This window comes from Ammospiza caudacuta, chromosome 6 (genome assembly GCF_027887145.1).
Source record: "Ammospiza caudacuta isolate bAmmCau1 chromosome 6, bAmmCau1.pri, whole genome shotgun sequence".
Taxonomy (NCBI): Eukaryota; Metazoa; Chordata; class Aves; order Passeriformes; family Passerellidae; genus Ammospiza; species Ammospiza caudacuta.
Genome location: NC_080598.1, coordinates 62,512,260 through 62,651,220, shown reverse-complemented (window position 1 = coordinate 62,651,220; position 138,961 = coordinate 62,512,260). Strand labels below are relative to the sequence as shown.

Sequence of the window (138,961 nt, the reverse complement as noted above, 5' to 3'; positions counted from 1 at the left end):
GAAAGCTGCTTTTCTGTCCAGCTTCCCTGTGATCCCTTTAGCTCTATCTGATACCAAAGGCTTGAGATCTCCAGATTAGAAATTAAATTCCACCTCTGTGGCCCAGACCTGATGACCTGCTGCAGTCACAGCAAATAGGTTTTCCATTACAGTGAGTGCTTCCAGTTAAAGCTGGTGCTTTTTGGTCAAAATCAAACTTTTTTTGGGGGGAAAATAAAGATAATTAAAGTCATGTGATGCAGGTGTAGGAATAATAATTGACTTGAAATGGAGTAGGGGTTATTCAGAGTGATGGCAAGCCCTGATCTTGCAGGGATTTGGGTGTTTGTTTTGTTCTGCTGGCGTGTGTGAGTGCACAGGATGGTTGGGAGGGCTCTGTCCTGGGGGATTTAGGGGAGGCTGTGGCACAGTCAGGATGGGTGGGATGCAGCCCTTAGAGCATCAGGCAGCAATTCCTGCTGCTGAGCTGGGTGTGAACCACAGCTGGGTGTAAAGCACAGCATTCCAGGGGGGGACAGGTCTGGTTTGGGTGTCTGCTGCAGGAACAGCAGCCTGGGGAGGGCAGGAGAGGGATTTTCCCATTGAGATTTCTGCTTTACTTTGCAAATGTAAAACCTGGGAGTGACTGGTGTCAGGCCTGAGGTGGGAACTGAAGAGCCTCAAAGGAGACTGGCAGAAATCATGATTTCAGTGGGAAATCATGACATGATTTCAGTGGGATCACTCTGAAGATGTCAGTCACTGAGATGGGCACTCAGCTGTCTGTGTCTCTCTAATTGTGCTGCTCATATTTTCAACGTGATAAAATTGAACAGTACAGTTTTAAACCAAATTTTGGGCTTTTCAGTGCTCTGTTACAGTGATGAAATCCAGAAATGGAAGGTGACTGTAGTTTATAAATAATTTTTTTTTCCAGTGAACTCTGAACAGTTTTGAACAATTAACTTAATTAACTGGATTTCCAGCAGTACAAAACGTGACCATGTCAATTTAATTAACAGCATATCTACATTGTGGTAGTGTGGGGATTATGTGGAGGCTGCTAGTAGCCTGATGGATTTTCATCCTGCTCACATACAATGTCATGGTTTAGATTGTTGTTTTTTCATTATGAGCTTTTACTCTTCTTGCAAGAATTTCCACTGTCATTTCTGCTGACAGCTGCTGCTTAGGACAGATTTATTTTTATTCCCTTACAGATGAATTGGATCAAATATCTTTTTCCATATAGCTCAAGTTTCCACAATGGAGTTACTCCTAGTTGACTACTCTGAGAAGAAAATTGTAGTAATTTTTGGGACCTTCTTTAGCAGCAATTCAAATGTTTTTTGGCACGTGTGCATATAATCTATTAATTTCCACTTCCTGTCAATTGCAGGGATTCATGCTTATAAATAGTATAAAAAATTTTAATGTAAATAGAGAGTGAGAGAAAATCCAGCATTTGGTCTTTTTTTTCCCTAGCTGGATTCAGTGAGGTGTTGAAACATGCAGGGCGTTTGTTTCAGGCTTTGGTAAGGATCTCTCACATTCTTATATAAAATGCTAAATTAACAATAATCAGCCCCCATGACTTACAGCCCTGCTCAGTGCATAGCTTGCCTTTCTCTTGGGCTTCCTCTGAACCCACAGATCTGAGGCCTTTTTCCCTGTGATCTGAGAAAGCAAAATTCCTGACAAAACTAATGACTTGGGGCTCCTGGGAATTTTAAAACCTTTTCTTTTTGTCCATGAGTGGCTGCCTAATGTGAGTGGGATTTCAGTGGCTTTTTTAAAATTTGCATTATTTCCTCCCTGCAGTCAGGACGTTCAGCACCATTTGCCTGCCTGGCTGCTTGGCTCTCTGGTGAAGTTTTCCACCAGGTTTCCCAATCCACACAACTGAGATAGTTTATGTTTTGGGTAATGGTACCTGACACGGGATTTTAAAGCATTTTCACGTCCTTTATGCTGTGCTGTTGTGGCAAATCTGTAAGATGTGAAGGACCAGAGGCTTCTGAGCTGGTAGGAAGTGGAATGTTCTCAGCTGAAATCCTTCAGAGCAAGCAGTGACCACCCAGCGAGGAAATCAACTCTGAATCCTGGAAGGAGGAAGAGGAAAAAGTTCTGAATTATAGAATCAGAGAATATCCTGGGTTGGAAGGGCCACACAAGGATCATGAGTGTGACTGCTGCGTGCTCAGACACCCCAACAATCCCACCCTGTGCCTGTTCCAAGCACTCCTGGAGCTCTGGCAGCCCTGCCCATTCCCTGGGCAGCCTGGGCAGTGCCAGCACCTTCTGGGGGAAGAACCTTTCCTGAAATCCAACCTAAACCTGCCCTGGCACAGCTCCAGCCATTCCCTCAGGTCCTGTCACTGTCACAGAGCGCAGAGATCGCTGCCTGTCCCTTGTGTAGCTGTAGCAGCTGGAATTGCACTCTCTGCTCTTCCATTCCAGCTCTCTCCCTCCAATGCCCTTCCCAGGCTCGTGACTCCAATCTTTATCTGTTGGCAGGACCCTCACCCACCATGAGGCAGCAAATCCCATTCCTGGGAGGCCGTGGTTTGCTTCTGATGCCAGCTGGAAAACTCTGCTGTGGACAAAAGCAATTAAACATCTGCAGAATCTGCTGCTGCCCAGCCCTGCCACCACTCCTGGAATGGTTAATATTAGGAAGATTTGGCCTTAAATTTTCACCTTGGAAGCTCAGGGTGGGGATGCTGCCTTTGGCTGGATCATGTGCTGCTCTCAGCAGCCCAGTGACCGGCTGGGATGTGCTGAGCCAGGGAAGCTCTGGGATGAAGCAGCAAAACGCAGCCTGGCCAGCTGATGGCCGGTCACACATTTCAAGTGTCCGGCCGCCTCCACACCCCCGTGGCCACCCCTCCGGGCCTGCTCCACCTCCCGGGCAAAGGCACGGCTTCCCCCTGTCAGCATCCACCTCCTGCCGCTGCCCGTGTGTGCTCCGGAGAGTTTGGCAATGCGGCGGGATTGCAGCTGAGTGCCACGCACGGCTGCCCGGGAGGGGAACGCTGAGCTCTCCCCGTGCCAATCCTGCTTTGGTAGCGGGTGATTTCTCAAAGGGGCTGTGGGACAAATAAACAAATGGCCTGGGAGTCAAAGCAGGCATTGCCAGAGGTCACAAGAAATGATGGGAGGGTGCAAATCCCTGGGGTGATGACAGCATCTCTTCTGCCAGCTGCACCCCGAGCCTGGGGATACCTGAGCAGCACCAGAACTTTCCCTTCAGCCACCGCTGGCTCAGCCGTGCTGCTGAGCCAAAAACTCTGCATTTTCTTGTGTTTTCCCCAGCGTGTTTGGGATTCCGGGAAGCTGAGGGTTAATGTTAGCCCCCAGCGATGGAGCTGGACGGGTGCCTTCGGTGGCTTCTTGGGCTGTTTCGCTGCAGTTTCCATCCCCGTGGGTACCCACAGAGCCGTGGTCAGCCGCTGGGCTCCGGCAGCAGAAAGCAATCTGCCCTGGGAGCACTTTGGGAAGGATCCACGTCAAAAAGAAGAAGAACTTGGGGCTCTAAGATGTCAGAGCTGAAAAAATCCAGTTAATCTCCCTCCCTGCAGACTCCACAGCTTGCTGGGATGTCACTGAATAAGCCCCTGGTATGTCTGCGCTGCAGGCAGGGCTGCCGGGCATTTTAAAGACATTTAAGGGAAATTGAAGGACAAGCCCTGTTCCTGGTCATGAGGAGGTGTCTGGTCTCTTTCATGTCCTCCAGGAGGAGGCTTTGGGGTGTGCTCTGTCTGCTTGCCTTGGGCCTCTGGGATCCCGCACCTGTGCCAACTCCCGGAAAGGGGTAGAGAGGGAATGGGGGGGGGAACTGGCTGGAACTGTGGGGCTGGACGGGCGATCCCTGTGCCCGGTGAGCCCGGGCAGTGGGGTCCCTGTGCCCGGTGAGCCCGGGCAGTGGGGTCCCTGCATCGGGCAGATCTGTGGAGAATGGCTCCACACGCGGGTGGGGAGATCCCTGGGGAGACCTGAGTGCGGGAGGTGATTCCCACCTCGGGTGGGGTTTGCGTGGATGTGTTCCCTGCGTGTGGGAAACCTGCATGGGAGGATCCCTACCTCCGGGAGGGATGTCCGTGGGTGGGGTATGGTGGGGAGATCCCTGGGCATCCCGGTCTGGGGGAACTCGGGGTGGGTGATCCCTGGGGATCCCTGCCTGGTGGCAGTTTGGGTAGGCGATCCTCAGGAACAGGTGAGGGATTGCAGCACGGGGGAGCTTGGGGGTTGTGGGATCCCCGCGTGGGTGGGGGATCCCTGGGGATCCCTGCATGGGGATAACGTGGGTGGGTGATCCCGGGGATCCCCGTGTGAAGGAGTCTGGGTGAGTGATCCCTGGGAATCCCCGCGTGGGGTGAGTCTCGGTGGGTGATCCCGGGGATCCCCGCCCGGAGCGAGGCTGAGTGGGCGAACCCCAGGCCGAGCTGAGGGATCCCCACGTGTGGAGCTCGGGGGCGATCCCCCAGCGCACGGCGGGCTGCGGGTGATGCACCCACACACGTGGCGGAGCCGGGCGGGCGCTCCCCGCTGCCGGGGCTCCCCCGCGGCCGGGCTGCGGCCGCGGTCGGTGCCGGGCAGGGCCGGGCGGTGCCGGGGGCTCCCGGCCGGGGCGGTGCCGGTGCCTTTAACGCGCGGGGGGGCGGCCGCAGGCGCGGCGGACGTGCGGGGCCGCCTCCTCCCCTTCCTGCCGCCCGCGCCGCGCAGCACCGGCCGCTCCCGCTCCGTCCCCGCAGCCCCGGCCCGGCACGGCCCTGCCCTGCCCGCCGCCGTCTCGGTGAGTGCCGCCCGGGGAGCGCCGCGGGCCGCAGCGGGGCCGGGCCCTCCCGGCGAGGGGCGGCGGGCCCAGGCCGCGGCGGGCCCGGGGCTGCGGCCCGGCCGGGGGGGGGGGGGGTGGTCCGGGCGCGGCCCCAGGGCGGGAGAGGCCGCTGCCGTGGGGCCGGCGGGGCTCGGGGGGCTCCGCTGGGGCTCCGGTGCTCCCCGAGCGCATCCCTTCGGAGCCGGGTGAAGCGGGGCGGGCGCGCCGTGCCCGCGGTGCTCCCGGAGCCCGCTGCGTTAAACCGCCCGCCGAGGGGCGGCCGGGCGGCAATTGCCGCCCCAGATGGGGATCGGAGCCTTCCCCGGGGCTGGCGGAGCCCCGGGTGAGGTTTGGCGAGAGGCGGCTGCTGCTGCAGCGCCCGGGTGGCCGTGGGGGCTTTAATGAGCATTGCGCTCCATTACCGCGATCCGGGCCGCCCCGGGTGCCGTGCGGGTGTCAGATGCTCGCAAACGCCGCTCCCCACCCTCGCAGGTGATGGTGTCGGTGGTGTTTCGTTCCTGAGGTTGCCTTTGCCCTTTGGTCTGGGTTGTGTGCAGCTCTGTTAACCCTGGAGGTGTTGGTGCCCCCGTCACCTCTCACTGCTCACGGCTGGCTCCCTTCTCCCAGCCTGCGAGTTGTGGAGAAGGAAAGAGGAGTTAAGGTGGCAAAGCTGCACCTTTTGTACCCGGCTGCCTTCAGCTGATGAAGTATTTTAATTGAGTAGGTGGTTATTAAGAATAACGTAGCTTACTGTCTTTTCTGCATTAGACAGTGACAAGTTCTGCTCTCCAGTGATGTGCATCCACCCGTGTGCTGTAGGTTTGTCATTTTTTGACCTTTTTTCCCCCACACCCCCGCTAAGGCATTGCTGTGTATTTTGAGGTCGCTGTTAGAAAACCTCAAAGATAATTTCTCACTTTGGGGAAGAGGAGCTGAGCTGATACCCCGCTGTAGCTCTTTCCTGTTTAAAATTCTCCCTTTTTTCTCCTGTGTTCCTTTAGTGTTTCCATTGCTGCCTCTGTCCACCAACACAAATGGCATTTAGTTGATATAACTATTCCATTTAGCATCTCTTTACCTATGACAAGGCAAAAATCTCTCGCTGGGCAGTCCGAACTGGTTGCTGCAAAAGTTGAGAAGGGATTCAGTTCCTGTATTCCACCTCCTTTTTGATGTTTTTCCTTGCCTTTTCTCTCTGTGGATCGCTATCATCCTCCTGTTTGGCTTGGGCTGTAAGCATTTCTCTGCCTCGTGGACCTCTTGCCTGTAACTGTGCTGTAATTTCTGCCCTCCAACAGGCCATGCAACTCGCTTTACCACATATTTTTTCTCTTGCCTCATATGCTGATGCTGCTTTCTGCATACTGTGATTAAAATAACTTTTGTGTGTAACTGCAGCAGTGAAAGGTTGGGGATTGGAAAGAAACACTAATTCTCTGGTAGAGTTATTACCAAATACCTTTTTTGGTAGTTTTTTTCCTACCACCTCCCTTTTCTAGCTGCTCTCAAGAAGATGCTTTCTGCTCTCAGAAATAGCAGCAGTAGGATCTGAAGGACACAGTGAGATTTTGATTTTATCCTTTATCCCCGTCACAGACCTGATGACTACTTTGTTTCTGAAACCCCTTGGAGGAAAGGGAAGGACTTACTCAAGCCTGTGTAAAGCTGTGGTGTTGCTTGGTTAGCTCTGGAACAGCTTTCATTTGCGTCATCTGCTCTTGCTCTTGGAGATTTGGTGGTTATGGCTTCAAAAATGTCTAATCATTCTTGACCCTGGGTGCTGGCTAAAGAAATCCCTTAGGAGCTGGAATTCCCTGTGAGTTTCAGAGGTGCTGTCCAGGTCTGTGTTTAAGCTACACACTCAAGACCCTGAAGTGTGAGGACACAGGGGACAGGAACATGTGTTTTATTTTAAGCATCAAACTTGGTTGCTCCTAATCCCTTCCCGTGCTGCTGCCAAGGCACCCACCTCTCACTATTGACTTTGTGAGGCTTCAGCTCCCAAGTTTAGCTCCCTGCTCATGGCCCAGGGATGTGCCTGAGGAAATAGTGTGAATGCCCCCTGTGCTGTCCCGCAGGGATGGGGAGGAAGCAGAAGGCAGAGTGGCAGGAGCAGGTAATTCTTCATCCCGCTCTTCACTCCAAAAGCTGTGGCAGCAGCCCAAATCGAGTTTAGTTTCCCTGTTTTTAGCACCCATCCGTGCTGTGGATGCCTTTCATAGCACAACTGCTTCCAAGGTGAAACTTGATCAGTTTATTCTTTCCCCATCTCTGCAGGAGAGCTGTTGGGGAACCTCCTTGCTGAATTTCCATCCTCACGGTGCTCGTGGCCTGTTTGTGTCATTTGTTTTTGGTTCTGATGTTTCCATTTGGTTTAAATGATTGTTTTCCCTCCCTGATGTAATTAGAGCAATTGGATCCCCTCCTGACCCCTTGTTTTCATGGGTTAAACAAGTCGAAGTCTTTAAGTCTCCTTGAGTTGTTGTCTTATCGATATTTTCAGGATTTCCTTGTCAGTGACAACCTTTTGCCTTTACCCTTCAGAACCTTTTTAATATAAAGGGAATTTTTTGCATCTCTGTTTAGCACTTCCTGCTCTGCATTGGCAAAGCAGCAGGATTGGGCTATTTTTAAAAGTAGGAATATTTTGGAGGGGGCTGATTGCTGCACTAAGCTCACAAACTTTTTGACATTCCTCGGGTGATTGTTTCAGGCTAATGAGACAGGGAGTTGCTGGGCTAAATCTGTCCCAGACAAATCACTTCTTGTTAATGACTGTGCGTAAACTATGGAGATGATAAATTGGAGAATTACCAGCCCATGGCTCCTAGGAATCTGCTTCTCCTCTCATGTTATACAAGATGTCCAAGCAAATAAAACACATGTAGACTTTTTTTTTTTTTTTAAGAAGTATTTATTTATGTTTTTAGAAATGTAAAAGCTTCTTCCTGTTCGCATGCCTGAACTACAGCTGGTGGCAGGAGAGAGGGTACTTGGGAGCTTTGAAAACTTCCTATTTCTTGCCAGAACGGAGCCTTTAAAGTATTTTCTTACAATGTGGGCTCTTTGGCATTTTTTCCAGGCTGATGCCTGTGGTCTGCAGTTTGGGAATGCATCTGTGCCTGCTGGCGTGGGCACTGCCTTAAAGGCTGATTCCTGCCTTTTTTTTGGCCCCCATTTCCAGTGATTTCAGAGCAGGAGCAGCACGGATAAGCACCGTGCATTGATCTGCACTCTGCTGCTTCCAGCTGAGGAATTGTTTTTTACCTGGTGGATGGAAGAAGCAGAGTGGATCCAGAGATAGTGCACAGCCATCTGTAATTCCTGCCATTCCTCTGCAAGAGGTTTTTTTCTCCTGTCTGTGAGAACTAAATAGCACCTAGGCTGGGTTCCCTGTGTTTGAACTCGTCCTCTCCTGGTCACTGCCATGCCTGTGCGAGGACTGCTGCATCTAATTAGATTATATTAGAATGAATAAGTGAATCTCAATAAATGAGCTTACAGGGGCACTGCTGGGTCAGCTCAGTCCCTAAATATAGGTCCTGGGCAGAGGGCAGGCTTGGTGCAGGATCTCTCCATAAAGCAAAATTAAACAGAGATCTCTTGGGAGTGCAGGAATTCTGCTGCCTTGGCCATCTTGTCAGCCTGGCTGCTCCAGTGTCTTGGTACAAGAAATACCAAAGTCCACCCAAATGTGAAGATTCTTTAATTGGAGCTTGGGTGTGGAGTTGGAAGGGGAAGTCATGGCAGTGGAAACTCCAATAATCTGAGGTGCTAAAGAATGCAAATCTCATGATCCTTTTTAATGCTTCCAATTTAACTAGAGGTGAGGAGTTTTTTTTTTTTTTTGTTTTTTTTTTTTTTTTTTTTTTTTTTTTGTTTTTTTTTTTTTTTTTTTTTTAGTCTCTTAGATACTGTAGAAAACAGGAAAAAAGAGGAATGGTATCCATTACATGAGAACTCTGGAAACAATCTCTAACTGCACTAACACAGATAAAGAACATTATCTGCTTGCCGCTATGTCGTGCAGAGAAGCTTTGTGGTTTCAAGTAGTTTCAAGCTTTTGGGTGCTTCAAGCCTTGAGTTTTGCTGTGGAATAAGTTTGGGGTGGGAGGAAGAGGAGAGGGGCAGGAGCTGTGAGGTTTGTGGGGTAATCAGAGTTATTTCTTTTCAGCTCTCCTCCTCCATTTCTGCAATGCTCTGTTTTTGTTTGTGCTTTGTGACCACCCTGCTTACCACAATCCACAGCTCCAAACTGCTGTTACTGAAGAGAAGTAAAAGTAGTTCCTTCCCCTTTTCTTCCCATGAAGATTTATTTAGAGGAATAGCATTTTTTCTGTTTCAGATGAAAGCTCATCTTTGCTTGTGCATCACTGCATTGTAACTCGGAGAAAGTGTCTGTGAATCAGTCATGTGGACAAGCTACTCCTTTTGTTGCACTGATAATCCCTATTATAAATAGTGTTGTCCTCTGCTTGCACTTACAGCTCTTTGCTCTCAGGTGTGCAGGGTTTTCAGTGGTAGTGAAACACAGGGAACTTGCAGGTTTTAAATGTTTTTTTTTTCTCTTTTTCCATTGGACACTCTTCCTTCTGGCTGATCCCTCTGTGTGCTTTCCTTGCCTGGATCTGCTCACAGCCAGGCAATCCTGCAAATCACTGCTCTGCTGGAGCTGCTGCATCCCAGCTCCCCTGTTGCAGAAAGCATCTTTCAGCCCTTTTATGCTGTGAAGTGAGGAAATAGAGCAAAACTCCTGTTTTCCTTCAAGTTGCAGTTGAATGACAAATGGAGAAGCATCAGGGAAGGCTCTTTTTCTCTCAGAAGAGGTGTGTTGATGTTATCCAGCAAAACCCAAGTTCTGATTTTGGGATTACACCTATTAATTGAGTAGGTGACTTTCTCAGCCTGCCTGTCTGGTGTCCAGCTCACTGAGCATGTGTTGAATGACCCAGGGAAAATCAAGCTGGAGTTCAGAATTATGTGGGTGTCAAAGGCTCTTAAAGCCTGGTATATTTATGCCCGTGATTCATGGTGCTTCCAAAAACAATCCAGCTCTCATCCTGCAGAGGGGAAGTACCTCAGTCCAGTGTTATCAACTTTTGCTTAGCTGCCAGAGCAATATAAACTCAACCAGAGTTATTTTGGGCTCCTTATTCTTTGCCTTCCAAATCCCACCCTGCAAGTTCCTTGTAGAAGAAATGCTGGCTTAGTTCTGTTTTACACTCTCCTGTATGGCCTGAAAACATTAAGCAGGGTATTTTATTTCAGAGTTGTGACAAATTTTTGTACATCTCATTCCTTTCTGTGGCGTGAAAAGGTGTCTTTTGTCTGCCTGCTACCACACAGGAAGGAAGTTGTTGAGTCTGGGAGATAAAAGCTTTATCTCCTCCCCTGCAAGGGACAGGCTGCCCACTCCTAGGCTGGCTCTGCTCTGCTCTGTCCTGCCTGCAGTAGGGCAGAGAGGAAAATTTTCATGGGAAAATGTGAGTGGACTCAAAATGGGATTTTAAGTGCGTGGCTGTCAAGGAAGATGATGACTAAGCTATTGCACAAGGTGCAGCCCTTCAGGGAGCTCACCAGGAGTGGACTGGATCATGATCAGTCTGCTCTTAATTTCATTATTACTGGTTTCATCTGACCACTGGCCATGACTACTTTTCTTTCCCAGCCAATTCGCTGTGGGGTTTTAAGTTGGAAAGTCTACACTTGATGATGATAAATTAAAAAATCCAATTTATTGGAGGAGGTGAATGGTTCCCAGGCCTTGGGTGGGAAGTGCTGTGTGGCAGGGGTATTTAAGCTGATGATTTTGCTCACATGGGTGTTTCTCCTTCACCTGCCCTGTGCTGCTGCCAGGCTCTGGCATGGCACTTACCTGCCCATTGTACAGAAGGAAAAGCACAGGTGAAGCACCTGCAGGTGAAGGTGCCAGGAGGTCATCAGCAGAGAGCTGGTGGTGCCTTTTTCTTGGTGCCATCTGTGACCTGAACCCCTGGCAGTCAGCTGGTGGGTGAGCTCATTGTCACATAGTGACAGGACAAGGGGGAATGGATTTAAACAAAGAGAGGAGAGATTTAGATTAGATATTAGGAATTGTTCCTTGTGAGGGTGGTGAGGCCCTGGCACAGGGTGCCCAGAGCAGCTGTGGCTGCCCCTGGATCCCTGGCAGTGCCCAAGGCCAGGCTGGACAGGACTTGGAGCAATCTGGGATAGTTGCTCCATGGCAGGGAGTTGGAATGGGATGATCTTTAAGGTCCCTTCCCACCCAAACCATTCTGTGATGGGACATGAAACTGCTTTCCTGCAGCAACCAGGGCTGTTCCTGTGTGCCCCTTCCTTTCAGGGTTAGGGTCACTGATGTTGCTTCTTGCCTCCCAAACAGGTTTGAAAGGCTGCCTTGGTGTTTATTGCTGCTTTGCCGTCTAAACCATCCCTTAATATTGCAAATGGACATCCCAGCTTGGCTTTCACCAGGCATTGCCTTTAATTCTGTGTGAGGACATGAAACCAGCTGCAGCATCTCTGCTTCAGCTCCAGGTGTACCTGAGAGCATCACCATGGCTACAGCAGCTCAGAGCCATGGGAGCTTTCACAGGGCATTTTCAGATCTGGGAAGAGATTGGGATTTAGGGTGCTGTGCCAGGAAGGGCCCTTTCCCCATCTTGCTGTTCTCCAGGGAAACTCTGTGTCCTGTCCTTGGAGCAGGCAGTGTCTGCACGTCTCAGGGGCTGGCAGAAAATGGAGTTTACAGGTCAGTGCTGTATCTCCTGTCACACCTGCTGACCTTTGCTTGCTTCAACACCTGTTGGCAGCACGTGTGGCTCCAGCTGTGCTGGAAGGACAAAGGACTGAGCTGCTTTTTCTCTTCATGCTGCCTGGTTTTGTGTTTGCAGCAGTGGTGGTGGAGCTCCAGCAAGCTTTACTTCTCCAGGCTCATGGAGAATTGTGCTGAGAAGGTCCTCAGTGTGGACAACGAGCAGCATTGTCCAAAAGAGAGGTGGAGGTGGCATCTCAAAGCCTTGGAAACCACCAGGCTGCCTCTGCCTGGAGGATTTATGGAGGTTTTGTTAGGATTTTATTGGGTTCTCTGGGCTTTCCCAGGCAGCTCAGTGGGAGTACTGACAGTTTTTCCTTGTTGCCTTCATCTAAGGTCACTTCCATATCTTCAGCCTGTGCTACACCACCACTAGGATTGGGTTGCATGCTAAATTTAGTGAACCTTTTTACAGCTTGGTTTGTGTGTGTGAAGCCAGAGGGGTTTTTAGCAGCTTTTAGGGAGTTTAGAGCCTGGTTCAAGATGCCCAGCAAGGCCAGGCTTCCTTTGCACAGGTGGCAGCACCCCAGGCCAGGTGTGGGAGGGCTCTTCTGTGCCTCAGTGTACTTCCACACAGGGATTGCTGGGGTGCAGAGCCCGTGGGAGGGAGGGAGGGAGGGCTGTGGAGGCACAATTAGAACTTGCATAACATGGGCTGCAGTCTGAGGCATGTGAGAAGTGCTGGCGAAGGGTTTCAGAAGTTTTAAAGGCTTGTGAAAATTCTTGATCAGATGCTTCCATTACAATCCTGCCTTTTTCAGCCCCCCACCCCCTCCCCCCCAAGTTTTTACCTCTCCTCCTATGCTGTTTGTGTGCCAAAAGAAGAATTTTTCAGCTTCAGGTCCGGTGTACTTATTTCTAAGTAGATTTTTTAATCCCTGCTTGGCATCACAGGCTACTGGAGTAATAGTTTGAGATGTAACTTAAGTTGGAGCACAATTGAACAAACACTTCATTGCAACCACAGCAGAGGTTTAGATCTGTGTGGTTGCAGTGAAATGTTTGTTCAATTCTTGCACACCAAAAGAGGAGCAGATTGTGGGACAGCAGAGCAAAGGGAGTGAGAACCCAGAGAAGCGTGAGAGAAATGACCTCAATTACTCTGCATTTCTGTTGCTGAGCATTTTTAGTCCTTTTTAACAGCATGGCATGTTCTTGGGTTCAGATGAGTGCTGAGCACGTTGGGGAGGGTGTGTGTGCTTGTGTTAGGAGGCTGTTTTGGGGGCAGAACTCTGGGCTGTTGGGTTCTTCACTTGAACTCAAAAACTCTTCAAATCTGCATTTCACTGTTTCCAGTTTCTTTAGGAGACTCCTGCAGTCTTGGGTCTTGTGGGGACAAGTGGAAAGCACCAGGAAAACTTTAGATATGTGCTTTGAACACACCTTTTGCAGGGTTTTCATGGTGTTGCACAGCTCTCAAAATTGCACTGTATGTGGGGGTTTGCAGCGAACTGGGACCAGTCGGGAGGGTTGCAGCATCCCCTGGGCTGCTGCTGCTCAAAGGAATATTAACAACCCTCAGCATCACTCACCTGGGGCATCAAAGCTGCATGGGGAAGGTGGTAAAGGAAAACTCCTCTGTGTGGCTCTGGTGTGATTCAAGCATTAAGCAAGTCTGTGGAGGAGCTGGAGCCTTTTCCCTGCTGCTGGGGGGGAGCGTGGTCCCCTCCTCTGGGTGTTTTAAAAGGCAAATATTGCCTCAGGGTCTGCTGAAACACTGCACTGATTGCTGAGCACATGTGACCTTCCTGAGCTGCTGCCAGAGCCTAAAGAGTGTGGGTGATGGCACCGGGAGGTGACACCAGCTGGGTCTCATTTCTTGCTCTGAGTGCCTGCAGCAGACTGGGCAGTGAAGCACAGGGAGGTTAACAAGGTGAGAAGCAGCTTTGTGTGAATGAAAAATTCAGAGCTTGAAATGCTGTTTTTTATGCTTCCCCCCCCAGTCTTGGGTTTGAGAGGATTGGTGTAAACGGAGCATGGAAATAGAGATATATAATGATATTCTTTAAAAAGAATATAAACATGTAGGTTAAGTTTTGCCCTGAGTAAGGTGGATGCCACAATATAAGAAGGTTAGGAAGGTATTGGAGAGTGCCCACGGGCCATGGAAGGGTCTGGAGGGGAAGGCATGAGAGGAGTGACCGAGGTCACCTGGAGGGGATGAACTGAGGACAGACTTCATCCTGGCTGCAGCTTCCTCACAGGGGGAAGTGGAGGGGCAGATGCTGAATTCTTCTTCCTGAGCATCAGCAGGACCTGAGGGAACAGCTGGAGCTGTGTCAGGGGAGGTTTGGGCTGGATTTCAGGAGAGGGTGTGGGTGATGACACTGACACCAGCTGTGTCTCATTTCTTGCAGTGAGTGCCTGCAGCAGACTGGGCAGTGAAGCACAGAGAAGTTAACAAGGTGAGAAGAAGCTTTGTGCTGTTCAGGAGCACATCTCTTGTTGTGCAAGCTGAAAGGATGGCATCTCAGTGGAGCTGTGTGAAATTCTTGTAGTGCAGGAGGTGTTTGGGATGGATGATGAGGTGAGCTCTTAGTGCTGCCCTTGATAAATGAGATATGTGCAGTGTCTCAAAGGAGAGCAGGGAAAGGCCTTAGCACTTCACCTGCTCAGCAGGGAAATGGCCACAGTTCAGCAGCAATTTCTAAAATTTCATGTTGTGCTTTCAAATAGAGTTAAAAGTTCCAGCTCATGATGCAATTTATACTTTGAAATGCACTGGTGTAACTTGTGTGGTGCCAGTGCTGCAGGGATTGCTTCTAAAGCCTCTTTTGTTCCTAAACCATTTTGAAATTTTGTTTCTAACAGTATTAACAGCACTATATTCTACAACATGAGGGATCTGGCTTGGATATAGAAGTGCTGTCTTTATGCCTGCATGATAATGTGCTTTAGGATAAATGTTGAAGGACAGCTTTGCTATGGAGCAGTCAAACTAATTCATATCTGCTGTGGAAGTTTGTTCAGCTTTCAGCTGGTGCAAATTTCTGCTGGAGCAGAAAGTCAAAATATCAGTGCTGTAGGAAGCCCCATCACCAGCAGGACCTTCTGAGGTCCAAGTTCAGTCCTGAGCATACCTCTAAACATTCCCTGTGTTCAGAGGGTTTGTGAGTAGAGTGTGAACAGTGCTTTAATCTGGCAAATGATTTTAAATTTAATGCACCGTTGAAATAGAATCCACCCCTCTTTAGAGATATCATTCCTAGTGTGACTATGGATTAAAACTCATTGATTGCTACCAGCAAAAGAATGAAATAATAAACCACAGTGCCCCTGCTCCATGCAGAGGCTGCAGATTGACCATTCCAGCTCTGAGCACCTTGTTGGGTTGAGGACCGAGAGTGTTTTCCCCAAATGCAGCCGTGCCCGTTGCTGCCCCTTTGTCCCCAGGCTGCGCTGCCGCCCCTCCCTGCAAGGTGGGAGCAGAGGAAGCTGGGCTGGCTCCTGTGCCTCGGGGGCACTCGGGGCAGCAGAGCTGTTCTGCACACAGGAGGGCAGGCTAGCCAGCAATGCCTGCTCAAGCCTGCCTGTTCTGATTTTCCCGTGTTTCTGTGTCTTTCTGACCCACCGCTGTGGCGTAGAGTATTAACAGTAAAAATAGAGCTGCTGATGCAGTGCTTGGCAGGCTGCGTGGGCTGCAGAGGAGGCAATTCCAGCCTTGTAGTACTCCCTGAATTCTGGTTGGGTAGTTGTGCATGGTGGTGATAATTTCCTTTATGATTCCTCTGTCAGTTTACAGGAACTTTGACTTCTCTGTGTTTAGTCTCTGTTCCTCCAGTCACCCAGCCTGAACTGAAGCTCTCTTTAGCAATGCACTCGTTTGAAGCCTGCAACCTCTTCAGTAAAGTGCAGCCTTCATATCACAAGTTTAAGGCTGTAGGCTGTAGAGATTATACTAGGCTCCTGAGGATTATTATTCAGTAATTCCCACAGTCCACTGTCACAAAGATCTGGAGAAAACACTGTTTTCTCTTGGGTTAGCCTTAAACATTTTTAAAGAAAGCTGAATATGTTTAAATAAGACACTTCATGCCCTTTTAAAATCTTGGTGTTGAGAAACTAACTGCATAGCCCTGACTTCTAAACTCTTGGCACATCTGAAAATTTATTATCACTCTGTGAACTTTGGTTGTTTAACTGGTGGATACTTTCCCCCCCATTCTTTTATTGTACTGTGTGTGGTGACAAAGAAGAAAGAACTTCCCTGTTGATTCCTCTCGATTTGCAGTTGAAGAATTATCAAGACTCAGTCTGATGGTGGGTACAGCAATCTTGTTTCACTTGCTGCCTTCTGATGCTCTCATTTAGCTACATCTGTGCCACATTGACAGTAGTTTTCTCTTTCGAGACAACTGAAATCACTCAGCTGCTTAGACATAATGTGTGCAATAAATAATGTCTTGAGACTCCAGGTAGTTAGAAGAAACCACATGAAAGCATCTAGATCTGATATAATTCACAATCACTGAAGTTTTGATTTCCCTCTGAGCTAACAACTCTCCTCTGCCTTGCAGCCTGTTCCCAGCACAGCTCAATTTAATTTTCCTCTAGGAATTTGGATAGATGAGAGCATCTGTCTGCTGCTGGCTTCTCTTTTGTCCATTTCTGTTCAACAATAGGATTGTCGAGTCACTGAGAGGTTAACGAAGCCTTTTTTTTTTTTGTTGTCAGTGGTCCAACCTCTTTGTAAAGCTGTGTGGAACAGCACACTGCACAGAAATAATGGGAAAATCTTGTTGCTGGAATGACTGGGGCTGTCATTTTGTGATACCAGGGTAAAGACCTGCTTAAGCTTCAGGCTTGTGGCTGAGCACAAATCTCTCTGCAAGAACATTAAATATTAGTTTCTCTGTGTCTCCTTCCATCCAGCAGTGTTGGAGCAAGGGGAGGGAATCTGAACAATTACAGTCTCTTCCCATTTAGTATTTAGAGTGGTTTTGTTAGGAGCCTTTTGGGGGTTTGGCATTGGAAAAAGGGTGAATTGTAGCCCTTAATTATGAAGTGTGGGAACAATTGGAGCTGGACAGACAGGCAGCAGTCCAGCTCCTCTTCCTGAGTGAGCAGAGCCTTTGTGCTGTGCCATCCCACTGCACAAATGGCCGTGCTGGACTGCTGCTGGATTGATTGGGTTTGATCCCTTTTAGGAAGGAGTTTGGAAGCTCTAATTTTGGGTTTATCACAGTGGTCAGGCTCCTGCCCTGTTGGTCTGAGCAAGCCTGCTACTGTGGCTGCCCCAAAGAATTTCCCATTTTTTGGGAAGGAGGGAATGTGGGATTAAAACCCAGCTGTTAAATCCAGTTGAACAGGGACATCAGTGGGTTCAGTGACAAAGCGAGTGCAAGGAAAGATGTGAAGGTGCTGTGCTCTGCTCCTGCAGGGGATGGAGAGCTCTGAGGGGGAATTGAGCATGGGATGGGTGGCACGTGGGTGAGCTGTGGCTTGCTGGGTGCCACCTGGGACACTTGTCTTGCCCTATCTCTTATCAGCTTGTGGATGAGGGCAGCCAGCAGAGCAGGGTGGCAGTGGGATTTACAGGAGTGTTTGCTGGTGGCAGTGCTCCAGGAAACTCTCACCTTTTCCCTCAGAGCACCTCTCCAGGCTGGGCTTTCCCTGCAGCTCAGGCAAAGTGCACCTGTTATCACTCAGGCCTTGCTGCTGACCCCAGCTGTGCCTCCTTTCCAGGCTCTCAGTCCAGCAGAGCTCATGCTGGAAAATGGAAAATACAGAACTCCTCTTTGGGACACAACTTCACCTTTTTTCTCTTTTTTTTAAATTAATTTCCCCTCCTGGGAGCTGCTGAGCCTCCGTGCCTGGTGTATGCATGGCCCTGCATTCTCCTGTTGGGAATGTTAAAAATACCAGCTACAATCTTCCCTTTCCACATACCAAAATATATTAATGTGCTGCTGCTTTGATTAGTCATTTCCTCTTCTTTTGTTCCTTTCGCAACAGGGTAAAGGACAGCATGTGCACACTTGAGTAAAATCTTGTCTGCTTAAGAAGTCTGAAGCTAAATAGATTCTCTTAGGTTAATACCTGTCTTTGTTGGCAGAAGAATTCTGTTCTTATCCCTTTAATATACATTCAAAAATAAGTCTGGATCAAGTCACTTTTATGGTGTTCAGACTAAGAATATCTTTGTGTGATTTATTTTTGTAGTGGAAAGAAACTCTTAATATGAACAAGATTAATATTCTTAGATGAATTTAATATATTCTTGCAGGAAGACCTTTGGTGATACGTTGCTATAGGAAATGTTCCAAATTCATTTATTTTGAGGTCTCTTCAAGAGTCCTGTGCCATCACCTCGGTGCACACATTCCTCCTTCCCTGAGCTCCTGTGAGACCTCACTCATTCAGTGTGGGTGGAAACGTGGTGAAAGCAGCGGTGACACTGTTGGGCTGTGCATGGCTCAGTTTCTGTAGTTCTGGCAGCCTCTGCACCCTCGGGGTGTGGGGGTACAAAGGTTAATAAATCCATCTTACAGGGACCTGCTAAAGCTGCTCTGAGTGACCTGCTTGCCCTTGAAGGCTTAGATTGAGGATATTTTTTGCTTCTCTGTCGCTGTGGCTGCCCTGGTGAGAAAGTGGGGAGAAAAGCTTTAGCACCAGGTGGTCTGGAGAGCTGCAGAACAAGTGGTAGGTCGAAAACTTTCTTATACGTGTGGAGGAATTCCAGTGAATAAGCTAAAAAGTTGCCTGGCGAGTACAGTTAGGGGCAAAGTTGAGTAGAAATCCAGAGAATCGAGCAATAAATTAAGGCTGATCTCTTCTCAGTTATGGCCAAACTTTAGAAGCACAGCCCATAAACAAGATGCCATCCTCTTTAGCAATCTGTCGTGGTTTTCCTGTGGCTGTGGCGCCGAGGGCGGCTGCTCTGCCCTGAATTCAGATGGAAAACAGCTTGTGCCTGCCCAGGGAGGGACAACTCTGCTGCTGGGGATGTGCAGAAAAGGGATTTTACCTCTCCTGGGATGCACAGGCAGGTAATGCACCTGAGTTTTCTCCTTGACTCTTTGCAGCTCTTGTGGAGAAAAAGTTGGGTTGTTTTTTTGAATGAGCATTAGCTCCCAGTGCTCGGATGCCATTCATACTTTCACAGAATCTGCTAAGGGGAAAAAAAAAAAATAAAAAAAGCTGAACCAAAGACCTTTGCTTCTTTTGTTTCTGTCTCCTCTTATTTTACATTTATTTTTTAAAATATTAACAAAAATTCATAATAGAGGAATGTATATTTATATAGTTATATTTGCTGTATACACTGGGAAGGGGAAAATGTTTCATTCCCACTGTTTTTTCTTTGCAGATTGCTGTGAAGGTATGAGAGGAATTTGAGTACTGAGAAGCTACTGCTCATACCTGCTTTCCTCTGTTACAGAATCATGGAATGATTTGGGTTTGGAAGGGACCTTATAAACCATCTGATTTCCCCCCATGATGTGGGCAGGGACACCTAGCACTAAACCAGGTTGCTCTAAGCCCCATCCAAGCTATGTTTGGACACTTCAGGGATGGGGCAGCCACAGCTTCTCTGGGCAAACCTGTGCCAGGGCCTCACAACCAAAAATTTCCTTCCACACTTGGATGTAAGGATATGAAAGGGATGCAGCAGCCCTGAATGTCTCAGGAGAGGACCTAATTTTTTTTGTTTGTTTTACTTGGAATTTGGGGCTTTGCCTCATTTATGACCAGAGGGTGGTCAAGTGCATCATTCCTATGGGTGCTTCAGACTTAATTGAGTTAAAGTAATAGAGCATGCCAGGGGTAGGTGCAGAATGAACATACAGTAATGCAACTTCTTCCTGCGTCAGAAGGGGATTAAGCTGTGTCAGAGTGAGCAAACCCAGCTGGGCTCAGACCTGTATTGTACCTGCCCTGGCTTTTTAGGGGCTGGTAGCTGCTCCCCGAGGCTTTCTGTGGGTCCAAGGTGAAGATTATCTTGTGAATGTCTATTTATACCCTAGACCACAGCAGCTGTCTTAAGGCCTTTGTTGGGGTGTGCAGCACTTTAAAGCTGTGTAAATGGCTTTTGTGTGTGGTAAAGCTGAGCTGCTGTGGAGTGTGGATTTTACAAACCCCTGTGAATTTCCCAGACAGCTAATTAGAATAAAACCAGGTGTGGCCTGGTCCCTCCCTCCTGTCCAGGTGCTGGGCAGAAGCAGATTTCAGGGTGTGGTTGTGTGTGTTTAATGCCTGTCTGACCCATGAGTCCTGGCTCGAATCTGTGCCAGGTTTGTCCTTTTTTTTGGGCTCATGTTGCAGGAGATCCCTTGATGCTCAAAAACTACACGACAGATGGAACTGCTGCTCAGACAGGGAACCTCAGCTCAGCTTTGGCCATAAGTCTGCTAGATTTGGCTCTTATTTGTAGTATTATTTTGAGAAAATTCTGTAATCTTTTTTATGCCTTCCTATTTTGAGAAGTATCACTTCCCAGTTCCCTGTGCACGAAGCTGGCGGTGATTGAAGAGCAAATGTCTGATCTGGTCCCTGCCTGCGTGGAGAGCAGGGAAAGGGGAAATGCTTACCCAAAAGCCTGAGCTGGCTGCTTGGGTGTTTAAATGCCTCTCAAATAGTTCACGGTGGTGTGGGCAGAGCATGTCTGTACATGAGTGTGTGAAGGAAGGAGCTGGGGGAGCTTCAGGGACTCCTTGGAAGCAGGGATGGGAAGATGCAGACTTGCTGAGTAATTCCTGCTGGAAGAAAGAAACCTTTGATTCTTTACAGGCACTTTGAAGAAAGGTAAAGATAATTTGTTATCTTCTAACTCTGGGAATAATAGGGGGGTGTGTGTGTTAGCTGCTGGTGATTTAAAGGGGAAACTTGCAGTTTCTGGAGTCTGGTGCAGCCAAGGACATTTTTTGCTGGTTCTAACGCACACTGGTTTTTGTCCCAAGTAACATCCTCTCACAAATACTGCAAGAAATGTTTTAATTTCCTAAACTTTGTTGTGCTGAGTAGTACAGACTCTTCCAATTTAGGTTGGAAGAGCCCTGTAAAATCAAGTCCAACCATTCCCTCAGCACTGCCAAGGCCACCACTGTCCCATGTCCCCAAGTGCCACATCCACACAGTTTTTAAATTCCTCCAGGGATGGGCACTCCACCCTTGCTCGTGGCAGCTGTGCCAGTGCCTGACCACCCTTTCAATGAAGAAATTTTCCCTAATATCCAATCTAAACCTCCTCTGGTGCAACTTGAGGCTGTTTCCTCTTGTCCTGTCCCCTGTTCTGTGGCAGCAGAACCTGAACCCCCTGGCTGTCGCCTCCTGTCAGGCAGTTGTGGAGAGTGAGAAGGTGTCCCCTGAACCTCCTTTTTTCCTGGCTGAACCCCCTCAGCTGTCCCTGGTGCTCCAAACCCTTCCCCAGCTCTGTTCCCTTTTCCAAGCTCCAGCTCCTCAACATCTTTATTTTCACGAGGAGCCCAAACCCACCCCTGTGGCTGGAGGTGCTGCAGCGGTGCCCATGACAGGGAACAAACCTGATATCAGTGTATTTGTGCCCATGCTTTGGTGGGGTTCTGCTGTGCCAGGCTCTGTGCAGTTTGGGATATCAGAATGCAGAGGCTGCTTTTCCCTGCTCTGTGCCAGCAGCAGGTGTGTGTGCATTTATCCCCTGCTAAAGCCAGGTTGCTCGCTGCACTTTCACTGATGCTAATTCCAGTTCTGGGCTCTTTATCCTCCAGCCCAGGTGGTGTCAGGGCGTCAGCTGCCTCCTGGTGAATCCCTGCCCTGCCTTATCTTGCAGGAACTTGCCCAAACAGCCAGGCTGTGGTGGAAACCTCTTGTGGGAGGTACCTGGGTGCTCCCTGCTGCCGGCACTGGGACAGGATCAAGGACATCTGTTGGTGCTGGTGGCGAGGTGGTGCAGCCTTATTGTGCTCCCAGCTCCCTCTCAGCACTGCTGCTGCATTTTGTCAGGTGTTGGCTCTGAAGTTGTATCAAAAAAAACCCCTCTGAAAGTAAAGGCTTTTGTTGAAGCAAAGCTACTCTTTCTGGAATTTAATAAAGAGCTTGTCTGTGTTAACTAACATCAAGCGACTGAGAGCAGACAGAGCCCAACAGATGGTACAAACAGCGGCATGTTTGGAATGGAAAATATTTACCTAGAGGGTATTTGAAGCACTGAGCTTGTGCTCTGCAAATGGCTTCATTGTATCAGTGAAATAAAGTGGAGAGCAAGATTTATTGACAAGTTTTGCTCTGCTCTTGCTGTCAGCACCTTGGAGGGGGTGTCAAGCACTGTTGAGCTTCCCTTGAACAGGTCTCCTTCCTGCGAAGAGTAGTTTTAACACCTGAATGGCTCAGTTGGTGTTTTTGAGTGTCTGCAGCTTTCTTCCGGGGCTGCACAAATCATGCTGTCAGGGCAAGAATTGAAATGAAAAATTCAGAGCTTTAAATGCTGTTTATTATGTTTCCCCCCCCCCCCCCCCAGTTTGGGGGGATTGGTGTAAACAGAGGAAATAGAGATATAAAACTATATTTTTAAAAAAGAGTATAAATATAGGTTAAATTTTACCCTGAGGTGGATGCCACAACATAAGAAGGTTAGGAAGGTATTGGAGAGTGCCCACGGGCCATGGAAGGGTCTGGAGGGGAAGGCATGAGAGGAGTGACCGAGGTCACCTGGAGGGGATGAACTGAGGACAGACTTCATCCTGGCTGCAGCTTCCTCACAGGGGGAAGTGGAGGGGCAGATGCTGAATTCTTCTTCCTGAGCATCAGCAGGACCTGAGGGAACAGCTGGAGCTGTGTCAGGGGAGGTTTGGGCTGGATTTCAAGAAAGGTTCTTTGCCCAGAGGGTGCTGGCACTGTCCAGGCTCCCCAGGGAATGGGCTCAGCCCCAGGGCTGCCAGAGCTCCAGGAGTGCTTGGAACACACTCTCAGGCACAGGGTGGGATTGTTGGGGTGTCTGTGCAGGGCCAGGAGTTGAACCCAAAGATCCTTGTGGGTCCCTTTCAACTCAGGATATTCTGAGTCTCTTCTGTAATTTTCTGATTTGCCACTGGGATCAAAACTCAAAGGTCCATTTGGACCTTCAGCTTTTCTGGCTGCTGAGTGCCTCATGCATGACTTCAAACTGTGCAATTTAAAAGTGACCTGTGAGAAGATTGTGTGTGATCTTACTGGAAGCTGTGCCTTTTCTTTATGTAGGTGTCAGCTGAGGTCTATGTGCAATACCTTAATTCTCCTGTGAAAAAACTGCTTGGGTGCAGTCAGCTCCTTGCTGCTGTTCTCTGCACTGGCTGTTTTTGGGGAATGCTGAGCTCAGTGTGGCTCACCTGCTGAAGTTAGCCAGCTGTTAATGAACTCAAGCAAATTTGATGGGCTAAAATCCCTGCTTGCTCCAACAGCTCTTTGTGTCACATCCCAGCAGCTCTGCTGTGCTTTGTGTCTTACCTTGGGACACGAAAAACCCATCTTGTTTTTTCAGTAACACACAACACTGCTTAAAAACCCCCAAACTAAACCAACTAAGCTGTAATTCTGCAGTTTTCCCATATGCAGTGCCAACACTGATGTTAAATGAACTACCCTGAAGTTTTCCTGGCAGCCCCCCTCCCTAGAGCTTGAGCAGTGCTTTAGTCAGGTAACACAAACGAGTCACAGAGAGCTGGTTGCTCTTGTGTATGAATGTGGAATAGGCATGGAGAGGCTGAACTTCTTGTTTAATTTCATACCTTGCCTGTGGCAGATTGGGTTTAGTTGCCCAAGTTGCTGGGCATCATCTCTGGGGGAGGAAGAGCTTGGGAGTGAAGCTGTTTTCAAGAGGATCCTGTTTGCAGCTGGCTGATAGGGAGCGTGTTCCAAGCTGTGTGCAGAATAGGGAGAACAAAAATAATGTTATCTGTTTGAGGAATTTATTGAATCCAGATACAGCTCTGAGACTTCTTGCTGTGTTCCTAGTGGCTGTTGGATGTGAGTCTGCTTGCCAGCTTGAGAAAATCCCAGGGAAATATCCCAATTAAAGGAGCTGTTGCCTTGGCTAAATAATACATGATATCTCTTAAACTGCTTAGTATTTAAAAAAAGGCACCTTGGTACCTGCATTTTCCCCCTTTAATGTTAGTTTTTCAAAGAGGCACAAATCCCTGAAGATTATGTGCATTTTGGGACCCCAGCTTTTATAGCAGCCGTGCTTCTCATGTGCTGGGGCTAAGCTATGAGTGACTCATTAGCCAGATGGAGCTGTAATTTATTTCTATCTTCTCAAGTAAGTTAATCCCCTGGACCTAAACTGAATGAATATCCTGTGAAATGTGGTATCTGCGCAGGGTGAAACTTGAGATTTAAATTCAGAAAGGCAGAGGGTGGGTCAGAAAATCCAGGGCAGCATGAACTGGCAGGAGAAGTCAGGTGCAGGCAGGCATAGCACAGTGGAGTTCAGAAATAGTTATTTTTCTGTGGCACGGGCTCTGTTTAGGGAACAAAAGTGCAATTCTTTTGTTAAAGGCAGGATGGGAACAGTAACTGGGTCTGTGCACGGCCTGGGACAGATGCAGCTTGTTCCCCTTTTCCAGAATGACTGAGGGGATGTTGTGAGGTCTGGAATTCACGGGTCTGCCGGGGGGGAGCCTGGCATGGGGCTGGGCTCTGAGAAACGTGAGCAAGAGCAGGTTGAGTATCAAATACAGAGGAAAGGTGAGTATTTAACCAAATACCTTGAAATTTAGGTGTAGCTGAAGTCGCTGTGCCTCTGTAGGCAGTAAGGAGGGGGAGTGCAGTGGGATTGCACTGGGAGTGCCTTGCCTGGGACTGTGGGTTTGGGTGGGTGGGGAGCTGCTGCAGCCACCCTGGAGACTTCAGAGCTGCAAATTATAAAAGTCCCATTGCAGCACTTGTGGGGAAAAAATGCTTTTTTTTCCTGAGAGTGTCTCCTAACCAGGATAGTAAAACTAAATGGAGCAGTTAAGCTGGTAGGTGAAGGTGTGTCAATGCAGCATTTGCTTTTTTCTGCTTTAACAGAATGAGTTTCTTCATCCTGTTTCTTTCTGCATGGCATAGGAATTTTTTCCCCCCTATAGATTGGTTCTGTTTTTTCCTAGATGGCTTCTCAGTGTAATACAGAAATACAAATGGAAATGATGGAACTGTTAGTAATTGTAGATTGTCAGAGGACAACTGGAAACTGTGTGTGAGCCAAAACACTGCCAATTTACCCCATGGCAAGGATGCCACTTTATAAAGGCATTTTGGCAGGGGGTGGTGTGATGGATGTTGTTTTGTCATTCTGCACAGAGCCAGCAGCAGTGGGATCCTCCTGGAGTGAGTTTTAAATACCCTTGCTGGGCTGAGATGAGAAATTAGTGTATGGCCATCAGAGCACAGCTTTTGCTTGCTGTTCCTGTGTGCTTAATCAATTCTAGTTACACCCTGAGAGTTTTATTTAGATTTAGGGTTTTTTTTTTTTTTAACTGTGCTTCTATGGGAAAAGCTGGATTTGTGTATGGAATTCAGAGATCAGATCTGATCATAAATTCAGACGTCTTCTTCTGATCAGTGTTTGGGGTGGAAAGGTTTGTGTGGCTTATGTTTGGCTTTGCCCTGATGAGCAGGAGGGGGACAGGAGCAGGAATGGAGCTCTGGAGCTCATCACTGCAGGACTGGGCTCCAGATCTGGGAGATGATCCCATTCTTGGGGAAGTGCAGAGAACAGGACCAGGAATGGAGCCTGGGGATGCTCTGGAGCTCATCACTGCAGTGTCAGGCTCCAGATGTGGGAGATGATCCCATTTTTGGGGAATTGCAGGGAGCAGGAGGGGGGACAGGAGCAGGAATAGAGCTCTGGAGCTCATCACTGCAGTGTCATGCTCCAGGTCTGGGAGATGATCCCATTCTTGGGGAATTGTAGGAAGCAGGAGGGGGACAGGAGCAGGAATGGAGTTCTGGATCTCATCACTTCAGTGTCATGCTCCAGATCTGGGAGATGATCCCGTTTTTGGGGAATTTCAGGGAGCAATAGGGGGACAGGAGCAGGAATGGAGCTCTGGAACTCATCACTGCAGGGTTGGGCTCCAGATCTGAGGGATGATCCCATTCTTGGGGAAGTGCAGAGAGAAGGAGAGAACAGGGGCAGGAATAGAGCCTGGAGAGGCTCTGGAGCTCATCACTGCAGGGTTGGACTCCAGATCTGGGAGATGATCCCATTTTTGGGGAATTTCGGGGAGCAGGAGGGGGACAGGAGCAGGAATGGAGCCTGGGGATGCGCTGGAGCTCATCACTGCGGTGTCATGCTCCAGATGTGGGAGATGGTCCTGTTTTTTGGACAAGTGCAGGGAGCAGGAATGGAGCTCATCACTGCAGTGTCATGCTGCAGATGTGGGAGATGATCCTGATTTTGGGGAATTTCAGGGAGCAATAGGGGGACAGGAGCAGGAATGGAGCTCTGGAGCTCATCACTGCAGTGTCATGCTCCGGATGTGGGAGATGATCCCGTTTTTGGGGCAGTGCAGGGAGCAGGAGGGAGACAGGAGCAGGAATGGAGCTCATCACTGCAGTGTCATGCTCCAGATGTGGGAGATGATCCCGTTTTTGGGGAAATGCAGGGAGCAGGAAGGGGACAGGAGCAGGAATGGAGCTCATCACTGCAGTGTCATGCTCCAGATCTCGGAGGTGATCCCGTTTTTGGGGCAGTGCAGGGAGGGAGAGCAGGGTGGGGGACAGAGGCTCAGCAGAGCCTGTCCAGCCCTGAGATCAGAGCCCAGCCAGTCCAGCACACGTTCCCCACCCAGACCAGCTGCTGTCATCATGGATTTATGGCTCCTCTGGAAGCAGCCACAGCTTTTCAGCGTGTCTCTCTCTGCGGAGCATGTCCTGCCTGGATGGCCATGGTGGCCTCCTGACCCTCTTGAAGAGCCTTGAAGCTCTTTAGCAGTGTTACCCCGAGCCTGTGCTTTGCCCTGAGCATCTGTGTGAGAGGCTGGCGGCTGTGCAGGGTGTGCCTGTCCATGCCATGAGCTCATGGCTGGCTGGGTGCTGCTGTCATGAGCTGGGCCCTGCTGGGCTCCCCGTGCTTGGCTATTGTAGCTGCTGCAGCAGTGTATTGTAATGATCAACTTAATTACCCTTGTGCAAAATCTGCTTAATTACATATTTACTTTGGGGATTAGCTTTTCCCCGTAAGCATTCAATATTGACTTTGGCTGAGACAAATTTTCAAGATCTGCTTCCTTCAAGAGATGACTAATATTAGATCACTTGGTGCAGGGAGCTGGGTTTATCAAGTAGCTGTAATTAATCATTTTGAAAGCTCCAGCTTAGTTTTGAGCATCTGTGCTCTTTTTTTCCCCCCAAAAGACAAGCTTTTCTTCCCATCCCTCTCAGCCCTTCCAAAACTTTCTGTGCTGGATGTAATTTTAGAGCCTGTAATTTTCAGTGAGCTGTGTACACGCAGAAAATAAATACAAACTGGGAGGAGACTTAATGTTAAGACAACTGATGAATAATTAGTGTATTGAAGTGTTAGTCTTTTATTTGGATAACTTAATAGCCAAATTAGAGTTCCCAAGCCCTGCTTTCTGTGCTGCTCAATGCACTGTACAAATATATTATCACAGGAACTCCTCTCTGTCCAGAAATTATTCTATATAACAACTCTTGAGCCAGAGCCAGACTGCACACCAAGCTCTCTGCACTGTGGCAGGATGGCACAAGCCACCTTGTGCTAGCAGCTTCCAAACCAGCCAGGAATTGAGGTAAAACAACTTGAAATGAGTGAATCTCCTGCCCAGAGGCAAGGAGAGCCTGCCCTCTCCCTGCACCACTTGCATTTTGTTCCCTGTGCCCTGGGTAGACACATCTGTTTTCATTTTTCAAGCAGCAGTGGAAATATTCTGAACAACCTGGGTTAAATCCCTTGCCTTTCATTCCCCAAGAGGATGGGTGTCCCAGGGGACTCTGGAGTTGAAAAGTCAATTTTCTTGTGTAGAGGAAAATGGAGCTGTGGCATGTGCTTCCCATAGTGGGTTTAAAACTTGAGTTGGTAGATTGGGAATTGCACTTGCCTAATTAGTTTGGATTAAGTGTGGAATTTTTTTACAATATTAGGTGTTTGTTTTTTTTTTTTTTTTTTTTTTTTTGAGTTTATTTTCTATCTTGGAGCAAGCAGTCTGGAGAAAATTTGGATTCTTCCTGCAAAAATCCAGGTCTGTTTATACCAATCAGTTGTGAAATGGGGAAATCTGGCTTGTTTTGACCCCAAAGTTAGGTTTTTTAACCTTGTTCTGACTTTTTTTTTTAACTCTGTGGTTCCTGCTTTTTTAGAAAGAAAATACATGTAATGTTTGGGACAAAAATATTGTTTTCAGCAAATTATCCTGGAATCATCTGTTCTGTATAAGTGCCCTGGAAGTTTTATACCATCACATGTTCAAAATAAGTAACAGATCTGCCTGTTTCCCCATAAATGTATGGAATTTTCATGAGTGTAAAGCTGGGTTTTAGACTTCAAAAAGGAGTTTTGAAAATACCTGATTCTTTATGGCTGACTAAAATTCAGGGCTCTCTCCTGTCCTCTCCTCATTCCACTTCTGAAGCTGTCATAAATCTGGGAACAAAAGGAAGGTGAAATTTAACTCCTGCTTCCCAGGATAAGAATCTTAATGAATTATATTTGATTTATGAAAGAAAAAAAAAAGAAAAAAAGTGGAGTTCTGTACATACTTAGTGGTCTCTTTTTCACAGCCTCTGGAAGTGCTGTCTCATGTATTTCTGAAATCAAAAGCTTTAACTTTATGTAAGTGGGAAGGAAGAGTGAGGAGGATGAGCAAGGGAAGGGAATTATTCTCTCCCCACATCAGCAGACTGGCAAACTGCACTTTTCCTACCCAGGCCAACAACTTTGAAGCAAGTGGTAAATGATTCCAGAAGCTGTTCCATGCCTGATGTAGTTTGGTAATTTTATTAAAGCTACTTTGAGGCTGCTCTGTAACAAGGAGAAATCTTCTTTTATTATTATAATTGGTGGAGGAAATAACACTGAGGGAAAAAGTGTTCAAAACCTAATTTTTCTTTCTTTTTTTTTTTTTTTTTCCTTTCTCCTGTAGGTTTTTTTAAGAAATCATAGCTAAGGAAAAGCACAATGGAGTTTTACGAGTCTACCTACTTCATCATCCTCATCCCTTCTGTGGTCATTACAGTCATCTTCCTCTTTTTCTGGCTTTTCATGAAAGAGACTTTGTACGACGAGGTCCTCGCCAAGCAGAAACGCGACCTGAAGTTCCCGCCCAGCAAGGCCGACAAGAAGAAAACGGAGAAGAAGAAGAACAAGAAGAAAGAGGCTCAGAACGGGAACATCCACGAGTCGGACTCAGAGAGTGCCCCTCGGGACTTTAAGCTGTCTGATGCCCTGGGCACGGATGAGGAGCCTGTCCCCGCTGTCCCCGCTGTCCCCTCGGGGGGCACCGAGGCCCCCGCCGGCCTCAGGGAGAGGAAGAAGAAGGAGAAGAAGCACAAGGCCAACCAAGATGATCACGTAACTAAGGACTCGGAAGGATCCAAGTCTTCAGGCAAGAAAGTAGATCCAGTCCCTGTTACAAAACAGCCCACTCCACCATCTGAACCAACAGCAGCTAAGAAGAAGCCTGGGCAGAGGAAGCAGAAAAATGGAATGGGTATCTGATGTTGCATATGCTTCTTGCACAGAACGCCAAAACCGTGTTCTGCTTTTTTGCAAGGCCACAGAGTGTCTCTCACAACTGTTCTGCCTGATCTCTATGGGGCAAAGCTCCTTTCTAACCTTCTCCTTTTTTATGAGCTATTGCTTTTTTCCCCCCTGTTTTTCATCTGGCAGCAGTGCTCTGGTTTTCCTCCTCCCGGCCTTGCTTTCTTCTAGTAAAGATGAAGTGAAACAGAGTAGCTCATTCCTTTGCCTTGCTCTGTGGTTTGGCTGCTTTGCTCTCAATCAAAATTCTGATTACCCGAGAGAAGTCAGGAGATATTTTTGCTGTGTGCATTCTGAGCCAGGCAGTGAAAAAGCAGAGTCCTAAGAGTGGTTGCTCTGATAAGGGAGGGCATCTCAAGAAACCTAATAGCAGTCTGCAAAATAAATCACTCTAAGTGCAGGCATAATGCACAGAGAGGTGTTTGGTGGCTGATTCATGGATTGGTGCTTGATTCATTGCTGCCCACCTGCTACACCTCTTTAACTGAATGGAACTGATGCTAAAACTGGTCTGGCTGTTGTGACTGAAATATCCAACCCGGAACAGACCAAAAACTCTTCAGAATCCCTTCTGACTGTCTTGACCATATCCTCATCAGGATATGTCTCCATGTGGTTGTCTTGACTAGGAATAGAAGTGAAAAAAGAATAAAAATACCCAGTTCTAGAAATAAATGAAGCCCAAGATATTTGCAGTTTCCCTTGTGAGATGCAGGCACAGCAGGTCTGCACAGGGAGTGAGGAAAAAGAATGACATTGCTGCTTGATGTGGTAGATTTTTTCTTTTTCTGAAAAAAACCCCCAAAAAAAACTGGAGAAAAAAAGACCCACCCAGTACCAACAGAGAAAGTATCCAGTCTTGCTTGTGGGTGTTCTCTGCAAATCTCTGTGGCACAGTTAAAATGTGGTCTGCAAGCACAGTTCTGAGGGCAGCCACAACGAGCTCTTCTCCTTGATTACAGGAGCTGACACCAGAGCCCGGTGCTGTGTGTGTGTCAGCTCTGACAAGAATCTTAATATAGCACAGGCTGTCCAAAATGATAAAAAAAATCCTCACTAGAAACTGCTTTTAAAAAGAACAGCTCCCTAATGGGAAACACTTATTTTCTGCTTCTCACAGTCCCAGTAGCTATTGGGGGTGTGTGTGTTTAAAGTGCCCAAGTGGGTTCATGGAGGGGAAAAGTACACTTCTAAATAAGAAAATAATATGGGTAATATGTGCTGTCTGCTCTGTCACAGTGAAATCTGGATTGGAGTTGTTAAACTGTTCCTTGCATTGCTGTGTGTTCTGCTTGCACATGAGATTCCTGTCTTAAAAAATCACTGGGTGCTGTGGCTCTTGACTCTGCTAAACCTTCCTGTTGCTTTGGGGTCTCACCTGATCTGGGAATTGTGTGTTTGTGTGTGAGTCTATGTGTGTATGTATATGGGGATAAATTTGTGTTATGTTTACAAGATGTGAGTTTGTTTTCCTGGGATTGGAGAATTTGGTGATTCCAGATCTGCTGATTAAAAGGTAATGCTGAGAATATACAGAAGAGCATGTATTGTCTCAATTGTCTGTTGCAGATGATCAAGATAGTAAGACTGATTCTGTTGTATCTCCTGCCAAAAAGCAAGAGCCAGTGCTGCTCCACCAGGAGATAAAGCAAGAAAATGTGTCAGGGAAGAAGAAGGTCTCTGCAAAGAAGCAGAAAGTTGATAATGGTAAGAATCCAGTCTGTGACATTGCTCAGATAAACCTGACTGTTAAACCTTTTTGCCATCCATGCTTTAGTTCCTCTTCCTTTGGAAAAGGAACTCAGAGAATAGTAACTCTTGATTTGAAAAAGCAGGAATTTCAGGTAGGAAAGATTGCTGAGCTTGAGATCCTGGTAAATTTTATGAACATCTGGTACCACTGAGCATGGGATAATGAATGTTGTGAACCTTTCTGAGCTCTCTTGGATCCAAATATCCACCCTTGAGCGAGGAGTAATGAGCAGACTTGAAGTTGCTCTGAGCAAGGCATGTCTGGAGCTGCTGCAGTCATTGCCCCAAACAAGATTGCAGTTTTTTCAGCCAGTTGCTTTGACCACATTCCTCTCTTATTGTCCTTTTGTTGGCTGCCTCTTGCTCCAACAGAAACTGTTCATCTTTGCTCTCAAGGCCGTCACTGTTGTCATCCCCTGTTCTCTGCCAAGATGCTGCTTCTTGTGTCCTCTTGGCTCACTGTGCCTCTGTGTCTGTGTGTTTTTTTTTTTTTTTTTTTTTTAATTTTTTACAATGGCTGCTGTTGTGTCTGGCTTTTGGGCACAGGGTGACTATGAAGTTCTGTGGGGCCACCTTGTTAGCTCCTCAAGACTCTTCTCTGCTGGGGCAGCTGTGAAGTTGGAGCTGATGGGCTGCTCCTGGAGCACTGTTACCCACTGTTCTCTTTATATTTTGGTCAGGTTATCAGGGTGCAGATCTGTTGTGGACCTTGTTCAGTCCAGGATGGAGTTCCAAGCTCTATAGGGTTCCTGTATAGCTGAAAAACTCCTAAATGATTGCTGGAAAAAACCTACTGATGTGATCACCTTTTATGTGATCATTTTTTATTCTTGTGCTTTTCCTGATGGAAATATGTGCATTGCACTTTTTTAGGGGCCACAAACTTGTCTGTACAGGGCAGGGAATGTCAGTACCAGCTCAGCAGCAGCAAAGCTGAGCTGTCAGTGTTACAGGGCAATAGCTCATGCATTATTTGAATGCAAACTGTTTTCTTTTCAACGACTGAGTAAAAATGAGCTCTCGTGGACACCAGGATTAGCCAGGACATGACTGTGGGGATTTCATACTGCAGAATGTCTCACTGATATTAAATAGGTGTTGGAAGGGAGGGAAGCTCATAAGGAGAGGAAGGGAAAATATAAGAAGAGCAGCTGGTGGTTGTTTCTGCTGGAGGAGAGTTCTCACCTCTGAGCTTGCAGTGTACCTGCAGGTGTTTGCTGGCTGCTGAAGTGGAGAGGCACCAGGTGACACAAAAAGGTCCATCTGGCCCATTGCACTCCTTTTACAGAGCCAGAATTTAGGAGTGTTTCATAACTGCTCTCTGGCAGCCAGGAGTGCATCCTTGTTCTGCACTGATGCCCAAACCCTGCATCCCACCCAGTTCTCCTCTCTCTGTGCTGCTGCCTGGCATCTGCTGTCCCTCAGCCCTGCACTGTGGGCTGACTGGGGCAGGGATTTGCCTGCTGGCCCATGCACAGCCTCTGGCATCCTGCAGGCAGTGTGCAACAGGAGCTGGGCAAGCAGCAGCTGCAGCTCTGTCACTCCTGCTCTCCCCTCTCCTGCTTCTGTCTCTGCTGAGGAGCTCTTTGGGCAGAGGCTGCTCCTCACCACGGTGATCCAAGGGTGTGGGAGTGGAGGGCTGGGGTCAGGCAGTGCCTCTGAGCACCTCTCTGCATGTTAATGATGCCCAAACCTGCTCTGACAGATGAGAGATCTTCATTAAGGGCAGTGGAGTCTGCATGCAAAATGAGCTCGAGTGCTGCCCCTGCTGCATGCTCTGCCCAAGTGGCTGAGTTCACAGGTGATGTAATCCATGAAAATGCTGCCAGTGAAGTACCAGCTTTTAGCAGAATAGGGACAAAAGGCTTTATTCATGTTTTAGGGATGCTGAATGATTTTCTCCACAGCCACAAGTAAAATCGTTGATGCCACGTGCGATTTTCTTACTAAAGTGAAATGAAAGTCAAATGTAAAGGTTCTTCTCTTCTTGTTAAAATGCTAAAAGACAGCTTTGGAAGTAGAAATTTAATTGAAGCTATTAAATTACTATGCATTAGAGACCTTTATTTAATGGACTTACCTGAAGAGCTTTAATGAGTTAAACTGTGAAGGATAATAGAAATGGAGAGTATAATTAACTATTGAGGTTGGAGATTCTTTACTTCAACTCTTAATGTTGTGGCACCTTTTCTAAAAGTGTTGGTGTCAATTATTACAAAGCTTTAACCCATCCTGTGGACTTATGATTACAGTTTTGGTGGATGAACCTCTTATTCAAGCAACTACTTATATTCCTTTGATGGATAATTCTGACTCAGGCACTTTGGAAAAGCGTGAGCCGGTTGAAGTTGTAAAACACAATGTGAATGAGGGCATCCAGAAGGGCAGTGGCAAGAAACTGAAGAATGAAACGGATAAAGGTAAGAAACTGATATTTTAGTGTGTTTCTGGCATAGCCTGCTTGCAAAATTCAGCAGGGAAGAAGTGGGGGGAGGGGGATTCTCTCTGATGTAATGTGAAGAAGGGATTTGAGGAAAATGTTTTTGCAGGATGCTCTTCTTGTGTGTGCTCATTTCTGCCTTGTCTTTGGCACTGTGCAAAGGGCTCTGTGCCATCTGAATCCTTTCAGCTCTGACTGGGCTTTTGTGTCCCCAGTGAGCAAAGGGGTGATCACAGACCACACAGATGCAGTGAAGGGAGTTCACAGAGGAGAGTTCAGACATTGCTCACAGGGATGGGCTCCAAACCCAGGGCATTCAGCACAAGCTCTTGGGGTCTGCTGGAGGCTGGAAGGGCAGCCTGCATGCTCTAGGGCTGTTCATGGAGCTATCTGAGGCTGACCCAGTGCAATGCAGAGTGACCTGAAGCAGATTGTCAGCGGAGAGAGTCTGGCACTTTCCAGGGAGACTCAAATTTTTCCTTCAGTGCAGATAGAATTGCTTGGGACAGGAGGACTTCCTTCATACTCTCCCACAAATGCCTGGAGTGATTAATGAGCCTTGTGTTCCACTCTGAAGCTTTAAATAGGCCTCTGACCATCTCAAAGCCTGATGAGTTGAGACCTCAAGTTTGTGAGCAGCCAGAGAAAAGCCTGGCAGCTGAGCAGTGACACCCAGCTCAGGTTTGGGCAGAAGGCTGATTCTTCAGCACTGTCTGGTCACTCATTTTGCTCTTTGGAACTTCTCTGTTTAGTTTTGTCTTCTAAAATACCCCCTCCAAAGCTTTCTGGCAGCTCTTTAATTGGATTCCCACATTCCTGAGGCTCCTGTTGTGCTGCTGGCTCAGTGGCTGCACGTTTCTGTCCTGCAGCATCAGAGCCCCTCACGTGCTCCTGTCCCTTCTCATTTCCTCGGCACGCTGTGACCTTCTCCATGAACTCCTAATTCTCCTGTGTCAGCTGGGATTTGCCCTCCCAATATAGAAATCTTGCCCTGCTCTAACTGTAAGCTCCTTGGGTGCCAGGGCAAGGTCTCTGTGCCTTCAGGGAGCACAGGGCTGGGGCTGCTCCTGCTCCTGGCCCAGCTGGGATCAGTTCCTGGGCTGTGGTCTCAGCATCTTGGCATATTCCTGGTAGCAGCATCACTGGTGGTGTCAGTGCAGCACTGGTGTGAGCTGAAGTGAAGGCTTAGTTGGGTTTAGGACTAGGACAGAGTGTGCTAGAATTCCTCAGCACTCCCTCCCCATGCTCTGTCATTCAGTGATTTTATGCTTGGTAATTTCTTTCAGGGCATAGAGTCACTGCTGCTTTTTTGTTCTTCATTTATTTCTCAGACACATCTTTGGGTTTGATGTGTTAACTTGATTTCAGGGGCATGGTTGACCAGACCTGTCTCCATGATCTATGGGACAATTTCTGACCAAGCATCACTTTTGAGCTTCTGCTTTTGTTAATTCTTCCCATTCCTTCACACACTTTTGGCCACTGGTGAATATTTGACCGTGATATGGGGTGCCTTGGTCTTGTGCTCCCATTTCCTGGAGTCAGAGGGCCACCTAATGACCTGTTTATGAGCAGCCTGTTTGTGAGCAGTGGTTTTTGTTAGAGAAAACAGTTTTGTTTCAGTTGAATTGTCTTTCCTTGTGTGTGTCTCTTTAAACACTTGGTCAGCCATTAACAGGGATCTTACTGATTTATCTTCCTATTGCTGAACTCTTCTTGCAGCAGTTCCCTCAATCTAAATTTGGAAGTTAATATTTTTGTCTTCCATATATTGTAATCAAAAATGTGCCAGTTTTTAAATTAATTAATTTTCATGTGCATATTGCTTGTGCAGCCAGGCTGTCCTCCAAATTGAGAGCTCAGTTTAAATTACTGTCATGATACACTGGACAGGACTCTTAAATTTTTCACATTTATGCTATTTTTCTCCTCCAAAATCTGTGTCACGCTTTGTCTTCTTGCTAGCAGCACTATAAACGTTACCAACTGTGCAAACAGAGTGCTGGGATTTTCTCTTTTCCCAAAACTATCAGCTGGCAGATTGTTATCGGGTTTAAATTGGAGAGATGTTGTTTTTGCTGAATGTTCATGACCTCTTGCTTCTTGGCATTTCAGACTGGAATTAAATATAATGCATAATGATACCCCATCACATGCTGTTTCAAGGCAAAATAAATAATTCTGTATGGAGTCCAAAGTAAATAAACCCTCCCTTCTGTGTTGCAGAGAATGCTGAAGTAAAATTCAAGGATTTTGTAACATCCATGAAGAACATGATCTTCTCTGAAGACGAGGCCCGCTGTGTCGTGGAGGTGTTAAAGGAAAAATCTGGTGCAATTCATGATTTCTTGCAAAAGGTGAATGGCTGTGGAGTGTGTGGGGAGGGAAGACAAAACTGATTGAACAACCAGAAATTGGAAGGGGTGCTGTCAGATGAGCTCTGTCAGTGTGATCTGGGCAGAGTCTGCCTTTGGGACGCTCTCTGCAGCTGCTCTGGGCTTGCCTGGCATGCAGCCCTGAGCTGTCAGATGCCTTTGTGCTGCCATCTGCCATGCCAGGGCTGGCTCTGGCCACTTGGGAACAGCAGGAATGGCCGTGGAGGGCAAGAATCAAGCAGGAATGCTGCTGCTGACACATGTGTGTGTTGGCACAGGGAGGGATGGCTGGTGACTTTTGGGAGTGATCCTGCTCAAATGTGTGAATAGGATAAGCTGTGGGAGGAATTCAGAACTAATTCTGTGCTTTGCAAGTCTATACAATGTAGTTTGACTCCTTTGGAGATTTTTCATAGGATTGTAGGGCAGTTCAGGTTTGGAAGGGATCTCAAGGGGTTTGGAGTGCTCCAGCCTCCTACCTGAAGCAGGACCAGCTCTGAGGTCAGCCCATGCTTTATCCAGGCTGGATATCTTGAAGCCTTTAGGGAATGGCTGCAAAACCCCTCTGGGCAACCTGTGCCGGTGCTTGGCAGTTCTTTTGAATTCTTGTAGTCAAGACAGAAGAGAATGGTGTCCACCAGTTCCTTATCAATGCAGAATCTCACAATCCTTGGGGTGGAAGGGAGCTCTGGAGGCCATCCAGCCCAATCCCCTGGCCAAGGCAGGGTCACCTGGAGCAGGTGACACAGGAATGTGTCCATGTGGATTTGGAATGTCTCCACAGAGGGAAACTCCACCCCTTCCCTGGGCAGCTGTTCCAGGTCTGTGCCATCCTCCAGGGAAAGCAGCTTTTATTCACAATGAGGTGCAACTTGTGTTTCAGGTTGTGGCCATTGCTCCTGGTCCTGTTGCTGGGCACACAGCTACTCCTCCCTGCCATGACTCACTGTGGGTGTCACTTTGTGCTTGTCACATCCTGTGTGTCACACTTGAGCTCTTGCAATCCTGTATTCCTCTGCAGACACGGTACCAGAAATGCAGAACTGGCTCCGTGTCAGTCCAGTTAATGCAATATATCACAATAACAGCACACTTTGGGCTGGTGGGGGCTTCAAGGGGCTCTGCACTCCAGCTGCCTGCTCAGAACAGCTCCAACACTGAATTCTGAGCAGTTTCCTCAGGGATTTGTCCACTTGCATCTTGAAAACCTCCAAAGACAAAACCCAGTAGTGCTGCCCTTGGAATGGTGTTGCCTGTTTGAGCAGCCACCCTGCTTGCTCTGGTTTTTTCTTGTTTTAATGGAAGGTTTGGTGTTAAAGCTGAACGTTTAGGATGGAAACTGGGTTTGTAGACAACAAAAAAAAGTGGGTTTCTGTAGGTGGAAGTGTGAATTGTGTTCTCTCTGTAGCTCCTGCAAGTCCCTGACAGTGTGTTCGTACTGCAGGCATGCACATTACCTCTAAAGGAGAATTTCCAGACAAATTCAGGGTCCATTTATGGGACTGAGACTTCTTTCCTTCTTCAGTTATCAGACTTGAATGAGTGATGTCCGAGTGATCCATCGTCCTCCTCAAAGCAGCACCAGGTCTGAGATCAGCACAGGCTGCTCAGGGCTTTATCCAGTCTGGGCTTGGAACCTGCTAGGGCTGAGACTGAACAACCATCACACTTCCCTGAGTCAAATCTGAGCACAAACTCAGAGCATTTGTGCTCTTTATGACATTTATTTCATTTATAGGGCCAGTATGCTAGGGGATTGTTCCTTTAGGTCTATTCCCTGGAGTATCTCTGAAACTTTTTGTGTCAGTGTGCCAGCAGAAATGTAGCTACATGAGCTGGAGGCTCTAGTGGGAAGTGGAAGGAGACACCAGATCTTTTTCCCTTTGTGGTGAGATATTCCAAGCAATTACATTTGTTGGATTGTATCTGCCCTGAGTGTGGGCTGGACCAGCTGATCTTGGAAGTCCTTCCAACCACAGTTATTGACTGATTCAGCATCTCTGCATCTTTTCCCATTATTTCTCTTAATGGCTGTTCTTTTCCAATGGGAAGCACCTTAAGAGCCCATTTACCCTCTTAATTGCTTTCCATGCTTTCTAAATGCATTTCTTTGCCTGGTGAATCCATTAGTGGCAGAACTGGGTACTGGTGGTGCCACGTGCATCGTGCAGATGGAAAAATTGGGAGCAGGAGGGAGTGTTTCCTCCTCTCAGGTTTGCTCTGCTGCCTTTTAGTGTGCTGTGCCACTACTTGTGGTTATTTTTATGTCATCCTGCTGCAGGCCAGCAAGGCTGAGACAGCTGCAGCTCTGCACCAGCTCCAGGACAAGGAGAAGATGCTCACAGCAGTGAAGGAGGAGGCAGCTGTGGCAAAGGAACAGTGCAAGCAGCTCTCCCAGGTAAATACTGAGGTGTTCATGGGTGAAGAGAGGAGCAGGGGTGTGGAGGACTAGCAGCCAGCAAATGCTGGCTCACTCAGCTAAACCAAAAGATAGGATATTTATTTTTACTGAAAAAGCTTTACCAGACACTATATTTGATTTTACAATGTATTTATGCAGTTACTTTCCAGTAGTTTTTCCAGAGAATTCAATTTACTGAGACTTGTAAGCTGAGCTTGTTTTTCTTTTCAAATGATTACTTTAAAAGCACTTCCTTCACCACTATGAGACTTTCTGTGGATGCAAATATGAAATGTCTTTCCTGCATCACAGTTTTAATTTGGTCCATAGTGTGGCATTCACGTGCCTGTGTGTTTCTAGGCACAACAATCATTGGTTTTCTTCAAGAAGGAAGATACAGAAAGTGCAGAAGATACAGAATATTGCCTGCTTAGCCCCTGGAGGTGCAGCTCTGATTGCTTTGGACTTAGAGGGATGCTGATGCATCACTGTCAAAACTGCTTTATGAAAATGTTTCAGAGGAAAACAGTTACAGTAGACCAAATAGTGAGGCAGATATGAGAATTTTGGAGTCCTGGGAGAAAGATTTGTATGTTTTGGCTGGTCTGGAAGCACATGAGCATTAGTCTCAGGAAAGCCACGTCGTGGGACATAATTTGGGCACAGAAAGCTGGGTTGGCCAAAGGTGGGAGTAGAGTGGCCAGAGAATGCAGGAGTTAGGAGATGAGAGGGGGGTGTTGTGTGAGCTCTTGGCAGGGCACAGCTGTTTACAAGTGGGATTAAGAGGTTTGGGATCAAGAAGTTTGGGATAGTCAATGTCTAACTAGAGAGAGAAGGGGCTTGTGGTGTGTTTGAGGGGAAAAAAGAAACTGGCTCAGGACTGCAGAATAAAATTGAAGAGAGGGATCTGCTGGCTGAAGGAGCAGAAGGAATGGATGAAGGAATCTGAGTGTGGGAAATGCAGATGTGGTTGGGGAAAAAACACCTGCAAAGTGGTGCTTGTGGAGGAGAGGCAGGAGCTGTAGGGAGGTGGGAGTCATTGTGGGGGTTTTCCCATCTGAATTGGGGAAGGGAAAAGCTGGGAGAAAATGGGTAAAAGCAAAGTTGCTGCAATGTTGAAGTATCAGGACAAACAAGGGATAAAGCTCAGCTTGACTGATAAAAGCTCTTATCTATCTCCCAGTTAATGTGTTTCTCTGAAAACACTGTCAAAAGCTAAAGGTGCTTCAAGGTGCAGAGTGATTCCTGCAGGGATCTTGATGAAGATAATACATGGAGAGGGTAAATGAGAGCAAGAGCTGAGTACCTCAGAACTCAGAGGTGTTTGGCAAAACACAAACCAGGGAAAAGTTAATCTTCCCAGGATCTCTGGTTCTGCCCTGGCAGGGTAGCTGGGTTATTGAGAGCTACAAGTGAATGGTGGGTGAATGATGTAGGGGTACAGGAGGCTGCAATGTCCTGGTGCCCTTCTTTTAATTGCATCTTAGTTTAAAAAAGCATGGAGAAAGATTTGTTTCAAGCTCTCTATATTGTATTTGCAAAAGTGCCCTAAAACTTGGAGTTTGATCTACAAGACAGAATAGCTTTTATTTAAACTAAAAGGTGAAAAAGACTGTAATTACTCCTAAGAGATAGAGGGTATTCAGGCTAATAATTTAGAGCATTTAAATTGTGTCAGGACTCCCTGGCAGTGTTAAGAGTTGTGTGGCTGAAAACACCTGAAGCTGGGGTGGTACAAATTCCTATTTGTGTGATGACAGCTGCTGAAAGCTGCACTTAATGGTTTTGCTTACTACAGCAAGTGCGTTTATATTGCAGAGGAGCAGCTCTGTGGATTTCTCAGGTGTCTGGGTTGAATTACTGGCTAATAAAAGATTAAAAAGCAATGTGTATTTTCATCTGAAAGCTGTAATGTGGCATCATGCTGGTGGGATTCAGGGCTTCTCTGGCCTTTGTAGTGCACTAATACCCCATCTCCTGTGGCAAAGCTGTTGGCTTTGCAACCTGCTGCAAAGCAATTACTTTGCTCTAAAGTGCTCTATTTTGCCACGGTGCTTTACCTGTTCTTCATTTTGCTAAACTTGGGATGAAAGTCTAAGTTTTGTCCTCTGTGATGTCTGTGGTTTTAGTTGTTAGGACTCTGATTTGGCCAGACTTGATAGAAATAAGGCTCCCATCTCTTCTGAGACAACACAAGATCAGTGTTTAAATTGGCAAACTTTTTAATAAATGTGAGATTTATGATGATACAGGATCAGTGTAAGGTTTTGGAAGTTTGGTTTGATTCTGTAAATTTGCTGAATGAAGATTGGATGCTGACTTCAGGAAGGTTGTGAGTTCAATCGTCACACCATTAAATGTTGGTTTTTGAATTCTTTTTTCCCTTGTTGAGGTTGGGATTCAAGGTACTCCAGATGATAGTTTGCATTCAGATTAGGTGTTTATTAATTCTTATTTATGTTACAGTTTCACAGGTAGTGAATTGTACAGTTCTTCACTAACTAGGTATAAAATGGTTAACAATCTTTTGCTAAAGGTTTTTTAAGGCTAAACTATCCAATTAAGGAATTACACCTAAATTATTTTCACTTTTAATGCAATAACTAATCACTCCAAATCCGCAATGCAGACTTTTCTGTCCAATTGCAAAATACCACCCAAACCCAAGAAGAAGGAGTAAGAAGGTGGTAAATAAGAAGGTAAAGAAGGAAGGAAAAAGAAGGTAAAAAAGAAGGAAGGAAGAAGAAGGCAAAGAAGTAAGTAAGGAAGAAGAAGATAAAGAAAGAAGAAAGAATAAAGTAAAGAAGAAGGACCAGCTTCTGCCTTAAAACTTCTATCTTGCTCTATATATATTACTATATTTTAAAACTAAACTCTAAGTTTTCCACCCTGTAGTATTACACACTTCTAATCTAACTCCACACCCATAATCCCAGTGTTATCAAGCAATTTTGGAAGCCTGTTTCACAGCCTCAGGTCAAATATTGAAGTGCTCTCCTGGGAGTCAGAGTCTTTCAGCACAGCGAGTCTAAAATTCGCAGCGTCCAGAACTCCAACAGCTTCAGTTTGATGCACACTTTTATTGTACTTTTAGTTATCTTAAAAGACTCTTAGCCTTAAGAAAGCAGCAGTGGGTGACTTGTCAGGATCTCTCGCTGGTCAGAGTGACCCTGAGAAAAGTTGGAAAGTCTCTTTTCCCAACCTGGTGCTTGAAGAAGGCGTCAGAGCTCTTCATTTCGCAGTCTCAAGGTTGTTTATTGTTCCTTATCTATAAAATTCTTTCTCCTGTCCTGCTGAGGTCCATTCAGTAAGGCAGTCCAGGCACTCTGCCCCCGGGGCAGTGTTATGTTTTTGTACTAAAGCCTACATGTACAATGTTTACAATTACTTCCCAATACCCATCACCTATGTTAGACAGTGAGCTTCTACTCTAAACCAATCTGTGAGTGCCAATATCACAGCAGAAGATGGAGGCCAAGAAGAAGAAGAAGGAGAAATGTGACAGTGGTCACAAGGGTTTTTGAGATGAAGAGAGAGGCGAGAATGTTGACTTCATGTTCAGAAGGCTTCATTTATTATTTTATTATATATATTACATTATGACTATGCTAAAAAGAAATAGAAGGAAAAGCTCTCAGAAGGCTAGCTAAGCTAAGAATAGAAAAGAGTGAATAACAAAGGTCTGTGTCCTGGCAGAAAGCGAGAACAGCTCTGCTGTGAGTGGTCAGTAAATCCAAACATCCACAAGAGACCAATCATGGATCCACCTGTTGCATTCCACAGCAGCAGATAACCATTGTTTACACTTTGTTGCTGAAACTTCTCAGCTTCAGCAGGAAAAATCCTAACGAAAGGATTTTAATGAAAAGATGTCTGTGGCAGAGAAAGGCTGGATACGCCCAGATCCCTCCATCTTTCCCCCCTGAATCCCCATTCTGAAAACCCCAAAAAAATCTATTTTTTCACCCTGTGATAAATTCACTGTCATTCTACTTAATTTGTCATGGCTTGCAGATCTTCATCTAAGGTTGGTAACTTGCTCCACGGGTCATAATCAAACCCACAGGTGTTTGGGCTCTGTGCCAGGGTCTCTGAGCCCCCTGGCAGGGGTCTGGGCTGCTCAGCACAGCCAGAGGGATGTCCTGGGTGCTGACAACTTGTTTCCCTTTTGCTGTCCCTTCCCAGGAGCTGGTGGCAGAGAAGGAGAGGAACGGTTTGCTCACGGCCAAGATGCGCGAGCGCATCAACGCGCTGGAGAAGGAGCACGGCACCTTCCAGAGCAAGATCCACGTCAGCTACCAGGAGTCTCAGCAGATGAAGATGAAGGTAAATGCTTTGCCAAAACTCCTGCGGTTGGTGCTCATGCATAACTGCTGAGAAATCACTGCAAAACTTTGTGGTGGATTCCTGGTTTGAAGCAAAGGGAGTTCTCACAGGTGTGCAAAGCCCAGTGCTGGCCAGGCAGCTGCTCCCTGATCTGGTGACTTTTTCTTCCTGGTGTTCTGCTGAAATGTTATTCAATTAAAGTGTGAAGTCTAATTGAAATACTCAGCTTAAGGGAGCCACTAATGCTGATGATCATTTACCAGCAGATAAATGTCCCTAAGATTACAGTACAGAGTGACAGCATAGCGTAATACACATGAAATATCAGTGCCTGAGGGAGTGCTTTGCTGGAAGTATTTGCAGAGCAGCCACTTTTATTTTTTTAAGACCCTTGTTATTTTCTATTGTAGTTGCTTTATAATGGAGTGACCTCAGAAGGGTTTGTTTCATCAGATTTAAAAGTTTAACTTAGATTTTTCTAAGGAAAATGGCCCATCTTATACTTAGATTTCATTCTAGTCATTCTGTCCTGTGTGGCTGTCACAGCATTAAGCCCAACATGTGAACTTCCTAACTTGAAATTTGTATCTTCTGTCATGGCCCTTTGGAGAACAGCATCTCTGCAGTTTTGGAGCAGAAGAAACTTCTTTAGAACCTGTGTGGATAACTGGACAAGGAGAGGGCCTTGCTGCTGGCTGGGAAGGGGGAAGGAGACCTGGGCACACCTGGGAGACTTCAGCAAATACTGCTGTCCCAGGCTGAGCTGGAGAAAGGAAATAGAAAAGATCCAGTGCTCTGGTCCTGCTCCCTCTGCTGATGTGCTGCAGCATGGCAGAGGAGCTGGAAATGGCCACAGCTTCCAGCTGGGTGGGGTTTGTGCCCCTGCTTCTCTTGGGATCTTGGCATTAAAAAACAAAACAGGCAAAGAAAAGAACCCCCCAATAATGTCCAAAGCCCAGCTTGTTACGTTTGGGGCAGAACTGGAGGTGGTGCCCTACAAGGGACTGCTCCCTGCTGCTGGGTTGTTACACAAATATTTATTTGGATTTTCTGGTGTGAGAAAGGCTCACTGATGAATCATCCACTTGATGAAACTGGGTCCTGGAATGGTGTCAGCCATATCTGCAGGCTAGCACTGATAAAGGAACACTGTTGTGTGTGCTCAAGGATTTTCAGAGCAGACTTTTGGGCTCCAAGACCAGCTCTGCTGTCTCTGCATATGCAGAGTCCATTTTTTTTCTTTAAATCCTGTCTTTTGACATTGTTCACACCATTCTGAACCTGGGTTATCAGGACTTCTTTCTGCCTTAGCTTTGGAACCTTGCTAAAAATCAGAATATTAGATGAGGACTGCCTTTTGTAGTTTGCATGCTGTAATCTGTGTGTTGTTAGTTTCTTTTTACTTTTCCTTGTTTGTTGAAAGGAACAGCAAACAAATTATCTAATGATAATTCACAGCATGTTTGTTTTATTTCCCTTTGGAAAAGGGATATATTGGTATCCAGTTATTGATAAATATCTCAGGTTATGTAGCTGAGCCATTGGTATTCTGAGTAACACTTATGTAGCCTTTTAAACCATAAAAAAGCTTGCCTGATAAATAGGTTGATGCACTGATATAAAAGGAAACCTGAGCTTTGATATGAGCACAAGGGTCTCGGTAGCACAGTTTAATTTAACAACTGGTGTGTGAGGAAGGAACAAAGCTCCCCCTCTCCCAAAAAACCCACTTAGTTTTATTTACTGAAATTATTGTGATATCTTCCCTACTTGTACAAGCTGGTTTCTTTTGTTTTTATTGCTCCTTAGCTTAATCTTTCCCAGAATTGATCTTTCTTTCCCCATCAGTTCCAGCAGCTCCGTGAGCAGATGGAGGCAGAGATAAGCCACCTGAAGCAGGAAAATGGTATCCTGAGAGATGCTGTCAGCACTTCCACCAATCAAATGGAGAGCAAGTATGTTGGCAGCTCTTTGGAGCTCTGTGTGCTTTTGAGCCTCCCCTGAAGAGCTGTTCTGGCTTCTGCTTCTTTTGTTTCCAAGTCCTTGGCTGTCTCTGAATTAGTGGTTAAGCTGGGAACACAAATATTTTGGGGCTGGACAGGTAGCTGGTGGTGTTTGCATTGAGCCAAGGCTTTCAGAACAAATATTTGCCTTTTTTTCAACTTGAAGCCTGAGGCTTTAGGCTGTGCTGCTGAGGCTTTAAGAGAAGGAGGTGCAGCAGTGCTCAGGCACCTCTGGTGTTTTTGGCAGGGTGTGAATCCTTCCCCTGGGGCTTTAGGAGAGGTGCTGGTTGTGGCCTCTTGGGAGAACAGCAGCTCTAAACTTACATATCAATACCCTGCAGGTACTGATGCTGCTGGGGTGGCACTTGGATTTATTTGCTGGTGTTGCAAATGGTTGGAAAAACAAAATTTGTCTTTTGGGAGTTATGACTTGGGCTGCCCCTGAGCTGGCAGGGAGGATTTTGTGCATTGTGCAGGTAAAAGCTGAGCACCCTGGTTAAGGTATGTAGAAGACAAATCTGACGCAGTATCCTCTCTCAGATATTTATTACTGAATGTCAAGTGCTCAGAGAAGAGTGTGGAGCTCTCATTTTAGGTGTCCTGTTCATTTAAATGAAGCATCATTATCTTTCAGATAGTTATCCTGAAAAGGCTTTAATTCAAGCAAACCTGAGATAAAAATGAAATGCTTTTTACTTGCTTAGGCACAAAGGGGAACCTCTTAAAATTCTTCCCTTGGGCTGAACAAATGCATCTTCTCTCCCAGCTGAGAAAGTGCATCAGATACCTCCATCAGTTAATAGTCAGGTCAAGGCCAGGAGGCAACAAATATTCTGAAGGAATGTGTGCAGTTAGTCCAGGAGGAACAGTCCTCAACCAGCAAGGATCAATAATCCTTTATGGGAAAAGAATGTGAATTTCAACGTGAGACCTTTCCTTATGCTGAGCCTCTTTAGCTGACATCAGCCTGCTCAAATCTTGCCAGGCAGCTTGCAGACCTCTTCCAGGAGCTGCTGCTTGTGGCTCCTTGCTGACCTTGAATTCCTGACTCTGCCTTGTGGCTGCTGACCTGTGCTGCTCACCTGGACCAATGGTTCTGCTGCCATGGATGGCCAGGAGTACCTGACCCTCATCCCTTTCTAGGATAAAACCATCTCAGAGGGGGAAAACACCCCAAACCCGCCCTTTGGTTGCAAATGCATGACTTGCTGTTGACATTTGAGTAGCAAACCTGTGGCAATGTTTATTTGTTTATTTGTTTGTTTGTTTGTCTGCAGGCAGTCAGCAGAGCTGAACAAGCTGCGCCAGGACTACGCCAGGCTGATGAATGAGCTGGGGGAGAAGAGCAGCAAACTGCAGCAAGAGGAGCTCCAGAAGAAGAATGCAGAGCAGGCAGTGGCTCAGCTCAAGGTGCCTGGGGTTGGCTCTGCCTCTCAGGCTGTGCTCAGGGTTTTGTCTGAGCTGGGATGTGAGGCGGGTGGGAATTGCTTGAGCTGCTTGTTTCAGATGGGCTCAGCCAGCCTAGGGCTGTGTTCAATGGTTTTATTCAATGCACTGGGTTGTGAGTGATTACAGACCTCCCTGAGAAGTGAAACTTACCTTCCAGGTAAATATCTTTTCAACATCACCAGTTAAGCTTTTTATTTTGCTTTCTGTGAGAGCACAAGTCCAACAGGAGTTGGTACTTCAGAGCCATTCATCCAGATGCCACTGTCCTTGTGTGGTTTTCATTTGAAGCTACATTTATTTATTACATTTATTTTAAAATGCATTTATTTTAAAATGCACTTATTTTAAAATGCATTTATTTTAGAATACATTTTGCTTAAATGTATTTAAAAATAAATACACTTTTTAAAGAGTTAAATTAACTTAATTTTAAAATATAAATTAATAAAATAAATATACTTTTAAAAGAATTAAATTGTAAGTGGACAGGCTTCTCGATAAATCTCTTTCTATTTCTTTGGAAGAAAAAGTATTTTGATTTTTTTAAGAAGAGAAAGTGTTTTCAGATGAGAATGTCAATCCAGAGGTCTCATGATTTCCTTAATATTTCCAATTAAATTTTACATTCCAGAAGTTCTCCCTGCCTTTTGCCCTGGCAGGTGGAGAATTGGTATCTAGAGTTGAGATGTTTTAATTACTGAATGCAGATTTATGTGATGCTTGGCTGGTCTGGCTTCTGGTATTAATTCTGAACTATCAGGGCAAGGATGCTACATTTTCATATTGCAGAAACCATTCTGTTAAGAGCCTATAATGAAATCCTGTTCACAATTTGCCTTTCAAATTAATAGGCTGAACTAGTCTAGGAGGAGGATTACAGAGCACTCTGTCTCTCTGATGTGCCCTAATGGAAACAAGAAACAATTTCACTTCATTGCCATATGTTTTGGGACTAGCACTGAGGAGATGCACTCTGAATGCTTCAGAAAGAAATTAAAGGTAAAGAAATTAATTACATTCTTCTCATCAACTCTTTCTTCAATGTGAAGGTCCAGCAGCAGGAAGCAGAGAGAAGATGGGAAGAAATCCAGGCTTATCTCAGGAAAAGAACAGCAGAACATGAGGCAGCACAACAAGGCAAGTATCACAAAATTCTCAAACAGTTCTTACTGCAGTGAACTGGCTGTTGCCATTTGTAAAAAAAGGGGCATTATTGAGTAAATGTCTTAAATAAAGCTCAGGTGAAGTCAGCCCTGCTTCAGCACCCCTGGGGAAAGTGGTTTGGGATTCCAGGTAGTCTGAGTGCTGATGGGGGAGCTGGGCCTTGGAGTGAGGTTCCTAATCAGCCTCCCCATTTACAGTGAAAATTATTTCCCCCAAAGTTAAATATTGACTTCTGAATTAAAATCCTGACATTTCTGCTACAGATGTGCAGAATAAGCTTGTGGCCAAAGACAATGAAATCCAGAGCTTGCACAGTAAACTTACTGATACAATGGTGTCAAAACAGCAGCTGGAGCAGAGGATGCTGCAGTTATTGGAGGCTGAGCAAAAGAGAGCTACTGAGGAGGACTCCATGCAAATGCAGGTGCAGGTAGTATTCCTCAAGTGTTTTAAGAGGTTGGGGTTTTCCCTTTCACTCTGTGTCTGTGGAAACACACAACTATCTCTAAAATGCTGCTTTAGTGAGGCTTCCCCACTGAATAAAGGGTGAAAAAACTCTGTTTATGGAGTGAGACCTTGTGTGTGGTGATTTGAGGAGGTGTGGGGCCATCTCACACCTTGAGGAGCACTTGGGGCAAGTCAGGAAAAGGTGCAGAGCCCATTTCTGAAGCTGTGAAATGATCCATGGTGTGGGGAGCAGCAAACCTTTAATTTCTGTGTGATCTCCTTCCTCCTGGCATCGGGTGGTGAGAGGCAGCATGGACATAACCTTTGAGGGCTTCAGGGAAACCAGATGGGTCATGGTGGAGCAGGGAATGTTTTTCCTTGATACAGAACAGGTTCTGTTGCTTCCACTCCAACTGGTTGGTTGTAGTGGGGAGAAAAAAAAAACAACCAGCATCTTTTGTAAAGTGTCTGACATGTAAATGCTGAACTGTTCTTACTAACATAATCATGGCTAAAAGCTAATCCTGGCAAAAGTGGAGTAGCTGCAGATCTCAGCCTGCTTTTCTTTCTGTGCTCTTTTACAAGGAGCTGATAGAGCAGAATGATGCTTTGAATGCTCAGCTTCAGAAGTTTCATTCACAAATGGCAGCCCAGGTACAGCATGTTCTCAGACTTCCTTTTGTAGTCATGACTTGTGAACTTTCATTCAAAGTAAGACTTTTTGTAGCTGGGTATGAGATAAAATGCTGAAAGCAGAGACTTGTTAGCATCCTCTTTTCTAATGGTCTTTAAACTGTTTTAAAACTTTAAGCTTCTTTTTTTGGGGGGGGAAAATCCATTTATTTCCTCCCATAATGGCTTTCATTTATAACTAAAGGGTATGGTACCTTTTTCAATGGTTTTTGTCCTGTAGCTTTGCATGTCTACAATTCTGTCTCGTGGTTCTTTTGGTCTTTCTGCAGTCCTCCTGTCAACCACCTGATTGTGCTTTTTCCCTTGTGGTAGCTCTGTTCATTTTAATGCTGATTTCTGTGCAGAAGCAGAAAAGAAAAAAAAATTCACACCAAAAGCCCACCAAATCTGCACAATACCTTTCTCAGTTATTTTAATGTTTTAAATTTTGGTTTAACTAGTTTCTTGCAGCCATTATTTCTGTTGTAAACACTGTGTAAAGCCTCAGGATCACTGGAGTTGCCTCCACATAGAAGAAGGTCACAGCAATCAGCTCAGAAAGGCTTTGGGGGCACAGGTGGAGGCTGGTCCTATGCAGTTGGATGCTTCCTTCTTTTAATCATGGATGTGCTTGATGGAATTTGATTAAATTCAACATCAGGCTGAAAATCTGGCTTTGCTTGAAGTGCTTTAACCCACTGGGTGGGGAGAGCAGTGAGGGAAGAGCCATTTTAGATTTCCAGCATCTTCATGGCCTGCTCCTCTCATCCCTTTAAGGGCTTTGGAAATAAATTCCAAGGGAAATTTGACTTTTTGGCCGTGAGTTACACAGGGAAGGATGCTGGAGGTGTGTGTTTTCTCCAGGTAGCCTCAGCTGGCCATGAAAATTTAGGGATGTTTTTCCACCATGCATAGTGGGGGTGAAAATAACACTTTGGAGAGGGGAATTGGGGTTGCATCCTGCTCTGGATATCAGGGATGATGAAACTCCTTTAGTTGTTAGAAGGGTCTGGAATTGTGAGCATGGAAATTCTACTACAATCTGCAGAGGTCCCTTCACATCCAGTGTGGTGGGTCTGTCTTGCCCTGTTGTGTGTGACAGCCTAGGGACAGGTAACAGGCTTTTTCCAGAGGGGAAAATGCCACTTGCTGAATTTATGGTGCTGTTTCTGTTCACTACACAAGTCCCGATGCACTGGGCAGGATTTCCCTTTTTTCCTTTTTTTTTTTTCCTTTTTTTTTTTCTTTTTTTCCCTTCCTCCCTTTTTTTTCCCTTCCTCCCCTCTTTTTTTCTCCCCTTTTTTTTCCGCCCATTTTTTCTTCCCTTTTCTCCTTTTTTTCTTCTCCTTTTTTTCTTCTCCTCTTTTTTCTTCTCCTTTTTTTTCTGTTTTTCCCTTTTTTTTCCTTACTTTTTAAATTTATCTTTTTTTTTTTAATTTAAGTGGTTTGTCAGCAGAATATCCCATAAAACACTCAGTTCCTAGGAAGGGAAGTACTGGTGAGCCTGTGGCTTGTTTGAATCTAGTGAAGGACAAATTCTAGGGGTCGTTTTTCCCTTCATGTTGCACCAGGCCAGAGGGGAAGGGCCATTCCTATGTGCTGGTATTCCTTCAATGTTCCTTAGCCAGGAAATATTTGGAAGCATCCTGTGCCAGTTTCAAATAACCAGACAAATGCTATTCCTGGCTCAGCGAAGATGGGGATTCTTTGCAGTGAAGATGGGGATTCTTTGACTTGCTTTACTTCCAGTTATTTGTTTTTATTTTTGTCTTTCCCTCCTGCAGACCTCAGCTTCAGTCCTGGCAGAAGAACTTCACAAAGTGTGAGCATCCATTTCCTCTGGGATTTTAGGATTTGGGAGGTGTTGCTGCCACCTCCCCTTCATTCATGTGCAGAGCATAGGGGAGGCATTGCTGAAGGAGATCTTGCTGTCTCTGCTTTTAACTCCTCATGAGACCGCCTTGGGAGCTGGGAAACAGCTTCCTACAGATTTCCCTTCCCTGTTGGCCTCAGGTTTGGAGTTTTGCTGTAGCTCTGAGCCCCAGAGCAAGCAGCATCTCCTGTGTTGTTGGTCCCTGCCTGTGCAGGGTCAGTGCAGCGTGCAGGAATGTGCGTGACCGTGAGAATTGTTGTTATTTGGGCTGTGGGGCTGTGCCAGGAGGCTTCTCCCTCTGGGACACGGGCTGCTGCTTGTGTTTCAGAGCTAGGGAATGTCTCATAAATTTTTTGGCAGGCAGACAGCATTTAAAAGGGAAAAGCTTTTGGACCCAAAGTGTACAGTCAGCAGGATTTGGAGCAGGAGCTGGGCTGAAGGGCCAGGGTGTGTTTTGGGTTTAGCCCGATGCTTCCTGCACCATTTCCATCCACATCTTCTGTGCTGATCTGTCTCTGTTTCCCCCTTGTGCAGGATTGCAGAGAAGGACAAACAGATCAAGCAGATGGAGGACTCATTAGGCAATGAACGTGCCAACTTAACCAGCAAGGAGGAAGAGCTCAAGGTACAATAAAAGCTGTGCAAATGCCAGCTGAGCTGGCTGCATGTACAAAATGCAGCCCCCAAGGCTGCTGTCCTTGGGTCTAGAAACAGCCTTTTCAAGTACAGGTCTGCTCTGCTAGGCAAGGCCAGTGCTGGGTGCTGGAAAAGCTGTTGATAAGGAAACTTGAGGATATTCCTTCAAAAAATCCCCTGAAACTTCACTCTGGAGAGTGAAAGACACTGTGTATGAACTGTAAATACATTTATTTTTTTCCTTCCTTCAGGTCTTACAGAATATGAACCTCTCCCTGAAATCAGAAGTACAGAAGTTACAGGCTGTGACAAATGAACAGGTGAAACAGTTGTTTTGCTTTTCCTCCCTTCCAATACCTGTTCTGTCATAAATGCAAATGCAGATCTGTTGGCTTTAAGCAAGCTCTGCTTAAGCACCTTAATGGTGCGAGGCTTCCGGCTTGGGCTCAGATCTGATTCCCTGCAGTTCTTATTGCTGCTGTGAGCCCTAATTCTTCCCCCTCCTTCACCAGCAGAGTCTTGTACTTGGATATCCAAATTACTGAAGCGTTTTGCTTGGTTGGTTTAGATTTTCAGGCATGCAGAGTGCAGGACAGGAGTGAGCACAGCTGTCTGTGAATATGCAGGCCTGGAATTTGCATACAAGAGTCATAAACATACCCCCAAAAAACCCCCAAATCCCACAGCTCCCCCTGCCTCACCACAGAGATGTTTTTAGAGCCAAACAAAATGCTGTCCCTGTGTTGCTGCTATGTGGCCTGTTCATTACAGAAGTGGAAATGAAGTGTTTAATTAGAGATAATCCCAGTTGTCAAATGAATCTCTTGGAGATGGTTTTCCCTTTGTATAATTGCATGCTTGTGGATTGATGCTGTAAAAGTGCATGAAGACAAACTTACCCCTTTCACTCTTGATTTCAGTCATGTGCTGGGAGGCCAAATGACTTGTTCTAGCTTTTTAATATTGTGGAATGAAAGGTTGATTGAATCATGTGATGTATCCTAAGTCTGTGTTAATCCTCTTTATAATCTAGGCTGCTGCTGCACATGAGCTGGAAAGGATGCAGAAAAGGTAAATAGCTCTGGGATTTGATAAACAATGTTTAACAGTCTTTTATGTTCTTTTTAGTAATGCTTTTTGTAAGACTTGGATGGGGAAATGTGTTTAACTGTTCTGCTCTGTCTCAGCATTCACATGAAAGATGACAAAATAAGAACTCTTGAAGATCAGCTTCGAGAAGAACTCGCTCAGATTTCTAACACAAAAGAAGAATTCAAGGTAAAATACAGAACAGGTGGTTTTGTGCTGGTTTTCAGTAAGTTTTCCAGTCTCCAGAGGTTGTGGAGCAAGTGCAGAACAGTGAAATTAAACTGACTTTTGGGTGTTTAAATAAATTACAATGTTTTGTTTGTAAGGCAGGAGCAATGTGGGGTGTCACAGCAGAGTGAGAGGTGGGATGATACAAGTTAAATGCAGTGTCTGAGTTGTGGAGAGAGAGGGCTTTGAGTTCTGTGAGAGGAGGTTGGACAGTAAAAACTGTTGTGATTTCCCTGCATTCCACCTGCAAATGTGCCTTTCAAGGCCTTGGTGCTTTTGTTTGGAGCTTTTGCTGCTTGGATGATCATGCCAAGCCTCTGTTTTCTGTCAGGCAGATGTGAAAATGCTTATTTTAACTCTGCCTCTTCCCACATTTGCTCATGAGGCTGCAGCTCAGCTGCTGCAGCTTTTGTTCTGACATCTGGGGTCTGCACAGCAAAGCTGCTGCTTGTGTCTGGGTGGTGTGTGCTGAGAGCAGCTTCATTCCTCCTTGCCCTCTGCCACCTTGGCCTTTTTCTTGTGAACCTGGGCTCTTAGAAACAGAGAGAGGTGCTGACTCCATCCCCTGAACTCCTCTAAAGCCTGTGGTGGGTGCTGCTGCTCCTCTGATGTTTCTGATGTTGTGTGAGGTCAGTCCCTCTGAAGCTGCCACTGTCACCTTGGTGAGTTTGCTAGTGAGGAACAGAGCGAGTGGGCAGTGGCAGAGGCAGGATGCTTTTGTAGGAGAAGCCTCTGGAGTCTCCTGGAGCTCTTTGAAGCAGGCAGTAAACTTGATTTTTGTATTTAAGTGCCACTTTCAAAGAGGTTTTGATGAGAGTCCCTTGCCAAGGCTCTGTAGTTTCTCTAAGCTGTCAGAGGAGAAGAGGGAAGAAATTTATTCAATTAATAAAATAGGAAACAAAGTACAATTTCAGCTGATTTTTTGGAATAAAGCTGTTGATTGTGTGCTGGGTCACAGGTGCATAACCAGTGTGGGAAGAGGTGGCAGGCTGGGGGAAGTGGGCAAGCCTCAAGTTAGTGCCACTCTCAGGGCTTTGTGTGGTGGAACATTATAAATGGTAGTGAGGTGAAAATGAATGTGGGAAGAAATAGGAGCATCCTTTTAGTGTGATGGTTTCTGTAGTAGCTGTTCCCAGGAAAAAGGCCTTAGAGGTGTTGTGAATGGTTATGTGCTGTAATCAGTTCAGTGCTAAAGTAATGGCAGAAATCACCTGCAGGCAGTTTCAGCAGCTCTTGGGAGGTGAATAGAAAGCTGAATGCAGATCATCAGCATTGTGATGGTGCAGAAATCCACAGTGTGCTCCCAGCATGAAGATTATTGCACTGCTGCCCTCTCCTTCCTCCTCTCTTTGATCCCAAACAGAAACCAGACCAGTGCTGGTCTAAATGCTTCCACCTAAGGAAGTGCTGCTTTTTTCCCAGGCACATGAAAGAGGGAAAAGCCAGGTTCAAACCAGAGCAGTGCATTTAATCCTCACTGTTGCTGTCCTTTCCTGCTTGTGTTTTCCCTGTGAGATTTTGGGGGTTTTGCAGAGCACATGTCATGCTTTTCACTTTTGTAAAGCACCAAGCAAGTCTTTAAAAAGACAAAAAAAAAAAAAATAGAGGAAGATTTAAGAACACTGTCTGTTAAGGGCTGCTGTGACCATTGTATGGAGCAGGAATGCAGGAGGAGAGGCAGAGTCTGTCTGTCCTTCCCATCCACCTCTTCCCAGGTGTGGGAGCTGTGCATACCTCTCTGTGCTGCACTGCCAGGTCCTTGCTGTGCACTGAGGCAGCTGAAGGGAACTCAGAAAGGGGATCTGGGATGATTTGCTTCACCAGATGAGGGTTTTGTAAGACGCAGTTATTAAATCTTGACACAATGCTGGTGCTGCTTTAGGAGGAAAATGTGGTTTTTTTTCTGAGCTTCTCACATTTAGTACTGTCTGATTCTTTGCCAGGAAATAAAGATGGTAACAGCTGAATTTCTCATGGGACATAAGGACAATACTTTTGTCCTTAATACAGAAAAGCAAGACAGAGAAGGGAAGGGCTCTTTGTAGTCGTGAAGCTTCCAAAGAACTCTCTGTAATTACTTCTGTGCTATTTAATTGCCTTTTTGCCATTATGGAAAGGCTGTATTTAGGCTCTGCAGTTCTGAACTGATAAAATGCTCAATTTTCTTCCAGGTTCTGAAGGATCAAAACACAGCTCTGCAAGCTGAAGTTCAGAAGCTGCAGACTCTCCTGTCTGAGCAGGTACAACCAGTGTTTGCTGAGCTTTTATCAAATATCTTCTGTGCTTTTAATTTCTTCAGTGTTTTTTCTTAACCTGGCTGTAGGCTGAGCTGGTTGATGTCAAAACCTGATGCTTTTTTAGGTATTTTCTCTTCTGTGCGGGGTCAAGTAAGGCAGTTGTGACTGTCTTGTAGACCTAGTCAGGAGTGTCCAAACAAAATCTGGATTTTTTTTTTCCCCACTCCTGAAGACTTAAATAGCTTAACACAAGCAAGAACTTATTTCTGCAACCACTCTGACCCTTGGAAGTAGAAAACTTTACATTGTGATGTCTTTTGCCTCCTGCTCTGTGTTTTTGCCCATGGCTCACCTGCTGCAGTGGTGTTCACAGGGTGCTGCAGCTTCAAAGCTGTTGTGTTGTTGAGCTCCATCTCCTTTGGGATGTTCTCTGGGAGAGCCCATATGAACATCCCTGACTTTGCACCATTGTGGAATGACAAAAATTCCTGAGACACTGAAATAAGACTGGGAGGGCAGGAAACTTCTGTACTCCTGCTAGTCAGGAGCTCCCTTTTGGAGCTGCTCCCTTTTCTCTGGTGGAGAACCAGACCTGCAGCCCCTGCTCCCCTGGCCTGGCTGATCTGGTGTCCTGCCTGAAGGACTGGAGGTGATTCTGCTGGGAAGCTGGTTTATGTTTCCCACCTGGTCTCTCACAGTGTGGTGGAGTTGAGGAATCATGAATGTTCTGCTGAGTGAGGCTCAGGTGGAGCTTGTGGTTCTGATAAATGCTCAAAATTTTTCAGGTACTGAGCTGGCTGCAAGTCCAGCAGTGTAAAACCATCAAGGCATTTGGGCTGGATCTGTCTCTCCCCTGAAAGATTGATTTTTTTCCAGCATCAGTTTTAGACATATATACCATGAGGACTTTCTCTCCCTACTTTGTTTTCCTTTCTGGATTAGTGTTGTAACCAAGCTTCTGGTTAAGTTGGTGCTTTGGTGCTTTGCAATTATTTGTTTTTTAAATCCCAAGCCTTTATTGATCCAATTAATGATGGCCCTATTCTTTTTTTCTTCATAGACAAACAAAGACTTGATAGAGCAGATGGAAAAAAGGTAAGAAACTTTGTTTTGAATCAGAAGCTAAAATAAAGATTTGGTGGGTGCAAGATTACTGTTGATAGCTAACTGCCTTCGAAGTTAAATTCTCTTTTTTCCTAATTTTCACTCTTGCTTTTTCAGCATGAGAGAGAGGGATGATAAAATCAAGACAGTTGAAGAGCTGCTTGAGGCAGGACTCATCCAGGTGGCTACTAAGGAGGAGGAGCTGAAGGTAAAATCCCTCTTATGATCTTTTCAGGGGGAAACAGAGATTAAGTGCTCTTATGCAAGGTGAATGTTGGAGTGCTCATAGTTCAGTGTGAATTCCTTCTGAACAGGAAAAACACCTGTGAAGATGAGGTTGAAACCTTTTCTATAAGACAGACTAAGCATGAGCATCAGTGGAGTAGAATAAATAAATAAGTAGAGTATAAGTAAATAAAGCTTCTCTCTGCTTAGTCTAGGGCAGATTTTGCTAAAAAGCCCTTTGGAATAATGGGAATATGTTTCTAGAGCTGTACATTTGATTTAATCCCCAACAAACCTCCCTTGAGGAAAGGAAGTTTTGTAAAAACTTGGTATTATAAAATTCCAGGGTTTTTTTCTTAGTTGATAATTATTCTGATATTGATAATTAATCTGAAGGGTTAAGTGGATTATGAACTAGTGGCATTTCTGGGATGGTGATAAAGTTATTTCCTTCCTGTTTATTCATAAAGAAGGCAGTGATGGGAAGCCTGGAGAGGCAATACAGAAATCCCTGTCTGTTAGGAGCTGGCTCTTGCTGGAAAGCTGTGTCCACCTGGGCACAGCCAAGACAATGTTCTTCCCTTTCTTAAGGTGCCTGAATCCCAGGGCTATATCACCCCATAGATTCCTTTAGGCTGAAAAACCCTCTGAGATCAAATCCAACCATCCCAGCACTGCCAAATCACATCCCCAAGTGCCACACCCACGTGGCTTTTAAATCCCTCCAGGGATGGTGGGATTTATTTTGTAAGTTATTTGTTTGAAATAATATTTTACAATTTTTTAATGATGCTGACAGTCATTTTTAGATTATGTGATTTTTATTCTTGTAGTGCTGTTCTGTACAAAGACATCTTTGAATTCTTACATATTTTGGATGTTATTATTGACTCTAGAGTAGGATGTAGACTGTTAAAGTCTATGGTGTTATATAATTTTTATTTGTATTCCCAGAGTGGTGAGAAGTCTGTCTGTGGGAGAATCCAACTATTATGTAAATACAAATAAATAAATGGGCTGTACAAAAGATGGGCTGTAACATGATTTGTTGCATTTGTTTTTTTGACCTCTCTGCTCAGTTACAGCACTCCCACCTTGCCCTAATTTCCTGTAAATTAGTGTCCACTCCAAGTTATTAATGGTGAATAATTAGTCTGTTGAATACTTTGGCTCCAACACCTGCAGAGGGGGGTCTCTTCCAGACTTTCAAAGTCTTTCACTTATTCTAAAAGGAATTACTTTTCTGTCAAGCTTAACACTTTTTTCCCCCACAAATGAGGCTTTCATTATCTCTGTGTCTGCTTTCAAAGGCCCTGAGAACGGAGAATTCATCTCTGAGAAAAGAACTTCAAAGCCTGCAAATTCAGCAATCAGAGCAGGTAGTACTTTTCATCTAAAACTTTTATTACACCTAAACTAAATCTGAAAGAATCTTGCTGTGGTTGCAAAAGTCAAGGGAAGAAGGTGGAGTTGCCTTTGAAGCCTGTTGGCAAAGCATCCTGTTTTCTTTCAGTGTTGGTCTGGGAGCTGATGCCTCTGTCAAATCTTTGCTTTGCAGAAGTGTCAGAAGCAGGACAGATGTTCAGGATGCAGGCAGTGCTGCCTGGGCTTGGTTTGAGTTTGAGGGCTTGGAACACAAACCCTGTGAGGAAGCCCTGAGGGAGCCGGGGGTGCTCAGCCTGGAGAAAAGGAGACTCAGGGCTGCCCCCATCACTCTGCACAGCCCCTGAAAGGTGCCTGTGCTCAGCTGGGGCTGGGCTCTGTCTGCAGCAGCACTGACACACCCAGAGCACACAGCCTCCAGCTGTGCCAAGGGAAATACAGGTTGGATAGCAGGGAAAAGTGTTTTACAGAAAGGGTGAGGAAGTTCTGGAGGAGCAGCCTCCCAAGGAGGGTTAGAATAATTCACAATTCCAGCACCTTGCCTGCATTTCTTTGGTGTCAGCCCATGAGGAAGCCCAGGGAATGAGCCTGGGTGCTGGAGCTGAGCAGGAGCAGCCTCCCAGGGCAGCCAAGGTGCAGCAGCACCTCCCTCCCTCCCTCCTGGACACCCAGGCACCCTCTGCCAGCTCTGCTTTACAAAGGCAGGAGCACAAAAAGCTCCTGGATCAGGAATGCAACAAATCCCATCCTCAGCAGGTGAAAGGCAGCTCTGACACTCCTCAGTGAGTGCTGCAGTTCCCAGTTCAGACCCAAATCTGCATCAGCTTCCTTAAAAAGTTCCGTGTCTTGAGCTTATCCAACCTTCAGCTGACTCTGGGTTATTTGACTTTATCTACAACTCCCTGAAAGGTGAAGGTGGCTGCACTCAGCTGGGGCTGGGCTCTGTCTGCAGCAGCACTGACACAGCCAGAGCACACAGCCTCCAGCTGCACCAAGGGAAATACAGGCTGGATAGCAGGGAAAAGTGTTTTACAGAAAGGGTGAGAAAGTTGTGGAATGGCTGCCCAGGGAGGTGGTGCAGTCCCCATCCCTGGGTGTGTTTAACAAAGCCTGGATGTGGCACTGGGTGCCAGGGCTGAGTTGAGGGGCTGGGACTGGGATGGACTCAATGATTCTGTGAATTCTGTGAGTTTGCCATGCTCTGAAATGGTTTGGATCTCCTTTTGCAGAAGCCTGGAGCAGCAGGCATGGCTGGCAGGCAGCTTGTGACTGCCTCAGCTTTGTGATGAGTGTTTGAGCTTCCCAGTGTCAATCCACACTCTGCAGGTGTCACTTGTCCCCCTTGTCCTTGTGTCTGCTCGGTGACACTGTCACAGTGTTGTCACTCCTGATGTGCTTGTCAGGAAGGGCCTGTCCCTGACACCAGCTATGCTTGGACACCTCAGGAGGGCAATTAGCTCCTAGAAAATCATGTCTGGAAGAGGGCAGGCACAGTGACCCTGTGGAGATGTGCAGCAGTGTCAGGATTAGAGGGCAGCTGATGAAATGATGGTCCTGAACCTCACCCTCTCCTGCTAAAGGTGGTGTGGGTTTGCTTTTGTTTTCCTGGAACTTGCAGCAGGCTTAGTATTACTGCTTTGCCAGCAGCTGGAGACTGATTTTCTCAGGAGCAGCCAGATAAATAAAATATTAGGCTGCTACATAGTTCATCCAGCTCTCTGTCCTCAGCCCTCAACATTCACAGATTGTTTTGCTCTGTTCTGTTTTTCCTAAGATGAAGCTCTGTTTTTAACAGGTTTCCTTCCAATCACTGGTGGAGGAACTGCAGAAAGTGTAAGTTACTACACAGATTTAATTTCTGATTAATCCTCTCTGCCTTTATGCCATGACTACAAGTGTATTGCTTCCCTGAAATAATTGGCTTTTGGCTGGGTGAAGTGTGTGTGTGGCAGGAAGCATTTCCATTTTTGAAACATGTCACACCAGATCAATACCTGCTGAAAATGCAGTTGCTGCTCTGCTAAGCAGTTAATTTCATAAACCTGGCTTTGACTAAGTGAGAAATTGCTCTGATTTGTCAGATAATAATTTTTGTTCAGTAGGCACTTGAAAAAGGGTGGGATTGTCCCCTGTGTGTTTTAAGTTGATAATTACTTTGCTGGTATGTCCAGTGAAGGCTGATTTTAAGTGTGTGTCATTCCAGGTACTCTTGATATCTTAATTTGCATTTTTTGACTGTGATAGTATTGATTAAGCATGTGAACTGCTGGTCATATAAAGCCCAGCTGGTTCTGCTGGGCTTCATATGACCAGCAGAATCACTAGTCCCAATCTTACTCTCCCTATTTGTTCCTCCTGCCTGGTCCCACTGTGGATCCCTGAGGCTGGTGTTGGGATGTGATGTGATAGCAGAGCCAAATTCTGTTTATTTGCTTGAGCAGCACATATTTTCAACCAGCTTCTGTTGTTTCTTTTCTCTTTTTAAGGATCCATGAGAAGGATGGAAAAATAAAATCAGTGGAAGAACTCCTACAAGCTGAAATCCTAAAAGTAGCAAGCAAGGAGAAGACTGTTCAGGTATCTGTGTGCAATCCCTGCAATTCTTTTGCATGTTGGTGCCACAACCACATCTGTCTGTTACTGCATGGCATTCTACAGTGATCAATCTGTAGCATCCATTTTTGTGGTGTTTTTGTGTTTCCATTGTCCAACCCTGTCTTGTTTTGTCATTGAAAAGGCTTTGACACAGGAAATAGAGGCTCTGAAAGAAGAAGTAGGAAATTCCCAGCTTGAGATGGAAAAACAGGTAAAATACTTTAGTGGCAGCAGTGTGAACCAGCCTTGCCTTGGATGTGCTGCTCACTGTTTCTGTTCTAGTGTGTTCTGTTTCACTGGTGAATGTCCTCGGGTAAGGAACTTTTTCATGCTGGAGCTACACTGTTCTTGGATATAAAACCATAAAAATGTAGGATAATTAATTATATCCTTCAGAAACCACACACCTCTGGTAGCCTGAGCTTTTTGGGCTTTTAGTATAAAATTTGGCAATAATTGCCATAGCTTAATGCATTGCAACATCAGTTCTGCCTGGGCACACTGTCCCTGTAGTAAACATGAAACCCTGGGGCATCCTTGGGGGTGACAACTTGGAAATCTCAGGTGCTGAAGTTTCTGCTCCTGTCTGGCCTTCTTGTGTTGCTGCAGCAATACTATAGGCCCAGGTAAACCCAAGACTGTTCATTTTTTTCCCCAGTGCCCAAAAAGAGTTCAATCTTGGCACAGTCAGTTTTACTTTAGCTGTCAGGAATGCAGGGATGGAGGAGAATGGGCTTTTTTGGCATGATTGCTGTCTGGCATCCAAAGCAAGGGAAGCCCACGTTTCCTCAGGGAGCCCATTCTGCAGGCAGCTCAATCCATTGTGCTGTCAGGAAATGTGCTTGTTTGTGTGGGTTGTGATTTTGGTCTGCACTCTTTTCAGTCCCTTTAGCTACATTCCAACATGTCACCCCCTGCTCAGTGTTAGAGTTTTGTCCTTTTTAGGCAAAGCTTCACAGAATTGTGTTTCTGCCTTGGGCTTTTCCTCCAAAGCAAATTTCCAGGAACTGAGGGGGTTGTTTGTGTGTATTTCCTTCCCTGGAACTGTCAGAGCCCAGAAAAAAATGCAGTTTAGGTTTGCTGTTTCTGGAATGCTCTGTGAGGGATGCTTGCTCCAAAGGTGATGTGTCTGTGCACCTTTTGGTCTCCTGCAAGCAGAAGGGAGATTTTTGGGAATGTCTGAAACTCCTGCTGTGTTGTGGCAGAGGATTGGCAGATAACCACTGTCAGGCTTTCACACAGCATTCAAAAGCAACATTCCCACTAAATCTTACATCTCCAATCCACATTCAGCCTAAGAGTAGGAAATTAAGGGAGTGCTGACTTTTCAGAGAGCACCCAAAGCTCTCAGTGGCCAGGGATGGTCTCTGTGGTTGGAGCTGCAGTTGACAGTGGGGTGGTGGCCACACTCACCCTCTGCTTCTTCCTCTGTGTCTCCTGTGGGCCTGCTTGTTGTTCCCATTTGCACTGTTTCCTTTGCTGCTCTGGAAGTCACATTTTAAATGTGGGGAATGTAAATAGTTGGAGACACTTGGTGCCTTGCAATTAAAAAAAGTGCATTTATGCTTACTGCAGCAAATGGTGCCTCTTTTGAAAGTGTCTGATAATTTTCCTCTGTGTTTCTTCATAGAGCAATTTTTAGTATTTATGTGCATTGAACTGAAGTGTTGATTATTTTCTTTAGGTGACAATAACATCCCAAGTCAAAGAACTTCAGACTCTGTAAGTGCAGTTGTTAATTCTGGTTTGCCCTGTGCACCCCTTACTGACCTCTTAAATTCAAGTCAGGTTGGAGGGATGTGGGCAAGGCATGGTGTGAGACCTGCTTGGGTAACACCTGAGCTGTAGGGGTGGGGAAATGATCAGTCAGGCCCTTATATCCCCAGCTGGGGAGGGGCAGGGAAATATTTTTGGATGAGTAGAGCACAGATTTGTGAAACCTCTGCAATGTGTCAGCACAGAGTTTGCTTTCACCTAATGAGCAGTGCCACTGATCAAGGGCATCTCCTGCTAACCCAGGCTGGAGTGGAAGTGCTCACACATTGGTTTTTAGTAGGTGAACTGTGCTTGTGCCTTTGATCACAGATTCTGCCTTTGTTAGGTGCTGTAAGTCACAGGATGTTTAATTTCCAGATGGATGAAAGAGCAAAGGGTTTATGCTGTGTTTGTCTGTGTTCAATGGCACAGGTTGAAAGGGAAGGAAAAGCAGGTGAAAACCATGGAGGCCTTATTGGAAGAGAAGGAGAAAGAGATTGTTAAGAAAGGAGAATGTCTGCAGGTAAGCTGCTTTAATATTCTGAAGGGAAATAAGTTCTGTTGCAGCTTGTCTGCTGGGAAAAATAAAGCCACACTTATAACTTTGCTTTTTATCTATCCAAAGGGTCAGAAGGATACAATTGCACAATTAACCAGTAAAGTTCAGGAGCTGGAACAACAGAACCTGCAACAACTCCAACAGGTACAGCCTGCAGAGTGGATGTGGTTTGGGAGTGCTGCTTGGTTGAACAGGAAGCTGTTTTTTCTCCTCTACCTCACACAGAGAATTTGCATTGGCTTCAACTTAGAGATGTTTTAAATCCAACTTGACTAAGCTGTTTATAATGCAGAGAGCCCACTAGTTCAGCTGTGTTCATCCAGAACAGGTTTTACATGGCTGTCAGGTTCTGGGAGGTTTTAACTGGGATGATGCTGTGCATAAAGAGGAGCTTTGGTGGTCTGAAAGCCTTGGAGCTCACAGACAGCCCCAGCTGTGTCCCAGCCACCTCCTTGCCAGGCTGGAGCAGCATCTCTGCAGGGCTCTGGTCATGCAGGAGCTTTGGCTGCAGCTGAATGTAGCAGCATCTCTTGAAGTGGTCAGGCTGTGCTGCGACTCCTTCCTGCCTTTCCCTGGGCTGGAATATTTTGGCTTTTGATTTCCTGCACTGGACTTGAGAGCAGGCAACTGGACAGCCTCGAAGCCGGGTGTTACTTAATGGAAGAATTTTTCCAATAAGGTGCTATTCTGGCTCAGTTTGGATTTTTGTTGATGGTAAAAGGAGGAGGCTGAGTTGGACTTTTATTTTGGGTGGATGTCTAGACACAGGCATTTATCCCAGGGGGAAGATGGAATGGAGAGCAATTGGCTGGTGTGAAGTTTGGGATGCTTGGTGTAAGCTCTGTTTCTGAAATCCATTATGTGATTAGATATTCTTGGAGCAATGCCTGATGCAAAATTCCTGGTATTTCTTTGGCAAGTGTCTTGCAAGCTGTGTGCTGCTGTTCATTTGAAAACTGTGCCATCAAAATGAGACTGGGAATTACTTTTTCAGGTGCCTGCTGCATCCCAAGTCCAGGACGTGGAGAACCTGTGAGTATGCAGAGTAGCACTTCCTCAGGTGCCTGCTGGGAATATGCACTGAGTTTATCTCCAGCTGAAATGTTTGAATTGCTGTCAGGAATTTCCCGGGCTTTGCTAAAATAAGCTGTTAGTGCTGGTGGCTGCTGCCATGCCTGGAGTCCCTGCCCTGAGCTGCTCTCACACTGGGAATGTGCACCCAGGGCTCTGCTAACCACTGGAATTGCTGCTGCTGCTCATGTCTGGTGCTAATTCCTCCTGCTGTTCCGCATGTTGGAGGTCGCAGTGCCTGTGGCTCAGTCGGTGGCAGCAGCGAACAGATCTGGTTTGTGCCATTTTCAGGCTGAGATGCAATAGCCAATTCAAAACTCCTGTTTTATGGAGAAATGCTGCCAGGCTTTCCTCTGCTTTGTCTGGCTGCTCCAAGGCAGAGGAAGGTTGTATGAGACTGTGCCAGGAGGGGATCTGTCTGCAAAGCAGCTCCTGGGCTGTGCTGCTCTCCCAGCAGAGCTCGGGCACAGCCTGTGTGTGGTACCTGAGGCAGCCTCAACACACAAAATGTATTTCTCTCCTGCTGCACAAACTGCCCCACTGTGAGTGGCTGTCCCTTCTTAGCATAAATTCTTTAGCATTTTTCCCCCTACTTTAACCCTTTCTCCTTACTGTCTAAACCACCTCTGCAGGTTGAAAGGGGAAGAAGAACAAATGAAGAAGTTGAAAGCTTTGGTGGAAGAAAAAGAGAGAGAAATTGCAAACCAAGTCAAACAGTTACAGGTAAAGTTTTGACAGAAACACCTTATCTTGAGGAGTGTGTATCTATATATATGCAGAGTGTGTATATATGTGAGTGTATATCTCTCTATATAAATTATAATATCTCTATTTATACATATACATATCTATACATATACATATCTATTTATACATATATTGCCTTTTTTCTTTCAACAGGACGTGCAAAAAGAAAATGAATCTTTCAAAGCTCAAATACAGGAATTAAAGCGGGAGAGCTGCAAACAGGTACAGCTTCCAATTGCAGTGTTACTGAGTGAGGTCAAAAGTGGGTGTAGGTAGCTTGCATGGATGGCATAGAAAACCAAGATTTGTATTGCCCATGGAAATCTAGGGGCACCTTTGGAGTTGGGTTGCACTGAGCCAGCTTTTCTGGCTGTTGCATATCTGTTCCTGCTTCCTTTTATCATATGGATTTGCAGCCTTATGCTCTTTCTTATGCTGTGCTCCTGGCCAGAGGGGGCTGCACAGGATTCCCTCAAGGGCCCAGAGTGCAGCAGTGCCTGTGAACAAGGCAGATCCTGGTCTCTGCTGCTGCTCTGCTCCTAACACATCTCTGATCTCTTTGTAGGCATCTCTGGCTGTCCAAAGCGAGGAGCTTCTACAAGTGTGAGTACTGCCAGGTTGCTGAATGCATTAAAGAATTGATTCAGTTCACTTAATTGCTCAGGAAATTTAGAAATAAATGCCAAATGTACAATACCAGACTATGTGAAGTGGCCAGTAAAAAAGAAATAAATTAAATTACTTTCTCATAGAAGTTGAGCATGGGAGATTCTGCTCACACTGTAATCCTCAGGTGTAATCTCCTGCAGACAGACAGTGCTGGCAATATGTTGTGCCCACCATAGAAGCAAGCCTTGATTGATGTTATTTTGAATGCATGCCAGCTCAGCTTATGGCTGAAGAGTTAAGTGTTGATGTTTCAAGCAAAAGTGACAGGCTTATTTCTTGGAACTTCAGCTTAGCAGAGAGTTGTTCCTATTACAAAATCATCTGGAAATCTCTTCCAGGGAAAACCTCAGGGGTAAAAGTGTATTATAATGTGGGGCTGAAGCACATTAAATAACTAAGTGGTAGCTAATGCTATATTGTGCTAAGCAAATTGCCACTGTCATGCATTTTTAGCTGGCTGAATTATTTGTCTTTCAAGTTAAATGACTTACAAATTGTGGATTAGGTGCTTGAGAGGGAACACTCTCATCCAGCAGGCAGTGCCTGTTCTGTGGTGTTGTACTGGCGTGGGCTGGCTGACTCTACCCTCAGCTAATGTGTTGCCTTTCCGTGGCCCTGCTAAATGTGTGCAGCTGCCTGTTGTAGGCAAACAACAGCTTTACAATGGGTTTGCTCAGGCTGAGTGCTTCAGGGAGCAGTGGGAAGCAGAAAATGCTGCCAAGTCAGTGAAAACAGCTTTTGAGAGAGAGCTGAAAAGGGAAGGCAAGTTAGTGTGTGGGAAAGGGTGTCAGTGCTTCACTGGGAATTTCTTCAATGTCTCCTGACTTGTTTGTGGTTCCCTTTGTTAATTCAGGGTTGCAGGCAAAGAGAAGGAAATTGCCAATCTCCAGAGCGAGCTCGCCTCTCAGAGAAATGCTTTTGAGCAGCAGAGGAAAAAGAACAACGTAAGGAAATTCTTCCCCCACCACTCCAGAAAAACACCCCCAAAACAACCAAACGTGTGTTCCCAGCACTCCTTGAGGCCTGGGGCATTTTGCAGAGTGTTTCTGACAGCTGTATGGTGTCCCTGGGTGCTCCTTTCCTCTTGGGAGTGACTCAGCACACCTGACTTCACTGCTCAGAGTTGTGCCAGCTCCTGGATTTGTTGATTGGATGAGAGGAAGGAGATTTGCTAAGGGACACATCCCACAGCAAGTTCTTGGATTTGGATTCAAACCTGGTTAACCCAGTTCAGAACCATGTCCTTTGCCAAGGGCAGGGAGGGTGGGAGGAGCAAAGGGGCTGAGCTCTGACAGAGTTCTGGTCCTTGTGTGGGGACATGGGGCAGGAATCACCTTCAGGGTGCTCAGATCTGGCTCTTCCCATTCCTGAGAGTGGCTAATCCTGATTTTCCAAAGGAAGTGAAGGACTGAGCCTTCCTGCACAGCAGCTGCTGATGGTGCAGTCTGGGTTCTTTGTAGATGGAATTAAAGATTCTATCTTCCATCACAGAGCTGTGGAGTTACTTCCTTGTAATGCATTACCTGTGCTGGGCAGGGGAGTGTTATCTTTTAAGTTACATGGAAGAAAGTTAAAATAGAGGGTGTTTATCTCACCTGTCTCTCTTTGATACCCTGTAAAATCCAATGAATACCAGGCAATAAGCTTTGTTTCTTAATAGTCAGACAATCTAAAGAAAATACTCAGAACTTTTGAGCAAGGAGTGCTGTTTAAGAGCTGAAATAAAGTAGAGAGAAAGAGGCTAAATAGTCTCCGCAGACAGAGGAACTGGAAAGGTGAAACAGAAAGTTTGTTTCCTGCAGAATCACAAGGTCTGAATATTCTTTGTGCTGCAGGCGAAGTCTGGCTGCTGCTAAAGGCAGACCAGGCCTGTAGATCCCAGCTTTTTCTCAGTTTTATTCAATGTTGTGTTTATTTCCTGTGAACAGCCCTTGGGATTGTGGGCTAATAGAAGTGGTGAAGTAAAATTAGTGTAGGTGTTTGCTAGGCTTTTGATGAATTCAAAATGCAACCTTTCCAAAGTAACCCTTTGCTAAAGGAGATTTGCTCTGAGGGTTGGAAAAAATGAAATCTAAATCCCAAGCACTGTAATCTCCTTGTTGCAAGGCCCCACCATCCTGCAGAGGAGCTGTGAGGTGCTCTTAGAAGAGCTCTCAGGCTCTCACTTGTTGTGTTGACATCTTGTGGAGTACACGTTTGATGACCTCGCCAAGAAAGACACAGGAGGGTGGCACCGTGGCCTTCCCACGTGGGTCTGGGATGTGCTCACCTCTTCTGAGATCCCAGAGCCTCCCAGGAGGGCTGCTGAGCACAAAACCAGCTCTCTGTGGGTGCAGTGGACAGAGCTGCAAACCCTGAGCTGTGCGTTCCCAAAATCAGTGCCAGGTTTGGGCTGGGGTGTGGCTGCAGGATCAGGGGTGTAAATGTGCACACCTCCATGTCTTCTGGGTCCATGCTGGGTTCTGCACTGCAACATGCCTAACACTCTGTTGTGTAATCTGTGGTTTGGTGTCTGTGTTCCTCACTACTTTTGAAAACTTCCCTCTTTTCTTCTTACAAGTGCAGTCAAAGTGTGGGGTCGCTGTAGTGATAATGCTCTGCAGTAACACTTGCATCAGTTTTGGACATGGGGACAGGTTGGGCAGAAATTGGCATTTTTTTCCCTCCCACTTTTCATTCAGACTCTTTGAACATCACACTTGTTTTTGCTAGTGTATGTCATACTCCCCAGCAAAATCACCTTGCAGTAACCAGCATTTAAATGCAAATGGTGGAATGTAATGGGAAATATTTCTCTGAAGTAAAAGCACAAACAGTTTGAATATTGGCTGAACTGAAATCATTCTTTCTAAAAATGATTAGGACCTTCGGGAGAAAAACTGGGAAGCAATGGAAGCATTGGCATCAACTGAAAAATTGCTGCAGGACAAAGTGAACAAGACTGCCAAGGTTGTAATGTTGACTGCTAGAAATGATGCATTAAGCTAGAAGCAGATCTGCAGCTGGTTCTTTAAGTGAAATGGAGACATTTAACTTTTACTGCAGTTTAAGTATAACCTCTTCTGAGTGATCATTCATATACTTTCACCTCTGCTTCTTCCTGTTGTCTTTAGGTTGTTTGGTTTTTTTTTTTTTTTTGAATGGTTAGTTTGTGGGCATGCTGACTTTTGATTTCTATTTGCATAATTGTTAGAGCTGTTGTGAATAGTTTTTGATTTGTGGGGAGCTCCAGATAAAAAGCTGTGCTGGTGAGCAACCTGCTTTCTTCTACTGGGCTTTGGCTGTGCTTGAACAAATCTGTTGGACCTGGGAAGAACCAGGACTAAATTATTATTATTATTATTATTATTAAAAAATCTGGGAGCTTCTCAGAAAATTCTCACCACAGCTGTGAATTTCCTTCTTTGAAGGCACGTGAAGCTTGATAGGGAATATTGGACCAATGTTCAAGATGATCTGGGATGTGACTTGCTTGTGTTTGCCATGGGCCTGATTCAGTGTTCATTGCCACTGTGCAGAACTCAAAAAGAAAAAGCATCCACCTAACCCTAAGAGCAGCAGCCAGGAGCAGAGGAGCTCTGCTTTGGGGTTGTGTGTCTGTTCTGGAGCTGTCTCTGTGCTGGCAGGACCTGTCCCTGCTCTCACTGTGTGCTAATGCTTGCCTGCTTTCTCCTGCAGCTGGAAGACCTCAGCAAAGCCTTTTGCCCCTTCGTGGTGGCTCCTAAATTGCTGCCAGCTAACACCCAGCACAGCCTCACCACCTAATGTCTCCTGTCTGTTTCTGTCTCTGAATCTCAGCCTGCTCACGCCACCGATCCCTTGCAGCAGAGGAACTCAGAGCAGCACTGATGTCAAAGGGAAAAACAATCCCAAATTATCAGTGGAGGATTTTGGCTGAAAGCTGCCCTTCTGTGCAGTGTTTCAGGCTTTCCACATTTAAGTTTAAATGAGAGTCTGAGTGTTGTATGGCTAAACTAACCCAATCTGCCACAAGCACAGCGAGCACATGTCCTGTGGCTGCTCTGCTTTTAATGTTAAATACATGGAAGGGCAGATCTGTGGTGCCTGTGGCTCTGGGTATTTATATTTGCAGAGCACTAACAAAAAAATATCTGGAGATTGTCACACGGCTCTAATAATTATCTCCCATTGCATCCAGGGTTGGGAAAAGAGGATGTAAGTGGCTTCCTCTTAAGTATTTAAAAGTAATGTTTGAAAGTCTTCCTTTCTTGGCCTGGTTCAAATGTGCATTAACACAAAGTTTCCTTTTGATTTAAATTCTCTGTTTCCAAAGTGATGATGTTATCTTACGGTGATTTTTTTCACACCTAAAATTATCTTAAAAGTACAGATTAGAAAATAAAAATAGTTGATTGACTAAACTATTTGATTTTGAGCTCACTTCACTTGAGTGGCAGGACTGGTGCTATCTGTTGATGCAGTTACTCAGCACAGTGCAGTTTGTGTTGTGGACAAGTGAACAATGGTGTAATTTCTGTACAAGCAGGCTAGATTGGAGGAGAACTGCAGAAAATAAAAGCTTAAGTGAGAGCAAATGCAAAGGCCAAATTCTGAAGCAATTTGGTGCCCATTTCTGAAGCAATTTACTGCAATTTTAGAGACTATAGCTCCTTTCTCACTTAGAAAAAGACTTCCTGGGTTAAGTAAATTGCTGTAGGCAGAGGAGAGGCTGTTGCCAGGTCGGTGAGTGAAGTCCCCAATGTCACCTGTGCCCTCTTCTTGCTTTAGGAGAAGCAGCAGCACTTGGAAGCTGCCGAGGTGGAGACGCGCCAGCTCCTCCAGAAGCTCTTCCCCAAAGTCTCTCTTCCTTCCAACATGGTAAGAGAAGTGGATCTGTTTAACCTCCTGCTGGGGTCAGGGAGCTCTGCTCCTGCTGGGCTGGGCACTCCTGGGGTGTTTCCTCACAGCCCCTCTGTCCCAGGGCTTTGCAGTGGGGTCAGAGTCGCTCTCGCTGGTGATGCCTGTGCTTGCACAGGGAAGCAAAGCTGTGGATGGGTTGCTTCAAGAAGTGTTAAAAGAGCAAAATAAAAGTTGTTATCTTGTGGGTTTTATGCCCCAACATCTGATTTACCTGTTTGTGTTACCTTGTGTCTCATTGAGATAATAAATTTTCAGGGGTGGATGATGCCTGCTGTCGTTGCTCACTGGCACAATGGGATCTCTGTATTCCCAACCTTTCCAGAGGAGCTGCAGTGCCTCAGTGACACTTAATACAATTTTGGGGGTTTTATTTTGTTCCCAAGCACCAATTTTATAGTTCATATTTTTGGTGACTTTCAGTGATTTTTGGTGAATTTCAGTGATTTTTCAGGGGAAATGCCCTGGGTTCATGGGGTTCAGATGGGGTCAATAACATCACGTGAGTCTGGAAACATGGGTACATTTCATTTATAACCCCTGGAAGTTTTGAATATTTGTATTTAAAATTGTTCCTAAATGTGCTAAAGTAACTATCCTGATAAAAGGACTTTCTGTAAGGTTATAAAATAACTTTTTTAGAGTTACACATCATCTGCTTGAAGTGCTCAGGGATTTGAGGAAAGATTCCTTTGAATCTTCAAATGCTTCTGCAGAGCCCTGACACTTGCAGGGAGTCCTGTGTCACCCAGCTGCATTTCAGCTCCTCCAGGCCCCCCTGAGCTGTGTGTGTGTCTCATCACCTCGTGCTCCTGGGCTGCTGCCTGCTGTGTGTGCCTCAACAACAACCATGGGGCTGTGTGTGAGCCCCAGGGCCTTGGGACACTGCTCCCTCAGCAGTGGGGAGGGAAATGGCCTGAGGAGAGCCCTCCTGAGGTTATTCTCAGCCTAAAGTGAATGATTTCCCAACAGAGCCACAGTGAGTGGATATGTGGGTTTGAGAAGATGGCTAAAGAATACCTAAGAGAGGCTTCAGGATCTGAAGATGTCAAGGTAGGCACAAAAAATGGACAGCTGGTGTGTGGGATAATGGATTTGTCCAGTATAAATATTGAAAACTGTGCTGTGGGTTGGGAAGTTCAGGTTCTCAGAGAAGTCACAAGAAAATTGTTTTATGTTACTTCTAGAATGGTTTGGGTTAGAGATCATCCAGTTCCAGCCCCTCTGCCTTGGGCAGGTTGTTCAAGCCTCATCCACCCTGGCCTTGAACACTTTCAGAAATGAGTCAGCCACAGCTTCTCTGGGCAACCTGCTGTTCAGATATTCACAGAAATGTATTTGCATCTTTGATAAGTACCTTGTAGAATTGTGAGTTTATCAAATTGAAAATCCCCATTCTTTTATTTTAACTGATGGGGTTTTTTTTATAGTAACTCAGAGTTTATGGCTGCGTGTCACAGACATCTTTTATGAAAAATCCTTTCCTTAGGATTTTTCCTCCTGAGAAGCTGAGAGGCCTCAGGAACAAGATGTAAACATTGATTATCTGCTGCTGTGGAATGCAACAGGTGCATCTGTGGTTGGCCCATATTGGTTGTTTTTTATTAATGGCCAATCACAGTCAGCTGGCTCAGACTCTCTATCCAAGACACAAACCTTTGTTATCATTCCTTCTGATTCTATTGTTAGCTAACCTTCTGATGAAATCTTTTCTTCTATTCTTCTAGTATAGTTTTAATACAATATATATTATAAAATAATAAATCAAGCCTTCTGAAACATGGAGTCAGATCCTTGTCTCTTCCCTCAACCTCAGACCCCTGACAACATGGTCACAACTGAGTATTAAGAGTTGTAGGTGAACACTGCACTTGCTGTTATTTTTTTGTGGGTTGGAAAGACAGAACTGCCCAGGAGTGATACCAGCTTGTTGAAATAAGATGAATGGAACTGAAATGCATCCACTGAGATGTGACTCTTGTGGTGCCTTTCCTCCTTTGCCAGGCTATGGAGCAGAAGTTGAAGGAGGCTGAGGAAATGCACATCCTGCTGCAGCTGGAGTGTGAGAAATACAAATCTGTTCTGGCAGAGACAGTAAGTGGGATGCCTGGTCACCTCTGTGATGTTCCAGCTGCCTTTCTTCTGCTCTGAGCTTTCAAATCCCTCTCTCTTCTTAGGAGGGGATTTTACAAAGGCTACAGAGGAGTGTGGAAGAGGAAGAAAGCAAATGGAAGATAAAAGTTGAAGAATCACAGAAGGAACTTAAACAGGTATTTCTGAAGTTGTTTTTTTTTTTCCTCAGCAGCCAGGCAGGCTCTGCTTGAAGTCACAGAGGGTGTCTGAGCTCTGTGAAGGCAGGTGTGGAACAGCCCTGGCTGCCTGGTTTGATGTGTGCATGGCCAGGGGATGAAAAAGGTGAAGTCCGCAACAAGTATAATAGGAATGATTCCTCATATCAATGGTGTTCTGGTGCTCTGATACTTGGCTTCATGTAAAGGCTGGGTTTTCACTTTTGAAGGAATGTATTTTCACTAAAGAGACTGAAAAATGGAGGATTTGTGGATATCTTTAGATTTATGTCACTATTTCTGTTGCCGTCTTTACAGAAGCAAGAAAAACAAATGGCACAGGTATAAAGTCTTTGATCATTATGATAAATCTGTGTCACAGTCATAGAATTATTTGGATTGGAAGGACCTTAAAGCTCATCCAGTTCCAGCCCCTGCTATGGCAGGGACACCTTCCACTGTCCCAGGCTGCTCCAAGCCCTGTCCAACCTGGCCTTGGACACTCCAGGGATGGGGAGTCCTTTGCAGATGCTGCAGGAAGGAATGTATTTCCACTAAAGAGACTGAAAAATTGAGGATTTGTTGGTATCTTTAGATTTGTGTCACTGTTTCTGTTGCCATTTTTACAGAAGCAAGAAAAACAAAACAGCACAGGTATAAGGTCTTGACCATTATGATGAATCTATGTCACAGAATCCCAGAATGGTTTGGGTTGGAAGGGACCTTAAAGCTCATCCAGTTCCACCTCCTGCCATGGCACGAACACCTTCCACTGTCCCAGGCTGCTCCAAGCCCTGTCCAACCTGGCCTTGGATAATTCCAGGGATGGGGAGTCCTTTGCAGATGCTGCAGGAAGCAGCCAAATAATAAATAATAATATTAATGCTGATGGGATAGGAAGCCAAAGATTGACTGTACAAGTGTCCCATTAATGTGCCCAGAAATATATATTTTTCTGATCCTGGTAACTTGGACTCTGTTTTTATTGAGCACATAAGGTTTTTTCTGAGTATATTTGTGAGCAGATATGGGCTCTTTGTGCTAAAATTGAAGTATCATAGAATCATAACAGTTTTCTGGAAGCTGTTAAAGTGCTGCTCAATCCATTATGGTCAACTAATTACACTTGAAATTGCCTGCAAAGCTTTCCTTGTAGGAAGGCTCTGTTGATAGCAAAAGTGGGAAGAAAAAGGGCTTTTATGTTTATTTTCTAATCTAGAATTAAAGTAGGTCAAACAGCTTTTTTTAAAAAGTAATTTCTAAAGTATCTGTGCTTAGTAAATTTGAGTGGCACTGTGTGAGCCTGGCACAAACAGATGATTTATAAACATCTTGTTTGAGGGGCTTATAAAGGCTGTCAGATCTGGAACTATAGATGTGCTGCCATCTGCTGCACTTACACAGCCCCAAATGAGGCTGAAAATGCTGGGTTTGGGTACAGAGATGGTGAATACTCCCAGTCTGGGAAGGATATTTTCCCTACCATGGCTAATGGACAACTGGATTAGTGCTTCTATTCCAAATCTTTCAGGCATGTGGCCTCTAAGTATGTCAGAGAACTTGGGCTGGGAATAGATAGGAATGGTGTAGATTCAGTAGATTGAATTATTTGAGTGAGCATCTCATTTTATTCAGCCACTCTGATTTCATCCATAATATTTTTAGGATAAAATATTTAGATATTTAGGATTAAATATTATAGATAATTTCTACAACAGCATTGTAGATAATTTTTACAATATTATAGATAATTTATTATAGATTTCTACAATGTTATAGATAATTTCTTTGTGTATTTATGCAGAGTTTGTCTCAGACCAGCCCAACTCAATATTTTTATTTTTCCCCCAAACTGCAGATGCGTTCCGTGGTCACTTCCTTGCAGCACGAGGTGGAGAGGTTAAAGGAAGAAAACAAAGAAGTTGAAACTGTAGGTGCAGGTGGTTTTTTCTTCTTGCCTTTGAAGCTTTATGTTGTTGAAGCACAGTTTAGGCTTGTGCTGTAAATCTGAACTTCTCCCAGCCTGTGCTGCAGTTTAACCTGAGCCTTTGGGGCAGGGTTTTTAAAAGGCAGAGAAGCTGGAAAGTTGTTCTGGTTTTTACTTCTGTACTCACCCACTGAGGCTCTTTCTTGGGAGATTGAGCAGTTCACTGCTTGTTGACAATCATGGGCTTGATTCTTTCTCTTTGTATCTTATTTTTGAATGTTTAAATCTGCAGTCTGATGTTTAAATATGTGCAATCGCTGGGCTTGAAATGCTCTCAAAACATCATGGAATATTTGATAGAAATTTACAGCCTATTATAAGCAAATAATCAAGCCAATAATCAAGCAAATGATACTGCAAGAAAACACTGGAAACATCTGATTTAACTCTGTTTTTCTGTTTCTAGCTTAAAAAAGAGAGAGAACATTTGGAAAGTGAACTAGAAAAGGCAGAAATAGAACGATCCACTTATGTTTCAGAAGTCAGAGAGGTAAACACAATTGTCCAAGCTGTATTTTATTTTTTTTTCCTTTTGATTACCAGTTGCCTGGCAAACTAACCTAGTGCTTAGCCCCTGTGGCTGAGGAGTTTGTGTGCTTGTGACCTTAGGCTAGAGCAGCACACTAATAACTGAGCAGAAGAGAACGGGCATACTAAGGAGACAAATCCTAAAAAACTCTAAACTTCATTTCAGCTCAAAGATCTCTTGACTGAATTGCAGAAAAAACTTGATGATTCATATTCTGAAGCAGTAAGACAGAATGAAGAGTTAAATTTGGTAAGAAGCTTGTTGGGCACAAATGAGGCTCCCAGCATACGTCTGAAGCGGAGACTTATTTCAAATCCTATCTGTTCTGCTAACCTCTTCAGCCTGATATTTTTGTCCATTGAAATCATTTATGTAGTCTGACTTTTACAATTTGTCTCTTTTCTCTGCTCCTAACAATAGCATGTCTGGTTCTTAAGACTTTTTCCCAAAGTCTGTAAGACTTTCATTCCTGAAACTTCTTGAGAAGATTTGCAGTGTAGGCATATGCAGCAGCAAATGTTATGTCCTTGGAGCAACAAAAGTGGTGCTCTCATCAGTTTAACTGGAGGATTATTCTCCTCTGGTGGATTTTTTCCCCCCACCAAAGCTTTTGAGGATGCAGCAGTGCTGTCCCTGCTCTGTGCAGAGCCTTTTCCATCCTGCTCTGTATGAACAGAAATTGGCCAGACCCAAAGTTGGATGAATTGAGAGTATTCAGCCGTCAGCTGCTGACACCCTGCCGTGGCTGAATGGCTGTGCTGGCTTGGTGCTTGCATGTGTCACAGCCTGTTTGGCTGGAAATGCTTCCAGCCAATAATGCTCCTATAGCAACTCTCTCAAGAAGGACTTGGATTAACAGGATGGACCTAAGGATGCATGGTTGTCCATTTCCCTTCTCACTTGTTTCAGTGACCTGTTTTTTAAGGCTACAGGAGCAGTCAGAGCCTTCCTCTGCTTGTGTTTGGCCAGTGCTTTCCTGCTTTTGAGCCAGAGTTAGGGAGGGTTGTCCCTGTCACCGTGTCTGTGGGATGATGGGACAACCAGGCTACTGCCACTGATGGAACTGGGCTGAAATAGCTGATTTAGAAAAATCACCACCACCACCACCACAGTAACAATGTGCTGAAGTTAATGGTACACCAGCCTCAGCAAGCAAAGCCTCTCATTCTGAAAGCAAGGAAAATGGGAATTGAATACATATCTGGGAGTTAATCAGCAAACACCAACCTCTTTGAGGCAACAATTTATTATGTCTGTGTACAACAAAAGCTCAAAAAGCTGAGCTCCCTGCTAGGGCAGCTTGAGTGCAGTGTGGTTGTGCTGTGCTGGTGGGAGTGTGAGGGTGTGTTAAACAACCAGCTCCATGCAGCTGCCTCAGGAATGCTGTCCTATTCCTGAGGAATACAAATTGTGGGGTTTCAGAATGGGTTCCTCACTATTTAAAAGGTAAGCAACTGAAAATGCAGAGGAGCTTCCTCAAAATGTGTAAGCCCAGCACTCACCAGCCCAGGTGCTCCAAAGGGGGGAAGCCTTCCAAGGGTGAGACAAACACAATGTGTAGGTTTGGAGTCAGTAAAAATTCAGGGCTCTGAGTAGCCCATTGTTCCCTCCTTTAATCTCCTGCTGGCTTGCAGGAAGATTGACAGCAGGAATAGTGAACATTAGCACAGCACACTTGAGAGGCACAAATCCAACAAAATTGGCACTCAAGCTCCTTGTTAGCACTTCTGTTTGAGGCTCAAGCCTCAAGTGCTCTGGCTGGTTCTGTGTGCTGTATTGAAGAGCAATCAAAATATCCTTTAAAAAAACCTGTGTATCCTTTGGAAAGGCTGCAGTTTAAGTACTGACTGCAGCCAGTACAAAGTATTCATCCCTCTTGACTGAAATAGTTTCACTGTTTTGGATTGAATCTAAACACAATCGACAAGTTAATATCCCCCTGTCAGTGATTCATGCCTTGATGTGCCATTAACAGACTGGTTAAGTCAACATAGTTGTAGTAAGTGGTGCTTTATTAAGATGATAAGTAGAGCTTTTTAGTTTGTTCAGCAGTAGAGAGACTGTTTAGCCTGCTCTAGCAAGATGACAATCTTCATTTTTGCATATTTGCTGTGAATTAAATTGGAGTCTGGGCCGACTCCCTTGATAAGGATGCTGGAGAGGCTGATGCTCCTCCTGGAATGGAGTTGAAAAGTTGAAACCACTCGTAAGGAAGCCAATGCCAACCACGTTTTTGTCTTCTGCAGTTTCCATTCTTTACCTTTATCTTTACAGATGGAGTCTCTCTTCCTTGACTGTCCTGGTAAACCTCATCATACATGTGCACTAATCCCCTGTGTGCAGTAATTGTTAGTAAATCTGACTCCCTTTGCAGTCCATGTGCACTGGGTTAATCCCTGGGACAGACAGAGGAGGTCTGTGTGTGTGGGAGTGGAACTGATCTGCTTGCTTACTCTTTTGCAGCTGAAAACACAGCTAAATGAAACACTATCAAAACTCAAAGTTGATCAAAATGAGAGAGAAAAAGTAGCTGGTGACTTGCCCAAGGTAAGCAGAGACCCTTAGCAGTTGCACATATAAATGTTCTCAAAACTCCTCAGTGTCTGTGATTTTGCAGTGCTGGAAATGATGATTTGTGACTTGATTTGAGCTGGTGGGTGTCTTGCTCCACTGGCTGGGACTGTAAGAGCTCTACCTGCATGTCAGAAATGCATGAAACTGCAGCTAAAATAAAATGATGAAATGGTAAAACAGCTAAAAGCTCTTGTTTAATCATCCTTCTTGAAATACTCCCCTGTTCACGATAATTTTATGCCAATAGGTACAAGTGGTGATTTGTGGCTGGCAATTCTCTATTTAAAAGAAACCCCAGCCTAACAAAAAGCCCATCCCACAGCCCTACAGGTTTTTAATGGCAGTCTCAAATGGCAGAGGGCTGCAAGCTGCTTTACAAAGCATCTGCCCTTTTGCACGTGGTGACATGTCCACTGTAACCCAGCAGACTGCAAATCCTAAAAGTTGGATCTGTGCAAGTGTGATGGGACAAACAGCTGGGTTTCCTGTGCTTTTCCTCAATGACAGGATGGGTTGGAGTGGGAAATCTTGAGGCATGAGAGGTCTCAGTGCTGTCTGTCACTCCAGAAACAAAGGTGTCATGGGGGAATTGGTAAATGGAGACAGGAATAGCCTGTGGAGTGCTGGGCTCTGGCTCCAGGCTCTGCAGCACCTTATTCCTCCAGGATAGTTTCAAATTGGGCTGAATTCTTCCAGAGTTGGAGTGGGAAATGCTGTTGGGGGAGCATATTTTGTCCTGGACAGGGATAGATGATCACAGAAGAACTGGAGGAGGTGAGAAGCTAAAGGAAACTTGCTGAAATAAAGAATTTAAAACATTTTGCTCTGGATAGTTGTGTTGGGTGTTGAATACAAAGCCATGACGTCCATGGTTCATGGGGTTAGGATTTTGGAGACCTGCGCTCCTATGAAATTTGTAAAATTTACTGCATGATTTTTACCTGATAACCTCATGTGAAACTATTAAAACTTCCCTGTGGGATTGCTCTCAGGTGCAGACAGGCTGACATGCAACATGCTGATTGTGAGGAGACATGTCAGTCTTGGCAAATGGATTGGTCCCTGGAGCAAATCTGCCATAAAACAGATTTTCTGGCATAATCTGGGATAAAACAGAAATCTTTAGACAGAGCTAAAGATTTCCTGTGTCTCTGGTGCTCTCAGGGAGATGGGGCTTTGCTGATTGTTGTGCCTTCCCTGTTTCTTCCTTTCTTGTATTTTTTTTTAATGTCTTTTTTTTTTTTTTTATCCTGTCTTTCCCTTGCAGGCCCAGGAGTCTTTGGCAGCTCTGGAGAGAGAGATTGGGAAGGTTTTTGGGGATGCCAATGTTATTGAAAACAGCGACGTTTGCACAGACTCGGTGAGTGATTCCTGGAGCTCCTGCTCAGGGGCCACTCACATCTCAAAGTGGCAGCTTTGGGAAGTGAGGCCCAGCAGAGGAACAGGATGTTTGGGTGATTGGGGCTTTATCCAGTGCTGCAGCTTGCCAGGGTGTCAAGGATTCACTGATTTTGCTGCTGCCTGGATTGTGACCTCCTTCCTGTGCCTCAGATTTGCAAAAAGGGGAGGGAGGGATTCTGGGCTTTTGTGGGTTTTTTGTTTGGTTTGGGCAAAAGTGGGGAGATCCCCAGATTTGTCCCTTCAGGAAGGGAAAAGGGAAGCCAAAAATAACTCTGCTGATGACTAAGTGGGCTGAAAACACTGTGGGGTTTGCCCTTCTGACATCAGTAATGCCAAAGAAAGGCAGTCTTGCACAATCTGTTACACTCAGAGATTCTCGTGCCAGAACATGGTTTCTTCTGCTCCTCTGCAGCTGTGGCCAGGAGCCAGAACTTGATTTCAGCTGGGATTTGTGTAGACCTTCATGTGGTCCAGCAGCAAAATGTTGCTGAGATGAGCTTCAGCCCTGGATGCTGTGGGTGGGTGACTCTGCAGGCTGGGGGTGTTCCTGTATCCTCCAGCAGTGACATTCCAGCTTTGGGGGCTGGAATTGGGGGCAGGTGGCTCCCCTGAGCCTGTGGGTTGCTGTGAGCACAGCTGGGTGTGGAGCTGGTCCTTAGAGCATTGCCCTAAAGACACCACCTGCACAGGGACTGGGGATTTGTCACTGCTTTTTCCATCTCTGGCAAAAAGAGGCTTTCACACCAGCCCTGGAACAGCTTTCCAAGGGCAGTTGGGAAGGCTGAGGAGTGGTGTCAATGGAGCTCATTCCCCATTTTCTTCTGAGGGACAGAGTGGAAGAACCTGCTGTCATTTGAGGGGCAGAGGAGCACTTGCTGATAGCACAAATAATTTATATCAGCTCCTTTTAGCTGCTGAACCTAAATGGCTTCATCAGCTGTGAGAGGAAGCTCGGGGTCCTCTGAGGAGAGCTGCAGGAAAGCCTTTGCAGTCATCAGCAGGAATGAAATGGCTTTTCCAGCTCATCACTCAAGGATGCTGATGGACCCTGTGCTGGGCTCACCATGGCTCAGCCAGAGATGCAGCTGGGCCTGGGAGATTTCAGATGTGCCAACCCTGGGAGCTGATTCCTGCGGGATGGCAGAGCTGCTGAGCCCTCCCTGTGCTCCCATGGGAGGCCAGGGGCTTTCGTGCTGATGCCTTGTGAAGGCTGAGCTAGAACAGAGGCTGGACAGAGCTAAAGAATAAAGCAGGGATTTATTAAAAGGCCTCAATGGATCCACCTTGGGCAGCACCAGAGTCCAGCCAGGGCTGCACCCAAGATGAACCAAAATGGTCACAAAATGGAGAACTGGTCACAGGGTCTCTCATGTGACCGTGTTCACAGAGGTCCAAAGATGAGGGAAGAGATGAGAATGTTGACTCCGTGTTTCAGAAGGCTTGATTTATTATTTTATTATATATATTATATTAAAACTATACTAAAAATAGAAGAAAAGATTTCATCTGAAGGCTGGCTAAGAATAGAAAAAGAAAAAATGGTAACAAAGGCTTGTGCCTTGGACAGAGAGTCCGAGCCAGCTGACCGTGACTGGCCATTAATTAGAAACAACCAACATGGACCAATCACAGATGCACCTGTTGCATTCCACAGCAGCAGATAATCAATGTTTACATTTTGTTCCTGAGGCCTCCCAGCTTCTCAAGAGGAAAATCCTACGTAAAGGATTTTTCATAAAAGATGTCTGTGACACTCTCACTTTGATCAGTTCTGCTCCATTTGCATATTGGAGTTCATTGTCCAATTCCAGCTTTAGCCCATGAAGTCCCATCCTGCTTATTTTTCTCTCTTCAGTCCATTTTATTTATGTTCTTGGGCTGAGGTTTGGATCATTTGTCCTTGGTGCCCAGCTGGAGCAGGAATTGTTTTGTCTCCCTGCTCTGTGCACAGGGCTCACCATCCCCAGACCCACACACTACAGCAGCACAGAGCCTGAAAAAAACAGCAAAGCCAAAACCTGAGGCATCAGTGCCAGTCAGGAGCTGTGTCCCTGTCTGCAGCACCTGGAGAAAAGCCCCCCTCAATCCAATGCCAGCTCTCTGTGCTGTGCCTTCATGGCTTATCCATGGGGACAGCAGTGCCATCAGCTGTGCCATCACCTGTGCCATCAGCAGTGACAGCAGAGCCATCAGCTGTGGCATCTGTGGCTGATGGCTCTGGGCAGCCCTCCTGAGCTGGGCTGTCACCAGATGTGCCCTGTGGTGGCCCAGATGTGCTTGTTTGGTTTAATTGCCTTACCTCACAAAAACCCCTGTGGCTCTCTCATTGCTCTGCTCTTGCTGCACATTGTGGAGCCCAGGTTCCTGCCAGAATATCCATGGCTTTATTCTAAAGAGGAGTGTGGAAAAACAGTCCTAATAAACCTGCAATTAAGCTTTCATTAGTAAAAATACATTAATTGTCTAAGCAGCACTCGTGACAGGTAGCCATTGGCAGAGGCTGGAATTAGAACAGTATCTTTTCTCCAAGCCTTTTCTGCTGCCTTTTTTTTTCCCTCTTTTTGAGGGGAGAAAAGGAAACTGTCTCCCCAGAAGCCTAAAAACCCAGCTGAAAATAGCTCTGAGATCAAAAAAGAAAGTCTTCCAGCCACTTCCACCTAGCAACAGTGCCTCTTTTTTTTTTTTTTTTTTTAATTTTTTTTTTATTTTTACTAAGGGCCTGAAAACACATGCTCAAAAATGAACATATTTGTTCCTTCTGGGTGCTGGAACCAACCCACAAAATTGAGAAATGATACTTGCTTAAACCGTCAAACACACTCAGAGTGTTTTCTTTAGATTTCTTTGCTTTCTATTTAAAAATAGACCATTTGGGGTTTCTAATCAGCTGCTTTGTCACTTATGGGACCAGCTGATGACTAAAGGGGGCTTTTAGTGTGCTTTAAGGAAGTAATTTATATTCAGCAGCTTGCTTAGGCACTGAGCTGATTTTGAGGCTTATGTGCAATGTAATGTGCTTTTCCCCCAAATCTCAGTGCAGAGCAGTCCATCACTGGGAACTGGGAATGCCAAATGTGTGAAACAGCCAAGGGGAATCTGTCCAGGCTGCTCAGCTCCTCCTGTAGCTGCTGGGTCTGAAATCACAGGGGCTTCCACACTGCCATCCTCTTCCTCTCTTCATCCTCATCTCCCAGAGAAGTGGATCACAGAATCCCAGACTGGTTTGGGTTGGGAGGGACCTTAAAGATTATCCCATTCCAACCCCCTGCCATGGCAGGAACACCTTCCACTGTCCCAGGTTGTTCCAAGCCCTGTCCAACCTGGCCTTGGACACTGCCAGGGATCCAGGGGCAGCCACAGCTTCTCTGTGCCAGGGCCTCACACCCTCACAGGGAAGGATTTATTCTGTTTATCTGCCCTAAATGTCCCCTCTTTCCCCCAAGTGATGCAGAGCACAGGGCTGGGGCTCAGCAGTGTGAGGCAGCTGTGCACCCCTGGGTTAGCAGGAGGACTGTGCTGAGCCCAAATCCATTGGGATCTGCTCAGGATTGGCCCCAGGAGGATTGGGGATGTGTCTGCAATTCATGAGTGAGCAGTGCCTGGCATTGGTGAGGCCACAGAACAGAAGGGAGATGCAGTAAATGAGGCAGGGAGGGAGGAGCTGTTCCCAGAGGGGCTGGGAGGGCACTGGGGGCTCCTTCCTTCTCCTGCTGGGTCTGTGCTGCTGCCCAGAGCTGGATTAATTCATCTGTTGGCTGCTAATTGCCTTTACCCTTCCACTGCCATCGGGCTGTGTGAGACTGCTAAGCCAAGTCTCAGCCCTGACAGACCTGATTTTCTGCTTTAATATGGGTAAAACAGGTTAAGGCTGCCCTAATACAGATCCCAGTGATTTTCTTACAGTAGACAAATGTTTACCAGTTGCACAGGAGTAAGAGCTTTGCTGTAGATTGTTTTGTTCTCTTGTCTGAGCCCAGAGTCGTTCCTGTAATGCTGCAGGTGCTTGAGTTTGATTTACTGCTCGTTTTGCATTTCCAGCCAAATGGGAGCAGGGAAAATGGCCCTCTCTGAACTCCCTCTAATTTCCCTGGAGCTCTGGGGAGAGATTTGCACCCACATTATGCATCAGTCTCATTCTGTGGGTAACACCAGAGTGGGGCTGATGGATGCTGGGAGCCTGCAGACACCTCTGTGCCTCTGTGGAGAACTGGGTACTTCTGCAGTGCTGACACCATGGCACAGTTGCTTATTTTAGCTGTTAAATTTCAAGGAAAAGCTCTCCTGCAGGTGATGTGCATGTCTGTGTTCTGGGCTGAATAAGGAGCAGTAAGGTGGGTGTGTGTGTTGGATGTGGAGTGCTCTGTGCATGTCTGCAGGAGTTAATCAATAAATATAATAAAGCAGGGGTTAATAAATATATAATAAAAGAGGGATTACACAGCACTGTTAGCCCAGGCTGACAGGCAGGGAGGCAGGAGGGGGAGAGTCCATCTTCAGCTGTGACACTTCCTGATTAAGAAACTGTTGAATTCTTAGAAAAAAACCCCAAACATTTATTTTTGTTTCAAAACACAAGCTCAGCATTTTCATTTCAGCACAAGAAGCTTTCTAGCTCGTGGTAGCTTTCATTTTTCCTGTTTTCATTTTCTTCCTGTTTTCTGGTGCTGGCCAGTGGGAATTTCCCAGGGCTTTGGAGCAGAGGGTGAATCCGTGGGATGGCTGTGGGTGGGGAAGGGTGTGGAACTGCAGGCAGATGTTCCACAGCTGGAGCTGCCTTGGGCTGGGGTGTTGGGTTCTGCTGAGGACACCTCCCTCAGCTCCTCAGTCACACCCAGGCCTTGGTGGTGCAGGAGTTTGGCTGCTCCAGCTCTGGGCTCAGGAGTGGTGAAGGCTGAGCTAGAACAGAGACTGGACAGAGCTAAAGAATAAAGCAGGGATTTATTCAAAGGCCTCGATGGATCCACCTTGGGCAGCACCAGAGCCCAGCCAGGGCTGCACCCAGGATGAACCAAAATGGTCACAAAATGGAGAACTGGTCACAGGGTCTCTGACTTTGATCAGTTCTGCTCCATTTGCACCTTGCAGTTCATTGTCCCATTCCAGCTTTAGCCCCTGCAGTCCCACCCTGCTTGTTTTTCTCTCTCCAGCCCACGGTGTTTGTGCTCCTGGGCTGAGATTTGGATCATTTGTCCTTGGTGCCCAGCTGGAGCAGGAATTGTTTTGTCTCCCTGCTCTGTGCACAGAGCTCACCATCCCCCGATACGGAGCCCAGACCCTCACACTAAAGCAGCACAGAACCTGAGAAATAGAAAAGCTCAAACCTGAGGCATCAGCTGTGCACCCTGGCCTGTGTTATAAACCACATCTGTGGGGTTCAGCCAGGCTGGTGGAGAAATAACCTTTGAGGCTGGATCAGCTGTGGGTACCTGCACAATTCCTGGAGCAGGGAGGGCTGGAGTCCCAGGCAGTGGGGTAGGAGCTGGATGTGCAGGTGATGCCCTGAACAGGAAAGGGCTCCTTGACTTTGAGCCTTGTTCTCCTTGCACATGGCCATAACCCTCTGACTGACAAGAACTGTTCCCTTCTGCACCACGAGTTGTAATTTTATACAGAGGATCTAATTCTGGGCTTTCTTGGTAATTAGATTGTAAATGAGTTTTTAATGATTTCTTTTTTTTTTTTTTTTTCCTTCTTCCAGGAATTGAGTGATAAAAGGAGAAATGTGGTGGTGAATCTCACCCAGGATGTGGGTCACCTCAAGAAGCTGCTGGTGTCAGTAAGCCAAATGTTGTCAAAGGGATGAGGACACTACAGCCAGGTGGGTGTGGACAGTGACCCCCAGTTCAGCTGCTGGGAGGGACACTGCTGTGTTGTGGTGGGAATTTGTTCAGATTAACAGCTCTCATGTCTGAATATGAAGCTTTTTACAATCAGTGAATTATTAAGGTGGGAAAAGCCTTCTAAGACTGAGTCCAGCCTTTCCCCAGCTCTGCCAAGGCCAGCACTGACCATGTCCCCGAGTGCCACATCCAGAGATGGAGATTCCATCACTGCCCTGTTCTAATGCCTGACCCTGCTGACACTTCCAGTGAAGAATCTTTTCCTAATACTCAGCCAAATTCCACATGCAAATCATAAAAAGCTCCTGGCAGGCACTGAATTTGTTCCTCTGTGGATGCACATGTCAATTAGCTGAGACTGATCTTCTGTCCCTCATGTAGGCAGGTAATTCCACCCCTCCCTGCTCCTTCCTGCAGCAGGTTTCCCCAAGTTTTGTTCTCCCAGAGCCTTTTTTCGTCTTTGTTTGCCCCACCAGCAAACTGTCTGCACTCCCGTGCTCTGATTGGGATGGAGGATATGAAATGACCCACAGAGGTGGCTGGGAGTGTCTGAACACCAGCCTGCCATGAGCTCTTAATCAGTTACAGACACGTGGACAAGGCTTTCATTTTAATGCTCATCCAGCTTGGAAACCTGGTGATTCACAGAATTCACAGAATCACTGGGTTGGAAGAGCCCTTCAAGATCATGGAGTCCAACCCAACCCCAACAGCTCAACTCAACCCTGGCACCCAGTGCCACATCCAGGCTTTGTTAAACACACCCAGGGATGGGGACTGCACCACCTCCCTGGGCAGCCATTCCACAACTTTCTCACCCTTTCTGTAAAACACTTTTCCCTGATATCCAGCCTGTATTTCCCTTGGTGCAGCTGGAGGCTGTGTGCTCTGGCTGTGTCAGTGCTGCTGCAGACAGAGCCCAGCCCCAGCTGAGTGCAGCCACCTTCACCTTTCAGGGAGTTGTAGATAAAGTCAAATAACCCAGAGTCAGCTGAAGGTTGGATAAGCTCAAGACACGGAACTTTTTAAGGAAGCTGATGCAGATTTGGGTCTGAACTGGGAACTGCAGCACTCACTGAGGAGTGTCAGAGCTGCCTTTCACCTGCTGAGGATGGGATTTGTTGCATTCCTGATCCAGGAGCTTTTTGTGCTCCTGCCTTTGTAAAGCAGAGCTGGCAGAGGGTGCCTGGGTGTCCGGGAGGGAGGGAGGGAGGTGCTGCTGCACCTTGGCTGCCCTGGGAGGCTGCTCCTGCTCAGCTCCAGCACCCAGGCTCATTCCCTGGGCTTCCTCATGGGCTGACACCAAAGAAATGCAGGCAAGGTGCTGGAATTGTGAATTATTCTAACCCTCTGACCTGGTGCTTTGTGTTTCTCTTGCAGAGTGAAATCATGGGGGAATCGTTCATTTGAGGATAGCAGAAGGCATTGTATTATATTTTGCCAAATTAAAGCCTTATTTATGTTTTCACCCTTTCTACTTCGTCAGAAACACTGAACAGAGTTTTGTCTTTTCTAATCCTTGTTAGACTACTGATTTAAAGAAAAAAAACCCAACTCTGTAGACACCTCCAGAGTTTAGTTTTATAATAAAAACAAACCTGTTTGGATAATTAGACCTTTACATTCCTGGAGAGACAGTAAACACATAATCTTTTATCTTATTTTGCTCAATAAAACTTGTTCAGAAAATTCCAACATGGTAAAGTCACCAGTGGGAAATGACATTTTAATACTGATGTTGTACACTGTTTTACGTAATTACATTTTTGGGATTAGCTGCCTCTGACTTCAACCTCAAGTAAACACTCCTTTTTTTTTTTTTTCTTTTTTTTTTGGTTGCTAATGTAATCAGTTTTTGTAATGGTGTCAGCAAATAAAGGGATGCTATTATTCAAGGTGTTCCTGCTCTCTTCTTTCAAGTGAGTTTGGATGACTCAGGTGAGGTTTCCACCTCTCCCCTCCCCAAAATGAGCATCAGGCTGTGCTTGTTTTTGGGCAGAGGAGAAGGCAGCAAGTTACAAAAAAGACAAGAAATCCCCATCAAAATGTCATGTAAATTGTGGTTCTGTGCCATGTGTTGTTTTTGGGAAAGATGAGGGAGTGCCAGGGGGAGGAACAGCTGGAAACACTGGATGTGACAAAGCCAGTGGTGAGCAGAGTGTGTTCCTCTGCCCCAAATCCACCCCCTGGGTGGGAGTTTGGGCTGGAAGGAGTTCTGGGACAGGGTTTGGATGCTCTGTTCCCTTGTGCTTTGTTTGGAACAAGTGTGGGAGTGTCTTTGATGGGACAGGGATTCTGTGGGGAGATCAGGTGGCCTCTCCTCTGTGTCTTAGAGGAGCTCTCAGTCCTGTGGGATTCTGCAGTGGGCAAGGTGGGGGGTGGTTTGGTTTTTTAGAACACTTGAGGATGTGATTATCTGAGGGAAAGTGATAAAACAGGGGTCAGTCATTAATGGGGGGTTAATTGCAGAGGTGAAACAGATCAAACTGCTCAGCCTGAGCTGTTCACACTCCCCTCTGTGCTGTTTTTTAGTTAATATTTGGCCTTCACCAGGCAGGAGGTAAAGAAGCCTCTTCCTTACATGGTTCCAGTGATGTGCATCATGCCAAGTCCTGCTGAGAGCTGTGAAACAGCTCAGAAGAGGGAGAAAAAACCTGGAAAATGTGGTTTCCTCACAGCAGGAGCTACCCCTGGGCTCCAGCTGTGGCCACTGAAGTGTTGTGTTCATGGAGTAAAAACTCAAATGCCATTAGCCTGACTTGTGTGGGTGTTTGATGTAGAAAGTAGAAACTCACCCCTACAACTGCAGATCCAGGAAAATCTGAACCCTGGAGGGTCTCCACACTTGCCCTGGTTGGGGTCAGGGGCTCTAGCAGGTGTCCAAACACCAATTTGGGGTGTAATTGGCAGTTCAATGGATCCATGCAGGTTTGACTGGTTTAACATGATTTAAGAACATCACCCAGGAGCTTCAGTGGTGATGGTTTGGGCTGGGGGTGTCCCTGTGGCTCTGATTCTTTCCTGCCCCCCTCAGGAGAGTCCCCTTGGCCACCCATGCTGGGAAAACTCCTCTGAATCATCATCCCAATGGGATCTGGGCTCTGCAGGTAAGGTGGTGTCCTTTCTTTCTTCAAAAGGTGGTTTGCAATGCAATAAATAAATAAACAAATAAATAAATGCTTTTGGAAGGGACAGCAGTGCCTGAAGAGCTTCTGGATCATTCCTGTGTCTCCAGACTCTTGACTTTGTGTGGACTGAGCTGCAGGGCAGGGGGTGAAGGTGCTGCTGCAGTGAAAAGGGGATGTATTTGCAGCATCATTCCCTTTCTCTCTTGGCAGGAATTCTCCCTGGAGAGGACGGGAGATCTTTTTCGTTTTGAAATTTAAGCTCAGGTTTTTATTGGGCTTTAGGGGATGTACAGAGGGGTTAGAGGCAGCTGTGGAAAGCTCAGCTGAGCAAAGGCTGATCCCCTCTCTGGAGGATGAGGAGAGGTCAGGCTGGTGGTTCCCCAGGGCACTGGGAGGAGGGAAGGATGCTGTTTGATCTCACTGTCCTCTCCAGCCCTGCATAAAACACTGCTCATCCAATGTGGTCACTGAGAAATCCCTCCTGGGAGAAAATGGAATGAGAAAAAAACTAAAAAATTGTGGGAAGCTGATTGATCAGTGCAAAGGTATGGCTGGTGCTGTTGTGTTCCCCGGGCTGGGATCTCTGCAGAGCTCCTGGTGCCCAGCCAGGCAGGAGAGGAGCAGGATGGTGTCTGCCTGCACTAGAGGGAGACAATGGCTAATGCATACAGGGATCCTTTGCTTGGAAAAAAGCCCAAAGTGGGATGTTCAGATGCTGGCAAATGGATTTTTTCTGGTATTTATTTATTTTTTTGGAGGTGATTTGCACCAGGAGAGGCTGCACTGGGTGATGTGGGGCTGGGTGCTGCCTGTGCAGCCTGGCTCCTGTACAAACCTGGCTCCCTCTGCTTTCAGTTCAGCATCTTCCCTCAAAATGGGAATGGTGATGCCTCAGGTTTGAGCTTTTCTATTCTAAAATTCAGATTCTGTGCTGCTTTAGTGTGTGGGTCTGGGCTTCATATCAGGGCATGTTGAGCTCTGTGCACAGAGCAGGGAGACAAAACAATTCCTGCTCCAGCTGGGCACCAAGGACAAATGACCCAAATCTCAGCCCCAGAGCACAAACCCCGTGGGCTGGAGAGAGAAAAACAAGCAGGGTGGGACTGCCTGGGCTAAAGCTGGAATGGGACAATGAACTGCAAGGTGCAAATGGAGCAGAACTGATCCCAGGGACAGAGCCCGTGCCCGGCCGTGCATTTTGGGGCCATTTTGGTTCATCTTGGGTGCAGCCCTGGCTGGGCTCTGGTGCTGCCCAAGGTGCATCCATGGAGGAGATCCTTTTAATAAATCCCTATTTTACTCTTTAACTCCATCCAGTCTCTGTTCTAGGTCAGCCTTCTCAAGGCATCACTAGGAGGTGAAGGGGAAGGCTCTGAGGTGTCTCCCTGAATTTGTGCTGCCTCTCCTGGGTCCCTCTCACCCTTTCCTTCCTGGATCCAGCCCTGGGGAGCAGCAGGTTGTTTACCCAGGAGCTGCTGCTGCCTTTTCTCAGGCACTGACTCACGCAGCTATTTATTCCTGTGATTAAAAAAGGAAAGCTCATGCAGCTTTAATTCAACCCCAAATAATTCAGCTGAATTTGCCATAAAAACCCTCTGCAGTGACAGAGCTGTGTCCTCTCGGGGTCCCCGTGTCCCCCTGCTCCCTGTGTGACCTTGGCTGTCTCTGCAGCTCTCTCAGGTTGCACTTTGGTGGCCACCAAGTGTCCTGCCAGTCTGGTTTTGGTTGTACTGGGGGGGGGTCTTGGTGGAAGCAGAGTGGACACAGCTTCTGGTGGCTGAGTGGGAATTCCTGAGGGAGCACCCAGAAGGTGAAAAACTCCATATTTCTGCCGGACTTCAAGGTTAAACATGCAGCAAAAACTCCTCCTCCATGGTCCAGACTGTGCTTCTGCCCTGGCTGGAGAGGAGAGGGTTTGGGGAGAAAGCCTCTGGTGATGCTGTGGGATGTAAAGTCTCCAAAAGCTTTTAAAGAAATTGGAGATGATTGGTACTTTCCCAGCATTCCATTTCTCTCACATCCTGTTGGAGGTGTCACAAATCCCTGTGGATCCCTGGGCAGTGGCTGAGGGGGAAGCAATGGGCAAGGGCTGCTCCTTGGAGGGAGATTTAACCAAAGATCTTCACAGAGGGTGTCTTCTCTCCCAGACTTGCTTAAAATCAGGCTGAATGAAATCATTCCTGAAGGCTCAGATTTTGCTGAGAGCTCTGCCTGCCACAGGGGCAGGAGCAGGGCCTGAGGTGGGGCCTCCTCTGGAGCTTCCTCTGGATGCTCCTCTGTGAGATTTCCACAGCAAACCTGTAGTAGAAGCCTTGAGGAGTTTCCCAAGCCTGTAGGAATGAGCAGAAGTGCAGGAGAACCCGTGGGAATGCCAAGGCTTGCTCAGGAGCTCACTGGGGAGGTCCCCTGTGCTGTGTCCCCCTGCAATCCCCACCTCGTGCTGTGACACAGGGATGCACAAAACACCTCATTCCTGAATTTCTCTGTTTCTTTTTTCCCAGGGGCATCTCTGGGAAGGTGCTGGGGTGGCTGCTGGAGGTGCCCCTGTTCTGGTGTCCCTGTGCTGGGGATGGGTGCAGGTTTTGCTCTCAGCTTGTGCATCCACAGCCCAACCCTCACGCGGCTCCTCGGTGCCTGTTTGCAGCTTCCTGTGGGGATGCTGCTATTTCTGGAGTGCTTGCACCTAAAAATACATCTGCAGGCTCCTGGGGAAGCTGCTCTGCATCATTGAGGAGCTAATTAAACTGGGGGAAGCGCAGGCCCTCCAGCAGGGCTCCTTCCACGTTGCTGGAAATGCTGTGGGTTTGTTTTATTCCAGTTTTTGCAGCAATCCATGTTGTGCATGGGCAAGGTCCAGGGGTTTCTCCTTCCTCTGTGGGAAGGGCAGGTTTGCACCTGGGTTTTTGGCATTAATACTTTTATTTTGTGCAGTTTTCACCCCCCCAAACCCTGAACTTCAGCCTCAGCCCCACTGTGACCATGGCAGGACCCCTCAGTGGAGAAAGGATGGAGGCCTGGCAAACAGCTTTGAGTTTCACCCTGTAAAATTCTGCACATCTGGGGTTAAAATCCAGCTCAGATGTGCTGAAGGGTCCCAGTGGGCTTTGGATTTCTGGCTTGGCCTTCAACAATTCTTTACATTAACAAAACCACTGTCAAGTGTGGCTGTGGGCCCTGTTTGTGTCACTGTGGGACCATGAGAGGATGGAGACTCTGAAGGTTCAAGGCCTTTGTGATCTTCTCACAGGATTTATTTGGGTAAAAGACCCCTAACCACCTCAAACAGGCTTAAAGCAGAGAAAAAAAAAGACCCCAAAGACAATTTCAAAGCTCATATCCAGAGCCAGAGTGTTCCTGCAGCACCTCAAAACTGCCAGGGCCATCCTGGAAGAACCTGATCTCTTGCTTAAACAAATGGGCTCATCCTAATCCAACCCTACAGAAAACAACCTGGGCTGCACCAGGCTGGGGATAGAATTCTTTAAAACCAATAAATATTTCAGGAGCAGAGGGAGCTGGTCTGGATCAGCAGTGCTGGCCCTGGCTGGTCATTATTAATTCAATGGATGCAGTGCTGAATTGGCTGAGGAAGCACAACAGCTGAAATTTTAAATGCTGCTTCCCCCCACATGGCTGAGAGGATTTGCTGGATCTCCAGTGACTCAGAATGGGGGGCCCAGCCTTCACCCAGGTGTTAAATACAGCAAAAAATGGTTGTTTTGCACACATGCCTCAGGCTGGGGACTCAGTGACAGCAGGACTTGCACTCCCAAACAGTCAGCAGAGCTTTCCAGGATGTCTGTCCTAAAAATCCTGCTTTTGGGGCCCTGTGAGGGAGTGAAAATATTGGGTTAAGGAGACTCCAAGGTGCTGCCCTGGCAGAGCAGGATCAGTCCCTGCTCCCAGCCCAGGGAGGCATTTTGTTACCCAGCTGAAACAAAAGGGAAACTGATGCTCTGTCCTCTCAAAGGGCTCCTGAAACCTGATGAGAGAACAGCAGGAGCAGCCTGATTGTTGGGGTGTGTGTGAGAACACAACTGCTCTCTTGGGAGTGTTTGCAGGGAAAAGGCCTGAAAATGGGACACTCAGGGAGCAGGAATTTATAAATATCAGGGAATACAGAATGGTTTGGGTTGGAAGGGACCTGAAATATTGTCCAGTTCCACGCCTTGTAATGGGCAGGGACACCTTCCACCATCCCAGGTGGCTCCAAGCCCTGTCCAGCCTGGCCTTGGACACTTCCAGGGATCCAGGGGCAGCCACAGCTGCTCTGTGCCAGGGCCTCCCCACCCTCACGGGGAGGAATTCCTTCCCAATATCTGATCTCTGTATTTTATATATTATGTATTTTTATACATATAATAGAATGTGAATGTAGTTTCCCCTCTCCCCTTACTCTGCTAGGGGGGTAGGCAGAGGCAGCTGGCCCTGTGCTGGTTTTGGGGGGATGTGGGGTCTCGGCTTTCTGTGGTTGAGATGACTTTTGAGGTATTAGAAAATCTCTTTTTTCCCAGCCCTGCAACTGAAGAAGAAGTTGAGATTCTTGGGTTCTGCTTTTCAAGGCTGTTTATTTTTTCTTGTTTATTACATTCTTTCTCTGACCTGCTGAGATCTGTCCAGCAGGTTGGGCTGTGGCACAGTCCCTCCCCTTGGGGTGGTGTTGGCTTTTTACACTAAGAACTACCTGTACTTTATTTACAATAACTTTCCAATACCTATCACCTATGTTAGACAGTCTGTCTCCGCTCTAAACCAATCCAGAAGTGTCACCATCCCAGCAGAAGATGGAGGACAAGAAGGAGAAGGAGAAGGAGAAGGAGAAGGAGAAGGAGAAGGAGAAGGAGAAGGAGAAGGAGAAGGAGGAGAAGGACAGGACACACCCAGATTTCTCTATCTTGTTTCTTGAACACCCATTCTAAATCCCCAAAATTCTACTTTTTCACCCTCTGACAAATTAACTATCGTTCTACTCCAACTCTCGTGGCTTGTAAATCCTCACACAAAGTTGGTAATTGTTTCCATGGGCTAAAATCCAAGGCACAGCTGGTTTTGACTCTGAGCCCCCTGCCAGGATCTCAAATCACCCAGGGCAGCCAGAGCAATGTCCTGGGTCCCAACACTGGGGTTGCCCTGTGGCTCTGCAGTTATGTCCCCATGTCTCAGGGTGTCCTTGGGCTGCCCTCTGTCCCTTTGGGAGGTGCCTTTTGAAGAGCTTTGCAGCACACAGTGTATTTATTTTAAATACATATACAGGTGTTGCTGCTGGGCTGGGGGCTGTACAGGCAGAAACACAAACTCTCCCCAGGTTTTCTTTCTCCTGGGATTCCTGTTCTTGCTGCTCAGGGTGAGTTTATTGCAAATCCTGTGGTATTTGACAGGGGGATCTCTGTCTGAAGGGTGCTTTTGGCAGCTGAGGCAACTTCAGCTGGGTAAAGGGTGAATCCTGTGGGACTGAGAGCAGGAGAGGATCCCCAACAGTGCATGTTTGACATGCCTTGTGCCAATAATGGGGGTCTGATTCCACATGAACATCATGTCCACATGTTACACATACGTCTCTATAGGTGTGTGTGTGTGTTTCACCAAAAAGAAGAGGAGTTCTCTGCTCCAAGGCCAGGCTGGACAGGGCTTGGAGCAGCCTGGGATAGTGGAAGGTGTCCCTGCCCATGGCAGGGGCTGGAATGAGATGCTCTTTAACCAACCCAAACCATTCTGTGACTCTCTAAGTCCTAATTTGCAGTTAAATCTTGCCTGAGGATGGCTAAATCCAAGCATATTTTTTCCCTGTCACCTTTTGCTTAAAATCCATGTCCCAGGCTCATCTTTTACTGACTAAATCCACCTTTCAGCATTAGCCTTTGCCATCATCCTGCTTCCCCAGGCCCTGCAGCCGACAATAAGCTGCTGTAACAGCAACCAGCATTAACACAAGGGCTACTCTTAATTACAGGAGCTGCTGTTTATCTCCCCAGCTCTGTTTGCTGCTGACAAAAGCCCTCTCAGGAGGGGGGTCTCTTGTTAATAAGCTGCATGTGCACCCCAGCAGCGACATATTGATGTATTTTTAATAAATATTCTCCTTTAAAGGGCCCCATATGTATTCTGGGCTAATCCTCTCATTACAAGATCGCGGGGCGGGCTCCGAGGCCGGGGAGAGTGTGCCTGGCAAAGCTGGATTTCCTGTTCGTGGCTGGTGCCTTAGATCTTGTACTTCCTGAAGGGGAGAGATGATGAGAGCAATAACGACTCGCTGTGCTAATTATTGTCATCCTTGAAGTTTAGAGGATGGAGGTGCCTCGCCTCAATTAAGGAAAAACGGGGAGCGATAACCCGATAATAGAGGAGCCTTTCATTAATCAGCGCCCCTGGAAATGGGAGGCTCTGCTGAGGCTTCTCCCTGTCCACTGTCACCAAATGCCTCTGTTAGGGTGGGATGGCAGGGAGGGAAATGGGAATTGAGTGTTGGGATGGTGGCAAAGCCTTGGCAGGAATCCTTCTGTCCTTGGCTCTGAGCCTGGTGGGTGCAGGAGCCACGTCCTTCTACTGCCCAAGCTGGAGCAAACCTGGAGTTAGAGGGATGGAAAAGCACATTTAAGCCTTCCTCTCTGCTGTTTACCTTGCTCTCCCACTCGGGTTGCAGGGGCTTTAATTTTGTTAAAATCAGATTACAATATTTTCTGTTGCCATTTGCTCAGGGCTCTGCGTACACCGGGCACTCAGCAAAGAGACAAAGGGCTCAGACTAAAGATTTAAGCTAAGCCTGCACAGGCCAGCAACCACACAGGCTTTGAGCTGCTGCATCCTCATTTTAATCAGTGTTTTCCACTTATGTTTTCCCTACTTTCATCCTTTTTCTCCCATGAAAAAACCTCTTTTTATGTCAAACCTCCAAGTGTTTTCTTCTGCTGGCTGGGGAGGATGAGGCATCCTGGAGGTAGAGAGACTTTAAAATCAGGCTGGTGCTTTGCAGGATACAACAGTCCTGCCTCTGTAACAGTGGTTTTCCTTTCTGTAGTGGCTCTGGATGGATCCCATGTGCAGGTTGATAAAACAGCACCACAAATGCACAATTTTTTACCTCTGTCTCTCCAAACTGGAGTGCAGACACTCAGTGAAGAGCATAATTTAATTTCCAGAAATATTTACACATGTCATGGAGCAATGGTGGGGCTGGGTGTGAGCCCCCTGACAGTTTTAAGAAGTTTTGGATGTTTCACATCTCTTCCTACTTGGGTTTAAACTCCTTGGCCACCAGACATGGGAGCAAGTGGTGAAAGAAGCCTTGGCTTTGCAGGAGCTTTTTGCCCGCAAGGAGTGGCAAGATGGAACAAACATCAGCCTGGAAGGGAACTTAGGGTGCTAAATTTAGGAATTTAGGGTGTGAGCTGTCCCTCACCACTCTCCTAGTCCTAAACACATTCATACTCTTAACCCTAGCAACCCTCTCCACCCCCATCCTATTCCCCCTTCTATCCAACAACCTCAAAAATACCCCCAGCACAATCATAAACACAGTTAAAACTTCACTTTTAATTAGCCAAATCCCAATAACAATTTACATCCACTCCGGAGCAGAAAGCCTCACCTCCTTCTGGGAATGAAATTTCATCATAAGCTTCAAAATCCCCATCATTCCCCAATTTAGGAATTTAGGGAGGTGTGAGCTGTCCCTCACCACTGTCCCAAGGCAGGAGTGAGGAGCAGAACTCCTGGAAGGGAATTTAGGGAGGTGTGAGCTGTCCCTCAACACTCTCCCAAGGCAGGAGTAAGGAGCAGAACCCCTGGGAGAGGTGTGGTGCTGCCTTTTGCCTTTTCCCAGTTGTTTTGGTTGGTTTTCCTCATCTGGAGGAAAGAACCATGAGCATCTCCTCATGCTGGAGATGCATCCCATGAGGAGCCTGTGTTGGGGGATGCTGCAGCATCCACGCCCCCATGGAGCTCATTTTGGGGATGGGGACAGCTGCCACTCAGGAACAGCGTTATCCCCACCATCCTCTCGGTTTGGGATCCTGTTGAGGAGGAAACCTTGAGTGGGAAATCACATTTATGCTGCTGTGTGCACCCAAGGGTGCCACTGGTGCTCTGAGAGCATTTGCTCCACCCCAGCTGGGCCTGGGGTCACACACACCCTGCAGGGATGGGGTTTTGGCATCACTCCGGGTTTTTTGGGTTTTTCCCTTCCTCTCAGGGCAGGGAGGGAGCGGGAGGGGAAGGATTGCCGGCTGTTCCTTGCTGAGGATGCTGAGCTCCGGGGGAGGAGGTGGCGATGGAAGTGACTCATCCGTCTGGCGGCTCCCACGCGGGAAGGTGATGGTTGGTTCCCCTCCTTCCTCCTCGGGGGAACAATGGAGCTGTCGGCGCTGCTCCCTCTGCAGCCGGCTGCTCTCGGAGATGGGAAAAATGCGTATTTTATGATTGGCTTTTCGCAAATATTAAAATGAATGCTATATGTGTTGTGTTAGAAAGTAATGCTGTGTTAATCCTCTTAAGTAGTTTGTTATGTATAGTTTTAGGTTATAAAAAAATGTTAAAATAGAAACTATGCTATGTAGGATACTTTTTTTAAAGAAAGGACTTGCAGTGAGATAGCAGCAGCAGGACACCTGAATCTTTCAGAGAAAAATAATTTATTGCTCCATTATCAGGAGAAACAAACTTCTTCCTGCCTTGAAGGTGCTGATAGGATTCGGAGGAAGAAGTTGAGATGACCAGACAGAATACTGTATTTCAATGGAATTTATGCATCATGTATGAGGTGTATGAATATGCAACAGGCTGTTGTTTTTAAGGGTCACTCCTTTGTTAACATGGGACCTTTTTTGAGCTCGTGCTGCCCAGAAAAAGGTACCCGGACTGTCCATAGCTCTTTGTATTTATTATCTCATATTGTCCTAATCCAAATTGTCCAAATTATTATTATTCTAATTGTATTACTATTTTTATAACCATTTGATCACTATTAAACTTTTAAAATTTTAAAACCAAGTAATCGGCCTTTTTCATAAGAGATGCCTTTGGGGGGAGCAGGCTGGAGCTCTGGGCTGGCACCGTGGCCTTCCAGGGCTGTCACACACCTTTTAGCCCCCAGGGATTTGTGGTTTTGTGCCAGGGAAAATAAAAGGGTTTTTGGGCAGGATAAGGATAGAAGCTCTGCAAGCCCTCTCCAGGGGCTGGGCAGGGTGTAGTGATTGTGAAAAACGCCAACCACTTGTTTTTAAAATGTTAAAAGTTTAATAGTAATAAAATGGTTATAAAAATAGTAAAACAATTAAAGTAATAATAATTTGGACAATTTGGATTAGGACAATATGAGACAGTAGAGATAAAGAGTTATGAACATCCAGGTACCTTTTTCTGGGCAGCACGAGCCTGAAAAAGGACCCACGTTAACAGAGGATTAACCCTTAAAAACAGCAGCCTGTTGCATATTCATACAGCTCATCCATGATGCATAAATTCCATTCAAACACAGGATTCTGTCTGGTCATCTCAACTTCTTCCTCCGAATCCTAACAGTGCCTTTGAGGTGGGAAGAAGTTCATTTCTTCTGATAATAGAGCAATAAATTCTCTTTTCAGGTGTCCTGTGGCTGCTATCTCGCTGCAAGTCCTTTCTTTAAATAAAGTATCCTACATAGCATAGTTTCTATTTTAACCTTATGTTATAACCTAAAACTATATTTAACACACTACTTAAGAGAATGAATACAGCATTGCTTTCTAACACAACACATCTAATATTCATTTTAATATTTGCGAAAAGCCAATCATAAAATACATGCATTTGTCACAGCTGCTGGTGGTCTGCAGCACGGGGCATCCTGAGCCACTTTCCATGGGTTTAAGAACCCACTTTCCAAGGGTTCCGTGTGCTTTCCATGGGTTTAAGAACCATCCATGAGCTTATCCTGTCCCTGCTGGAGCTCCCCTCACTGTGGTGTCCCCAGGCAAGGAGATCCACTGATCAAACACCCACACTCGTAGGGATCACTGGCAAATCCTGCTGGCCCTGTGCTTGCAACCCCAAACGTGAACAAAGCTCTTAAAGCCTGCAGGATTTGTTCCAGAAATTCCTGGCGCGTTTCAGTGGCTCCTGGGAACTGATTTCATGTTTTGTACAAATGTTTCCCTGGCCCCTGCGAGCAGAAGGAGAGCGAGAAGAGCGTGCAGCAGCTGTTGGTGTCACAGCTGATTTTAGCCCAAATTTGGCAGCTCTGAGATCAGAGCCTGCCCAGAGGCTTCAGCTTCTCTGCCCCTCCCAGCAGCAGGGTTTGATTTCTGCTTGGGTTCAGACACCTCTGGGAATGAATCCCAGGAGTTTGGAGCAAGTTGCAATCAGCTTCAGCTTCTCCTCAGGGCTCCTGTGCTGCTCCAATCAGCTGTCCCAGAGGATACTCCAGGAGTGGGAGAGCCCTCCAAAGGTCTGGCTGTAGGGAGAGATGCAACAGGACAGGTGATCACAGCTGAACCAGTGGTGCTTGGCCTTGGGAGAACCTGTTTCTCCGCGTTTCTCCATATCTGAATTCCCAGCCAGTGCCAGGGGTGGCTCCTGTCCCCCTCAGTGGCTGCTGATGCCTCGGCAGCATCCAGGCAGGTTTTTAGCTCTGGGACTTTGCCAGGGACATTTTGGGAGAAGAGGGAAACTCTTGCCTGTGAACAGATGGCTGAACTCCATCAATACTGTGAGAGCATGGGCCACAGTGATCTGCTTCCCACACCCATCCATCCATCCATCCATCCATCCATCCATCCATCCATCCACTCATCATCCATTCATCATCCATCCATCCATCCATCCATCCATCCATCCATCCATCCGTCATCCATCCATCCATCCATCCATCCGTCATCCATCCATCCGTCATCCATCCATCCATCCATCCATCCATCCATCCATCATCCATCCATCCATCCATCCATGCATCATCCATCCATCCATCCATCCATCCATCATCCATCCATCATCCATCCATCCATTCATCCATCCATCCATCCATCCATCCATCCATCCATCCATCCATCATCCATCCATCCATCCATCCATCCATCATCCATCCATCCATCCATCATCCATCCATCCATCCATCCATCCATCATCCATCCATCCATCCATCCATCCATCATCCATCCATCCATCCATCCATGGCTCCCTCCATGGATCATCCATGTGCTTCCAGCTCTTTCCCCAGCCCGGATCCCTCTGCCCTTTTGTCCATGTTGCTCTAGGAAAGGTTTGCACCGATATCACTCTCCAGATCATTTTAGGGTTTATTTATTTTTGATTTACAAAGCGTGGCCCCAGCTCTGAAGCCGATTGTGCTGAACAGTCGTTGCTTTTGCGGCATCCCCGAACAGGAGGGGTTTTATCCCATCCCCATGGCAACCAGATCTGAATTAACAGCCCTCTACTCGCAGCAATTTGCCGTCACATGGTCTAGAGGAAACACTTTGAAACCCTTGTAGTTCTTTTCAATAGCCTTGATTGTTAGTGCCTCCCAAACTTAATCATTAACAGGCTCTGCAGCAGATAATTACCGTGATTTGTATTTTTTTGCCCCGAATATGACCAGTGCTCGGAGCCCCGGAACTCTGCTGGCCCTGAGCTCCTGCTCCTCCTGGAGGAGGCTGGATGAAAGAATTTTTGGGGGTTGGATGAGGGAATTTTTGGAGGCTGGGTGAGGGAATTTTTGGAGGTTGGATGAGGGAATTTTTGGAGGTTGGATATGGGAAGTGTGTGATGGATTTTTGGCCGGCCTGAAGGATTTGGGCAGTTGGGGCAGTACCTGCAGTGCTCAGGGATGGATGGTTTGGAGATGGGTGGTTTGGAGATGGGTGGTTTGGAGATGGGCAGTTTGGAGATGGGTGGTTTGGAGATGGGCAGTTTGGAGATGGGTGGTTTGGAGATGTATGGTTTGGAGATGGGTGGTTTGGAGGCTGAGCCCTGCTCCAAGGTGATGTCCATGGAGTGACCACAGGATGTTTGGGATTTTTCTCCTTCCCTGGAAATATCCAATCACCTGTCACCTTTCCTTGACCATGTAGACATGAAAAAGGTGTTTAAAACAGATCTTGGTGCTTTGCCTAATTGTAGGGTTTGGTGAAGGACTGTGCTGCTCAGTGCCTGGAGGAGCCAGCCCCAGCTGCTCCAACATCAGCAAGAGAAATAGAAATTTAATGTATAGAACACAAATATATCCTTTCAAGGGTTTTGTTTTAATTTTGGGGTGACTTTGGGTTTTTTTGTTACTCAGTTTGTGTTACGTGTGAATCCATAAATCAGAAAGTTTTGGGAAAGCTGCAAAAGGCAGGCCTCAAAGACAGCAGAACTGTGATTGGAGCTAAGCAGTAGCCAGAAGATTGGTCAGTAGAAAAATTATGTAAAATGCAGAAAAGTAAAGACAAATATAACAATGGTCTGTGTATAAATGCTTGTCTAGAATAACTCCCTAAGCTGCAGAAAAGTTTATCCAGTGAGATGTTAGGAAGTTTTAAACTTAATAATGGAGCTCTGTGTATCGTATTTTAAGGCTTACAAGCAGGTATTGTAATGATGTGAGCTGATGGCATCTTCCCATGGTCAGAACCATGTAATGAGGCTGATGCTGGAAAATAAACCAGCTCAAGGCACGTTCATAGCACTCCCGTCCCGTTTGTGATTTGCACAGAGACAAGTCTGTAGACAGAGATTAATTTGGCATCCCACAGCAGGGCAGTGCTCTTCCCCCAGCCAGGGTGGCAAACTGGGAGCACTGGAGTGGTGCTGGCTCAGCCGAGGGGCTCCAGGCAGCAGCTCCTTGTCCCATTTTCATTGTGCAGGAGCAGGTGGCAACAGCTTCATTTGCAATTTCTGTGCCTGCCACATGTCCCTGCAGTGGCAGGTTTTATCAGCAGGCACAACAAGATGGGGCCTAGCTGGCAGGAAAAAATGGAACAGGCTTGAAAGGGGCTCCTACACCTTCAAAATTCATGTGGGTGGATCCAACCTCCCCTTCCCGACCCTCTCTTGGCCAGTGGGAGTGAAGCAGCCCGGACTCAGCAGGTCAATAAAGCAATTTGCACCCTCCTACAGGGCCATCCATCAAGTGACATGATTGCATCTCCACTGGTGCCAGGGTATAATGTAAATTATGTCACAGTGACAGGAGTGTCTGAGGATTCATTTCTTCTGCCTCTGGAAATACCTTGCCCCTCTCTGCATTTATGGGGAGTCAAGGGTAGCATTATCCCATGCCAATAGTATTTTATTTATCTTTAACATTATTGTTTGATTAAGGAATATTTGTGGCTTGTTTTGCCTTTAGAAGGAAGCCCTGATGGTTTTTTGGCTGATGAGTGATGCGTGGAGGCAGTGCTGGGCTGTGTGTCAGCAGGGTGAGCATCCTGGCCGGTGCCAAAGCTGCCACATCCTGTCCCTGCCTGCAACTGCTGTGAGATTTCCCTGGGTTATCATAGCATGGTTTGGGTTGGAAGGAACCATTAAAGTTCAAACCCCATGACAAAAGCATCTCTAGAGCAGATCTGTGTCCAGCAGAGGAGCTGGCAGGGAATTTGGTCCCTACTAATTTAGAGAGGTTTTTCCTTGCTGAAAGGATGTTGGTGCCTCCCCTCCGCTCTGATTTTTGACCTCAGTTTCCAGAGAAGCTGCTCCTGGGTTATATCCCACCCACACACCTGGGGTTCTCACCCTGACAGGATCAAGGAACTCACAGAAATTCCCTTCCAGAAAGGTCCTGATGCTCTGATAGGTCTGTGCTCCTTTCCAGAGCCCAAATTATTTCAGTGTATTGGCTTGTAGGGCATTGGTGGGGAGATTCTTTGCTTCCATCAGGTCTGGGGAAGTGACAAGTTTTATTTTCTTGGCTCTTTTTGTAGAATTATTGAACAGTTTGTGCTGTCAGGGACCTTAAAGATCATCCAATTCCACCCTCTGCCATGGCAGGGACACCTTCCACTGTCCCAGGGTGCTCCAAGCCCTGTCCAACGTGGCCTTGGACACTTCCATGCATGGGGCATCCACAAATTCTCTGGGCAATCTTTGATCTTCTTCAGGCTGTACTTTCCTCCCCAGCTGAGGACAAACAACATGGACTGAAGAGAGAAAAACAAGCAGGGTGGGACTGCATGGGCTAAAGCTGGAATTGGACAATGAACAGCAAGATGCAAATGGAGCAGAACTTACAAAAGTGAGAGACCCCGTGACTGGTTGCCCATTTTCTGACCATTTTGGGGTCACCTGGGGTGCAGCCCTGGCTGGGTTCTTGTGCTGCCCAAGGTGGATCCATTGAGGCCTTTGAATAAATCCCTATTTTATTCTTTAACTCTCTCCAGTCTCTGTTCTAGCTCAGCCTTCACAAGACATCAGCTGTCATAAAGGAAAGTCTGGGGTTGAGCCCTGGCTGTCCTACCCATCTCCTGTCAAGCCTTTACCAAATACCTCCTTTACTCTTGGTCCTTCATGATTTCATGTAGCCAACCCCAGCCCTGCACTTTTCAGGGTGTCTGAAGGAATCTGGTGGAAGGAATTGGATTTTGGCTTGGCTGTGGCAGCCTAACAGGAAAAAACTGGTGGCAACACCAGTGTTGATCTAAATGCACTTAAATCTCTTTTGTTGGCTTTTTGTGGTACCAGGTATGTTTTAATGATTCCCAGCCTGTTGTTCTGTCTTCCCTCCATCCCCCAAGCCTTGGGCAGCTCCTCCAGCTCCTTGCTCCTGCATCAGTGATGCCAAACTCTGCCATCACCTGCAGGAGTCTGCTCATGAGGGATGCTGTGTGCTTCAGTCACTCTGGATTTACCCTACACTGACTGAAAATCAACACTAAACTCTGGCCTCTGCAGCAGAAGGAACTTAAAATCACAGAACCCCAGAATGGTTTGGGTTGGAAGGGACCTTAAAGCTCATCTTGTTCCACCCCCTGCCATGGGCAGGGATATCTTCCACTATCCCAGGGTGCTCCAAGCCCTGTCCAGCCTGACCTTGGACACTTGCAGGGATGGAGGAGCCACAGCTTCTCTGGGCACCCTGTGCCAGGGCCTGCCCACCCTCCCAGCCAGGAATTCCTTCCCAATCTCCCATCCATGCCTGCCCTCTGGCAGTGGAAGCCATTCCCTGTGTCCTGTCCCTCCATCCCTTGTCCCCAGTCCCTCTCCAGCTCTCCAGGAGCCCCTTCAGGCCCTGCCAGGGGCTCTGAGCTCTCCTTTCAGCAGGGAGGATGCTTGGGTGAGGGTCACTGGCTCTGGACTTGAGGGACTTGAAAACCCCAACCCAGCAGTGCTGGTGATCTCACCACCCCCTGGACAACCTGAACCAGCTGGCTCTGATGCCTCAGGGTTTAGCTTTTATAATTTTCAGATTCTGTGCTGCTTTAGTGTGTAATTCTGAGCTTCAAATTCCCAAATTGAATGTGGGTGCCCAAATCCCCCTAAAAACAAGCCCTGGGAGTTGCTTTGCTTCCTGCCCTGGTGAGCTCTGGCCAGCAATGGTTTGTGGTTGCCCTTCCCCAGGCAGCACAAGCCGCCAGGGCTCTGTATCTGAAACCTGCAGTCCCGTGGGTGTAGGGGGACAGAGCATGGGTACATGAAGGTGGTATAGAATGTAATCTTATCCCCAAAGAGTTGTAGCTGAACCAATTACTAAAAATGAGGAGCAGGCCTGATGTTAATAGGCCACACCTGTAGCCAATAAGAACAAGTGGTATAAAAGAGTGGATTGGTGGGAACTGGTGTCCAATGGCTGCTGCAAGGACTGGGAACAGTCAGTGCTTAGAGGAAGTGCTTACAGAAAACATTGAGGAGGTACAAAACTCTGGTGGTATGGAACCCTTGCACTATAATAGAACTCTTGATTAATAAGATAACAAATGGTGACCCCGACGTGATTCAGGACTAAACCATATTACCCCATGGATTTAGGACTAAACCATATAACCCTGTGGATTTGGGAAAACCAGATTTGAATACTAAACTATTGACAAAATATATCAATTACAGCTATTGGTGTTTGTTAAATATGAAGATAAGCACTTTGTAAATTATAAAACTGGACTAACATTTAAAAATATATATCTGTACTATAATATGCTGTTTGAACACTTATATAACTCTTAGTTCTAAATGAAATGTACAAATATGTCATAATGTTAATTTATTTGAATACGTACTTCTGGAAATGCTGCAACTTTGTGGTTAAAAAGAAAAAGGAGGAATTGTAGGGGGATACAGTATGGGTAAATGAAGGTGGTATAGAGCGTAATCTTATCCCCCAAAGAGTTGCAGCTGAACCAATTACTAAAAATTAGGAGCAGGCCTGATGTTAATAGGCCACACCTGTAGCCAATAAGAACAAGTGGTATAAAAGAGTGGATTGGTGGGACCAGGAGTCAGAGGGCTACTGCAAGAACCAGGAAGAGTCAGTGCTTACAGAAAACATTGAGGAGGCACAAAACTCTGGCAGTATGGAATCCTTGCACATGTAATAGAACTCTTGATAAATAAGACAACACGTGGGAAAGAGAAATGAGAATTCTGGGAGGGGGTTGTTAACATCCCCCAGGATTTATTTCAGCCACCTGGACACTCTCATTATTACCTGCGGGTAAGAGATAAATGAGCATTTCCACGTTGTCAAAGCAGGTATTGATCAGGGCAGGGCTGATCAATGGGATGCTGTTTTCCCTGTCCCAGCCCCTGGGGACTTTGCCCATCGTTAACAGTCAGACAACAAGGGCCTCCTCTGTTATCCTAATGCCAGGCCAATCTGGGACTTAATGGGGATATTTGGAAGCACCTTAACTGCCTGTGCTGATACCCAGCCCCAAGTTTCCCTGCCGTGATCTCCCCCAGGTCCCGCTGGATAATGTGCCTAAGCTGGTTACAGTGAATTTGCATGAATAAACAGCAATTCTGCAGCTTCATTAATGCCAAGCCATCATCTGAGCTTGCTTATTGCCTGTCCTTTGAACCCTAAAAGGGAAGATTTTCAGCAACAATTGACTTTGTGTTTGGGGGTCACAGGACTGATCCAGCTCCCAGGCAGAATTTGCTTCCTCAAAAATGTCTTTTCCTCTTTGCTTTCCCCCACAATCACACTGCCAAGGTGAATAATTGTCCTGGAACCTTTGTTTGTGGAAAAACAAAGGTTAACTGTGCTCAGGAGTAGCAAAGTGCTGGCTGGCTGAAAGGGGGCACAGCATGATTTATTTACTGCTGGTTCTCAGCACAAGGGGTCTACCCAGCCAAACCCACGCTAGGAAACACAAATGGAGCTGGCATGGGGAGATTGCTCTGGGGAAAATGGTCAGATTGGCATGGCCCGGGGGCTGGCGATGCAGGAGGTGGAAATGGACCAGGGAATATTGGAATGGATGGGGGGATGAACATCCGTGCCTGGGTGAGAGGTGAAGGGGAGCAAGCAGGATAGGGATGTGCCTGGGAAAGCTTTCCCACCTTGCATGGAAACCATGGGAATGAGCTGTGCAGTCACAGAAAACCAAAGGGATTTTGGAGAGAGGAAGAGGAGGGGCAGGAGAGGGTGGGGACCCCTGAGGGATGGAGGGCAGGGTGAGCTCGGGGACACTGGGGACAAATTCAGCTCCCTGCTGCGCATTCCCTGGATTAATGAACTCATATGGATGTGTGGGTGTTGGAACCCAGGATATCCCTCTGGCTGTCCTGGAGGGCTGGAGCCCCTGCCCGAGGGGCTCAGAGACCTTGGCACAGAGCCCAAAACCCCTGTGCCTTTGATTTAGCCCCTGGAAAAAACAATTACCAACCTTTATATGAAGAATTACAAGTCAAAAGAGTTTAAGTAGAATAATAGTTAGTTTGTCATAGGGTGAAAAATAGATTTTTTTTTGGGGGGGGTTTAGAATGGGGACTTGGGGTCCCAAGATTTCCATTTATCTCAGACACTCTGGACATTTATTTATCTCCATTTATCTCAGACATTATTTTGTTGATTTAGGCAAAGATCTGACTGTGCCACACCAAATTTGTTGGGGTTTTCACCCTGGCTTCAGGGTATGTGATTTTGTTATGTCTCCTTGCACACGTGCATCAGTCCAGGGTGATTTTTAAACTGCTTGAAAAGTGTAAAAATGGTTGGAAAATGTCAGGGTCTCTGGCTTATCAGAGTGACCCCGAGAAAATCTGGAAAGTCTCTTTTCCCAGCCTGGTGCTCAAAAAAGGAGTCAGAGCTCTTCAGTCTCAGTCTGAAGGTTGTTCATTGTTCCTTATCTATAAAAAATTTTCTCCTGCTCTGCCGAGGTCTGTCCAGCAGTACAGCCCAATGCCCTCTGCCTGCCCCCAGGGCAGTGTTATATCTTTATACTAAAAACTACATGTACAATGTTTACAATTACTTTCCAATACCTATCACCTGTGTTAGACCATGAGCTTCTACTCTAAACCAATCTAAAGGTGCCAACATCACAGCAGAAGATGGAGGCCAAGAAGAAGAAGGAGAAAGGCTGGTCATGCCCAGATCCCTCCATCTTGCCTCCCTGAATCCCCATACCAGAAACCCTAAAATCTATTTTTCCACCCCATGATAATTTCACTAATATTCTACTTAAACTGTTGTGGCTTGCTGATCTTCATCTAAGGTTGGTAACTTGCTCCACAGGTCATAATCAAACCCACAGGTGTTTTGGGCTCCGTGCCAGGGCTCCTGAGCCCCCTGGCAGGGGTCTGGCCATCCTGGACAGCCAGAGGGATGTTCTGGGTTCCCACAGGAAAGGATTCCCATCAGAAGCTCCAGCCAAACAGGTGTCAGAGAGTCCTGGGGGCCATGGAAGGATCCTGAGCTGTGGGATGAAAGATGCTGCTATGTGTGACAATGAGGGGACAATGAGGGTCCTGCTTCCCTGTGCTCCAGCCCAGCACTGTCCCAGCCTCACACCTCAATTCTGGGTGATCACACCCAAACCTGGGGCTGGGGCAGGGCCAGCACTGCGAGCAGGGTCCTCCAGGCATGAGGAGGATGAGGATGTGGCCCAGACCAGGGAGAAGCCAGAGGGATTGCTCAGGGGGAAGCCAGGGTCTCCTGAAGCTCTGCCCTGGCAGTGGGAGCTGCTGAACCAGCTGTTGTGCACATCTGTAAGGCTCCACCGAGCCAAGAAGAAAGGCTGGAGCTTGTCCTCAATTGGCCTGAGCGATCCTGGGCTGGCACTGGAGGCATTCCCGTGTTTTCAAACACCTCAGTGGCTCCAGAGGGTGTCCCCTGCCAGCAGCAGCATCCAGAGAGGAGGAAAACCAGGTTTGGGTTGGAGCTGGCTGCGTGTCTGCTCCAGGGGAATGGGAGGAAGAGGAGGAGGGTGAAGGCTGTGCCGGGAGCCCAGCTCCCATCTGGCTCCCTTACCACGGCCCCCACGACTCTTTGACACCTGTTTGGCCAGAGCTTCTCATGGGAATCCTTTCCAACCATTTGTACACTTTTCAAGCAGTGTAAAAATTACCCTGGACTGATGCACGTGTGTAAGCAGACATAACAACATCACATATCCTGAAGCCAGTGTGAAAACCCCAATAAATTTGGTGTGGCACAGTCAGGTCTTTGCTTACATCAACAAAACAATGTCTGAGATAAAAGGAAATAAATAAATGTCCAGAATGTCCAATATAGATGGGAAAAGGAAAGGAAGTCCCCTCCTGGGAATGGCCTCATGGGCGTTTTGCCAGCACCTGGTCAAAACCAGAATGTGTTGGGGGCTGAGAGTCATCCCAAAAACCCTAAAACAAGGCTCAGTGCCTGCTCCTAAAAGCAGGAGCTTGCCTGAAGGCTGGGCTGTGCCGGGAGCCCAGCTCCCATCTGGCTCCCTTATCAGGGCCGGCACAGCCTCGCGTGTCACATTGGGATGTAAATCGCATTAATTGAATTCACTTTGGCTGCGCTTTTGGGAGCAGACAATGACTGAGGCAAAATCTCATTTACATACTGATAAGGCACAGTTGAAAAACGATGCCTTCTAATGAATAAAATGTGTGTAACTGGTCCGGCTTGATATTAGCATTAAAGTGTTAATCACTTTGGCATACAAGTTTATAGTGCTGAGTAAATTTGTCTTCAAAGGGTGCTGAAACAGAAATCTGTGTTTCTGGACTGCCATAGCAACATATAGACGTCTTCATTGTATTTCTTGGTCAGAAAGCAGATGCCAGCTTCTAATTAAAGCCTAATTTGCAATTTGTGTCTCCTATTCAGTGTTTTCATGGGAACTTTGATGGCTGATACAGGGGTAAGCAATAACCAGCAGCACAGTTTGAAAGCAGAGATGGAAATTCATCCTCCCCAGGGGCTGCAGGGCTGAGCCAGCACAGGAGGGGCCAGGAGCAGGTTGGGGTGTCCCTGCTCCAGGAGGGAAGATGGAACCCATTCCATGAGCCAGCCTGGCAGGGGCTGGTGGCCACCCTGCTCTTCTGGAGACAGATGGAAAAGGCTCTTTCCAAAGGCCCAGTTAAAGGCTCCAGATTAATGATGGTCATGAAGGTCTCTCATTGCTCATGTTCTCCAGCCCACCCACTGACCTGGAGCAGCTTCTGCTTCCCACCCTTCCCCTGCCACCCATCCATCTCCTCCTTTTGCTCCGAATGACAGGCTCAGGAGCTTCTGGCTCGTTAATGTCGAGGGTAATTAGCACAGCAGCAGGTCTGTGGGTGCCTGGAGCCCTGGTGGAGAGGTGTCCTGTGGAGCTTGAGGTGCCAGCCCAGTTTGTGGGAGATGCTGCTCCTGATAAATGCTGGGTTTGCTTCTGCTGGCCTGGGGTTTGGAGAGGACAAAGAGGCTCAGATTCCAGTGAAATCCCAATCCTCCTTGCGATTCCTTTCCCTATTGCAGCCTTGGGCACTGGCTGAGGAGCTGAGCCTCCCAAAACCCTTCAGAGCCAGAGGCTGGAGCTTTCCTGGAGCTGCTGCCCAGCTGCAGAGTGCCTGCAGACCCTGCCTGTGCTGGGCTTTTCACGGCACCCTGAAAGTGGGGTGACAGTCCCTTGGTGTGTTTTGGCCACCCCTGAGCTCCTTGCAGGGTTGTTATTGATAATAATTTATCAATATTGATAAATATTGATAAAAATTGGTGTGGCAGCAGATTCAGGGCTCGGTGGTCGCAGCAGGGGTGGCTGAAGGACCACAGGGGTCTCTGCCTTGGCAAGGGGACAGCTGACACGGTTTGGTGTGGATGTGCCGACGTGCTGGGTGTCCCCCCACCACCCTGGGACAGCAGGGGAAAAGTGACACTTGTGTCCAAAGCACACAGCCCAGAGCAGGAATCACAGCAGTGCTGGAGGGGAGCATCTGGGGATCTGTGGAATGGGATTTTCCTGGTTCCTGTTGAATAAATGAGCCCTGGGAACCCCTGGAGACGGAGATGCCACCCTGGGCCCATGCTCCAAAGCTGCCCCAGCCTCCAGCAGGGAAGTCTGTCCATTCCATGCCTCTCTGCTGGCTGCTCCTTCCCACCTCCGCTCAGGTTTTCAGCGGCAATAAATCAGCAAGGTTCCACCAAAGCCAATTTCATGTCAATCAGTGCTCTGACACTCCTGGCACTCAACCTTCCCACTGAATTTACTCCCTCCATAGGGTCCATGTGCTTGTTTAAGTCCTGTAATCCATCATGGAATGTTCCTGCTTTTAGAACGGCCAAAAAAAAAAAAAAAAAGAAAAAACAAAAAGACTTGAAATTTGTCATGTAGGGTGTAGTTGGACTCTAGATGGGGTTTGTAGGTGCCTGGAGCTGTTAAGTTGTCCTGCAGCACTTTGACTTTTGTCCTAACATTCTTTCAGATGGAGATGGATGAAATCCATGGCAGAGAGCCCCATCCTGGGTGAGGGGGCTCCCCTGAGCAGGCTGGTCACTGTTTTTCTTTGCAGGGGAAGCTTAAATGGTGCCTATGTTTCAGCATTGTTCTCTGTTTTTAGGAAGTAAAGCCAAAAATCAGCAGTCAGGGTGAGTGGGCAAGGTGAGCAGTGACCAGCTGATGGACGAACTTGTTATTGCACAGGTCTCAATTTCTGGTGCAATTCTGGAGCAATTATCAGCTGTCAATCTCCTTCCTGAGGGATTTGGGCAGGGCACGCTCCAACCACTGAATCCATGGAGAGGGAACATCTCCTGGGAAGCAGCTTCTGCTGTGGCCTCCCAGCTCCACTGCTCCTGCACAGGCTGGGGCAGCGCAGTGAGGTTCAGGCACTGAGTCCTGGCACTGAATAACCCAACAAAATAAACTCCTGAGAGCTGCCACTCTGCCTCTGGAGCCATTCTGCCTCTCAGGGTTCATCAGGGGGTTCCTCACTGGTGTCTCTGCAGCCATGGGTGCCACCAGCTCTGTTCTGGCAGCAGAAAGGAGGAGAGGGAGACTCCACCTGCACCGTGTCCAATTGTGGATTGATGTCATGTCAGCATATTCCAGACATGGATCCCAAAATGTCGAGATCCAAGGCCCCAAGAACCCCAAGATTCCTGGCCCAGGTTATCCTTAAGGTCCCTTCCAACCCAAACTGTTGGAACCCTGGATGCTGAGAATTCCAGACTTTCTGTGCTGACAGGCTCTGACCCCCAAGAGAACACTGCATTGACCTGAGGCCATGGAGAAAGATTCCAAAATTTAATGACAGAACTGGGATTGTGGGTGTGGGGTTTGAATAGAAGTGTGTGATATCACAGGGTGGAAAACTTAGGGTTCAAGGGTCTAGAATATAGTAATAGATATATGAAGCAAGATGGAGGTTTTAGGGTGGCAGTTGGTCCTTCACCTTCATCTTCTCTTTCTCCTTCTTCTCCATGGGTTTGGGTGGTTTTGTGTAATTGGATAAAAAAGCCCACATTGCAGCCACGGGTGGTTGGTTGCTGGGTTAAAAGTGAAAATAATTCAGGTGTAATTTCTTAATTGGACAGTTTATCCTTAAAAGGCCTTGTAGAGAGAGAGATGGGGCTCCCTTTTTAGTTTGTTAGAGTGAAGTTTTGCAGAACTCAGGATTTGTGAGACTGGGACATAGATGAGAACTAATAAACATCTGAGTCCCAACAAGAAATTCCATCTTGCCATTTAATCCAAGCCCTGTCAAAAAAGAAGCAAAGTTAGCAAATTAGCAAAATTACTTCAACTGCTCCAGCCCCTCACTGGTATTTCCTCCACCAGGTGGGCCTATTCTGATATTTTTGATGGGAATAATTTCCCACCATTTTTCCACTGTTCAAGCAGTGTAAAAATCACCCTGGGTCGATGCACATGTGCAAAGAGACATAACAACATCACAAATCCTGAAGCCAGGGTGAAAACCCCAATAAATTTGGTGTGGCACAGTCAGACGTTCGACTGAATCAACAAAATAAATCCAGAATGTCCCAGATAAATGGAAAATAGAAAAAGAAAACAGTAACCCACCTAAAGCTTTGCTCACATAACAGGAAAAGCACAGCCTGGGGCTCTGTCCACCTATTTGTACCAGAGAGTGGAAAATACCCTGCTCCAGGAATGCACCTCTTTCCTGCTTGCTGGGGAATGTGTTTTCCCTGCAGGGAATGTCCTGTTTACCCAGAGCCCTGATTCCCACCATTCCAGCAGGCACCACGCAGCAGTGACATCCCCCAGGGAGCTGAAACCATCCTCCTCACAAGGAATTTATTAATATAAGGGGTTTTGTTTGCAAGGTGCTGGCAGGACGAGAGCTCCTCAGGGTGTGGAGCAGGGGTTTGGTGAGTTGGAATCCAGGGCTGGGATGGCTTCTCTGATCCCAACACCTCCTCTCCATCCCCTCAGTCCCTTCTCCAGGTGATGCTCCGGGGGCTGTTGCACCTTTTTCTGCCATGTAATTCTTTGGGGCTCTCTTAAACCCACATGGGAACACGTGCTGGAATTCCTATGAAACATCTGGCCCTAAGCCTCCTTGGCTTTGTGTGGCATTATGTGCCTAAGTCATTAAAAATCAAAAAACCCCAAGGGCTTTGTGCTGCTTCCCATCCCTGGGGCCAGCCTGGGCAGGGTGTGAGTGAGGGACACAGCTCACAGAGCCAGCAGCTCTTGGGTTCCTGGGGTTCCTGCCAGCTGGAATTACGGCTCATTCCAGCCCAAGCACCCCTAACCACATGATAAACATTATCAGGGTTATTAAAATGTTTCAGCAGAGCCAGAAATGTTTGAAAAACCTGTTGCAACACTAAGCTCAGGGTTTTAATGCGGTCTGGGGAACAGGCTCTCTCTGTTGTTTGCACAAAATGGGGATTTTTGTTATTCCTTAAAGCAATCTGCCATGGATGGGGACGTGCTGGTGCTCGGTGGAGCTGGGCCAGCCCTGCCAGAGGGGCTGTGGTGGCAGCAGACCCTGCCTGGGTCTCTCCCCAGCTTCTTGTTGATATTTTGGATTGAGAGTGTGGCAATGTTCCTCACTCAGGGCTCACCAAATGTTGGTGGTGTTCACAGGGGTCCCAGGAGGAGGGAAGAGATGAGAATCTTGACCCCATGTTTCACAAGGTTGATTTAGTATTTTATTATTTATATCATATCATATCATATCATATCATATCATATCATATCATATCATACTATATCATATATCATATCATATCGTATATCATATCATTTATATATTAAAACTATACTAAAAGAATAGAAGAAAGGATTTCACCAGAAAGCTAGCAAAGAAAAGAACGGAGTGATAATAAAATTTTGTGGCTGTCATTGGTCATCAAGTAAAAGTAATTTCACATGCTGGGTAAGCAATTCTCCAGATCACATTCCAAAGCAGCAAAACATGGGGAAGCTGAACCTTCTCAGCTTCTCAGGAGAAAAGATCCTGGCAAAATGATTTTTCATAAAATATGTCTGTGACATTGAGGGCACTTTGAAGGAAAGGAGAGCTCTGATTTTTCAGGTGTGGAGGGGTAGGGCTGTTTGTGAGGGGAGAGTGCGGCACCTTGGCATCCAGCCTTTCCCGTGGAGCCAGGGTCTGATCCAGCCAGGAATTGTGGCTGCAGCTCATCCTCATCCTCCTGGCAGCTCACAGTGCTGAAACATCCAGGCTGGGAGCTCATGGTGTCACAGAGCAGTTGCTTTCCAGAGTGCTTTGGTGCCTAAACCAGGTCTGACAAGGGGTTTTGGTGTTGAGTTTTATCTTCTTTTTGCCAAGGTCGGGATTAAATGGCCAGACAGAATTTCTTGTTGGGACTCAGATGTTTATTAGTTCTCATCTCTGTCACAGTCTCACAAACCCTGAGTTCTACAGCACTTCACTCTAACAAACTAAAAAGGGAGCCCCATCTCTCTCTCTACAAGGCCTTTTAAGGATAAACTGTCCAATTAAGAAATCACACCTGAATTATTTTCACTTTTAACCCAGTAACCAACCACCCGTGGCTGCAATGTGGACTTTTTTTATCCAATTACACAAAACCACCCAAACCCATGGAGAAGAAGGAGAATGAGAAGATGAAGGTGAAGGACCAACTTCCACCCTAAAACCTCCATCTTGTTTCATATATATTACTACATTCTAGACCTTGAACCCTAAGTTTTCCACCCTGTGATATCACACACTTCTATTCAAACTCCAAACCCACAATCCCAGTTCTGTCATTAAATTTTGGAATCTTTCTCCATGGCCTCAGGTCAATGCAGTGTTCTCTTGGGGGTCAGAGCCTGTCAGCACAGAAAGTCTGGAATTCTCAGCATCCAGGGTTCCAACAGTTTGGGTTGGAAGGGACCTTAAGGATAACCTGGGCCAGGAATCTTGGGGTTCTTGGGGCCTTGGATCTCGACATTTTGGGATCCATGTCTGGAATATGCTGACATGACATCAATCCACAATTGGACACGGTGCAGGTGGAGTCTCCCTCTCCTCCTTTCTGAGCAGGTTTCTCCTCCCTTCAGAACAGAGCTGGTGGCACCCATGGCTGCAGAGACACCAGTGAGGAACCCCCTGATGAACCCTGAGCTGGCAGAAGGGCTCCAGAGGCAGAGTGGCAGATCTCAGGAGTTTATTTTGTTGGGTTACTCAGTGCCAGGACTCAGTGCCTGATTTCTGAGCTGGAGCAGCTCATCCTGGGCCGTTTTACCTGTGCAGTCACTCACTGAGCTCTTCTGTACCCCCAGTTTAACATCACGGCCTTGCACACACACAGACACTGCTCTGCAGCCACCACAAAAGTTATGGTCTCACCCCACAGCAAATATTTGCAAAACAGAGAAAAAATGACTCTGTGACAGAGCTGTGACTCCCTCAGCTCCTCTTTGGGCCCAGAAGGAATAATTTCTGTGTGGGGCTGAGAGTGCAGCTCAGCAGCAATGTCTCAGGTTTTGCTCAAGGGAGAGGATTTGGAGTAAATATATTGGTACCCTTTTAGCTCATATGGGAAATTTTTGGCCAGTTTTCTCTGCTATGTGGAGTATCTAGTAATCTAGTATCTCCTTCTGTGTGCTAAAGCAATAGTGGGGCATTTCCCACTGCCTGGGAAAGGTGTGCTAATCCTGCTGTGGAGCAAGGACCGGTTGTTACAGGGAGAATCTTTTAAACACAGGTGAGTGGCTGTCTCTGACAGCTTTATCTGTGTCAGATCAAGGATGATGGTTCACCCAGAATTTGCAAAACCTGCTCCAGGACCAGCTCCTGACACTGCAGCCACGACCCACCCCATTTTCCTTCCCAGGGATGGCTCCTTTTTGCTCCCCTGTACAATTCCAGGGTGCTCACTGCATGGCCATAAAGCACATTTTCCTCCATCAGTGCTGACCCCTTGCCTTGGTCATTCCCGAACTTTCCAAACTTTTCTGATCCGAATCTAAGTCCTCCTTTAAGGAGAACCCCCAGATGTGCATAAACACAGCCTAAGGTGAGGGGCAGAGCCTGCTGAGCTCACCTGGACAGCACAAAGTGAGGTAGAAAGGTAGAGAACTAGGGGTGACAGATTTTAGCAGAAATCAGTGGAGGTGGAAGGCAGAGCCTGAGTATCTGGGCTTTGTCAAACACCAGGCATGTGCCAGTTTCTCCCCTGGATATGTGAGAAAGGGAATTTCAGTTTGGTTTTGGTTTCAGCCTGGGGCATTTTGTCTGTTTGGAGAGGGAGCAGTGCAGGGAAATGGGATTTATTGGCCCTCTGCAAAAGCTAAGTGAGGATGGTTTTAATTTGGTTTTTGTCTAGCAGGGGTGGGCTTAGCTTATGTGTGCAAGCTGTCCCTAAAATCCTGGTGAATCCAGAGTTTATCCTCAGATCTATCTCTGCTTTAAATAACTTCAGGTTTTAGCAACTGGGTTCAGACTAAGCTTATTCTAAATTCTGGGCAAATATCTCTGGGTTTGGCTGATTTCCAGTTCTAATGTTGGTTTTAGTTGGATAGCAATTAAAGGTCTGACCCAATGCCTGTCGCAGACATCTTTTATGAAAAATCTTTCCTTAGGATTTTTCCTCTTGAGAAGCTGGGAGGCCTCAGGAACAAAATGTAAACATTGATTATCTGCTGCTGTGGAATGCAACAGGTGCATCTGTGATTGGTCTCATGTGGTTGTTTCTAATTAATGGCCAATCACAGTCAGCTGGCTTGGACAGAGAGTCCGAGCCACAAACCTTTGTTATCATTCTTTCTTTTTCTATTCTTAGCCGGCCTTCTGATGAAATCCTTTCTTCTATTATTTTAGTATAGGTTTAATGTAATATATATTATAAAATAATAAATCAGCCTTCTGAAACATGGAGTCAGATCCTCATCTCTTCCCTCATCCTAAGACCCCTGTGAACACCGTCACAAATGCCCACTGTATTCTGATGGAGATTTAAATTCTCTCAGTGCCAGCCTGGCCTGTGGATGGAGAGTTTTCCAGCAGATCCAGGCTCAGTTTTCTCATTTACCCCTCTGGAAAGCCAGCACTGAGCCAAGGAAGAGCAGAGCTGTGGGCACAGAGCCTTCCCCAGGGGCAGGATTTGGCAAAGCTGGAAATGAGCAGCACTTCCAAACCCCTCCTGGGGCAGTGAGTGATGATCCAGCCACGCTCAGCAGACGCCAGCTGCAGCCACAATTACTGCACACACCTTTCAGGCACTCATGCCATCATCTTGGTGTCTCATTCAGCACTGAGAAACAAAATTCCAGCTTTCCAAGCCATGAGGGAGGCTTAAACTGAAGGGCTACTTGAGTCCATTGGAGAAAGACACTTTAATGGCACATTTTCCTCGTTATAAAACCAGTCTAAAATAATGAGGCTCGTGAAAGGATACGACCTGAGCTGTAAAATGTACTTATTAAAGTTGTGTGGTAAATCAGAGAGGGACATTTTTGCCTCCTCCTGAGGAGCTGGGTGCAGTCAGACAAGAAAGGGAGGAAAGACAGATTGATTTCTGGTGCAAGGCTCTCACCCAGCTGGGGGGAAAGGATTAGCACAGGTCAAATTGCTCACAAACCTCTGTCAAGGAATATATATGTCTGCCCTAAATGTCAGGCTGGAGTAAAGAAAGCCTGGGCTCTGTGGGCCCTGCTCCATCCCACTGTGGGGGATTCCATCAGTTATATCCCTCTTTGCTCCTTTGTCTGGATGCTGAATTTTTGCCCCTTTTTCCCCCCCTCCCAGAGCAGTGATTTTTCTCCAACAGGATGCTCTGCTGTCATGTCAGTGACAGAGCAAGGGGGAATTGTTTTAAACTAAAAGAGGAGAAATTAGGATTGGTATTTAGGAAGAAATTGTTCCCTGTGAGGGGGGTGAGGCCTTGGCACAGGGTGCCCAGAGAAGCTGTGGCTGCCCCTGGATCCCTGGAGGTGTCCAAGGTCAGGCTGGATGGATCTTGGAGCAACTCTGTCTAGTGGAAAAAATGTCAACAGCCTTCCCTTTGAGTGATGAACTGCACCAGTAGAAAGGAGGAGGAAAAAAAAAGAGCTTTTTTTTTCTTTTTTTTTGGTTTTAGCTGCTATAAATATGGCCTCATTCTTCAAATGCTTGGGAATCTTTTTTATCCCACTCAGATGATTTATCCTGCTGCAAAAGGTCTGGCTGGAGGGGATTGCAGCAAGCTGCAACAGCGAGGAGGGCAAGGAATGCCATGAGGATCTGTGGGATGCTACAGCACCTGCAAAGTGAAGGCTTGGAAGAAGAGTGAGAAGGTAAAGTCATTTGTTTGCAAAACTTTTGGGTATGGGTGGATCCGGTTTTCCTCAAACCTCAATTCCCAGAGCACTGAAATGGCCTCACACCTTGCCAGGGATGGGGCTGAGCCCTCCTGAGCACTCAGGGCTTGTGTCAGGGCCAGTTAAGGGGCAGGAGCTGCCTCTGCTCCCCCCAATTCCTCGTGGCACTGAGATGCCTCAGCTCTTGCCTGCCAAGTAATTTCCTTTTGGGTAATGCAATAGTGCATGGAACAGCCCATTATTTGCCAGCAGCAAGAGACTCAGCAAGCACTAATTGGACAAACGAGGCTCCAGGGATTTACAAACTAAGCAGATGAATATGCAGCTGGGGGAAAAAAGCAAATAAGGCTCTGAGCCTCCCTGAAGGGCACTTGGGATGGGCTTTGCTCCTGGAAGCAGAGGCACAAAGTGCTGTGAGTGCTGTGAGGGGCAATGCTGTCCAAAGAGGTCCTTCCTGCCCCATAAACCATCTTCCAGAGGTGTTTTCCTGGGAGCGTCTCTGATGAGCAGATTTGTTTTTCCCCAGGGATGCATTGGCTGCGCTCCTTGGCAGGTATTTGGAAATGTTTCCCAGGCTCCTGGCATCCTTCCCAGCCCACATTGCCCACAGGGACAGGCTGCCATCAGTTCTGTGTTGGGACTGTGCTGGGTGAAGACTTTATAGCTTTTCACTTGTTCCCTGCCTAAAATCTTACCTCTATAAAAAAATGAAAGCAGGGAAAGAGAAGGAAAATAAAATTATTTATGGGGCAATTAAAAAAAAATAAATTGTCCTTAAATATTCCCTTGAATATCCTGAACTGTGCTACACTCCAGGATATCTTTTGGAAGCTCTTTCTTCTTGTGTCCCCTCATCTCTGGGGTCATAGCTTTATCTCTGGTCCCCTTGGGCGCTGCATCCCCACTTTGGTCTGTGCAGGAGAACAGCTCAGACTGGGATTTCCAATACACAACCAAAGTCAGTGAAATAGCTTGAAAACATTGCTTTTTGACTGCTCCCAGACATAATTCATGACCAGGTCACTTTTCCTTCTGTTACTACTGCAATCCCTCCATAGGGAGGAGTGTTTGTTGCACCACTGTCTTGGTTTGGAAAGCCAGGAGTCTGCTAAGGAAGGCAGGAGCCTCCCCTGAAATGGAGAATGTGAACCCTCCCCACCTCTCCAAATTGCTATAAATTTGAAATTAAGGGGCTCTCAGGCAAAAATATGGGAGTAGGAAATAACAGTTCTTTAATAGGGAAAGGAAAAAACCCAAAAGGATAAAATGAACAATGCAGTGTACTAGAACAACACTGACAGAATCAGAACCCAACCTGACACCCTGTGGGTCAGGCTGTTGGCAGCAGTCCCATTGGAATTGTGGCTCAGCCCTCCTGCAGTGTCAGGGGTGGTTCTGCTGGAGCAGGGATCCTGTAGAGAAGGATGTATTCTTCCTCTGAAGATCCAGTGGGAGAAGAGGCAGCTGCTGTTCCTCTGGGGAATCCAGTGGAGAAGCCGTGCTGGTGTTCCAGAATCTCCAGATTATATCCGGGTAGGAATGCTTGGCTCCTCCCTCTGGGCTCACATCTCCCAATGGGATGCTGTAGTTCTTATCAGCCATGCAGTGACATTCAATAGCTGTTATCCCAGGGAGGTGTGAATGTGGTCACTCAAAGAGAGAGATAAAGCAAACTGCCCACTTGACAATGGTAATCTGCCATACAGATGGTAATGGAAAATGTCTTGCATTGCAATCTTCAACAACTGCCATCAAACCATGGCACATCCCCAAACCACAGAGCTCCTGGGTGTGGGATCTGCTGCTCTCCACATCTGGGTCTTGCTCCAGAGCTGGGCACCAAGCTGCTGCCATAAAATGAGTAATAAAGTGTTGTGTTCAATCGTGTCCTGGGCAGAAGGCTCCTGCTCCTGAGAAACACCGGGAATGTCCCCAAGAGGAGAGATGACTGATGGTGTGGAGTGAGTTATTGCAAACCCTTCTCTCAGGAAAAAGGTGGTGCTGGCTGGGGTTTGGATGATAGATCGCTGCCTTTTCCAGCAGTGCATTAGCACTTGATCTCAGAGGTCGAGCCAGAACACAGCCTTCTCCCTCTAATTGTCACGCAAAGCTGCTGCTGTGTATTAACTTGGACTGGGGCTGAACTCTGAGCCCCAGTGCTGAGATCAGGAAAATGGAGAGTGGGATAGCTGCAATAAATTGCTTGGATGTTTATAGGCTCTCAAACATGACATGTTTATTTAAAAAAAAGGAAAAAAAAATGCAGTCCATAGGATGGCTGAGCTCTCTGCCCGTGGCAGGGTCAAAAAGTGCCCAGGCCAGTGTGGTGGGAGCAGGAAATATGTCATGGCTTTAACCACCTGGAGAGCTTTCCAGGGTGGAATTGTGGATGTCCTCTGTGCTTTTATGGCTTTACCAATGAATGGTTGGTTTCACTGTGAGAACCATCAGTGAGGAGGGGAAATGCAGAGGATGGAGTTACACAGGGTGGTGAATGGGGCACCCCAATAATCTCCACCTTCTGGGGGTTAAAGAGCAGAAATCAGCCAGGTGAGGCACTGCTTTAAAAGCCTGAGGGAAACAGCAATGAAGGGGATAATTTTCTACAATTTTACCCATTTTTTTTTTGCATCCAGTTAATTATTTCATGCTTCCTCTGCAGTCCTGATGGCCAGAAATGTGTCAGGAAAAATATCTTGTACATAACCCTACAAAAAACCATGAGAGCTGCTGTGGGACTGGGGGTACAGACATTCAGTTTTGGGGACCATCATGATTTTTGTGGGAGATCTGCTACCAGTGACATCTCCTGCACTGGGGTTTTCACTTGAAATAGGACCTGTCAGCTAACCCAGAGTGCAAAACTTCTTGCTAAAGGTGAAGTGGCAACACAGAGTGTAAAAAAAAAAGAAAAAAAAAATATGTTAAGACACCTTTCCTTTAGTCTGCCTTCAGAATTACCAAGTCTTGCAAAGAAAAACATTCCAGACCCTCTCTGTGCTGTCTGGCTTCATTTTTTGCATGTCTGAAGGAGCTCCCCATTGCATCCTCCAGAAATAATGAGAGAAGTTGAAATGAGAAAAAACATAATGAAAAGGGCTGCTGTAAACAGAGCTGCATCGTCCTACAGGTCTCTTCAGTCAGAGGCTCTCATTAACCATCGTGTATCCAAGGGCTTATGAATTCCAATTATTATTTTCCCTGCGTGCTGTCCTTGCAAGGAGGACAGTGATTAATTAAGTGGTCCTGGGCTTCATTATTGCCCCTGGGTGTGGCAGGACTCAGCAAAGTGCCCGTGGCCAGGCTGGGTGTGGGCAGGGGGCAGCTCACACAGAGAGCTCTTGTGATGGGAGGGGAGAGGACCTTCCCCTCTGGGCTGGGGCTTGAACCAGAATCTGGGAGATTTTCCCCTTTTAGGAATATTCTGGGGGGATGGATGTTGTGGGTTCAGCCAGGGACACCAATGCACACCCAAGACCTGAAGTGTGGCTCTTTGCTTGACCTGTTTTTTAATTGATGACCTATTTTGCTATTTTCCCACCTGGGTGCCACTCTGCTCACCGTCGGTGTGACGAACAGGGTGAGCACAGCTGGGACTGTCCCACACTGCAAACACCACCATCCCTCCCAGCGCTTCCCTCTCCCTTGCCCTTTCCCAGCCCAAGCACAAAGCCTGGCTGTGCTCTGTGGTACCAACAGCTCCCTGCAGCCTGCTCGTGTTGGTAAACAAGGCTGATCAAGCAGCTTTTCCCAACAGGCACTGGCTGGATGAAAGCAGCCTGGATGCAATCTGTGCAGCATGTGGAGAGCAGCTCAGGTGCCTCTGCTACAGCAGGCACAGCACCAGCCTGATTAATAGTAATAATAATTAGTAAAATAACAACAACACCACCACCACCACCCATTAAAATTATTATAGCAACAGCAAAAACAAAAACACCCATTAAAATTATTATAGCAACAACAACAAGTATGCGCCTGAAGACAATAACCTATTATATTATTATAATATATATAATATAATATATATAATATAATATATATAATATAATATAATATAATATAATATAATATAATATAATATAATATAATATAATATAATATAATATAATATATAATATATAATATATAATATATAATATGTAATATACAATACATTTTATTTAATATATAATATAATATAATATAAATTATATTATAATAAGAGATTGTTATTAATAATATAAATTATTATAACAATAATGCCTATTAAATTATTACAAAACCACCACCAATAATAATAATAATAATAATAATAATAATAATAATAATAATAGTCCTCCAACTTTCCTGAGCTCAGGATGAGCTGCAGCCAGTTCAGGCCTGAGCCCAGAGCTGAACCAGGCTGCTGCTGCAGCAGTGAGCAGATGCCAGGGCTGGCAGAGGATGCATCAGGCTGCTCCTTCACTTCTGAACCCGGGGATGAATCCATGTCCTGCTGCCTGTGGTTGATGAGCCCTGACTCCAGGGCAGCCAAGGAGAAGGGGGTGGACATTCCATAGTGTCCCATCCTGGTCTCAAGGGATGCCTGGCCTTGGAAGGAGCCCCAAGGTTGAATTTTAGGGTGACTGTGGCTCCCAGCAGGTTCTGCTGCCCTTTGGGGCTCCCAGTTCCTGCTGGGTGAGGGTCAGGGGGTGCAGCTGGGCTGGATGTGCTGTTCCAAGACCTGATGTGCATTGATTATCACTCATGGTGGGCAATTCTGATGATGAGTTGGCTCACATAAAAAAGACTCCATGCTCGACCCCAGTCAGGATTTTACCCAGTATTCATTCACCAGCTCTGACCAGCTGAACCTAAATTCAGGCATTTGTATAAATTTGTGCCAATTTCGGCAGTTGTGTAAGGGAGCAGTGGGCAGGCAACTCTCTCCACATTCACACTGCAGCCTTGCTCTCACCCACATCTCATTTTTCAAGGTGATGCCACAGCAAAATAATTCCTGTAGGTGTTCCTCAATCTCTGCCAACATCTGCTGCTTCCACCCCCAAACTGGGTAAATTTTTGATCTGAACTTCCAGGCTAAGGTGAATTTGTTCACTGGGTTGCTGTAGTTGTCTGACTTGCTCAAGGAAGGAGGATTCCACCGTTTTCCCTGTGTGAATCCTGCTGGGACATGACAGAGCCTTTTAGAAGATGCTGTTTAATTAAAACGCCAACAACAGGAATTTCTGGAAAAACATCAGAGGTTCTCATAAATTATCCCTGTCTCCTGTGTTTCACACTCCCAATCTTCTACCTTTTCTTTACTCCATATTATTTTGGACTGTGTTTCAGGGGAATATTTATGGGTGAAGCATGTTCCTGGCTATGACTGGCTTACTTACAAATTACCCTTTAATCAACAGATTTGATATTAATTAATAATTCATAGTCTGCTCTTAGGATAAAATTGCATAATAATGTCTTTGATGCAGCCCAAAGTGTCCATTGTAGATGGCATAAAATGTTAATCAGCAGCAAAATGCAGTTAGGAGAAAACACTTTTAATTATGTAATAGGCCTCATTACAATGGGTAATCAACAGTGCTTCCAAATTAGCCCACTGACAGCATTTATCTATACATAGCAAATAAACTTTTGTTTGCAGAAAAATGCATGTGAATAGTCAGCCTAGGAATTGCTTGCAGGCAGTTTTTTAAGTCAGTGCAGTCCCCAGAAGCAGAGTTTGAACAAGGACCACCTTCTCTGGGCTAAGCAGGCCATATGTAAAGCTCAGAGAATAATGGGGGAAATTGTTCTCAAATATTTGCTCAGATATGCAAGCAAATTTCAGTTTGACCTTTTGCAGGACCCTCATCTGAACACTGGAGTGTTTTGCTGACAGCAGTGCCCAGAGAAAAATGTAAAACATCGGAGCATGAAAATCCCCTGAATTTCACATTGTGCCTGAGGTCCTGTGGCCCTCACTGGCTGCTTTGTTGGTGAGAGGCATAAATCACAAATCACCCAGTCCAACAACTGCAAATGTGTGGTCAGTAGGGCCAGCATGGCCCAAGGGCGTGCACAAAGACCCGCTTGGAAGCCACTCATAAATCCAGATTTTCCTTGGTAGGGAAACAGGAGGGAGCTCTGCAAGCAGATGCCTCATGGTGATCTCTGTCCCAGCTGATTTGTCTGAGCCAGAGTGAAATTAAGGGTTTGGCTGGAATGAGCCAATTTACCCAAAGTCAATGATACAGGGGTTTGGGTGGTTTTTTTGTACCCTGAAGCATTTTGCTGTTTCTGCCTGGATTTTTAAAGTTATCCAGGCTACTTCAAGCCTGATTTCTCTTCCAACCCAGCCAAACCTTTACGAGGTTCCATCCAGAGATGTGGTCCAGCTTAGGCATTTTGGGGTACAGATAATAACATCTGTATTGTCTCACCCTTCATGTAAGACTAAAAACAGAATAAAAGTTTTTAAAATGCCTCTCAGTTACCGCACCTCTAAATAAAAATAAGAACTTAATCCAACCAATTATTAACTTTCATTTCCCACACCCTGCCCAGCCCTTCCTGTCTCACTCCAAGTCATTAGTGGTGCTAATAACACCCTGCTGAGCAGTGCTGAAGGCACCAAAGGTCTTCCTCAAAGGAACAGCAGGAATCCTTGGGATATCAAGACCTTTGCGTGTTGTCTGCTTGTAATTGTCCTTTTAATATTGTACAGCCCTGATAACCCAAGTTTATCCATATTGTGGAACAGAAGGACTCTGTTATTAAATTTGCTCTTGCAGACACCTTGCTGGATTGTCTGAATGTAATTTGGAGTCTCTAAAATCTGCAGGCACAGATCTCTGCCTCCTCCACTGTCTGGTCATTTCTATTCATTTAATCTCTGGAATCTAATGTAATAAAATTATAAAAGGCTCTAACTCCTCAGCATTTAATCAGCTTAGTATGAGAGAATTACATCAGCAGCCCTTAGGTGTACTTTACCCAGCAAAGGAAATCTCACATTAGGAGGCAATCACACTATTCTCACTACTGAGGATTGCAGGGATTCCCGAGGAGCTGCCAGGAGCACAGAACACTCGAGACAGGCTGTGTCTTTGTTTAGAGCAGGTAAAAAGCAGGAGGGTTTTGCTCTTCTGCACCCAGAGCCTCCTGGATCCTTCACTAAGATCCAGAGTTCTACATCAGAGAGTATTTAGGGATTTTGGTGGATCCATCCCCATCTCTGTTCAAAACAGTTTCCACGCTCAAAAGAGCAGCTGTAGATCAAACTTGTGTCCAGCAGAGGAGCTGGCAAGGAATTTGGTCCCTACTAATTTAGAGAGGTTTTTCCTTGCTGAAAGGATGTTGGTGCCTCCTCTCTCCCCTGTTTCTTGATCTCAGTTTCCAGAGAAGCTGCTCCTGCGTTATATCCCACCCTTACACCTGGGTTTCTCACCCTGACAGGATCAAGGAACTCACAGAAATTCCCTTCCAGAAAGGTCCTGATGCCCTGACAGGTCCATGTGTTGCTCCTTCCCAGAGCCCAGATTATTTCAGTGTATTGGCTTGTAGGGCACTGGTGGGGAGATTCTTTGCTTCCATCAGGTCTGGAGAAGTCACAAGTTTTATTTTCTTGGCCTTTTTTGTAGAATTATTGAATGGTTTGGCTTGGAAGGGACCTTACAGATCATTCAGATCCACTCCTCTGTTATGGGCAGGGACACATTCCACTGTCCCAGGGTGCTCCAAGTCCTGCGCAGCCTGGCCTTGGGCACTGCCAGGGATCCAGGGGCAGCCACAGCTGCTCTGGGCACCCTGTGCCAGGGCCTCGCCATCTTCAGAGCCAGGAATTCCCAATCTCCCATCCATGCCTGCCCTCTGGCACTGGGAGCCATTCCCTGTGTCCTGTCCCTCCATCCCTTGTCCCCAGTCCCTCTCCAGCTCTCCTGGAGCCCTTTTAGGCCTTGCCAGGGGCTCTGAGCTCTCCCTGGAGCCTTCTCCAGGTAAACCCCCCCCAGCTCTCCCAGCCTGGCTCCAGAGCAGAGGAAATCCAGCTCTCAGAGCATCTCTGTGGCTCTCCTGAAGTTGCTCCAGCAGTTCCATGTCCTTCTGACACTGGAGGCCTCAGAGCTGAATGCAGCACTGCAGGTGGGATCTCACCAGAGCAGAACATCCATTTTATTTATTTCAACCTGATAATTTCCAGCAACTGGTGTGAAAAGCTGAATAAAGAGATGGTGTGAGGAAAGAGATGCTCCAAAGGATGATGTGTCCTACTCCCCTGCCCAGGGCTGCACAGAAACTCTGTGAGGTGAGGCAGGAGACAAACCCACATCTTCTCTGGGTGATGTCACTGCAAAGCCACCGTGTCCCACATCTGCTCCCCAGCCCTGCCCATGGGGGGCCGAAATTGGGCCAAAACAGGATTTCCGAGGTTAGTTTTGGTGCATCCTGATGTAGGCTTGGCTGAGAGGCAAAGAGAAAGGAGAAGGCAGACAGGGAGAGAAAGGAAAATGTAGCCCAGGGATTGCAATTCTCTGGGAATGCTGAGGCCAGGGACGTCCTGCTCTCCTGCCTCGTGGATCCATGCTCTCCTGACCCTAGGAGATGGCATTTCTGCCTCTCTGGGCACCAGTGTTATTTCAAAGGAAAACAGCTTGCTTGTTTTCCAGCCCAAGCTGGCTCAGCCAAGCTCAGCCCCTCTAACCACAGTCTGGGCATTTATTTTTGTCCTACAGACTTTCCAAGCCTTTTCTTGGGGTTGTTTGTCTGGTTCTTGGTGGGAATGATGGAACATGATAAAAATAGAGAGGAGTCCCAGACCTGGGTTCTTTCTCCTGAAAAATTCACAGTGAAGTTTAACACAAAGCTCAGGGACCTGGGCAAGGTCTCACTGTCAGAGGAGGACATTTGCTGTGTCTTGGAGCATGTAGCCATGATATTTTCTGAAAAATCCTTTCCTTAGGATTTTTTCTCTGGAGAAGCTGAGAGGCCTCAGAAACAAAATTTAAACAATGATTATCTGCTGCTGTGGAATGCAACAAGTAGATATTTGATTAGCCCATGTTAGTTGTTTCTAATTAATGGCCAATCACAGTCCAGCTGTCCAGACTATCTCGGTCAGTCACAAGCCTTTGTTATTCATTCTTTTTCTATTCTTAGCCAGTCTTCTGATGAAATCCTTTCTTCTATTCTTTTAGTATAGTTTTAATATAATTTAAATAATAAAATAATAAATCAAGCCTTCTGAAACATGGAGTCAGATCCTCGTCTCTTCCCTTATCCATGGGCCCCTGCAAACACCATCACAGGAGCCATCCATGGGCTCTGAGTGATTGAATGCAGCTCATTAGGGTGGCTTCCAGCCTGCCCCTGGGCCTGCCTTCAAAATGTGGATTTGCTAAAATATTCAAGGAACTGTGTCTCCAGCTTCAGTGAAGACATCAGGGCTAAAATTGGTAAAAAATAGAGTGGAGCCACCTCCATCACCATGCCAACTTCAGAACTTGTGACTTTAATTAAAATATCAACTGTGACTTTAATTAAAATATCAGCTGGAGGATGGGCAGCCCTGGGCCCTGTCCCCACAACACCTTTGGTGCTGTCAGTGTTCAGGGAGAGCTGTGGAGCTCAGGTTTTGTTCTGTCTGGAGCCAGGTGTCCGGCATCTGCTGCATTATCCCATCCCCTGGGAGCACCAGCAGCAGCTGCTTGTGTTATTGTGTCTCTGCTAATTTGGGGATGTGTTGTTGTGCCTTGCCAAGTGCCCTCTGCATGCCACAGGGGGGTCTGTGATGGTTCCTGGAGGAGCTCATCTGTGTTACCGATGACTTCCCCAGGTATCTTGGTTTGGAAAGCCAGGAGTCTGCTAAGGAAGGCAGGAGCCTCCCCTGAAATGGAGAATGTGAACCCTCCCCAGCCCTCCAAATTGCTATAAATTTGAAATTAAGGAGCTCTCAGGCAAAAATATGGGAGTAGGAAATAACAGTTCTTTAATAGGGAAAGGAAAAAATAAAGGATAAAATGAACAATGCAGTGCACTAGAACAACACTGACAGAGTCAGAACCCAACCTGACACCCTGTGGGTCAGGCTGTTGGCAGCAGTCCCATTGGAATTGTGGCTCAGCCCTCCTGAAGTGTCAGGGGTGGTTCTGCTGGAGCAGGGATCCTGTAGAGAAGGATGTATTCTTCCTCTGAAGATCCAGTGGAAGAAGAGGCAGCTGCTGTTCCTCTGGGGAATCCAGTGGAGAAGCCGTGCTGCTGTTCCAGAATCTCCAGATTATATCCAGGTAGGAATGCTTGGCTCCTCCCTCTGGGCAGAGCATCTCCCAATGGGATGCTGTAGTTCTTATCAGCCATGCAGGGACATTCAATAGCTGTTATCAGCAATGTCCCCTCCCGAGGGAGGTGTGAATGTGGTCACTCAAAGAGAGAGATAAGGCAAACTGCCCACTTGACAAAAGACAACTGCCATACAGATGGTAATAGAAAACATCTTGCCTTGCAACCTGGAACACCAGGAAAGCACCACCAAGGCACAGCTGACCACTGCCCTGCTCCCAGCAGCACCACTGGACACTGTGATAGATGAGTAATGTGATGATTAACTCTCACAATTAATGGACAAATATAATGTATATAGGTCAAGAAAAGTTTTATAGATTTATAGTTATGTTGTGCCCCCTCGCGTGGTTATCAAGGGACAGCTGGGGTTGGAACATCTGGGAGGGCTGGCTTGTCACTATGGTGACATTTCCAATCAGGACTTGAGGAAGAGATCTCCACCACTGGAGAGTGAAGAAGGGGCTGATGGACAGAACTTTGGGAGGGGTTAAAGGGTTAAAAAGGAAAATACCTCCATTGTGGGGGAGCTGAGCACATGGTGGGGAAAATCTTTTGCTCCCGGTGCTGTAACCTTTTTTTAAATTTTTTTAAATTTTTCTGTTTTTTTTTATTTATTCTTTTGTTGTATTTTTGATAAGATTTAATAAACCTCCCTAAACTATGAAAAGTGAGTATCTCTTTCTCACAACACTGATTTAGCTGCTTGCTGCTTTGCTCAGCTGGTCTGGAGCCTGACCATGGGGGCGCTTCAAAGATTTAAGTGGTTTTCCTCAACCCTCAGGAGAGGACGGGCAGGATTGAGGACAGCAGTTCAAACATCCCTAGCTCCCTGGGGTTTCCAAATTGATGATGGCTCGGGCCTGGCTCTGTGCCACAACTGCTTTTCAGCCCTGAGCTGAATTGTCTGTCATCATCTGTCTGTCTGGGCAGGGTGGTTTCTCTGAGGATGGTGGAACCATCACAGGGTGCTGCCAGGTTGGCTGAGCTCATCATGGATGGGAAATCAGGAGCCTGGGATATCCTGACTGTGCAAACAGCAGCAGACTCCTCCTCTCCAGGAATTGCTCCATTTAGGGCAGTGTGGTGCCAACATTCTCCATTTCCACCAGGAGTTATCTGGGTGGGTTTTGGGCATTTCTACTGTTCAGCTACAACCTTGGGTATTTGCGGTGTTTTGAATTAGGAGTGACAACCCGCAGAGCACTGCAGTGCTCACCACCAAACCCTGTCCACTGCAGACATATTCACACATTTTTTGGGCATTACCAGGGATGATGATTCCATCACTGTCCTGATTAGCCTGTTCCAATGCCAGACAAACATTTCAGGGAAGAAAATTTTTCCTAATATCCAATCTAAATGTCTCCTGGCACAATTTCAGGCATCACTTATTACCTGGGAAAAATGACCAACCCTAACCATCTGTAATCTCCCTTCCTCTTTTCAGAGAGTTGTAGAAATAATCTCTGCTCCTCAGTTTTGCTTTCAGAGAAGTATTCTTTACACAGGGAATGATCTCATCCAAACTGGGCACCTCAGTGGTAATGCTGTCAGCAGGGGTGGTGAGCAGGTCAAGCACTGGAATAAGCTGAACATTTCATCTGGAACCATGGGAACCCCTTCAGCACAATGCCTGGAAAAAAATGCACCAGGACACGTAGAGCTACTTAGCCATGGATGTGTGGGGGGAGATTTCACATTTCCCTTCCTGTTTGGCAGGAGGCAGCCAGGATACAACCAGTTGTGCTGCTGGGGAGCTGTGAAAGGAGCTCTTGGGAGGCAGATTTGGGGCAGGTCTTTGGGGTCTGACCTCCCCGGGACCTCGTCATTGCTTCAGGGCTGCTCATAAAGCTCCTCTTGTCGTGCAGCTTTTGCATAGCCACAATTCCAACCAGCATTAGCAGGATCTGTTTCCTCCTGGAAGCTGCAGCACAGCCCCAGTGCCATTATTTCGGGATGTCCTTTGAGCAGAAGTGTTCACACCTCTGGATTCAAATCACCGAGTGCCTCTCAGCATTCTCACCACTTATCTAAACAGATCGTATTCAAAGGTTTGTTTTGCGGCCATAAAAATTTGCTGCTGGCACTTAAAAAGAAAGCTCTCTGCTGGATCTTAGCCTAGAAACAAATGTGTTGGATTGGCTTAGGCTGCAAGGAAAGGAACTTTAGGAGTTTATGAGAAATGGGTCTCCAAACTGGAATGCTTTAAGCTGATTTCCCAGACTCACCAGTTCAGACAAAACAAATGCAGCACTTTTCCTGGCAAACATCTCCTGTGGAGCTGGCAAGGCTGTGCAGCACCAGCCCTGGGCCTTCAAGAAGCCTCTGAGGAAGTTGTTTGAGGAACTGATTGAAAACTGAGCTTTTTTCAGCTCTGCAAAACGGGGGACATCAAACACAAGTGATGACCACCTTGAACCCATGTCATCTGCAGCACCCTGTGTGCAAGGGAACCCTGGATTTTGGTTTAAAAGCACTCCCAGAGGCTGGTGAATGGAGAGCAGAGATATCTTTGCACAGGGACTGAGTGGTCCCAGGGCTGGGGAGGCTGCAGGTTGTCCCAGGCTATGCTGATCCCATCCTCTCTCCTTGATGGCCACAGAAAGTCACCTTGGGATGGGCTAAAAAGCCCCAAGCCTTTCCATAGAAAAGGGAACTGATGGCAGGAGAGCCTAATTTTGTTAAAATCACAACTCATACCCTTGGTTTATCTTTATTCCTGCCTGCCTTCAGTGCTGTTGTGCAGCCAATTCCCTTTGCCCCAAGCGCATTGTGATGAGTGTGGGCTAATGAACATCACTGACTGTGGAGAAATATTCCCCTTCTGCTTATAACTCCCTCAGCTTCTTCATTTTTGGGCCCAGATGTGATTGATGGTTTTCTTAACCTGGACTTGTGTTGCCATGGAAAGGCAGAACAACACTGATTTGCCTGTTTTGTGGTGAGGAAACAAGAAAGGTAAGGAAAAGTTTGCAGAGTGGGTTCTGCACTCTGCAGTGCCTCCAGGATGGGTGGAAGAAGTTCCAGGTGTGGTGAGGTGTTCTCCTTATCCTGAAGAGGTTCCTTTGAATGGGCTGCAAAAGATGAATTTCCAGTTACAGAGTGGGAACAATGGATCTGGGAGATCTGCACAGTCTCTGGGAAAGCCAAAAGGGTGGAAAACACAGCACGAGGATGAGGAGAGTGAACAAAATGGGGAAAAAAACTCCATAAAAGGTGTTCTTAGGGCAACAGAAGACATTGGTTAAGGGATCTCCTCCCTTTCTTTGATAAAAGCTGGGTGCTTGGCATCTTGGCTGGCAGGATATTGTGAATTCCAGCCTGAATCCCAGGGAATGCTCTTGGTGCAGGTGGGCTGCCCTTAGCTAGGCTGGAGATCAGGTTCTCCACTGGTTTTCCAGTCAGGATCTGGGTGAGACACAAATAAATACTGAACAAATCAAAGGTGCCCTGCTGGGTCAGGGCCCTGCAGCACAACCACAGCTCCCAGTTCTCCTTGCAGATTAATCCCTGCTTGGAAAGACTCTCCTGTTAGCTTGGAAGTTGCAGTAAAGATTCCCAGAGTGTGGCTGGCCTGGGTTCTGCCTGGAGTCAATGGAAAATCCTCTGGACCCCAATGGATGGGGATCAAACCCACACCAATGCTTATGCTCACGCTTTAAATCCCCTTTTATCCCCCTCTCATTCCCAAAGGAGTCAGTGGTGAAGAGTTTGTAGACAGTAACTCTTTACCAGGGGGATCTTAGGCATGTCTCTCTCACCAAGAATGTTTTCCAACAGGGATATTTCTTTCCCACAGGTGAAATTGTTGACCTAAACCCAAGGCCTAGCTTGTCTAAACATCTCACCTGCAGAAATTATTCTGGTGTTGCTGGTGGCAATCTAAGCTGTTGGCTCCTGTTTGTCCCATTGGCTCTGGAAGTATTCCTGGCTGCTCAGTGATGCCTCAGGTTTTAGATTTTCTATTTTTCACATTCTGTGCTGCTTTAGTGTGTGGGTCTGGGCTTCATATGAGGGGATGGTGAGCTCTGTGCACAGAGCAGGGAGACAAAACAATTCCTGCTCCAGCTGGGCACCAAGGACAAATGATCCAAATCTCAGCCCAAGAGCACAAACAAAGAGGGCTGGAGAGAGAAAAACAAGCAGGGTGGGACTGCCTGGGCTAAAGCTGGAATGGGACAATGAACTGCAAGGTGCAAATGGAGCAGAACTGATCAAAGGGAGAGTCCCCGTGCTCGGCCGTGCATTTTGGGGCCATTTTGGTTCATCTTGGGTGCAGCCCTGGCTGGGCTCTGGTGCTGCCCAAGGTGGATCCATTGAGGCCTCCTAATAAATCCCTTCTTTACTCTTTAACTCCATCCAGTCTCTGTTCTAGGTCAGCCTTCTCAAGGCATCATCAGGAAGGATCATTTCTCCCTGACAGCCCAGGAGGGAACAGGAGAGGGGATGGGGCAGAGCCATGGGAAGGGATCTGCCATCTACAACCTGCTTCAGAGACACAATTTTATTTATTTGCAAGTTTCTGCCCACCCATGTGAGGCTGCCCAGTTTCTGCCTCCAAGACCTGCATGTAAGGATGAGAGGTTTGCTCTTGTCTTGGAGCAACAAATCCAGGGAAAGGGCAGGAGGAGAGAGGAGATGATCTCTGATGTCTCTGCATCCTGCAAAGACAATGATTCACAGCTGCCCTTGTTACCTGGGAATCTGTAAGACATTCAGGTGATTAATTTTAGATTTGCTCACATAAGCCTTTTTTCATCCAGGCTGTGAAAGGCAAAGCAAAGGAGGGAGAGCCCTTTTTGGAGATGCATTAATGATCAGGGATGTATTATTTTGCTTTTACAGCCTGGCTTTTAAACTATGCAATGACAACAGTTCCAGCCTGCTGCTGCACTAAGAAAATCTCTAATAAAAGGCTGTTTTATTTTAAGACAACATCATGAAACTTTTTACCAAACAGTGAGGACTCTGCTATAAAGTGACTGAGGTCACCTTTTGTTTTTCTGGCCCCTCTGGTTTCCCTCTGGGGAATGGAGGTTCCAGTCCTTTCATCCTCCCTGCAGCAAGGTCTTCAGTCCAGGAGCCATTCTTATCCAGCATGGCTGGACACCAATTTGTGAGCCTCTGAATAGTTGTGTGGTGTGAAAACGTGCAAGGAACAGCTCAGATATCTGGTTTAGCACACAGTGCAGATGTTGCAGATGTTGTGATGCAGATGTTTTTGCAATAGATGCTGTGAGGGCTTTGAATTCCATACATTTTCTCTGATTTTGTCAGCTCCACCAGCAGAGATGTGTATGGGAGGGAGGGGATAAAATGGGGTGGACAACCCTGGGGCTCCTGCCTTGAAAATTAGAGTGAGCCAGGCACCAAAGGCCCTAATCCTCAGCAATGCATGAGATGGTTTCTTTTCCAGCCAGCTGGCTGTGAGGACAGTTTGGAGATCACTGTGGGGCTCTCCTTGGCTAAGTCCTTGTCCTTAAATAACTTCTACCCTGGAGCTGAAGGAAATGATGCTTGCTCTTCTCAGGCTTTCACCCGCTGAGCTGTGTCTGTCTGACTCAGTCATATTTCACATCCAGCCCTGAGCAGGTTATTTAAATCCCAGTGGTAAATAAATGGCAGATCAGAAGCACTGTGGTAGGCTGCTTAACCCATGCCCCATTCCCTCCACAACAGTCTTGATTTTTCATCACTGGGTGGGAGAAAAATCCTCTCCTCCTTGGAAAGAAAATCTCCTCCAGGTAGAGCACAGCTGGTGGGTCCCCAGAGCTGGAGGGCAGCAGCTCCATGAGCAGCTCCTGCATCCCTGCAGCCATTCCCTGCTCCATGAGCAGCTCTTGCAGCCATTCCCTGCTCCATGAGCAGCTCCTGCATCCCTGCAGCCATTCCCTGCTCCAGAGATGTTCCAGGATCAGCTGCTGGTGTCTCCCCATCCATCCTCCCTCTCCCTGCCTGTCCTCACTGCTGTCACTTCCCATTCTGGTGCTGACTCACCTTGTTCCTGCTGAGCTCCTTCGCTTGCCAATGACTCCCTCATTCCATGGGTCATTTCCCATCAGCAGCAGGAACATCTCTGAGCTGGAACATCAACCAGGCTGTCTCAGGCTGCCAGCCTCTGGTGACATCTCCTTCCTGGGAGTCTCAAAGGGCTGGATGTGATTTTCTCCTGCAGCACCTCCAGGAGATTGGCTCGGGGTCAGAGAGAGGCCTGGAGGTGGAATGTTGGGGAAGATGAAACAGGAAAGCCTTATAAATATGATTGCCTGGCAAAAGATTTTGAGAATATAGAAACTATAAGTGCAATTGAAATGAAAGCAAGCTTTGAGATACTTTAGTTACTGAACAATTGGAAAACAATGGCATGGCCAGCTGAAGGTAATCCCCTTTGGATGGAACAACACCCTCTGCTTGCAGACAGGCCCAAGGGTCAGAGCAGACCCTACTAGCTTGGCAGAAGGGCCCAAAGAGGAGTTTTTAGGGTTTAAAATGTAACACAGTGTGGTAATGTAATGATTCTTACAGGCTGTATGTAAATGCTCTAGGATTTGTATATTGTACTAGATTGGTTAGTGAGAATCAGAATATTCAACACAGAAGAAGATTTATTGTATTGTAACGGGAACCTCGCTCTCTTACACTTTTGCTCTCTTACCCTTTTTATTCTCTTACCTTTTTTACTCCCTTACGCTCTTACTCTTTTACTCTCTCACCCTCTCATCCTCTCTCCCCATCTCTTCTCTGGGGCCTGCTCTGAGCTGTGGCTGGCAGCTCCCAGCAGGGCCCTGCACCCAGGCCCTTTGCAATAAACCCCAAATCCCAGCAGGGCCCTGCACCCAGGCCCTTTGCAATAAACCCCAAATCCCAGCAGGGCCCTGCACCCAGGCCCTTTGCAATAAACCCCAAATCCCAGCAGGGCCCTGCACCCAGGCCCTTTGCAATAAACCCCAAATCCCAGCAGGGCCCTGCACCCAGGCCCTTTGCAATAAACCCCAAATCCCAGCAGGGCCCTGCACCCAGGCCCTTTGCAATAAACCCCAAATCCCAGCAGGGCCCTGCACCCAGGCCCTTTGCAATAAACCCCAAATCCCAGCAGGGCCCTGCACCCAGGCCCTTTGCAATAAACCACAAGTTCCACGACCTGGCTGCAGAGATCTCTCGTCTCCGTCCGTCCTGACTGTCCTACCCCCGACACTCCTACAGTGGAAGAGCAGCCAGAGGTCCCCAATTCTGGCTGGAATCACCTCCTGAGGGAGCAAGTCAGGCTCATGATGGGCTCTCTGTCCAGAGGCAAGGTTATTTTCAGAAGGCTGGGTTTTAAAGGGGATTATTCTGAAAAAAATGTATGAAGGCAACCAAAATGAAGCCACACAGAAAGAGCAGAAAGACATTGCAGGGCTGATTTAATGGCTGAATGTTGATGCACAGAGGAAAACTGCCTCCTGATCTGCCCCTGTGCCACTTGTGGAAATGGATCTGTGACTCCTTAATGGGAATCTTTGATGGCAGCAGCAAGATTGTAAATGAAATGGAGCAGTGGGCTGGTCTGGCTGCTGAGCACTGCAAACTTTGAGCTCAGATCCTGTGGTAGAAAATTAGGGTTTTGGTTATGTGGGACAACAGCTGTAGCCATTACAGCAGAGGAGGCAGACCCATTTCCCAGGAACAAGTGACAGGATGAGAGGAAACAGCCTCAGGTTGCAGCAGGGGAGGTTTAAGTTGGATATTAGGAAATAATTCTTCACAGAAAGGGTGGGCAGGCATTGGCACAGCACCCAGGGCAGGGGTGGAGTTCCTATCACTGGAGGGATTTGAAAGATGTGTGGATGTGGCACTTGGGGACATTTGGGTCAGTGGTGGCCTTGGCAGTGCTGTGGTAACAATTGGACCAAATGATCTTAAAGGTCTTTTCCAACCTAAATGATTCTGTGATCATTCCTGGAGGTGAGAGAATGAAGGAATGTTCTCTTGTTCAACTAAAATTTACTTTTTCTAGTGTTCCCCAAAACAGGGGAAAGGGCTGGTGATGCTCAGGAGGGTCCATGGTGCAGGTGCCTCTTCCTGGTCTTTTTTGGGATACTGAGATGAGCCACGAGGTCTTCTCTACCTGGCACACCTTTGATAGCTGATGGATGCTCATCCCCTCCAAGCATGCTCTGGATGTTTCTGAAAGGGCCTGTGAGAGATCTTTGATTCTCAAATGGATACAAAATGTGAAAGGCCAATCAGCCAGCCCTGTCTGCAGCTGCTGGAGGATGTAATTCCAGCCCTATCTGCACTTGATAACATTTAAACATTTCATTTAATCTCGGCAGAGGTGGTCTGAGGTGGACAAAAAGCCCATCCAAGGAAAAACACTACCAACTCCTCCACTGTCAAAAGGCTGAAACAGATCATTGCCTCTCCTCTGAGGCAAACCCAACCCTCCCAGCCTCACAGAGAGGAGGAGGAGGAGGACGGAGCCCTGTTGGGGGCAGAGCAAATGACAAGCTGGCACATGAATGCTGCTTTGTGGTGGCAAAAAATAGATGGTTCCAGGCAGCAGCTGCCCCCGAGGAGGAGCTCTGAGCAGGCTGGGGCTGTCCTAATTACAGCCACACACCCCTACCCAGGAGCACTGCAGGAGCAGATGGGGGCTGATTTCCCAAACCTTACAGTGTGGGGCATGGCCAAGCAGAAAAAGCAGGAAAACAGGCAGGGAAAAAGAGAGAAAACAAGACCTCATCACCTCTACAATTCTCTCCGGCCTCTGAAGCTGCTGCATCTCAATGAGCTCCCCACAGCTCATCCCATTTTCTCTATTTAAGGGTTGGGAAGTGATATGTTTATCCAGACACTGGGAGCAAAACATGCTCACTTTATTTTTTTTTTTTCTTTCCCCAGTCTGGGACATCTTATTTTAGGTTAAAGAAAACAGCAAGGGAAGGCAGAGTAAATATAACTCCCCAGCAGACAGCAAAGCCCACTGTGTCTGCAGAACTCGACCCAGTGATGTCCTGCTGAGGGGAGAAGTCCACAACCACCCATGGCCAGGGAGGGAGAGCTCAAAAGAAGCTTTAACCACAAACAGGTCCCTGGACTGGGGACCAGGAGGTCTGACATTGCTTCTCCAACCCTGGGCAGAGCTCTGGGGTCACTGGGAACCAGCCCAGTTCCCTTCCAGGGTGTTGGCTCCTCACCCTGCTCGTTCCCTACTTGAACCAAAGGCTCTTCTTGACCTGGCACTGTCTCCCTGAATGTTCCTCCACACACCTAAAATGCAAAGAAACCCCAGATCCAGCCATTTCTACCTGCTGGGAAAGCCCCTGCTCAGTTCCACAGGCTGCTCTCAGAGTTGCAGCCACTTGGCATTTGTGGGAAAGTGGAGGAAATCTGTCTGTCTTTCCTTTGCAATAAGGTCACTGCTTTACCCATCTCTAATAAGGCTGGTGGAGAGCCCTGGATGTGGGTGAGGGTGCACAGAGATCCTTTTCCCTGCTTGGAATGGGTAACTGAGTAGTGTGCTGGTGTTCACAGGGTTCTTGGATTGGGGAAGAGATGAGGATCTGACTCCATGTTTCAGAAAGTTTGATTTATTATTTTATTATATATATTACATTAAAACTATACTAAAAGAATAGAAGAAAAGGTTCCATCAGAAGGCTGGCTAAGAATAGAATAGAAAAGAATGCTAACAAAGGTTTATGGCTTGGGGCTCTGTGTCCGAGCCAGCTGACTGTGATTGGCCATTAATTAGAAACAACCACATGAGACCAATCACAGATGCACCTGTTGCATTCCACAGCAGCAGATAATCAATGTTTACATTTTGTTCCTGAGGCCTCTCAGCTTCTCAGGAGGAAAAATCCTAAGGAAAGGATTTTCCATAAAAGTTGTCTGTGACAGAGTAGATATTAGGAATAAATTCTTGGCTGTGATGGTGGTGAGGCCCTGGCACAGGGTGCCCAGAGAAGCTGTGGCTGCCCCTGGATCCCTGGAGGTGTCCAAAGCCAGATTGGATGAGGCTTGGAGCAGCCTGGGATAGTGGAGGGTGTCCTTTGGTAGGGAGAGGGACTGGGTGTGCTTTAATGCCCCTTCCAACCCAAGCCTTTCCATGACTGTGTGATTCTATGGAAGTGAGTGGCAGGATTTGTCCTTTGGCACCAATAATTGCATTTTTAGCACCCAGGATTGCTGTGCAGTGCTCCCAGCACGACTGGTTTAGGGGAAGAGGTCTGCAAAGCACAGCTGCCCTCTGCCCTCCCTGCTCTGCTCCCTGATGGACGTGGCTGGGATTCACCTGAGGGCAGCCTTGCCGTGCTTTCCCATATTCACACCATGTCTAAAGCAATCAACAAGATTTCTGAAGCTCCTCAGGGCTGGATTTCCAAGTGTCTGGTGCTCACTGACATTTCAGGGAAGTCTGTCTCTCAGATAAGCACCTAATAAGGCTCAGAGGGAAGAGGGCAATAACACTCATGGCAATCACTGCTCCTGCTCTCCTCAGTAATTGCCTTCCCCCCCCCCGTTTTGTTTATCCAGCATTGACAAACCAATTGATTTAAAAACGTCAACAGCAAAGACCAAGGGAGTGCACACTTGTAGGGCTGGGCATGATTTCTCTGTCCATCAGGAGCTGTTCGGCTGGGTCTGACAGTCCAGGGACAACCATGAGTCTCCCCACCCAAAATGTTTTCCTGTCTGGCTCCAGGTCTGGCTCCCAGAGGAGATATTTGGGATGGTGGTGACCAAACACCCAGCACCTCACTGGGCCTGGGCCTGCCCCAGCACTGTAGGTGGCTATATCCATGAAAACCAGAATGATTTTTTGGTGGCAAAATGCTGCTGGGTGGTGGGAAAAGGGCATGGAATTGGTGTTTCACAGGCAGACCCACCTTTGCCACAATGCCTGCCCCAAAGCCACAGTGACCCCAGTGGGAGAAGAACAGACAGGACCAGTGACAAAGACCTGAGTTATTTCTGAAATATGAGGTTTCAGTGTCCATGAGTTCCCTGCTCCAGCCCCAGGATTCAGCCATGGCTCTCCTCCTGGCTCCTTGGGGGCTTCAGACCTGATGGTTGCACATCTGGGCATGCAGATGTGATCAGATGGTGCCTGTGCCACCCTGGGCCAGGGGAGCAGCACAAAGGGGAGCCTCACACAGAGGTGCCACTGTGAGCTGCCACAGAGGCTTCATTCAGCTGCACAGGGGCTCTCCCAGGATGGCACTCGGGTCCCTGGTGACACCAGGGTGGGTTTGCCTGGTTAAATAAATTATAAGGGGAAAAAAAAAAAAACCCACAACAAACTCCCCATGATTTATCGAGACCCAGGGAACTCGATGCTCTCTGGTTGGGGTCAGAGGAGGAGTGTGGCCACCCAATGCTCAGTGTAACAGCTGATTTGTGCATTTATGGCAGCAATCTCAGAAGTGCAGCATCTTGCAAGGGAGCTGCTGGATCTGGGATGAACCTGCTGAAAGTCATTAGAGAGGAGCTTGCTGAGAGCAGGCAGGAACCCAGCCCAGGGGCCAAAACTCAGCTCTGTGATTCAGGAAATTAAAAAAAAAAAGAGGAACCAGAAGAGGAAAGGCTGCAGTGGGCTCAGCATTGAACCACACTCCCAAGTGTCACATGCACAACCTTTCTGAAAACTTCCAGGGATGGTGATTCCACCAGATGCTGAGCTGTGAGTGAGGGAAAGCCCCTTGGGCTCCCCCCCCCTCTGTGGGAGAGAAGAAAAGACTCCAGAGGTTCCAGATAGGGTGGACAGCATTCCAGATGTCACCCACCTCCTACAGGACAGCTGCCCTGTGTGAGGTAGAGCAGCTTGGAAGCCGAGGACACCCAAGAGACCTTGGCAGTGGCAGATGACATGAATCAAGGTCCCAGCTCACTGCTGTGTGACCCCAAGGGTGTGTCTGTGGTGGATTGGTCTCCACTGGCAATGCTCCTTGTCCCTGAATTCCCCAAAATGCTGAATTTGCCTTGTAAAAATGCAAATTATCTCCCAAATGTGTAACTCGAGTTCACTTTTGGGTTCCACCCTCTGGGGCTCTTCATGCCCTGTTCTCTGTCCCCTGCTTTGGCCTGTGATGGGTCCAGTCTCCTTTTCTGGGCACAAAACCCATACAGTTCCACAAAGGGAATGCAATGGAGAAGGCAAAAATAGGGAAAACAACTTTCCCTTTGCTTGTTTATCCCCACTCCCAGCTCCACTTCCAGAAGTTTTCCAGGCTTGCATGAGTCTCTGAAGCTTTTTGACCTCCTTTTTACTACTTCTGTGGCAGCTTATACTTTATTCTCTGCCTTCAGAGCTCATCATAGCTGCGCAGGGGATGTTTTTTAGCAGCAATTTCTTCTCAGGAAGCAGAGAGCTGCTGCCTGACCGTAGCAGACACAGAAAATGTTTACAAACACATGGAAAAGAGACAATTTCAAGCCACAAGTTCAACCCAAGTGTGAGGAAGTGAGGTTTTCATGAA

The 138,961-nt window shown here is 46.8% G+C and overlaps 1 protein-coding gene across 11 annotated transcripts; it reads left to right on the top strand.

The window, feature by feature from the left end:
- The first annotated feature begins 28,654 nt into the window (after positions 1–28,654).
- KTN1 (kinectin 1) lies at positions 28,655–85,825 on the top strand. Of its 11 annotated transcripts, none has more exons than XM_058807565.1 (43): positions 28,655–29,221; positions 30,841–30,978; positions 33,342–33,443; positions 35,690–35,820; positions 38,120–38,236; positions 42,425–42,565; positions 44,414–44,520; positions 45,846–45,978; positions 47,067–47,154; positions 47,445–47,611; positions 48,214–48,282; positions 50,085–50,122; positions 50,708–50,798; positions 51,061–51,129; positions 51,843–51,880; positions 51,997–52,087; positions 54,298–54,366; positions 55,424–55,458; positions 55,585–55,675; positions 57,003–57,071; positions 58,871–58,908; positions 59,562–59,652; positions 59,813–59,881; positions 61,355–61,392; positions 61,858–61,948; positions 62,051–62,128; positions 62,979–63,016; positions 63,688–63,778; positions 63,956–64,024; positions 64,368–64,405; positions 65,325–65,415; positions 67,334–67,420; positions 69,221–69,310; positions 70,322–70,402; positions 71,354–71,443; positions 71,527–71,619; positions 73,496–73,567; positions 74,031–74,114; positions 74,319–74,402; positions 76,617–76,700; positions 77,995–78,087; positions 83,827–83,946; positions 85,349–85,825. In XM_058807565.1, exons 1-42 carry the CDS (start codon positions 28,690–28,692, stop codon positions 83,929–83,931), a joined length of 4,011 nt encoding a protein of 1,336 aa, XP_058663548.1. In that variant the 5' UTR covers positions 28,655–28,689; the 3' UTR covers positions 83,932–83,946; positions 85,349–85,825. The 11 variants fall into 11 exon arrangements, with proteins under 11 accessions (XP_058663548.1, XP_058663547.1, XP_058663551.1 ...); XM_058807564.1 differs by having other exon boundaries at positions 33,276–33,443; XM_058807568.1 differs by lacking the exon at positions 48,214–48,282 and having other exon boundaries at positions 33,276–33,443.
- The last annotated feature ends 53,136 nt before the right edge of the window (positions 85,826–138,961 follow it).

Excerpts from the sequence above, each read along its gene's own strand:
- KTN1 (XM_058807564.1), top strand. The coding sequence starts at position 28,690 with ATGGAGTTTTACGAGTCTACCTACTTCATCATCCTCATCCCTTCTGTG. Across the intron at positions 45,979-47,066 it reads AGGCAGTGGCTCAGCTCAAG|GTCCAGCAGCAGGAAGCAGA; the intron begins GTGCCTGGGGTT and ends TTCAATGTGAAG. Across the intron at positions 50,799-51,060 it reads GCAAGGAGGAAGAGCTCAAG|GTCTTACAGAATATGAACCT; the intron begins GTACAATAAAAG and ends TCCTTCCTTCAG.